The sequence below is a fragment of the Phacochoerus africanus genome, chromosome X (assembly GCF_016906955.1).
Source record: "Phacochoerus africanus isolate WHEZ1 chromosome X, ROS_Pafr_v1, whole genome shotgun sequence".
In the NCBI taxonomy this organism is placed as follows: Eukaryota; Metazoa; Chordata; class Mammalia; order Artiodactyla; family Suidae; genus Phacochoerus; species Phacochoerus africanus.
The window spans coordinates 63,415,857-63,560,035 of NC_062560.1; the positions used below are offsets into that span (position 1 = coordinate 63,415,857).

The following is a 144,179-nucleotide window of genomic DNA, read 5'->3' on the forward strand; positions in this document are numbered from 1 at the left end:
GCCATCTGTATGTCTTCTTTGGAAAATTGTCTGCTTAGATCTTCTGCCCAATTTTTGATGGGGATGTTTGCTTTTTTGGTATTGAGCTAAAAGTGGTATTTATATATTTTGAAGATTAATTAATCCCTTGTCAGTGGCTTCATTTGCAAATATTTTCTCCCATTCCATGGGTTGTCTTTTTGTTTTGTTTAGGGTTGTCTCTTAGGTGTAAAAGCTTTTAAGTTTAATTAGGTCCCTTTTGTTTATTTTTGTTTTTATTGTCATTATTCTAGGAGGTGGATCTGAGAAGATATTGCTGTGGTTTATGTCAGAAAATGTACAGCCTATGATTTCCTCTAAGAGTTTTATAGTATCTGGTCTTATATTTATGTCTTTAATACATTTTGAGTTTATTTTTGTGTAAGTTGTTAGAGAGTGTTCTAATTTTATTCTTTTACATGTAGCTGTCTGCTTTTCCCAGAACCACTTATTGGAGAGACTGTCTTTTCTACATTATATATTCTTGCTTCCTTTGTCATAGATTAGTTGACTGTAGGTATGCGGGTTTAATTCTGGGCTTTCTATCCTTTTCCATTGACCTATATTTCTGTATTTGTGCCAGTACAATCCTCCTTTGATGACTGTAGCTTTTTAATATAGTCTAAGGTTAGGGAACCTGATTCCTCCAGCTCCGTTTTTCTTTCTCAGGATTGCTTTGGCTATTCTGGGTCTTTTGTGCTTCCAAACTTTAAAATATTTTTCTAGTTCTGTAAAAAATGGCATTAGTAATTTGATAGGGATTGCATTGAATCTGTAGATTGACTTGGGTAGTATAGCCATTTTGACAATATTGATTCTTCCTTTTTTTTTTATTTTTTTTTTGTCTTTTTTTTTTTTTTTTTTTTTTTTTGCTATTTCTTAGGCTGCTCCCACGGCATATGGAGATTCCCAGGCTAGGGGTCGAATCGGAGCTGTAGCCTCCGGCCTGCACCAGAGCCACAGCAACTCGGGATCCAAGCCGAGTCTGCAACCTACACCACAGCTCACGGCAACACCGGATCCTTAACCCACTGAGCAAGGGCAGGGACCGAACCCGCAACCTCATGGTTCCTAGTCGGATTCGTTAACCACTGCGCCACGACAGGAACTCCTGATTCTTCCAATCCAAGAGCATAGTATGTCTTTCCATCTATTTGTGCCATCTTTGATTTCTTTCATCAGCGACTTATAGTTTTTAGAGTACAGATATTTTGTTTCTTTAGGTAGGTTTATTCCTAGGTATTGTATTCTTTTTGATGCAATGGTAAATAGGATTGTTTCCCTAGTTTCTCTTTCTGATCTTTCATTGTTAGTATATAGAAGTGCAATTGATTTCTGTTCATATCCTATGATTTTACAGGTTCATTGATGAGCTCTAACAGTTCTCTGGTAGTGATTTAGGATTTTCTAGGTATAGTATCATGTCATCTGCAGTGATAGTTTTACTTTTTCCTTTCCAATTTGGATTGCTTTTATTTCTTTTTCTTTTTCTTTTTTTTTTTTTTTTTTTTTTTTTTTTTTTTTTTTTTTTGCTTTTTAGGGCCGCTTCTGTGGCCTATGGAAGATCCTGGGTAGGGGTCAAATCAGAGCTACAGCTGCTGGCCTAAACCACAGCTACAGCAACTGAGGATCTGAGCCATGTCTGAAACCTATACCGCAGCTCACAACACTGCCAGATTGCTGACCTACTGAATAAGGCCAAGGATTGAACTCATATCTTCATGGATACTAGACAGATTCATTTCTGTGGCACCACAATAGGAACTCTGGATTCCTTTATTTTCTTTTTCTTCTCTGATTGCCATGGCTAGGATTTCCAAAACTATGTTGAATAGTAGTGGTGAGAGCAGACATCCTTGTCTTGTTCTTGATCTTAGCAGAAATTATTTCAGCTTTTCACCATTGAGAATGATGTTAGTTGTGGGTTAGTCATATATGGCCTTATTATGTTGAGGCAGTTTCCCTCTATGCCCACCTTCTGGAGGGTTTTTATCAGAAATGGGTGTTGGATTTTGTCAAAAGCTTTTTCTGCATCTATCAAGAGGATCATATGGTTTTTATTCTTCAGTCTGTTAATGTGGTGTATCACACTGATTGATTTGTGGATATTGAAAAATTCTTGCATCCCTGGGATAAATCCCACTTGATCATGGTGTACAATCCTTTTAATGGATTGTTTTATTTGGTTGGCTAATATTTTGTTGAGGATTTTTGCATCTATGTTCATCAGGGATATTAGCATGTAATTGTATTTTTTTGTGTGGTGTCTTTGTCTGGTTTTGGTATCAGGGTGATGGTGGCCTCATAGAATGAGTTTAGGAATGTTCTTTTCTCTGCAATTTTTTGGAATAGCTTCAGAAGGATAGGTGTTAATTCTTCTCTAAATTTCTGATAGAATTCACCTGTGAAGTCATCTAGTCCTGGACTTTTGTTTATTGTAAGTTCTTTATTCACAGTTTCAACTTCTATACTCATGATTGGTCCATTCACCTTTTCTACTTTGTCTTGGCTTAGTTTTGGAAGATTGTACTTTTCTAAGAATTTTTCCATTTCTTCTATGTTATCTGTTTTATTGGCATATACTTGTTTGTAGTAGTCTCTTATGATCCTTTGTACTTTGGATCTGTGATGTGCTTTGTAACTTCTCCTTTTTCATTTCTAACTTTATGTATGCATGCATGTATGTATGTATGTATGTATGTATTGTCTTTGACTTTTCTAGGGCTGCTCCCACAGCATATGGAGGTTCCCAGGCTAGGGGTCTAATTGGAGCCGTAGCCACCAGCCTACGCCAGAGCCACAGCAATGAAGGATCCAAGCCTTGTCTGCAACCTACACCACAGCTCACAGCAACGCCAGATCCTTAACCCACTGAGCAAGGCCAGGGATCAAACTCGCAACCTCATGGTTCTTAGTCAGATTTGTTAACCACTGAGCCACAAGATCTCCCATTTCTAACTTTATTGATTTGAGTCCTCTCTCTTTTTTTCTTGATGAATCTGGCTAAGGGTTTATCAATTGTGTTGATCTTTTCGAAAAACCAGCTTTTACTTTCATTCATCTTTTCTATGGTTTTCTTTGCTTCTATTTCATTTATTTCTGCTCTGATTTTATTATTTCTTTCCTTCTGTTAACTTTGGGTTTTGTCTGTTCTTTATCTAGTTGCTTTAAGTGTAAAGTTAGGTTGTTTGTTTGAGATTTTTCTTGTTTCCTGAGGTAGGCTTGTATTGCTATAAAATTCCCTATTAAAACTATTTTTGTTGCATCCCATAGGTTTTAGATTGTTGTGTCTTTGTTATCATTTGCTTCTAGGTATTTTTAATTTCCTCTTTGATTTCTTCAGTGACCCATCGGTCATATTGTGGGTCATATTGTGCTTTTGCAGTTTTTCTCTTGTTGTTGATTTCTACTCTTATAGCATTGTGTCGGAAAAGATGCTTGATAGGATTTCAATTTTATTAAACTTAGCCAAGGCTTGATTTGTGGCCCAGAATGCAATCTATCCTAGAGAATGTTCCATGTGCACTTGAGAAGAATATGTAATCTGCTTCTTTGGGATAGGATATTCTATAAATGTCAATGAAGTCTATCTGGTCTAATGCATCATTTAAGGCCTATGTTTCCTTATTGATTTTCTGTTTGGATGATCTGTCCATTGTTTTCAGTGGTGTTAAAGTCCCTCACTATTATTGTGTTATCATTGATTTCTCCACTTAAGGTTTTTAGCAGTCACCTTGTATATTGAGGTGATCCTACGTTAGGTGAATATATATATTTACAATCATTATATCTTCTTCTTGGATTGATCCTTTGATTATTATGTAATGACCTTTTCTGTATCTCATAATATTCTTCATTTTAAGGTGTATTTTGTCTGATATGAGTATTGCTACTCTTTTGATTTCCATTTACATGGAATATTTTCTTCTATCCTCCCTCACTTTCAATTTGTATGTGTCCCTAGAACTGAAGTAGGCCTCTTGAAGACAGCATATATATGGGTCTTATTTTTGTATTCATTCAAGCAGCCTGTGTCTTTTGGTTGGGGCATTTATTCCATTTACATTTAAGGTAATTATTTTATGTATGTTCTTATTGCCTTGTGATTAATTATTTTGGATTTTTTTTGTTGATCTTTTTTCTTCCCTTCTCTTATGGTTTGACGACTATCTTTAGTGTTGTGTTTGGATTGCTTTTTCTTATTTATGTGTGTATCTATTGTATATTTTTGGTTTGCAGTTAACATGAAGTTTTGATATAAGATTCTATATATATATATATGATTGTTCTGTTGTTCTCTTAATTGCAAATGCATCAAAAGTATCCTGCATTTGTACCTTCCTCTTCCCACAATTTCTGGTTTTGGTAGCATATTTGTGTGTGGATTTCCTACATTTACCTGTGAACCTTGTCATTTGTAATATTTTTGTTTCTAGTTGTGGTCTTTTCTTTTCCATCTAGAGATGTTCCCTTAGTATTTGATGTAAAGCTGGTTTGGTAGTGATGAATTTTCCTAGCTTTTGCTTGTCTGTAAAACTTTTGATTTTTCCTTCCAATCTGAATGAGAACCTTGCTGGGTAGAATAATCCTGGCTGGAGTTTTTTACTTTTCTCTTTATAATATCATGCCACTACCCTCTGGCTTGCAATTTCTGCTGAAAAATCTGCTGATGACCTTATTGGGGTTCCCTTGTATGTTATTTGTTTCTTTGTCCTAGCTGCTTTCAAGATTTTCTCTTCGTCTTTAATTTTGGTCAGTTTGATCAATATATGTCTTGGGGTTTTCCTCACTGGGTTTATTTTATTTTATTTTATTTTGTCTTTTTGCCTTTTCTAGGGCCACTCCTATAGCATAGGGAGGTTCCCAGGCTAGGGGTCTAATCAGAGCTATAGCCACCAGCCTATGCACAGCCACAGCAACACCAGATCTGAGCCACGTCTGTGACCTACACCACAGCTCACAGCAACACCAGATCCTTAACCCACTGAGCAAGGCCAGGGATCGAACCCTCAACCTCATGGTTCCTAGTCAGATTTGTTAACCACTGAGCCATGACAGGAACTCCTGGGTTTATTTTATATGGTACTCATTGTGCTTCCTGAATTTGAGTGAATGATTCCTGCTCCATGTTAGGGAAGTTTTCAGCTATTATCTCTTCAAATATTTTCTCTGGCCCTTTCTCTATCTCTTATCCTTCTGGCACCCCTTATAATATGGATGTTGGTGCATTTAACTGTGCCCCAGATTTCTCTTAGACTGTCTTCATTTCTTTTCAATCTTTTTTCTCTTTTTTGTTCTGCTTCAGTGATATCCACTAGTCTGTCTTCCACCTCACTTATTTTTTCTTCTGCCTCCTATATTCTGCTGTTGACTCCTTCTAGTGAATTTTTTATTTCAGTTATTGTATTTTGCATCTCTGCTAGCTTAATCCATAAATCTTCTATTTCTTTGCTCAATATTTCTTGTAATTTATCAATCTTTGCCTCCACTTTATTTCCAAGATCTTGAATCATCTTTACTATCATTAGTCTAAAGTCTTTTTCATGAGGTTGATAATCTCCAGCTAAAAACACTTAGCTGTCTTTCTGGGGCTTTTTCTTGTTCCCTTATCAGAATCATAATTCTCTGCCTTTTCATTTTGTATAGATTTTTAGCATGGTCTCACTTCTGCAGACAATAGGGTTGTAGCCTCTCTTGCTTCTGACGCCTGCCACACTTGTGGCTGAAAGTGGTATGGGGCTTTGCTGTAGGTTTCCTGATGAGAGGGACAGGTGCCTGCCCACTGATAGATGAAGCTGATTCTTGTCCCTCTGGTGGGTGTGGCTTTGTCTCTGGGTGTGATTAGAGGCAGCTGTGTGTCTGGGGTGGTCTTTAGGCAACCCCTTTGCTTATGGGTGGGGCCATGTTCCCACCTGGTTTTTTGTTTGGCCTGGGACATCTCAGCCCTGATGGGTAGGGCCATATTTTTCCAAAATAGCCACCTCTAGAGGAGTTCATGCTGATGATTATTCCTGAGACTTTTGTCTCTAATGCCCTTCAACCACAGTGAGCCACAGTCTCCCCCTGTTTTCCCAGGAGATCCTCCAAGAATCACAGGCAGGTCTGACCTAGATTCCTATGGAATCTCTGCTTTGTCCTGGGACCCAATGCACATAAAAGCCTATGTGTGTCTTTCAGGAGTGGGTCTCCATTTCCCCCAGTCCCATAGAGTTCCTGAACCCAAGTCCTGCTGGCCCCAAACACCAAATGCTCCAGGAGCTCCTCCTCCCAATAGCAGATCCCCAGGCATGGGAAATTGATGTGGGGCTCGGGACTCTCACTCCTGTGGGTGAACCTCTACAATATAGTTACTTTCCAGTCTGTGGGCCACCCACGTGGGGGGGGGTATGTGGTTGCTTATATTGCATAATCGCCCCTCCTACTGTCTTGACGTTGCTTCCTCTTTGTTCTTGGAGTAGGATTTCTTTTTTGATTGTTTCCAGTCTATTTTTTTGAAGTTTGTTCAGCAGTTGGTTTTAATTTTGCTTTCCTGAGAAAAGGTGAGCTCCAGTCCTTCTACTCCACCATCTTATTGGAAGTTTTTAAATCACAGTTTCAATTTCAGTACTTGTGATTTGTGTGTTCATATTTTCTATGTCTTCCCTCCTACACTGTTGGTGAGAATGTAGAATGGTAAAACCATTATGGAAAACAGTATAGAAGTTCCTCAAAAGAACTAAAAATAGAACTACCATATGATTCAGCAATCCCTGGGCATCTATCTGGAGAAAACCAGAATTTGAAAAGATACATGCACTCCAATGTTCATTACAGCATTATATACAATAGTCAAAATATGGAAGCAACCTAAATATCATCAATGAAGGAATGGGTAAAGATGTGGTTGATATATGCGACGGAATATTACTGAGCCATGAAAAGAATGAAATAATGCCCTTTTCAGCAATATGGATGGACTTAAAGATTATCATACTAAATGAAGTAAGCCACACAGAGCACAACAAACATCTTATGATATCAATTATGTGTGGAATCTAAAGAACTGATGCAAATGAAATTATATGCAGAACAGAAAGAGACTCACAGACTTTAAAAACAAACGTATGATTACCAAAGGGAAAAGAGTGGGGGGAGGATAAATTAGGATTTTGAGATTAACATATTCACACTACTATTATAAAATTGATAACCAAAATGGACTTAATACTATGTAGTACAGTTTACTATACTCAATATTTTGCAATAAACTGTAAGGAAAAAGAATCTGAAAAATAATCACTTTGCTGTACACCTGAAACTAACACAACAGTGTAAATCAAAACTATAATTCAATAAGAAAAACAAGAGTGGAATCATTATACCTTCAGCACTCTTCCTTGTCCTCAGTATTGCTTGGTGTATTCAGGGACTTTTGTTGTTCCATATAAATTTTAGGATTATTTTTTCCAGTTCTGTGAAAAATGTCCTGTGTATTTTGATAATGATTGCATTAAACATATAGGTTGCTTTGGGTAGTACAACCATTTTAACATACTAATTCTTCCATATAAGAGCATGAGAAATATTTCCATTTCTTTGAATCATCTTCAATTTTCTTTTGTTTTTTCTTTTTTTATTGTTATTTCCCCAACACAATTTTTTTTCTATTATACAGCATGGTGACCCAATTAAACATACATGTATACATTCTTTTTTCCCCCATTACCATGCTCCATCATAAGTAACTAGACATAGTTCTCAGTGCTATACAGCAGGATCTCATTACTAATGCATTCCAAAAGCAATAGTTTGCATTCATTAACTCCAAGCTCCCAATCCATCCCACTCCCCCCCCCCTCCCCCCAGGCAACTACAAGTCTACTCTGTAAGTCCATGATTTTCTTTTCTGTGAAAAGGTTCATTTGTGCTGTATATTAAATACCAGATATAAGTGATATCATATAGTATTTGTCTTTCTCTTTCTGACTTACTTCACTCAGGGTGAGAGTCTCTAGTTCCATCCATGTTGCTCCAAATGGCATTATTTTTTCTTTTTTATGGCTGAGTAGTATTCCATTGTGTATATATACCACCTCTTCCGAATCCAATCATCTGTTGATGGACATTTGGGTTGTTTCCATGTCTTGGCTATTGTGAATAGTGCTGCAATGAACATGTGGGTGCATGTGTCTTTTTTAAGGAAAGTTTTGTCTGGATATATGCCCAAGAGTGGGGTTGCTGGGTCATATGGAAGTTCTATGTATAGATTTCTAAGGTACCTCCATACTGTTCTCCACAGTGGTTATACCTCTTAAATTTTCTTTATCAATATTTTATATTTTTCAGCACATGGATCTTTTATCTCCCTGTTTATGTTTATTCCTGGGGGGTGGTTTCCTACACAATTTTAAGCAGGATTTTCTTTTAACTTTCTCTTTCTGATATTCCATTGCTAACATAAAGAAATGCAACAGATTTTTAATGTTAATCTTGTATCCTAATATTTTTCTTTTTCTTTCTTTTTTTTGTGTGGCGGGGGGGGGGGGGTGAGGAGAGCACACCTACACCATGTGGAAGTTCCCAGGCCAGGGATCAAAGCCGTGTAACAGCACTAACCCAAGCAACAGTAGTGACAACACCAGATCTTAGTTAAGCCATGAGAGAACACTTTCTTGATACCTTTCTGAATTAATTGATTAGCTTTAAGAATTTCACAGTGGAGATTTTGGGGTCTTTATATAATATACCATGTAATCTGCAAATAGTGACAGTTTTACCCCTTCTCTTCCAATTTGAATAGATTTGATTTCTTTTTCTTGATTGATAGGTGTGGCAAAGGCTTTCAAAACTATGTTGCATAAAGTGGTAAGAATGGATATCCTTGTCTTTTTCTTGAACTTTGTGAGAAAGCTTTCTGTTTTTCACCATTATGTTGGCTATGGATTTGAGGTAAATGGCCATTATTATATTGAGATATATTACCTCTATACCCAATTTGATGAGAGTTTTTAATCATGAATTTTCTTCAAATGCTTTTTCTACATCAATTGAGATGATCATGTGGTTTTTATCTTTTTTTGTTGCTGCTAATGTGGTATAAATATGACATTGATTTGCTTATGGTGAACCATCCTTGAGACACTGAAATGAATCCTACTTGATCATGTTGTATGATCCTTTTTATGTATTGTTGGATTTGGTTTGATAATCTTTTGTTGAGGATTTTTGAATCTACATTCATCTAAGATCCTGGCCTATAATTTTCTTTTTTCTATAGTGTCTTAGTCTGGTTTTGGTATCAAGGTGATGGTGGCTTCATAAAATAGCTTTATGAATGTTTTCTCCTCTTCAATCTTTTGGAATAATTTCAGAAGGATAAGTATATTCTGCTTTGTATATTTGTAGAACTTCCATGTACAGCCATTAGGTCCTGGACTTTCGTTTGTAGGAATTTTTTTTTAATTACAGATTCTTTTTCACTTTTGTTTTTTGCTTGTCTGAGTTCTTTATCTTTTGATTTTATTTTATTTTTAATTTTTTTAATTTTTTTTCCCACTGTACAGCATGGGGATCAAGTTATCCTTACATGTATACATTTTTTTCCCCACCCTTTGTTCTGTTGCACTATGAGTATCTAAACGTAGTTCTCAATGCTACTCAGCAGGATCTCCTTGTAAATCTACTCTAAGTTGTATCTGATAACCCCAAGCTCCTGATCCCTCTCACTCCCTCCCTCTCCCATCAGGCAGCCACAAGTCTCTTCTCCAAGTCCATGATTTTCTTTTCTGTGGAGATGTTCATTTGTACTGGATATTAGATTCCAGTTATAAGTGATATCATATGGTATTTGTCTTTGTCCTTCTGGCTCATTTCACTCAGGATGAGAGTCTCTAGTTCCATCCATGTTGCTGCAAATGGCATTATGTCATTCTCTTTTATGGCTGAGTAGTATTCCATTGTGTATATATACCACCTCTTCTGAATCCAATCATCTGTTGATGGACATTTGGGTTGTTTCCATGTCTTGGCTATTGTGAATAGTGCTGCAATGAACATGTGGGTGCATGTGTCTCTTTTAAGTAGAGTTTTGTCCGATAGACCCAAGAGTGGGATTGCGGGGTCATATGGAAGTTCTATGTATAGATTTCTAAGGTATCTCCAGACTGTTCTCCATAGTGGCTGTACCAGTTTACATTCCCACCAACAGTGCAACAGGGTTCCCTTTTCTCCACAGCCCCTCCAGCACTTGTTATTTGTGGACATATTAATGATGGCCATTCTAACTGGCGTGAGGTGGTATCTCATGGTAGTTTTGATTTGCATTTCTCTTATAATCAGCGATGTTGAGCATTTTTTCATGTGTTTGCTGGCCATCTGTATATCTTCCTTGGAGAACAGTCTGCTTAGGTCTTTTACCCATTTTTCCATTGGCTGATTGGCTTTTTTGCTGTTGGGTTGTATAAGTTGCTTATATATTCTAGAGATTAGGCCCTTGTCCATTGCATCATTTGAAACTATTTTCTGCCATTCTGTAAGTTGTCTTTTTGTTTTCTTTTCTTTTTCACTTTTAGTGACTGATCTTTTTGTTTCTTTCTGGCTCAGTTTTAACAGTCTGTATGTTTCTAGAAGCTTGTCTACTTCTTCTAGGTTGTCCAAATTGTTTGCATATAACTTTTCATATTATTCTCTTATAATTTGTTTGTACTTCTGCATATCAATTGTTATTTCTCCTCTTTCATTTCTTATTTTGTTTGTTTGGGTCCTCCCTTAGTTTTTCTTGGTGAGCTGGTCAACATTATCTTTTTAAAAAGCCAGCTCTTGGTTTTTATTTATCTTTTCTGTGTTTAAATCTCTATTTTCTTTATATCCTCTCTGAGTTTTAATTTTTATATATAATTAATATTTTTTTCATTCTAACTGGTTTAGAGTATTCTGTCAATTTTCTACCATACAGCATGGTGACCCAGTTACACATACATGTATAAATTCTTTTTTCTCACATTATCATGCTCCATCATAAGTGACCAGACATAGTTCCCAGTACTACACAGTCTGAGCTTTATTATTTCCTTCTTTCTGTTGATTTTAGGGTTTTTTTAATTATTTGTTTTCTAGTTCTTTTAGGTGGTTGGCCTTTGTCTTATATTAAATTTTGTTTGATATGAATAGCTACTCCTGTTTCCTTATCTCCATGTGTGTGAAATATCTTTTTCCATTCCCTCACTTTTGATCTGTGTATCTTTCGCCTTGACGTGAATCTCTTATAGGCATCATATGGCAGGTTCTTTTTTTTTTTTTTTTTTTTTTGCTATTTCTTGGGCCGCTCCCGAGGCATATGGAGGTTCCCAGGCTAGGGGTTGAATCGGAGCTGTAGCCACCGGCCTATGCCAGAGCCACAGCAACTCAGGATCCGAGCCGCGTCTGCAACCTACACCACAGCTCACGGCAACGCTGGATCGTTAACCCACTGAGCAAGGGCAGGGACCAAACCCGCAACCTCATGGTTCCTAGTCAGATTCGTTAACCACTGTGCCACGACGGGAACTCCAGGTTCTTATTTTTTAATGCCACTTTATATTTTTTTTGATTGGAGTGTTTAGTTTATTGACTTTTAAAGTAATTATTGATTTATTGCCATTTTAATTCTTTTTTCCAGTAGTTTTTGTAGTTCTTTATTCATTTCAACTTTGTTTTTCCTTTTATAATTTGATTATTTCTTTTGTAGCATACTTCAGTTTTTTGCTCTTTGGTTTTTGTGAATCTATTGTATAATTTTGATTTGTGGTTACATAGAGTTTAAGTATGTTGACCCATAAATATATCTACTTGCTTTAATAGTCATTTCAGTTCAAATACTTTATAAAATATCTGCATTTTTATACTCCCTTCACCTACATTTTGTGATTTTGATGTTCTACTTTACATTTTCCTGCTTATTCTTTCATTGTTCATTGTTGGTATAATCACTTTTACAAAAATTTTTTATTTTTTTTAATCTATATACTGGTTTATTTAAATGACCTTCAACATTTTTATATATTTGCCTTTCTTTTGTGATTTTCCCTTTCCTATAGATTCTTCTTTTCCATTTAGAGAAGACCTTTTGATATTTCTTTTAAGGTAGATTTAGCATTGTTGAGTTCTATCAGTCTTTGCTTGTCTGAGAAATTATTATCTCTCCTTTTATTCTAAATGATAATCTTGCTGGGTAGGGTATCCTAGGTTGTAGGTTTTTTCCTTTCTGGACTTCACACTCCCTGACCCTAAATGTTTTGTTCTTTTTTATGCTATTGTGAGTGGAATTGTTTTCTTAATTTCCTTTTCAGATTGTTCATTGTTAGGTTATAGAAACACAAGAAATTTTTTTTTAATTGTTATGGCTGCTCCCATAGCATATGGAAGTTGCTGGGTCAGGGACTGAATCTGAGCCACAGCTTCAAACTCTGCCACAGCTGAAACAATGCCAGATCCTTTAATCAACTGCAATGGGCCAACCTGAGTTGCTGAAGTCAGATTCTTAATCCACTGCACCATGGCAGGAACTCCTGAAATACAACCAATGTTTGTGGGTTGGTTTTGTATCTTGCAGCTTCAGCTGAATTTGTTAGTTCTGTGTGTATGACATTTAGTGTTTTCTGTATATAAGATAATGTTACTTATAAACAGAGATAATTTAACTTCTTTCCAATTAGATGCTTTCATTTCTTGTTCTTGCCTAATTGGTCTGACTAGAATTTAAATTATTATGTTGAATAGAGATGGCAAAAGTAGATGTAATCTTCCAATTGCTGATCTTAGAGAAGTTTTCAGTTGTTTGTTCATCATATAGTATATTAGCCGCAAGTTATACATAAATGACTTATTATGTTGTGTAAGTTTCCTTTAATTTCTGATTTGAGTGCTTTTGTCATGAAATGGAATTGAATTTTGTCTAAATGCCTTTTCTACAGCAATTGGATAGTTGTTTTCCCCTTTCATTGTTAATGTGGTGTATAATAGGGACATATTCTCATATGCTAAATAAAACATGCTTGCATTCCAGGAATTAATCACACTTGGTCATGGTATAAATCACGTTAATATACTGTGGAATTAAGTTTGCTGGTATTTTGTTGAGTATTTTTGTATTAATCTTTATAGGGAATATTGATCTGTAATTTTTTTACTTGGACTAGCATGGGCTCAGGGTAATTTTGGCCTCGTGGAATGAGTTAGGAAGTGTTCCTCCCATTTAGTTTTTCTGGAAGAGATCAAATAGTGTAATTCTTTTTGTTTGTTTGTTTTCTTTTTATGGCCACACCTGTGGCATATGGAAGTTCTCAGGCTAGGAGTCAAATCGGAACAGTAGGCCTGTGCCATAGCCACAGCAACACCAGATCTAAGCCAAATCTGCAGCCTATGCTGCAGCTTACATCAGTGCCAGATCCTTAACCCACTGAGCCAGGACAGGGATCAAACCTGCATCCTCACAAAGACATCAGGTCCTTAACCTGCTGAACCACAATAGAAACTCCCTAGTTGGTATAATTCTTTAAATATCTCCTTAAATGTTTCTTTAAATGTTTGGTAGAGTCCACCAGTGAAGCCATCTGATGCAGGGCTTTTTTCTTGGGAGGCTTTGGTTACTGATTTAATATCTTTATTAGTTATAGGTGTATTCAGATTTTCTATTTCTTTGTGATTCAGTATTGGTAGGTTATGTGTTTTTTAAAAATTGTCCATTTTACCTAAATTATTTGACTTGTTGGAGCACAATTGTTCATAGAATTCTTTTTTTTTCTTTTTAAAGCTGTACTTGCTGAATATGGAATTTCCCAGCCTAGGGGTTGAATAGGACCTGCAGCTGAGGCCTATACCACAGCAAAAGCAATGCCAGAACTGAACTGCATCTGCAACCTACACCACAGCTTGCAAAAACACCAAATCCTTAACTCATTGAGCTAGGGCAGGTATTGAACCTGCATCCTCATGGAGACTACATTGTGTTCTTAGCCCACTGAGCCACAGTGAGAACTCCCATAGTATTCTTTTACAATCCTTTTTGTTTCTGTAAAATCAGTAGAAATGCCCTCATTTCATTTTTCTCACTTTGTAGATATTCTCATCTAATTCACATATTGTTTTCCTAATTTCCTTCTGTTGTTTTGTCTATGAATTTCTTTAATTCTTTGGGTATGTTCAGGTATGTTCTTTTAAAGTTTTTGTCTAGGAAGTCTAATGCCTGTGTTTTGTCAGTGACAGTTTCTGCCATTTAAATTGTCTTGCCTTTCATGGACCATGTTTTTCTGTTTCTTTGTATACATTGTGAAAATTTGGTGGAAATTTGAGTATTAGAAAAAAATAGCCATGTGTTTCAGCCTTGCAGACTGCTCTGTGCCTCGGAAACCCTGCACTAATTAATGGCATGTGTTCTGAGCCCTGAGATCACCCTGAGCAGAAAGCTTGAAGTCTTAGGTCTTTTCTGAGTATGGATTTGCTCAAAAATGGGTTTTCCATTCCCCTCTACACATGGCTATCTTATTTTTTAAGTTTTATTGAAGTATAGTTGATTTACAATGTTGTGATAACTTCTGCTATACAACAAAGTGATTTGGTTATATCTATACACAAATCCATTCTTTTTCAGATTCTTTTCCCATATAGACTACCACAAAATATTGGGTAGAGTTCCCTGTGCTATACAGCAGGTCCCTGTTGGCCAGTCATTCCATATACCACAGTGAGCATATGCCAATCCCAAACCCCTAATCCTTCCCTCCCACCACCACTTGTCCCCTTGGATAAACAAATTTGTGGAGTTCCCATCATGGTGCAGCAGAAATGAATACAACTAGGAACCATGAGGTTGCAGGTTTGATCCCTGGCCTCACTCAGTGGGTTAAGGATCTGGCATTGTTGTGAGCTGTGGTGTAGGGTACAGATGTGGCTCAGATCTGGCATTGCAGTGGCTCCAGTGTAGGCTGGCAGCAACAGCTCCAATTAGACCCCTAGCCTGGGAACTTTCATATGCCACAGGTGTGGCCCTGAAAAGACAAAAGACAAAAAGAAATTAAAAATAAACATAAATTTGCTTTCAAAGTCTGTAAGTCTCTCTCTTGCAAATAAGTACATTTGTATCCTTTTTTTAGATTCCAAATATAGTTTATATTACATTATTTTTGTCTTTCTCTGTTGGGCGTACTTCACTTAGTATGATAATCTCTAGGTCCATCCGTGTTGCTACAAATGACATTATTTCATTCTTTTTATGGCTCAGTAACATTCCATTGTATATATGGACTGCATCTTATTTTTCCATTCCTCTGCTGATGGACATTTAGGTTGCTTCCATGTCTTGACTATTGCATATAATGTTTCAATGAACATTGGGGTGCATTTAAATTTTCAAATTCTGGTTTTCTCCAGATAGATGCCCAGGAAATGGGATTGCTGGATCATATGGTAGTTCCATTTTCAGTTTTTTGAGGGCAGTCCATACAATTTTCCATAATGGTTTTACCAATTAACATGCTCACAAAAAGTGTAGGATGGCTCCCCTTTCTCTGTAGACTCTCTGCCATTTATTGTTTATAGACATGTTGGTGATGGCCATTCTGACTGGTATCAGATGATACTTCACCATAGTTTTGATTTACATTTTTCTAATAATTAATGATGTTGAGCATCTTTTCATGTGTGACTTGGGGGGGGGGGCATCTGTCTATCTTTACAGAAATGTCTATTTAGGTCTTCAGCCCACTTTCTTATTGGATTGTTCATTTTTTGATACTGAGCTTCATGAGGTGTTTGCATATTTTGGAGATTAATCTCTTGTCTTCATTTGCAAATATTTTCTCCCATTTGATGTGTTGTCTTTACATATTGTTTATGGTTTCCTTTTATGGGCAAAAGCTTTTGTTTAATTAGGTCTCGTGTGTGTGTGTGTGTGTGTGTGTGTGTGTGTGTGTGTGTGTGTGTGTGTGTGTTTGTCTTTTAGGGCTACAGGTGTGGCATATGGAAGTTCCCAGGCAAGGGGTCAAATCGGAGCTGCAGCTGCTGACCTATGCCACAACCACAGCAATGCCAGATCTGAGCTGCATCTGCAAGCTACACCACAGTTCACAGTAATGCCAGATCCTTAACCCACTGAGTGAGGCTAGCGATCAAACCCACATCCTCATGAATACCAGGAAGGTCCATTACCACTGAGCCACAAGGGGAAGTTCTCCTTTGTTTACTTTTGTTTTTATTTTTATTACTCTAGGAGATGTATACAAAAAGAAATTGCTACAATTTATGTCAAAGAGTTTTCTGCCTATGTCTTCCTCTGGGAGTTTTATAGTATCCAGCCTTACACTTAGGTCTTTAATCCATTTGGGGCTTGGTTTGTGTATGGTGTTAGAGAGTGTTCTAATTTCTTTCCATTACATGTAGCTGTTCAGTTTTCTCAGTACCACATACTGAAGAGACTTTCTTTTCTCTATTGTATATTCTTGCCTCCTTTGTTATAGATTAGTTGACCATAGGTGCATGGGTTTATTTTGGGCTTTATATCCTATCCCATTAATCGGTATTCATAACACCTAAAGTTAGTTAGAAGGAAAATAATTATAAACATAAGAACAGAAATAAATGAAATAGAGATGAAGAAAACAATAGAAACGATCAATGAAACTAAAACCTGGTTCTTTGTGGGGTTCCCATTGTGGCTCAGTGGTAACAAACCTGACTAGTATCCATGAGGATGCAGGTTTGATCCCTGACCTCATTCAGTGGGTTAAGGATCTGGTGTTTCCATGAGCTGTGGTGTAGGTTGCAGATGTGTCTTAGATCCTGCATTGCTGTGGATGTGGTGTAGACCAGTAACTGCAGCTCCAATTCAACCTCTACCCTGAGAACCTCCATATGATGCAGGTGTGGCCCTGAAAAGCAAAACAAACAAACAAATATTTTAAATAAAATAAAACACGGTTCTTTGAAAAGATCAACAGGAGTTGGGATTAAGATGGTGGAATAGAAGGACTGGAGCTCAACTTCTCTCCTAAAAACAACAAAATTTACAACCAAATACTGAGCAATCTTCAACCAAATGGACTGGAAACTTTCAAAAAGATATCCTACTCCAGAAGACAAAGAGGAGGCCACATCAAGAGGTAGGAGGGGTGATTATGCAATATAAGCAACCCCATACCACTCAGGTGGGAAGCCCCACAGACTGGAAAGTAACCGTTTCACAGAGACTCACCTAAAGGAGTGAGAGTTCTGAGCCTCACATCAAACTCCCACGTGTGGGGATCTGGCACTGGGAGAAAGAGCCCCCAGAGCATCTGGCATTGAAGGCCAGTGGGGCTTGTGCACAGGAGCTCCACGGGACTGGGGGAAATGGAGACCCCATTCTTCAAAGGTGCACGCAGACTTTCACGTGCACTGGGCCCCAGGGCAAATCAGTCTCCATAGGAATCTAGGTCAAACCTGACTGCAGTTCTTGGAGGACCTCCTGCAAAACAGGGGGTGAATGTGGCTTGTTGAGGGGGAAGGACATTGGAAGCAAAGCTCTTGGGAATATTCATCAGCATGGTGGCCATTTTGGGAAAATCTGGCCCCACCTGTCAGTCAGCACTGAGAAGCCCCAGGCCAAACAGCAATCCAGGTGGGATCACAGCCCTGCCCATCAGTAAACAAGCTACCTAAAGACCCCCCAGGCACACCTCTAATCTCACCCAGAGACAAAGCCCCACCCACCAGAGGGATAGGAATCAGCTCCACCTACCAGTGGGCAGGCATCAGCCCCTCCCAGCAGGAAGCCTATAGCAAGCCCCCATACCAACTTCAGCCACAAGGGGGGCAGACACCAGGAGTAAGAGAGGCTACAACTCTATTACCTGTAAAAAGGTCACCACACCAAAAACCTATAAAAATGAAAAGACAGAGGACTATAACTCAGATGAGGGAGAAAGGAAAAACCCCAGAAAAACAGCTAAGTGATCAGGAGATTCTCAGCCTCCAGGAAAAAGACTTTAGACCGTTGGTGCTGAAGATGATTGGAAATAAACTGGAGGCAAAGATGGATAATTTACAGGAAACACTGAGCAAAGAGATACAAGATATAAAACTTAAACAAGAAGAGATGCAAAATACAATAACTGAAATGAAAAATTCATTAGAAGCAGCCAACAGCAGAATACAGGAGGCAGAAGAATGAATAAGCCAGGTGGAGGACAGATTAGTGGAAATTACGGATGTGGAATGGAAACGAGAAAAAAGATTGAAAACAAATGAAGAGAGTCTCAGAGAACTCTGGGACAACGTCAAATGCACCAACATCCGTATTATGGGGTGCCAGAAGGAGAAGAGAGAGAGAAGGGGACAGAAAAAAATACTCAAAGAGATAATAGCCGAAAACTTCTCTAACATGGGAAAGGAACCACTCACTCAAGTCCAGGAAGTGCAACGAGGACCATATAAAATAAACCCAAGGAGGAATACCCTAGACACATATTAGTCAAACTGACCAAAATTAAAGACAAAGTGTAAAGATCAACAAAATGATAAACCCTAGGCCAGATTCATCAAGAAAAAAAAGGGAGAGGGCTCAAATCATTAAAATTAGATATGAAGAGGAGTTCCCATCGTGGCACAGTGGTTAACGAATCTGACTAGGAACCGTGTGGTTGCGGGTTTGATCCCTGCCCTTGCTCAGTGGGTTAAAGATCCGGTGTTGCTGTGAGCTATGGTGTAGGTTTCAGACACGGCTTGGATCCTTCATTGCTGTGGCTCTGGCGTAGGCTAGTGGCTACAGCTCTGATTAGACCCCTAGCCTGGGAACTCCATATGCCACGAGAGTGGCCCAAGAAATGGCAAAAAGACAAAAAAAAATTAGATATGAAGAGAAAGATCAAGGGCAGAGGCATAAGACATGGTGCTCACCTTTTTCCACAAACACATCAGAAGAAACCATCTATATATAGAATGATTTGCACAGAACATATATGGGATGCTGGCAGAAGACTTTAATCCTCCAAAAAGAGCAAGAAGCCCTTCACATAATTGGGTAGAACAAAAGGAAAAAAGAGAGAGAGAAAAGGAATCAGGATGAAACTAGCACCCCTGCAAAGGAGCTGTTAAAGAGGAAATGAACCCACACCTTAGGAAGCCACCTAACTGTTGGGGAGATCAGCCAAGATGAAGGGACCTCTAAGATGTGGAGAAAAATACAACAGATGGACTGAGGAGGGCAAAGCAGAGTGAGAGCAACAATGACCACCTGCACCACCGCAGGGCTGGGGAGCCAAGTGACACAGCCGAGGGAACCCAGGAGGAGGTCTGAGACCACAGGAGAAACAAGGCACCATTGTTGGGGAGGGCAAGAGGAGGAGGGGTAGACCACCTTAGGAATATCTTTCCCTGTGCATTCATAGACTCAGAGGGCAGGGCACCTCTGGTGCAGGCTATGGGTAGAGAGGCACCACTTGCATGGGCTATGGGTGACAGGGTGCCTCTAGTATGGGCTATGGGTAGACAGGCACTTCTTGTGTGGGCTAAGGGCAGCAGAGGGCTAAGCATGATGTGGCACCTTCTGCAGGGTCTACAGGTGGTAGGGGCAAACCACAGCAGTCATCTCAGATTCTAGATTTGGGCATGGCCTGCCACCACTAGGCAGCAGGTGCCTGGGGCCATCTGTGATACCTGTTCACAGATGGCCCCAGGCACCTCAGATGTCAGCAAAGAAGAGAGAACTGCAACCAAGCACCATCCATTGTTGCTCTCACTCCCCTGGGAACACACCTGCCCTGCTGCTGCCACTGCCACACATTCCTGGCACCACCTACACCTGCCTTATCACTGTCACTTCCCAGGGCCCTGCAACTAGGAGCAGCCTGCACCACCTTCCCACCGGTTCTTGCCACTGTCAAGGGCCCAGCAAACAGGCACTGGCTACTAGCCCTGCCCATTGCCTCTATCTTCCTGGAAGCATACACAGCACCCTAAAAATAAAAAGTAAGCTCTTGCAAAATACCCAGGGCTGCTCACACATATAAATAGTACTCTAAGACTACAGTGGTTGTTTTTGCTAAACTCCCACAATAAGAAAAATACAAGCAAAATGAAGACGCTCAAGAGCCATTCCCAATTAAAAGAATTCACCTGGAGCATCAAACAATGAAACAGACCTCTGCAGTCTAACAGACACCAAGTTCCAAAAGAAGATAGTGAAGATTCTGAAGGAATTAAGAGCAGATATGAACACTAATGCAGATTACTTTAGAAAGGAACTAGAAAATATAAGGAAGAGCAAAGAAAAATTAGAAAATTCATTTGCAGAGTCACAAGCTGAGGTAAAAGCACTACAGAGAGGAATGAATAATGCAGTCACTCCCTCAGTGGGTTAAGGATATGGCATTGCCATGAGCTGTGGTATAGGTCGCAGACACGGCTCAGATCTGGTGTTGCTGTGGCTGTGGTGTAGGCCGGCAGTTATAGCTCCAATTCAACCCTAGCCTGGGAATTTAAATATGCCATGGGTGCAGCCCTAAAAGCCAAAAAAAATTAAAATTAAAAAATAATTAAATATTTCCATTTGCAGCAACATTGAGAAAGAGAATATACTTAGTGAAATAAATCAGACAGGGAAAGACAAATACTATATGATATCACTTATATGTGGAACCCAAAAAAATAGCACAAATGAATCTATATGCAAAAGAGAAACAGACTCACAGACATAGAAAACAAACTTATGGTTACCAAAGGGAAGAAGGATGGGGGAGGGACAAATTAGGAGTATAGGATTAAAAGAAACAAACTACTATACACAAAATATATAAGCAACATGGATTTACTGCATGCACATGGAATTATATTCAGTATCTTGCAATAACCTATAATGAAATATAATCATAAAACAATAACTAAATCACTATTCTGTACATCTGAAACCAACACAATATTGTAAATCAACTACACTACAATTTATAAATCAAGATAAGTAAGGCTGATAAGATAGAAAAATTTTAGACAATAATTTCACTACTTCAGCTAAATACCATTCAAATAACTTGTACCACCCACTTCCATGTCAGTAAAGACCAAGAGCCCAGACTTAAACCTTTTCAGGTTTGTAACAAGGTTTGGGGTGGGTAAAGGGAAGTTGTAGAAGAAGGCCAAGTAGAGAGCATAAACTTTTAAACCCTCAGTACTGTAATGAGTCACCATTTCCACATGGTGTCAGTGTAGACCACAAACAGGAGCCTGGATTGCTACTCCCACCTCTTAATAATGAAATACCCCTCGCTCTCCACCTAGGTGACAGCAGTAGATGCCTATGGAGAGATCAATGTTCAAATTTGCTAAGCACGAAATAGGCTTCTCCTGTCTTGTGATATGAGCAGAGGCCATGAGGGGAGACAAAAACTGCTACCTTCACAGCAAAGGAGGCATTAGTAGAAGCATAGTGGGGAATCAGAAACTCCATGTCCACCCAGAAATAATAAGCTCACCCCTCTCAGATTTAAATGGAGAATGATTGAGGAACTTGGACTTCTAATTCAACTTGGCAAAAATAAGGCTGCCTCTTCCAACCTGTAGAGCCAGCTAAAAGAGATTTGTGTAAGATTAATTTTTTTAGACAATATAGCTTTACTCCTACCCACATATTTCTGCTGTTATTGACAAAATACTGTATTTTTATATACTATCAATCCAATGTCCAATGATACAATTACATCCATATAATCATAAAAGAATAACTAAATCACTATTCTGTACATCTGAAACCAACACAATATTGTAAATCAACTACACTACAATTTATAAATCAAGATAAATCACTATATATCACTATATACAATTGCTTTTTCAGGCACCTTAAAGAAGAAATATGCATTTAAATTACTTTTATAATTATGCAATTACCTTTACCAGCAGGTTGTTTTTTCATGTGGATTCAAATTATTATCTGGAATCACTTTCTTTCACCCTGAAGAATTTTCTTTGGTATTTTTTATAAGGTGGATATGCTAGAAAATAATTCAGTCAGTTTTTAACATAGGAATGTTATTTTGCTTTCATTTTTGAAAGATATCTTCGCTGGATATATTGTATGATTTCAATTATACTACATGTCCAGAATGTGAAATTCTATAGAGATAGAAAATAGATTAGTGGTTGCTTAGTGCTAGGGAGTAGAACTAGAAGGCAAAAGATAAATGTCATGGGCTGTCTTTTGAAATGATAAAAATATTCTGAAGTTGATTGTGGTGATGTTTGCACAAATATGTAAATATACTAAAAGTTAACTGATCACTGTAAATTTTCAAATTGTATAGTATGTAAATTATACCTCAAAAATGTCTTTTTAAAATAAGCTCACATACATTCTACAAGATCTATATGTTTTTAATCCCCTCTCCCAAATTTTGCATTCTCAATGTTGTATTTTACACCTTCATGTCTATCCCTTAACTGTTTTTTGCAATTATAGTTGATTTTACAGTTTTTGCCTTTAAATCTTTGTGTTCATTTATTTAAGTGATTGATCCAAAGCCATTACTATATATTGTCTTTATTAGTGGTATTCTTCCATTCCTATACACTCCTTCTTGTTATAGCTTTTTCTTTTCAACTTAGCAAAGACCATTTAATACTTATCATAGGGTTAGTTTAGTACTGATGAACTCTTAGTTTTTGCTTGTCTGAGATTTTCATTTCATCTCTCCTTCAATCCTGACTGATAACAATGCTGGATAGAGTATCCTAGTTTGTAGGTTTTTTCCCTTTCAGTGCTTTAAATATATCATGGCACTCCCTTCTGACCTGCAGTTTCTGCAGAAAAATCAGCCAGTAGCCTTATGTAGCTTCCCTTGAATGTGATACTTTGTTTTCCTTTTGCTGACTTAAAATTCTATCTATTCCATCTTAAACCTTTGCCATTTTCTTTGTGATATATCTTGTGTGGGTCTATTTGGGTTCATCCCTCTGTGCTTCTTGTACTTAGAAATCTGTTTCCTTCTTCAGCTTTGGAATATTTTCAGCCATAATTTTGCAAAATATATTTTCTCCCCCTTTCTTTCTCCTGTCTCCTTCTGGGACCTCTATAATGTAAATGTTACTATGCTTGATATTTTCCCCAAATTCCTTAAACTATCCTAAGTTTAAGTTTTGTTTTTGCTCTCCCTGTTCTGATTGGGTGATTTCTATCATTCTACCTTCCAGATTACTTATGCATTCTTCTGTATCATTTAGACTGTCTGGTAATTCCTTCTAGTGTGTTTTTTCATTTCACTTATTTTATTTTTCAGCTCTGACTGGTTCTTTTTTATGTTTTCTAGTTCTTTGTTAAAATTCTCACTGTGTTCATCTATTCTTTGCCCAAGTTCAGTTAGCATTCTTATTACTAATGATATTATTATTCTTATATTTTGAAATCTTTAAAATGATATATTGTTAATTTTAAATTATTATTTTTCTGTGTCCCATTAGGATTTTTCAAGTTTTTTTCTTTTATTTTATTTGAAACAAATTCCTCTATCTTCTTATTTTGTTTAACTTTCTCTGTCTCTATTAAATTAGATGAAACATTTACCTGTCGTGGTCTTAAAGAGGTGTCCTTACATTAGTGTGTCCCTATGCAATCTGTGTGTGCCTAGTGGCTGTGCTGGTTGAGCTGGATCTAAAGTGACCACAGGTCACATTTTCTATCAGAGTGTGCTGGCAGCTACTGCCTTGGTAGGAGGTAAGGCTAGAGATGGAGCAACTAGAGCCAGATCCAGATATGGGCTGGGGTTATTCTTATGCTCAAAAGCCATTACCACCTTATCAAGGATGGGATCAGGGCCCAAAGAGTTGGAGAAGCCCAAGGTTTGGGTCCAAGCTGTTTCCACTCCTTCTAAGTGTGCACTCTTCCCCTAGCAATGACACCTCCATTCTAGTGGAGAGCAGCACCAGAGCAAGAAGTTCTGGACTAGGTGCCTGGTATGAACTGGGCTGGGATGGTCTCAGCATACCAGTCAGAGCTTCAGTCCATTCTCCAATTGCTGCTTCCACAAGCTCACCAGCAATGGCTAACCCTACCCCATTCAGAGGCAGGGCCAGGTCTGAGTGAGCTCTGCTTCCTCCAAGTGCATGCAGCTTTCCTAGCAATAGCACTTTAACTCCAGTGGGGAACAGTGCTAGAACAAGTGGAGCTGGAATAGGCACCTGGGACAGGCTGCCACACATACTAGGAAGATCCCAGCTGGCCTGTTAGAGCCCCAGGTTGTTCCCAGAGGTATGCTAGCAATGGCTACCCTTACCTGGTTCAGACGCAGTTCTGGGTCTAAGCTGGCTCCATTCCACCCATGTGTGCACTCTTCTCAGTGATGGCAGCCATTGCCCTAGTGGAGAGCTGCACTGGAGTAAGAAAGACTGGAGCAGGCACCAAGTTTGGGCTGGTGTGCATGCTGAGGTGGTTACAGTAGACCAGTCAGAGCCCCATGGATTCTTCAATCTGCTTCATCCACCTTGGTGTCAGGAATAACCAAATGTATGTGTGTGCACATGCTTTCTGCATGAAGTCTATTCCGTACAGCCCACCAGTAAGTCCCACTGGTTTTCAAGCCAGCTAAGAAAACTCATCTTTCTATTGTTGGACCCCAAATCTGGTTTGCCCAATATGTGGCTCAAACCACTCACTCTCCAGGGAGGATATCTGAGCCCATGATATCCCACTCCTCTTTTTTGTCCTCTGCTAGGGGCATGGGTCCTGACCTGATTGCTTCTCCTCCCTTCCTGTCCAACTCCATGTGGATCTTTCTTTACAGCCTTTGTTGTAGAAGGGCCTTTCTTCTACTCTCTAGTTTGTTTCCAGTGAGAGTCGCTCCACCTATAGATATAAATATAGATATAGTCATATATATTATTAAGTTATATATATAATTAATATGTATATATTAAGTTTTATTGATGTACAGTTGATTTACAATGTGGTAATATCTACTGTACAACAAATTAATTTAGTTATACATGTACACACATCCATTCTTCTCAGAATCTCTATTTTTGATGTGTTTTTGGAGGCGAGTGAGCTCAACATCCTCTTACTCCACCATCTTGACCTCCTCTCCTTTGAACTCATTTTATGAGGCAAGCATTACTTGATACCAAAGCAAGTAAAGGGAACTATAAGAAAAGAAAATTACAAGCCAATATACCTGAATGAATATAAATGCAATAACCCTTAAAAAATGATAGCAATTCAAGTTTATCAGCAACTTAAAAGGGTCATGCAACATGACCAACTGGGATTTATCCTTCAAGTACACAGGTGGTTCAATAACAGTATCAATAATTATGATACCATATTAACAATATGAAAATTTAAAAGATAATGATCTTCTTAATAGATGAAGAAAAAGCATTTTCTAAAAATTCAAAATACATTCATGATTTTTAAAAAAACTGTTAAACAAACTAGTTATAAAAGGAGTGAAGCTCAACACAAAAAGGCCATATATTAGAAACTCACAGCTAACATCATACTAAAAAAAGCTTTTCCTCTAAGATCAAGAACAAAATGAGAATGCCTGCTCCTGCTACTTCTATTCAATACAGTATTAGAAGTCCTACACAGAAATATTAGGCAGAGAAAACGTAAATCAGAGAGGAAGAAGTAAAATTTTCTTTAAGACTGGATAATCTTATATATAAAAAACCCTACCAACTCCATTAAAAAAAAGGTGTTAGAATGAATAAATGAATTCAGTAAAGTTGCAGAATACAAAAATCAATATACAAAAATTAGTTGTGTTTTTATACACTGGCAACAAACTATTTGAAAAAAATTGAGAAAGTAATCCCATTTACTATAGCTTCAGAAACAATGAAATACTTAGAAATAAATGTAACTATGGAGGTAAAAAACCTATGCTGAAACATATAAAACATTGATGAAAGAAATTAAAGATGACACAACTGAATGGAAATATATTTTGTGTTCATGAATTTGAAGAATTAATATTGTTAATATTGCCATAATACCCGAAAGGATATATGGATCCAATTCAATCACTATCAAAATCCCAATGACATTTTTCACAGAAATAAAAAAAAAATCCTAAAATTCACATGGGACAATAATAGAATCTTAAACAGTCAGAACAATCTTGAAAAAGAACAATGTTTCAGCCTTTATACTGCCTGATTTCAAAATATAATACAAAGCAATAGTAATCAAAACAGTATTGTATTGACATAAAACAGAGAACAAAGAAACAGGAAAGGGAGCACAGAAAATAAATCTATGCATTTACAGTCCATTGATCTTTGACAAAAGTGCCAAGAACACACAATGGAAACAGATTAACGGTACTTTGAAACTGGATTTACACATGGAAAAGGAAAAAATTAGATACCTTTTTCATACAAAAATCTACTCAAAGTGAATTAAGGATTTCCTTTTATTTTCCTTTCTTTTTCTTTTTCTTTTTTTTTTTTTCTTTTTTTGCTTTTTAGGGCCACACCTATGGCATATGGAGATTCCCAGGCCAGGGGTTGAATTGGAGCTGCAGCTGCCAGCCTACACCACAGCCACAGCAATGCCAGATCTGAGCCATGTCTGTGACATACAACACAGCTTATGGCAAAGCCGGATCCTTAACCAACTAAGCAAAGCCAGGGGTTAAACCTGCATCCTCATGGACACTAGTTGGATTTGTTTCCACTGTGCCACAATGGGAACTCCTGGATTAAAGATTTAAATGTAAGAGCCAACATTATAAAACTCCTACAAGATAACATAGGGGAAAAACTTGACTTTGGTCTGGGCAATGATTTGTTTTATTTGACCCTCATAAATGCAGGCAACAAAAGCGAAAATAGACAGGTAGGATTGCATCAAACTAAAATCCTCTGCACAGCTCTGGAAATAATCAACAGAGTCAAGAGACAACCTATAGAATGGAAGAAAATATTTCCCAACCATATATATTTTTTAGGGCCACACCTATGGCATATGGAGGTTCCCAGGCTATGGGTATAATCAGAGCTACAGCTGCCAGCCTACACCACAGCCACAGCCACATCAAGATGAGATCCAAGTCACATCTGTGACCTACACCACAGCTCATGGCAATGCCAGATCCTTAACACACTGAGCGAGGCCAGGGATCAAACCTGTGTCCTCATGGTTCCTAGTTGGATTTGTTTCCACTGTGCCACAATGGGAACTCCCCAAAACATATATTTGATATGGGGTTAACATCTAAAATGTATAAGGAATTCAATGCCATAGTAAGATAATAATAATAATAACCCAATTAGGAGTTCCCATCATGGTTCAGTGGTAATGAACCCAACCAGTATCCATGAGGATGTGAATTTGATCCTTGGCCCCACTCAGTGGGTTAAGGATCCGGCATTGCTCTGAGCTGTGGTGTAGGTCACAGGTGTGGCTTGGATCCCACATTGCTGTGGCTGTGGCTGTGGCATAGGCCAGCAGCTGCAGCTCTAATCTGACCCCTAGCCTGGGAACTTCCATATGCTGCAGGTGCAGCCCTAAAGAAAAAAAAAGCAAAATAAAAATAATAATAACCCAATTAAAAATATGCAAATAACCTGAATAGACATTTCTCAATTTTTTCCAATTTTCATCCAGTTATTAATGTCTGGTTTCATATCACTATGGTTGGAAAAGATACTTGATATGATTTCAACCTTCTTAAATGTGTTGGCTTGTTTTGAAGTCTAACATATGATCTACTGCCCAATGTTCTGTGTGCCTTTTAGAAAAATGTATATTATACTTATGTAGGGTAGAATGTTCTGACTAAGAAGCTCAGAGAATACCAAGCAGGACAAATGCCAAGCAAACAAACAAAAATATATCATAATAAAACTAGTGGAGACAAAGCAAGAGAAAATCTTAAAGGCAGCCAGACCAAACAAACAAACAAAAACAGAACAAAAAACATATTACCTACAGAACATGAAAATTACAGCAGAATTCTCATCAGAAAGCCTGCATGCAAGAAGAAAATGGAGTGACATATTTAAATTATTGAAAGAAATAAGCTGTCAATGTAGAACTCTATATAATAAAGTTAAAAAATCCTTTAAAAGTGAAAAGAAATAAGCTCTTTCCTGGACAAATAAAACCTGAGGAACTTTATTGCTAACAGACTTACTCTACAAAAATATTTTTTAAAAGTTCTTCAAACAGAAGGAATATAAGTCAAAGATTTCCATTTAAAAAGGTAGAAACAGGTGTTCCCATCATGGTGCAGCAGAAACTAATCCGACTAGGAACCATGAGGTTGTGGGTTCAATCCCTGGCCTTGTTCAGTGGGTTAAGGATCCGGCGTTGCCATGAGCTGTGGTGTAGGTTGCAGATGCAGCTCTGATCTGGCTTTGCTGTGGCTGTGGCGTAGGCTGGCAGCAACAGCTCCAATTTGACTCCCTAGCCTGGGAACCTCCATATGCCATAGGTGCGGCCCTATAAAGACAAAAGACAAAAAAATAAAAACAAAAAAAAAATTTAAAAAATAAAAACAAAAAAGTGGAAACATATGAAATAGAATAAATGAAGGTAAAATACTTTATTATTTTTAATTGTTCTATGTATAATTACATCACAAAAATATTAACAATGAATAGCTTATGTAAAGTAAAATGTATGACAACAGTGGTACTAGGGATAGGAAGAAGGAATTGGAAATATGTTCTTATAATGTCTTTATATTATACATGAAGCAATGTGATATTATTTGAAGGTGTACTTAGATTATTTTAAATGCATATTGTAAACCAAAGGTAGAATATTGAAACATTTTTACAGGGAGTTATAAATAATAAAGAAACAAAATGGAATAATAAAAATGCTCAATTAGAGAAAGCAGATAAAGAGAGAAAATGGATAAGAAATGCATTAAACAGGCTGTGACATCAGTATGAATAGCTAACTTTTGTCTCTCCCCTTCAATCTATAACCAGTAAAACATCCACAGCTCAACAAAGGTGCCTCTGCCCACACAACACAACAGGATGCCAAAAGAGTTCCACACATCTGTACATCTAAAGGTGGATAGACTAGAACACATAGAGGAGGCAGAAACAAAGGAACAGTAGAGGTGGTGCCTATGATCCTGACGCTTGGCCAAGGCAGTCCCAGAAAACCCCATAGAAGCAGGGGAGGTAGAGCATATGACTCTGCTCACAACCACACATAATGAGACAGCAGTGGCAGCAGGGTCTGCAACCCTGTCCCTCCAGGCATGGAGGTGCCCATCTCTGGCCCTCTTCTCCTCAGCCACAGTGGTGGCACCTGGGAAGCTAACAACACTCAATATGGTTAGAAGTACCTGTTACTCTGGCTGCCCCCACCATTTCCCTCCCCTGCAATGATAGAGCCTGTGACTAAGGAAATATTGAATGCAAGGGAATTGCCATCCCATGGCACAGGCAGTAAAACCAGAAGCAGCAAGGCACCAATAACCCACAAGGCACAAGTAGCAATAACAAAGGCAGCACATCTGACAGGGTAGAAAATGCCCAGTATTAAATATAATCAGAAGCAGCTCAGGTTAAGAGAAACCCAAAACTTATACTATATTACCACCTACTGGAAAATAAAAGGTCTCTAATTTCTAACCAAATGAATTATTAGAATCAAGTTTTTAAACTAACTAACTAAATAAAAACTTTACCTAAAGAAGAAAAGTATCTGATACTTCAAATGTGCAGGCTAAGGAATCAAGCACTATGAAGAACCACAGTAAGAGTGTATCACAAAAAGAAAGTGACAATTCTCTAGAAACAAAAGATAAATTATTATGTTGTTACCTAACTGAGAGAGAATTAAAAATAACTATGATGAAGAGACCTAACAAGATGCAAGAAAATTCAGAAAGGCAGTTCAATGATCTCAGGAAAAAATAATGAATAGAATGAATATCTTACCAAAGAGAATGAAATGCTAAAATAAAAACAAATAGATATTCTGGAGCTGAATAACTCAATAAATGAGGTGAAGAATGCATTATAAAGCAGTGGAAATAGAGAATGCCATAATGAAGAGAACAGCACTAGTGTGCTCAAAGGTCCAACTCTTGAAACAATAACAGAAGAGGAAAGAGAAGACCTTTTTTAAAAATGAGGAAGTTCTATGAGAACTACACTTTCAGGAAGGGTAACATTATGGAAATGGGTATGCCGGAATAAGAAGAGTGGGAAAAGGGAGCAGAGAGTTTATTTAAAGAAGTAATAGGAGTTCCCATTTGGCTCAGTGGTAATGAACCTGACTAGCAACCATGAGGATGCAGGTTCACTCCCTGGCCTCGCTCAGTGGGTTAAGGTTGTGGCGTTGCTGTGAGCTTGGTATAGGTTGCAGATGCAGCTCAGATCCTGCATTGCTGTGGCTGTGGCATAGGTCAGCAGCTGCAGCTCCAACTTGACACTAGCCTGGGTCCATTCACTGCAGGTGCAGCCCTAAAGAAAGCAAAAAAAAGAAAGAAGAAAGAAAAAATAGCTGAGAACTTACCAAGCCTAAGGAAAGAAATGAATACACAAGTCCAGGAAGCTAAGAATACATGTAATTGATTCAACACATACACTTTCCCCAAGACACATTGTATTAATACTGTCAAAATCAACAACAAAGAAAAAATTTTAAAAGCAGCCACAAGAAGTTCCTGTCATGGCACAGCGGAAACAAATCCGACTAGGAACCATGAGGTTGCAAGTTCAATCCCTGACCTCGCTCAGTGGGTTAAGGATCCGGCATTGCTGTGAGCTGTAGTGTAGGTCAAAGATGCAGCTCAGATCTGGCGTTGCTGTGGCTCTGGAGTAGGTCGGCAACTATAGCTCCAATTAGACCCCTAGCCTGGGAACCTCTATATGCCATGGGTGTGGCCCTAAAAAGGTAAAAGACAAAAAAATAAATAAATAAAAATAAATTTTAAAAAATAAAAGCAGCCATGAAGGAGTTCCCACTGTGGCTCAGTGGATTATGAACCTGATTAGTATCCATGAGGATATGGGTTTGATCCCTGGCCTCACTCAGTGGGTTAAGGATCTGGCAGAGCTGTGAGCTGTGGTGTAGGTTGGAGACGTAGTTCCCATGTTTCTGTGGCTGTGGTGTAGGCCAGTAGCTGCAGCTCCAATTCAAGCCTTAGCCTGGGAACTTCCACATGCCACAGGTGTGGCCCCCAGAAAATTTTGAAAATAAAATAAAAGCAGGCACGGAAAAAGGGGAAGTACATAGTGATCCAGTACTACCTCAAGAAATAAGAAAAATCTGTAAAAATAAACTAAATATACATTTAAAGTAACTAGAAAAAGAACAAGAAAAACCTAAAGTTAGTAAAAGAAAGGAAATTAGAAACATCAGACTTAAAATAAATGAACTAGAGACTAAAAAAATAGAGACGATCAATGAGACTAAGAGTTGGTTCTTTGAAAAGATTAATGAAACAGACAAACCTTTAGCCAAGCAAGAAAAAAAGAGGGAGAACAAATAAATAAAACCACAACTGAAAGAGGAGAAATTACAACTAACACCACAGAAAAATACAAAGAATCCTAAGAGAATTTTTTTTCTTTTCTTTTTTTCTACAGCCACGCCTGTGGCATAGGTGCTAGGCTAGGGGTTCCTGGGCTAGGGGTCGAATCATAGCTGCAGCTACAGCCTATACCACAGCCACAGCAATGAAGGATCGAAGCCACATCTACAACCTACACCACAGCTTGTGGTAACGCTGGATCATTAACCCACTGAATAAGGCCAGGGACCAAACCTGAAATTGTGCAGAGACTATGTTGGGTCCTTAACCCACTGAGGCACAATGAGAACTCCCTATAAGGAATATTATAAACAATTACATGCCACAAATTAGACAATCTAGAAGAAAGGGATAAAATACTAGAAACATGCAATCTTCTAAGAATGAACCATGAAAAAAATAGATAATCTGACAAGATTGATTACTGGTAACAAAACAGAATCAGTAATTTTTTTAAAACTGCCAAAAACAAGTGCCCAGGTCCCGATGGCTTCACAGGTGAATTCTATCAAACATTTAAAGAAGAGTCAACACTTGTCCTTCTCAAATTATTCCAAAAAACTGAAGAGGAAGGAAAGTTTACCAGCTCATTTTATGGGCTAGCATTATCCTGATAGCAAAACCAGACAAACACACACACACACACACACACACACACACACACACACACAATATTACAAGCTAATATCCCTGATGAGCATGGATGTAAAAATCCTCGATAAAATATTAGCAAACCAAATTCAATAATATATTAAAAGCATCTTACATCATTATCAAGTGTGATTTATCCCAGGGATGCAAGGATGGTTCAAAATCCATGAATTGATCAACATTATACACATTAACAACATGAAAAATGAAAATTATATGCTCATCTCATTAGGTACAAAAAAAGCATGACAAGAGTTCCCACTGTGGTGCAGTGGCTGAAGAATCAGACTACAGTGGCTGGGTTACTGTGGAGGTGTAGGTTTGATCCCTGGCCTGGTGCAGTGGGTTAAAGGATCCAGTATTGCTGCAGCTACAGCTGCAGCTTTAGCCTGGATTCAATCCGTGGCCTGGGAACTTTCATATAAAGAAACATTTGATAAAATTCAACAACCAATCATGACACAAACTCTCAGCAAAGTGGGTATAGAGGGAACGCATCTCAACAAAATAAAGGCCATTTATGACAAACCCAAAGTAAGATCATACCCAGTGGTGAAAAGCTGAAGGACTGCCCGCTCCATTCAGGAACAAGCCAAGAATGCCCACTCTCACCATTTCAATTTAACATAGTATTGTAAATGCAGGCCATAACAATCAGAAAAATAAAAAATAATAAAAGGGATCCAAATTGGAAGGGAAATGGTGAAACCGTCACTGGTTGCAGATGACATGATACTTTATATAGAGAACCCTAAAGTTTCCACCTAAAAACCAATAGAGCTGATAAATGAATTCACCAAAGTTGATGGATACAAGATTGATATACTGAAACCTGTTGTATTTCTATACACTAATAACAAAATATCAGAAAAGAAAGTAAAAACACATTTCCATTTGAATTTGCATCAAAATGAATAAAATTCCTAGGAATAAACCAAGGAGGTGAAAAATCTATACCCTGAAAACTATAAAACATTCATGAAGCTAAATTAAAGATGATACAAAAATTGAAAGATGTCCCATTTTTGTATTGAACTAATATTGCTAAAATGGTCATATTACCCAAATCTAACAGATTTAAAGTAATTCCTAAAATACCCATGGTATTTTTCAAAGAGCTAGAACAAATTAAATAAAATTCATATGGAACCACAGAAAGACCCCAAACTGTCAAAGCAATCTTGAAAAAAAAGAACAAAACTGGATGTAAAAGCCCCCCAGACTTTATACTACAAAACTACAGCAATAAAACAGCATAGTACTAGCACAAAAATAGCCACATAGCTCAATGAAACAGAATAGAGAGCCCAGAAATAAATGCATGTGCCTATGGTCAACTAATCTATGACAAAGGAGGTAAGAAAATACAATGCAGAGAAGACAGTCTTCAAAAACTAGAGCTTGAAAACTGGAGAGCCACATGTAAAACAATGAGATTAGAACATTCTCTCACACCATATAAAAAATAATAGTTTAAAGGCCTGAATATAAAAACAGAAACCATGAAACTCATAGAAAAGAACACAGGCAGAACACATGTTGACATATATCACATCAATATTCCTTTGAACCAGTTTCCTAAGGCAAAAGAAATTTTAAAAATAGAAAAATAAATGCTTGGGACCTAATAAACTTAAAAGCTTTTGCACAGCATAGAGAACCATCAATAAAACCAAAAGGAAACCTGTGGAATGGGATAAAATATTCGCAAATGATGTGACCAACAAAACATTAATATCCAAAATACACAAACAACTCAATATCAAAAAAAAACCAATCTAATCAAAAAATAGGCAGAAGACCTGAATAGACATATTTATAAATGACATATAGATGAATAACAGTTACCTGAAAATATGCTCAAAAACCACTAATCATTAGAGAAATGCAAATCAAAACCACAATGTGTTATGATAATCACACATTGATAATAGGCTATCAGAATGCCTATTATCAAAAAGTCTACAAATAACAAAAGTTGCAGAGGTTGTGGAGGAATGGGAACCACTATACACTATTGGTGGGAATGTAAACTTGTGTAGCTACTATGAAAAGCAGTATGGAGGATCCTTAAAAACTAAACATAGAACAGTTATATGACTCAGAAATTGCACTCCAGGGTATATATATGAGGAAAAAATGAAAGCATTAATTTGAAAGATACATGTACCCCAATGTTCATACCAGCACAATTTACAATATCCAAGACAAAGAAGCAACCCAAATGCCTATCAACAGATGATTCAAATAAGATATGGTATATATTAATGGACTATTACTCAGCCATAAAAATATTGAAATTCTATCATTTGTAGGAACATGAATGGACATAGAGTATTATTATGACTAATGAAACTAAGCCAAAAATGGAGTTCCCGTCGTGGCGCAGTGGTTAACGAATCCGACTAGGAACCATGAGGTTGCAGGTTCAGTCCCTGCCCTTGCTCAGTGGGTTATGGATCCGGCGTTGCCGTGAGCTGTGGTGTAGGTTGCAGACGTGGCTCGGATCCTGCATTGCTGTGGCTCTGGCGTAAGCCGGTGGCTACAGCTCCAATTCGACCCCTAGCCTGGGAACCTCCATATGCCACAGGAACGGCCCAAGAAATAGCAAAAAAAAAACAAAACAACAATAACAAAAAAAACAGAAGATATGAACAGCATTACAATGTAGATCTAACTGACATTTTTAGAACAATCCAACCAACAAGAGCAAAATATATATTATTCTCAAATGTACATGGAATCTTCTCAAAAATAAATGATAGAGTAGGCCATGAAACAAGTCTCAGTAATTTAAAAGTATTTGTATCACATAATTTGTGTTCTCAAACAACACTGGAATTAAATTAGAAATCAACAACAGAAGAAAATCTTGGAAATTCTCAAATATATGGAAATTAAACAACACACTTCATAATAACCAATGGGTCAAAGAAAAATCACCAGGGAAAGTCTAAAATATTTTGTGGCAGATGCAAACAAAAAACATAGGAAAATTTCTCAGATACAGCTAAAGCAGTCCCTAGAAGGAAATTTATAGGAGTAAATATTTATAATATACATGAAGGATTTCAAATCAACAATTTATGTTTCTGTCTTAATAAACTAGAAAAAAAGAGAAAATTAAATCCAAAGCAATCAGAAAGAAGGAAGTAATAAAAATTACTACACAAATCAATGGAATGGATAATAGAAAAAAAATAGTTTAAAATCAATGAAATCAATAGTTGGTTCTGTAAAAAGATAAAATTCAAAAACCTGTACCTAGACTGACCAAGAAAAATAAGAGAGGACATATAAATTACAAAAGTCATAATGAATGAGATATCAATACTAACCTTGTAAAAATTAAAAAGATTATGAGAGAATGCTACAGACAATTTTAAGCCAACAAATTAGACAACTTATACAAAATAGACAAATTCCTAGAAAGACAAAAAGTATTGAAGCTGACTTAAGCAGAAATAGAAATCTGAATAGATCTATTACAAAGAGATTGAATTAGTAATTAAAAACTACCCATTAAAAAGCCCAGGCCTGATGAATTCCTTGAAACATTTAAAGAAGAAAAATAACAATCCTCCACAAATTCTCCCAGAAAATAGTGGGAAAGGGAAAAATCCCCAACTTATTCTAAGAGGTAGCATTATCATAATACCAAAATCAGACCAATATCACAAGAAAAAAAAGAGACCAATATCCCTCATGAACATAGATGCAAAAACTTAAATATTAAGAAACTGAATCCACACACATATCAAAGTGATTACACACCAAGGGGAATTATCCCAGGAATGAAAAGTTTCGGAACTGAAAATCATATTATGTAATAAAACATATAAGAGAACAAAAACTCCATGATCATTTCAATTGACATGGAAAAGGTGTTTGACAAAACCTCAAGACTCATTCATGATTTTTAAAAAAAATGGACTATTTAGGAATAGAAGGAAACTTCTTCAACCTAATTAAAGACATTAATAAAAGAATAAAAGTAAACCTAACATCGTACTTAATGGTGAAAGATTGAAAACAAGTCAAGGAATTCTCCCAACCCTTCTGTTAAACAATGCACTGTAAATTCAAGGCTATATAATCTTGGAAAGGGAGATTATATACTGTAAATTCAAGGCTACATAATCTTGGAAAGGGCAGGAAAGGAATAGAGGGAGGGTGGAATGGAGAGAGGAGAGAGAGAAGGAAAAGGAGGAGGAGGAAGAGAAGGAGAAAGAGAAGAAACGGAGGGAAGGAGAAGATCCAGATTAGAAAGGAACAGGTAGAACTGCACTTATTTACTGATTTCATGAATTTATATGTAGAAAATCCTAAGGATTTCACGCACGCATTCACACACACACACGTCTATTAGAACTAGTGAATGTGTTCAGTTAAGGTCACAGATTACACATCAATACAAATACAATAAATTATATTCCCATAAATTAGCCATGCATGATCCAAAAATGAAATCAATTAAACAATTCCATTCGCAATAGTATCAAAAAGGAACAAAAACATTTTGTAATAAATTTAACAAAAGAATTATAAGTTTTATACACCAGAAACTACAAAACATGGAGTTCTCTTGTGGCACAGTGGGTTAAGGATCTGGCATTGTCACTGCAGCAGCTCTTGTCACTGCTATGGCACAAGTTCAATCCCTGGTCAAGGAACTTCCACATGCCCTGGGCATGGATATGTGTGTGTGTATACATATGTATATATACATATGTATACATATATATATATATATATGTTAAACATCTAAACAGATGAAGAGGTATCCCATGTGCATGGATCAGAAAAGATAACATTGTTAAGTTGGCAATATTCCCAAATTCATCTACAGATTCAATGTGATTCCTATCAAAATTCCAGTTGGCTTTTCTGGAAGAAATTGATGAGGTGATCCTAACATTTTCAAGGAAATGTGGGAGACTGAGGGGGTCCAGAATAGCATTTTTAAAAAAGCAAATTTGGTAAACTCACATGTTCCAATTTAAACACTTACATAAAGCTATATAATATTCAAGATGGTGTGATGCTGGTACGAAGATAGACATAGAGATCAACTGAATAGAATTGAGTCCAGAAATAAACCCATACATTCATGGTTAATTGATTTTCAACAAAGGTATTCAGGCAATTCAACAGTCTTCAGCAAATGGTGCTGGGACTATTCAATAGCCACATGTAAAAATATGAATTTAGACCTTTATTACATATTATGCACAAAAATTAACTCAAAATGGATCACAGACCTTAAAAAAACTTTTAGAACAAAGAGAAAAAAATTTGTGTTAGGCAAAAAATTTCTTAGATAAATGATAATAGAAAAATTGATGAACTGGATTTCATCAAAATTGAAAACTTTCTCAGTTCAAAAGATACCATTAACAACACAAAAAAACAAGTCACAGACTGGGAGAAAATATTTGTATACCACATATCTGATAAATAACTTCTATCTAAAAGATAGAAAGGGTACTTTATAACTCAATAATAAGTAAAAAGTAACCAAATTTTTAAAAGAGCAAAAAGCCATACACAAACGTTCATAGTAATTTTGCTCAAAACAGCCAAACTTTGGGGAAAAACTCCAATGTCTTTCAGGAAGTGAATAGCTAAGCAAACTGCAGTACATCTGTACTGTTGAATATTACACAGCAATAAAAAGGAATGAACCATTGATACACTCAATAACCTAGATGATTCTCAGAAGTATACTGAGTAAAAAAAGGCCGATCCCTGAAAGTTACACACTGTGTGATACAATTTACATAATATTCTCGAAATTACAACAATTATAGGTGGTAAATAGTTTAATGGTTATGAGGAAGGGGGTGGTGGTTATAAAAGGATAACAAGAGGGACCTTTGCGATGATGTAACTGTTCTGTATCTTGACTTATAGTGTTGGTCAGACAAAACTACACCTGTGATAAAACTGTATAGAACTAAATATAAACACACACAAATGAATGCATGTATGACTGGAAATCTAAGTAAGATGGGTGGACTGTATCAATGTCAGTTTCAGGTTGTGATAGTGTATTATAGTTATGGAAGATGTTACCACTCAGGGATACCGAGTAAAGGATTAAAGAGGACCTCTCTGTATTATTTTTTACAACTATATATGAATCTCCAATTATCTTAAAATAAGGCTTGACTTTTTAAAGTGGAGCAAAAGATTTGAATAGACATTTTATCAAAGAAGGCATACAAATGGACAACAAGCACATGAAAAGATGCTCAACATCATTAGTTATTAGGGAAATGCAAAGTAAAATTACAATGTAATAGCACTTAAACCCACAAGAATAGCTTAAATCAAAAAGATAGACAATAACAAATGTTGGAAAGGATGTGGAGAAAATGGAATCTTCATACATTGCTGGCAGGAATGTAAACTAATTGAGCAACTTTGGAAAACAATTTGGCAGATCTCCTAAATTCAACACAGTCTTACCATATGACCCAGCAATCCCACTCATAGCTATCTATCCTAGAGAAGTCAAAATATAGTTTGTTCACACAAGGACTTGTACGTAAATTTTCATAGCAGCATGTTCATCATATCCAAAAAGTGGAAGCAACCTAAATGTCATCAGTTAATGACTACATAAACAAAATGTGATACATCCTGACAATGGAATAATATTCATCGATGAAAAGGAATGAAGTATTCATACAAGACAACATGGTTGAACCTCGAGAACATTATGCTAATCAAAAGAAGCTAGACACAAGGAAGTACATATTGTATGATCCATTTATTTGAAATGTACAGAAAAGAAATTTATAGAGGCAGAAATTAGATTAATTACTGGCTGGGATAAAGAGTGGGAAATGACTGAAAATGGGACAGTAATTTCTTCTGAATGTCACAGAAATGTTCTAAAATTAGTTTGTGGTGATAGCTGCACAACTCTGTAAAATCACTAAAATCACTGAATCATATGCTTAAATAGATATCGAAAGAGTGAAAGAGAGAAAGAAAAAGGAAGGAAGGAAGGAGGGAGGGAAGCAGGAAGGAAGGAGTGAGGGAGGGAAGCAAGAAGGAAGGAGTGAGGGAGGGAAGCAAGAAGGAAGGAAACTGTCTTTTAAAAGTTGCAATTCTGGAGTTCCCGTCGTGGCGCAGTGGTTAACGAATTCGACTAGGAACCATGAGCTTGCGGGTTCGGTCCCTGCCCTTGCTCAGTGGGTTAACGATCCGGCGTTGCCGTGAGCTGTGGTGTAGGTTGCAGACACGGCTCGGATCCTGCGTTGCTGTGGCTCCGGCGTAGGCCAGTGGCCACAGCTCCGATTAGACCCCTAGCCTGGGAACCTCCATATGCCGCAGGAGCGGCCCAAGAAATAGCAACAACAACAAGACAAAAGACAAAATAAATAAATAAATAAATAAAAGTTGCAATTCTTTTCAGCTGTTTTAAGGCTAAAACCTCCTTAGATGGTTAAACCTGTGACCTCTTGCCTCAGGTCCCCACACAAATGGGAGAATTACCCCCATGACCTACTTAGTTCATCAGACAGAAACATGGACCACTTTCTTCTCCATCCACTCCTAGCTTTATTAACCTTGATGGTTGCTAAAGTATCATTTAAAAGTATTCTGTGGTAATCTATGTGGGAAAAGAATCTGAGAGAGAATGGATATGTGTATATGTATGACTGGGTCACTGTTGTACAGCAGTAATTATCACAGCCTTGTAAATTGACCATACTTCAACTTTGAAAAATTCATGTTTTTTCTTGCATTTGCTGACAAGATGTATTTTTCTCACCCTGACCAATTCCAAATTCTCCTGTAGTTCAGCAAAACAAATTAACTTCAGAATCATGTGTGCCTTTTCAGCCCACTGTACATGCAGGAAAACAGATGAGCAGATTTGACTATACCTGTGAATTTCTCCAATCATAACACTTCTCTCTTAACTGCTTTGTCCTTTTGACATCTGACTTAGTGTCAGGTGCCTTTTTCCATTTTGACTGTGGAATTTCACCCTCCCCTTCCTTCCCTCTCATCTCCCACAGCCGTAATTTCTTCACTTTTACCATAGTTTCAATACTTCAGTTGCACTTATCACAAATCCACCCCTTATACTCCTTCCCCTTCAAATATTCCTACCTAGTCTAATCCTGAGTGGTGAAAAAGAGACACTATCATCTGAACAGCAAAATGCTTCCTTCTAGAGATTGATTTAGTGGAACTTTATAGAAAATATATCTGGAAAAAGTTTTAGTATTGCCTATGGCTTTTTTGCTTTTTGAAAGAAGTGGTGCAGAATATTGATTGATCTTAAGTCTAAAGTATTTTGCTCTGATAAGTGACATATGACACATTATTAATTAATGCCCAAGAAAACAGATATACATACAGTCTTGCCAGAAGGCTATTATAAAATACCTTAAGGTTCCATCTTTAATTATAATTTCTGGCTAGTAAAGTTCCCTCTGCTATAAGAAACTAGTTTTTGTTGCTCACTGATAGTGTTGCAACTTATTTTATTTATTTATTTATTTTTGTCTTTTTTCTATTTCTTGGGCCGCTCCTGCGGCATATGGAGGTTCCCAGGCTAGGGGTCTAATCGGAGCTGTGGCCGCCAGCCTACGCCACAGCCACAGCAACGCAGGATCTGAACCGCGTCTGCAACCTACACCACAGCTCACGGCAACGCCGGATCGTTAACCCACTGAGCAAGAGCAGGGACCGAACCCGCAAGCTCATGGTTCCTAGTCGGATTCGTTAAGCACTGCGCCACGACGGGAACTCCGCAACTTATTTTTAAAGTTCCTAAATAATCAAGCTTTTGAGTACAATAACTTTTTTCCATTATTTTTATTACTTATTTTTATTTCTTATTAAAATATTTATAATTATCTTCCATTGTGTTATTAATAACACAAAATCCTTGATAATGATGATAGTTTGATCAGTGCCTCTCATAGAACTAATTTCTTCCTCCCTCACACATCCTAAATGCTTTGCTTTTACTGCTATACTGCTAACACAATGCTTACTCTAAATTAAAGTGTGGCAATATTTGTTTCCTAAGTCTCACCCACTAATTGGGATGCAGCTGTAGCATAGCGGAAAGAGCAGTCAGTTGATTTTAGAATACCTGGATTACAGTATTGGTTTTACTGCTTAGCAGTTGTGTGACTTTATTATCTTAATGACCCCTAAATTATGGCATGAATTTTTGTGCTGTTGCCAAGTATAAAATAGTATGAGACATCCGGAAACTCAAAAATATATGGTCTCTATAACATTTTAGCGGGAGTGGAGAAGACAGAATAGTTGAAATGGAAAATCCTGGACAAAAGGTCACCATGGACCTTAATAAATTCTTAAACTTCCTGAGACTGTTTTGCCATCTATAAAAGAGACAATGATGATGCTTACGTCATAGGATTAAGGGTTAACTGAGATATTGAATGTGAAAGAGTCTAGCCAGTATCTGGAAAATGGATGATGTTAATGAATGTTTCCTTAGATTGGAATGCTCTCCCCAACCCCTCCGTTCCCCTCATCACCCCCCCCCAAAAAAAACACTCCAAAATTCAAGTACCTTTCAATAAAAAGCCCAAAACGCACCACTGTACAAAGCCCTTTCAAACAACTTCAGGCAGTACAGCCCTTTGGTTAAGGAAATTGGGCTTCTGGAATCGGACGAGACACCCCCCCCCCCCGCAAGTTTAAAGCCAGGATTGCCATATAATAACTCCATGACTTCCGACAAGTTACTTATCCTCTCTGCATCTAGGTTTCCCATCTGTAAAATAAGATCATCGTGGTGCATATCTCATGGGGTCGTGAAGTATTAAATGAGATATGCTTAGCACAGCCCTTGACAGTTAAGTCCTCCATAAGTATTACATAAAAGCAGTAAATAGAAAGTTTCCTCTTCAGTAAAATGTTAATAAAAATGCCTCCCAGGGTGTAGCAAAATTCCGCTGCAAAAGTCTTTTAAAATTTAATGCTGAACAAACCTACAGCACTGGTATACACCTTGAGATACATGGGGCAAAGTTCTAACCTCACTTTTATAGAATATACTTTCCCTGCCCTGGAGGGAAGGGGGTCATAATTCCAACTATTAATTAATAGGAAATGAAACCACAAGATACGTCCCCGGATACAAGTAGCAGAAGCCCAAATAGCAGTATTAAGAACGGTAACCGCAGACCGGGCCTCGATAATTCCCTGGAGTTCACCTCTAACGCCCCCTTCCCCTGGAGCCGCGCAAGCGTACACCGATTTTGCTCCTTTCTCCTTCTTGCCCCCGCCTCCAACACCTCCCCCCACTCCATCTACCCCATCACGCAGGCGCAGCTCCTCAAATCCTGTCCCTACCCACCTCCTCTTTCTCCGCTTTTTGTTCCCCCTCCTCTTCCAGCACCTCCGCAGGTTCAGATTCTTCGTGAGGGTGGCGGCGATCAAGGGGTCACGTGATGAGCATCCTGCTGCCCAACATGGCGGAGTTCGACACCATCTCGGAACTGGAGGAGGAGGAGGAAGAAGAAGCGGCAACGTCGTCGTCGTCGCCGTCGTCGTCGTCCTCGGTTTCGGGGCCTGACGATGACGAGGAAGAAGAAGAGGAGGAAGAAGAAGAGGAGGAGGAGGAAGAAGAAGAGGAGGAGGTGGAGGAGACGCCGCCCCCGCCGCGGGTAGTGAGCGAGGAGCATCTGCGGAGATATGCCCCTGACCCTGTATTGGTGCGGGGCGCCGGCCACATCACTGTGTAAGCGAGAGGGGGCCATGGGTTTTGAAAAGGCTGAGATTTGGCGACAGAGAAGTAAGGTGATCTGGGGGCCTGTGGAGTGGGGGAGGGCTGCAGGCGCACTGTTAAGAAAGGACGCCTGGTCTAAATGGAGAAACCGAGGGAGATCCGTGTAAAGGAAGTGAGGAGAATGCAAATGTGATGCACCAACGCCAGGTAAAGAGTGACTATAGGATAGGGAAGTTAGGGGTTGCGAGCCAGAGAGATTGGAGTAGGGCTAAGTCTCATTGCTTCTGTGTATGCTGCCGATGAATAGTTTTTAAATTGCAAGATGTACCAGCGTATTCTTTGCTGCTAAGATTGGTGTCTAGGGGAATACGGTGACTGCTGTAACAAGTGAGGAGATCTAGGCTTGGACTCTTCAAAACAAACATGATACATATTGTGAATAACATTATAGGACATCAATCCACCCACCCACATATTCATCCATCCGTTCTTTCTATCTAATCCCTTATGTAAATAAATACAATAATCCTTTTCGTGTCTTGATCACTCCTCACTCTGACATTCCTTAAATATCACACAATTAGAGGTTCCGGTTGAGAGGCAGCTATGAAACGTAGAAAAAGCAATGGATTAAGAGTGAGTGCTCTTGGATGTTAGTCCCAGCTTTGCTTCTTACTGGTCCTGTGACCTTGGTCAGGTTACTTACCATTTCTGGGCCTTGATTTCTCCATCGATAAAATGAGGGGTTTGAGGTAGAATGTTTCTAAAGCATTTCGGCTCTGAAATAATTTGATACCTTCAGGAGATATTGCATACCCAAATATTAAATATGCAAACGTTAAATATGTATATGAAAATTAGTCCCCCAGGAGAATGATTTTTTGAAAACTTACGCAGAGTTTTTTAATTTGATATCTTGGATCAATATTTGAGAAAATAAAAGGGGGAAGGACCTCATAGGATAGTATTTTCAATGCAAAAGAAAAATTTAATGGTTCTCTGGGCTATGAAGAATGCTTTCTTGTTTTTATGTGCTTGGACTGTAAATACTTGGAAGTTTAGGTATCATGTCATGTTCATCCTCTTAATTATGCTATTATTTACTGCGTTTTCAAAATAAGACTGTTTTTTCCTATCAAGTCATACTGCCTCTAATTTTGAAAAATGGCTCACCTAGCCCCTCTGACTTTAAATCGAGTTCATATTACCTGAAATCATATATGATGCACCACCTCCCCCGTCATGTGAGCTTTTCATTTTAACATGTTGAGTATTTTGATTGTAATATATTTTTGTGATTTTTGCATGAATTGTATTAAGAAAGATTTTGAAATCATGGAAGAGTTTGGGGAGATTTTTAGACCTGCCTTTTGGTTAGGCAATTTTAACACAATTTTTCCTGGTCCAAGAATTTTGCAGATAGCTTACAGTGTTTAGATGCCAGCTTACTGCACTGTTTTCCTTCCATTCCTTTCATCACTAGGGAGACAACTTATTACCCAAATTAATTATGATTCTAGCACCAAAGGTGCAGATTACTATTTCATGCAGATTATTTCACATGACTGAACAGTAAGGGTTTTCCAGTCCATAATTTTTTTTTTTACTTTTTTTTTTTGGTCTTTTTGTCTTTTCTAGGGCCGCTCCTGTGGCATATGGAGGTTCCCAGGCTAGGGGTTTATCGGAGCTATAGCCGCCGGCCTATGCCAGAGCCACAGCAACGCAGGATCCGAGCCAAGTCTGCAACCTACACCACAGCTCATGGCAACGCCAGATCCTTAACCCACTGAGCAAGGCCAGGGGTCAAACTGGCCACCTCATGGTTCCTAGTCAGATTCGTTAACCACTGAGCCACGAAGGGAACTCCCTCCAGTCCATAATTTTATATTCCAACACTCCTCCCCCTCACTGTTTTCTAAATTGCAAGCAACAGAATGTAAGTTCCCTGAGACTTTTATTTGAGGTTCCAATCTGCTCCCCCAACCATGGTGAAGTACTTACCAACCTATTTTCAATTAAAAGCAAAGCACTGACACTTGCCATGCCCAGGCCTTTGTAATAGGTGTAATGTCCCTCCCAGCTTAAAAATTCTGGAATGAGGAGTGTGAAATAGTGGTGCTCATAGTAACTGTTGGTATTAATTGAAGCCAAAACATGAGAAGCGGCAAACCAGTACTTGAATTGCTAACCAGTCTATATAGCTTGGAAAATTATTTAGTTGTATTGTACACATTCTCTGACGTAGAAAGCACATTTGATGTTAAATGTCTGAGATTTGGGGGAAAAAAAAGATTAAATGTTTAGGAGAAAGTTTTACCGGGATCCAAGAAATTATTCTTTCTATGATAGTAATACCTTCCTTACAACAGGTAAAGTAAGATCCTTAGGACATAGTTAATCTAATTCTGAGACGTCTAAACTATCAGCCTCTATTTAATTTTTTTTGGCATAGCAGTGTTAATTGCCATATCTGAATGAAATATTTATTGTTCTTTCTCACCCTTTAGATATTTCATTCTCCGTGCAATCATCCCTTCTTTACAGGACATTGTTTCTTTTCAAAGTTTAAAATTGGAAATCTGTCACCTCTGATACTACTGCTCCAATTTTCCAGGGTAATATTTCAAATCCTTGAGTCATTTTAACTCTTCCTTCTTGAATTGTCCTATGCAATTGTCCCAGAATTATGTCATCATACCTTTCAAAAGGTCTATTAGATTATTCATTTTCTCTATTTCTATTGGCACCTCTCTAGTTTGGGTTGTCATCATCTTCTGCTTGAATTATGGCCACAGTCTGCCACCTCTCCCCACTCCAGTCCATCCTGCATGCTTGTGCCAAACTAATTTTCTTAAAACACAATTTAATCATGTCACTTTCCTGCTGAAAAACCTGCACTGGATCTTAATTAGGTTTGGATTCCTGTGCTCTCTTCCTTTACCCTCAGTGGTCAAGGAGTCCCTCCACTTGTTCAGAGCTCACCCATCCACTTATGCCTTCCAGACTCTTCTCTTCCAGCCTCCTCCCAGGCAGCCCCTATCTCTATAGTATTACCTCCCTTGGCCTTTCTACTGGCTCAGCCTATAAACACATTCAGAATCTCTCTGGTTCTTTAAAAACAAAATAAAAGCCTTTCTGGACCTAATTCCCAATTAGTCTAGTCTCTCTTCTCTTTCCAAATTTCTTAAGGGTAGCTTCATTCACCATATCTGTTTCCTGTTCACCTCTCTGTAATCTTGATTCTGCCACCACAACCACAGGCAAACTGGCCTCATTAAGCTCACCATGACCCCCTGCTGCTAAATTAGAGTGGGTATCTTCAATTCCCTATCTTCTGGTCCTCTTTGCTGCATATGAGACTTATAATGACTCCTTCTTTCCATTTTCTATGACCTGTCCTGTCTCTGAAGGCCTGTGTGTTTGTGACTCTGGAGTAGAAAGGTCATAGAAAGTGGTATGATAATGATAGGCCTCAGTTGAACAGGAAGTTACATGTTTTGCCTAAAGGTATTCAAATTCTGATTTAAAAATATATATATATTTTGCCAGCCAAACAAACCTTGACCACTTCACTCTCCCTCGTGCTTCTTGTACTTTTCTGGTTATTCCTTAACTGTCTCATTCATGGGTTTCTCTTCCTTTCTTACCCCTTGAAAACCAGTCATCTTCAGGGTTTTCTTCTCAGCCATTCTTCTCATTCTTTTCATTTCCTACTCTATCTAGATAGTCTCATCTTAGCTCTCATGGCTTCAATTACCTGATGTCTCCCGAATATATGTCTTTGTACCAAACTCTGCTCAGACTCTTATCTAGGCGTCCTCACCTGATGGCTCACTAACATCAGAAATTCAACATATTCAAAACAGAACTCATCCTCTCCACATCCCCTCACACCTCCATCCCAACCCCTCAAAAAAAATTCCTCCTATTTCTGAGTTTTCCATCTCAGCTACATGTACCTCCCTTTATTCTATTAGTCATCCTTGGTTCCTCTTTCTCACTCATACTTTCTCAATCATTCAGTTAAGCAATCAGCAAGTATTAACAATATATGACCTAAAAATTTCTTCTTTTCCTCCCTACCACTACTTTCCTGGTTCAGGCCCCTTTCACCACCTTACTGGTCATCTTGCCTTTATCCTTGACCCTTCCACATCCATCCCTCAACTGCTGTTAGGTGGAGACACCACTTTCCTGTTTAAGACTTCTGAGGTTTCCCCCACACCTATGGGATCAGGTCCAGCGTGGAATATAGAACCGGACCCTGCCTATCCATCAGCCTAATCTCCTGACATTCCCACTTATTGCTTGTATTTTTCTGTTCATTGCATGCTGTTTCTTTTTTTTTTTTTTTCTTTCTTGGGCCACGCCCACAGCATATGGAAGTTCCCAGATCCAAGCCATGTCTGTGACCTACACCACAACACATGGCCAGATCCTTAACCCACTGAACAAGTTCAGGGATCAAACCTGCATCCCCATGTAGGTCAGGTCCTTAACTCATGAACCACAATGGGAACTCCTGAATGCTGTTTTTTATCTCTTTGCCTCTGCTCAAGCTGGGGCCTCCATCTAGAATTCCAGTATCCACCACCTTCACCCCATATGTCACCACCTCCTGCAAGTCTTCTCTGTCCCCACTAAATTTTAAGCTGAAATGGGAGGAACAATCTCTGGTTCCCTCTGAATCCTCAGTGCCTAACACAGTGTCTACCCTGAAGTAGACAGTCAATAAAAGTGAGTTGAATGAACACTGGTTCACCTTAATAAAACTCAATATGCCTATCATAGCATATGCTGTATTATAGAGCTTCAATAAATATCAGGTAGTTGAATCATGCTCTGGAGAGTACTTGTGTTTCTGAGCAGAGATATGTATAGATAAATACAGTAATACCACCAGATGGGGGTATATGGTATGGCCTTATCTCTGAAAAGTTTGTTGAGCAAGTCCCTATGTGTCAGAATACCCCTGTCTACTTTTATCATCTTAACATATTGGCTTTCTAGTTACTTTAACAGGATACTAATCCTTTAATATTTTATCATTCAATTATAATTTTTGAGAAGTAGAATGACCTAACCACTATAATTATCATTCCAAACCTGAGATGATGGTGATCATAAATGGATATTTGGGGATCTTTTCTAAATTAAAACATATATATATATATATATATATATATATATATATATATAGCTAAATTAACTCCTACAGATTTGAGATTTTGGGAAACCAATAATGAAATGTCTCTCGGAAGTATTAAGTGTTTCTGAAATACTGTACATCTGAGGGATATAACTTAGTATCATTTTTCTTCTTGATATTTTTAGGATAAATATTTGGGTCCAGTGTATTGAAATACAAGAAAAGTTATATCTCATGAGATTTTTTTTCCTATTTATAGCTATTACCACACTATATTACTTAAAATATATAGACATTTATCCTTGACAGTTCAGTAGTAAAGAAGTCGGTAGAGAGGAGAAGTTACCAGGTCTCAGGGATATATAAAATTCTCATTAAAATTAATCTAAAAGAGTGAGTTCCCATTGTGGCTCCATGGGTAAAGAACCTGACTAGTATCCATGAGGACGCAAGTTCAATCCTTGGCCTCACTCAGTGGGTTAAGGATCCTGGGTTGCCACAAGCTGTGGCATAGGTCACAGATGCCGCTCAGATCTGTCATTGCTGTGGCTGTCGTGTAGGCCAGCAGTTGCAGCTCTGATTTGACCCCTAGCCTGGGAACTTCAGTATGCCACAGGTGCTACCCTAAAAAGAAAAAAAAAAATCTAAAAGAGCTGAAGTTATTACACATACAATTGAAAAAGATGGCCAAATTTGCCAAACAGTGCATTTCTGCAAAAACAGAGCAATACAAATATTGATGTTTCTCAAATCAGTGAATGGAATGCCTTTTCTGTAAACAGCTGTCTTTGAGAAATTACAGTGAAGCATTGTTAATCTGTGTTTGTATAAGGTAAATATTTTATAAGATTGTAAGCTTGGAGAATACTGAAGCTATGGTAACTTCTCATTTTACAGAGTGGCAAGACATCCATATGGAAGATTAAAGAAATTATATATGTGTGTGTGTGTGTGTGTGTGTGTGTGTGTGTATATATATATATATATATATATATGTATCTTTTTTTTGCTTTTTGGGGCCACAGCTGCAGCATATGGAAGTTCCCAGGCTAAGGGTTGAATCGGAGCTACAGCTGCCGGCCTACGCCACAGCCCACGCAGGAATCCAAGCCGCATCTGTGGCCTACACCACAGCTCATAGCAACGCCGCCAGATCCTTAACCCACTGAATGAAGCCAGGGCTTGAATCCACATCCTCATGGATATTAGTCGGGCTCATTACCTCTGAGCCCAAATGGGAACTTCCTTAACTATAATTTTTAAAAATCTCTAATTGTATGGCATAGGCTTTCCTTTTCCTTGGTATAGTAAACAGAATTCACATGCTTCAGAATCAGTGTTACTGTAAGTGCATAGTTTTCTAGTGAAATCGTGTTTCTTGTTGGCAGAATTTTGCTATACTTTGACCTATTAAAAAAGCTGAACACATGAATTTTAATTTGTGCAAGATTTTTAAAGGCTGATGGATAGCCATTTTCAAAACAATTAAAAATAGTGAGGGATGTAGGGAGGGGAGAGAAGAGGAAAGAGTAAGAGGACTCATCCTTCTTTGCCTCAGTTTCCTTTACTCCAAAAAATTGTCTAAGAAATTAAATTTTGAAATATTGGAGACATTTGACGGATAAAATACAATTGTTAAGAACTACCCACTGGGAGTTTCTGTCATGGCTCAGTGGTTAACGAATCTGACTAGCATCCATGAGGCTGTAGGTTCAATCCCTGGCCTCGCTCAGTGGGTTAAGGATACGGCATTGCCATGAGCTGTGGTGTAGGTCACAGACGAGGCTCCAATCCTGCCTCCAGAACTTGACCCCTAGCCTGGACACCTCCATATGCTGCGGGTTCGGCCCTAAAAAGCAAAAAAAAAAAATTAAAAAATAAAACCACCCACTGAGTCAGCTTCAAATATGTAATAGACTCTATACTTAAAGAAGTTGATAAAATGACAGTGTGAGTAGTTCTCAGGTACCTTTGTCTAATGCTGAAGAACCCCACATCTTGACTCATGTCTATCACTGATCACTAGTGAGTAGATGAGTTTGTCTAATCTCTGTAGACTCTCAGTTCTTGACTTAATGGTTTGCTTATGAAACAGCTGAGGTGTTTATTTAGCAGTGGCCATTTCGACATTTTCCTGGTAGCTACTAAGTAAAATGTTGTGCCTAAGGTTATTTGAGTTAAGTATTCTTTTTAAGTGCTGAGTATCTAATGGAGAAGTTAAGAAATCATTGGTAGGCAAGAACAGAATTGCCTTTTAGCCAAAATTGTGAGAATACATTGGGCCTTGTTTGCCTATCTATACCTTTAAAAGTAGATAAATGGGGGCCATAGTGGAGTATTTTAAGAAGTAAAATGACACTTTCCTTACCATTTCTAATATGCTTTTTGTATTTTAGAGAAGATGATCCCTTTTATTAGAGAAAAAAATTTGTAATGGGAACTTTAGCAAGCATTTCTTGAGAACTTGAGCACCAGGCTAGGCACTGTGAAGAATACAGAAAAGAAAAAGAAAAAAGTACTGGCCTTGTTTTACAAACCTAACAGGAAAATCACCTTTAAGAAATTGGGAGTGGGGAGTTCCCGTTGTGGCTCAGTGGAAACAAATCTGACTAGCATCCATGAGGTTGCAGGTTCGATCCCTGGCCTTGCCCAGTGGGTTAAGGATCCGGCGTTGCCATGAGCTGTGGTGTAAGTCACAGACACGGCTCGGATCCTGCGTTACCCTGGCTGTGGCATAGGCTGGCAGCTGCAGCTCCGATTCCACCCCTAGCCTGGACACTTACGTATGCCTCAGGCATGGCCCTGGAAAGAAAAAGGGTTTTTTAAAAAAATAATAATAAAAAAAAGAAATTGGTATGGATCAGCAAAGAATAAAAGAAAATAGTTTATTAACTTTTGAATTGTAGAGTACAGATTAAAATTTGCTGTTAGGGTTCAGAGAAAGGGAAATCCATGAAGACTTGCAGTGGGGGTTGGAACCTGACCTGGGCCTCGAGGGCTGCATTGGATTTAAACTAGGGAGAGGAAGCAAGAGGCACCACATGAGCAAAGACAAGAGCAGTGGCATGACAAGACATGGCAATGACAATAGAAAAGAAAGAAACGTTATGAGAATGATTTCAGAGGAACAAATAACAGGACTTGGAACTACCTGGATATAAGCAAAGTATGAAAAATAGGAGAGGGAAGGTGCAGAAATGATACCAGGGTCTAGGTTAAAGAGAGTCAGTGTGCCATTGACAGAGATGAGGAATTTGAAAGGGGGAAGCCGGTTTCCAATAAAGGGTATCATTTAAATTTAGATGTGTTTCACTTGAGGTGTATTATTATTTTTATTTTTTTGGCCATGACTACAACATGCAGAAGTTCCCAGGTCAGGGGTCCAACACACACCATAACAGTGACCCTAACCACAGCAGTGACAACACCAGATCCTTAACTCTTAGGCCACCAGGTAATTCCCAGATGTATTATTTTGTAGCAAGATATCCAAATGGGAATGCAATTAGATATGAGGGACTAGAGCATGTTGGAAAATACAGAACTAGAGATATAAATTTGATGGTCATCAGCATTGAAGTGATTCTCAAAGCTATTAAAAATATATGAACCGTTATAATTCCTTTAGAAAGAGAAGTGGATGACTAAAAACTAAATTTTGGGAAAAGGTAGAGGTGTTAGCAAAGAGTAAAAGATGAGAGAGTGTTAGGAAGGGAGTGGTCAGCAGCATCACAGGCTGCAAAGTCAGGGAAAGTTGTGAGAAGAGGGCATTGAATTTGGCAATAAATAAAATGAACTTGTTTCTGAATCAATAAACTGAATAAGTGATTATTTTCAGTAAAGTAACAACATCAAATGACAAATTTCAAAATTTAAGAAAGGAAAGGATATTAAGGAGATGGAAGCACTGGCAAAGAAAGTTCATTTGTCTGCTGATAAATGCAAGAAGAAAATAAAAAGCTAAAAATTGTTTAAATAATGGAAATATTCCATATGTTTTGAGGAATACATCTGTTTCCTCTATGTATTTGATATGTAATAAAAGAATGTTAACTGGGAAAAGCTATAATGGCAGCAGTCTCTAATGGATGTAGAAACATATTAATTAACATTTTTGCATCTAAAAGGATATGGAAATCGAGATCTACTTTCAAATGTACCATGTCTACTTTCTAAAAATGAAAGCTGTATCCGTTTCTTTGTTATGCAATAAGCATTAACTCTGTGGAGTAATGAATTCAATTACATTGTTTTGACTAGTGATAGAGTCACTATTTAGATAAATATGATTTAAATGAAATATATTTTTGCTTTATTAAATATTTGTCATGTTATTACAAATATATATATATTTAATACTAGAGCATCAATTTCTCTAACAGTACATGAAAGTTTACATAAAAATTCATGTATAAGACTACCATCTTATTTTTACATTTGGCTATACTCCTCTAAGTATAGACTTAAAAGGAATGTTATTATGAGAATATTGTCATTACATGTTATACTGACACCTGGAGAAGTAATGAACTTAAGCTCTTTTTATAATTGCTACTTTTCTCAATTATTTTAAATCTAGAATTTGTTTTAAAATACATTTTAACATGGAGTTCCCATTGGGGCTCAGTGGGTTAAGAACCCAACAGTGTCCATGAGGATGTGAATTTGATCCCTGGCCTCCCTCAGTGGGTTAAGGATCCGATGTTGCCCCAAGCTATGGCATAGGTCGCAGATGTGGCTCAGATCCAGTGTTGCCATGGCGGCTGTGACATAGGACAGCAGCTGCAGCTCTGATTCGACCCCTAGCCCGGGAACTTCCATATGCCGCAGGTGTGGCCCTGAAAAAAACAAAAGAAAAACAAAAAATTTAACAAGATAAAATATATTTTTGCACAGATATGTACCTTGCTGATAACTGCTAAGTATGGAGTATGTTTAAGGCTGGCTTGTGTCCTCAAAAAGGAGCCATCAGCACAAATTATACAAGAATATGATATTCTCACAGAATAAGATATTAGATTCTTAACGTCTTTAAAGTGACCCTAAGACCCAAGTGCCATTATCAGTAATCACAAACAGTACATACAGTACCTTATTATTCAACCAACTTTTATTAAGCACCTACTAGATTCCATTATATTACTAAGCATAGTAGAAAATAGCAAAGTAAATAACCCATAGTTTCTGTTCTCAAGGAGCTTAATATAGGACAGAAAGAATTTAGGGATTAGCATTTGAATTTCAGTTCCCCCCTCACTAGATTTTGGGCAAGTCAATTAATTACTTTTAAAAAAAAAAAAATCTGAGTATCAGCTTCCTTCTCTGTAAAACAGGGGTAACAGTACCTCTCTTGTAGGATTGTAAACTTTAAAGGTAATATATTTACCTAGCATAGTGTCTAAACCATGGTAAGCAGATAGTTACTGGTAACTGTTAATATTATTGCCAACCTCACAAGGAGTTCTTATCAATGTTAGAGTTTTTTCCTTTTTGCTTACACTGACATAAAATTGTAATCACTCTGATATATCATCTTAACATGCAAGAAGTAACCTTTGTTATCTACATGTAAGTGAAGAAAGCCTTATAAAAAATTATTTTGACTTAGTACAAATTTCAAGGAGCATACTTGGAGAGAATCAGAGCTCTTGAGGCTAGGATCTGTTTTCTCAAAATTAGTTGAGGATTATACATAAAAGCCATTCATAAGGATCAACCTTTGAGTATCTAAATAGTAACTAATCATAAGTTGTCAAGCTCTATAGTTCCAAAGATTGTATTAGTATTTATTTGGAAAATGTTCATATATCTACTGAAGTAGAAAGTATAATCCATTCCCACACACAACTCATCAGCCAGTTCCAATAGTTACCAATTAAAGTTTTAAAAGAAACATTTCAGTCAAAAGTTGTGTTATTTCCAGCTCTATATCATTGTTTATCTAATCCGTTATTTTTTAATCTCATATCATGGATCTGGTTAGACTCCTACTTTAACACTGGCCCCTTAAGTTTCTTTTACTATTAACTTGGACTAACAGTCAAAGATTTATTTTCTATAAATATCAAATTATTTTTAGGACACTTTTTAGTCACAACATCAAAAAAATGCATGGCTTTGTACCTTTTTTTTTTTAAGGAAAAGTTAAATATGCTGGGTAGAATATATTTTGTTCTGTCTTTGTTTTTAAGGTTTGGCTTGAGCAACAAGTTTGATACTGAATTTCCCTCAGTTCTAACAGGGAAGGTAAGTGACAGTTTGCATTGAAATCTTCAATTCTAAAAGCATTGTTTTATGCCTTAGTGTTATGACAAATGCTTTGACTCACTGTAATGAAGTCTAACAATAAGAGGGCAGGGTAATTGGAGGCTGTGTCATTAGTGACTGAAAGCTGTCTCCATGACTGCTAGACTATGACCAGTTATTTTGTTCATTGTCCGTTATTTACTTATCTGTTCAGTTTTTCTAGTTTTGCCTTTTTTTTCTCAGCACTGGTAGCTATAATTGTTTTGATTTAGGCCAGTAATTTCCAATATTTTAGAGTTAACATTAACAAAATTATCATTGTTCAACTTTTTAACACTATGAACTTTAAAGTGTCCTGGGATATGATTTGTTACATGTCAAAAGAATCAAATTTTTTGGAGTTCCCTATCGTGGCTCAGTGGTTAATAAATCCGACTAGGAACCACGAGGATGTGGGTTCCATCCCTGGCCTTGCTCAATGGGTTAAGGATCCAGCGTTGCCGTGACCTGTGGTGTAGGTTGCAAATGCGGCTGGAATCTGGCGTTGCTGGGCTCTGGCATAGGCCAGCAGCTACAGCCCTGATTGGACCCCTAGCTTGGGAACCTCCATGTGCCGTGGGTGCGGCCCTAGAAAAGATAAAAAGACAAAAAAAAAAGATTCAAATTTTTGGTTGGACATTTTTCTACCTTTTAGACAGTTTGAGTTTTGAAAATTGAACTCACTGCTATACATTATTACCTTTTTTGTTCCCTGGTTCCTCTACAGTCAGTATTATCTTCTAGCATTGATGCTCAGTATTCAAAGACATCTAGGATTCGAAACCAGAAAATCCAACAGTAAAGCTAACTTCTAAGCCCAAAGGGAAAAGCTTCGACTAAGGCAAAAAGAATTTGTAAAACTCCTAGTATATTGTCAGGTACTTACTAGCTTCTCAATGTAAGTTTGTGGTTGCTATTGACAAGTCTTCATCAGTATATCGCAGTTTCACCCTGGTTTTTCTCATTTACTCACCAGCTTTCAATTTTTATTTATTTATTTATTTATTTTGTCTTTTTGCCTTTTCTTGGGCCACTCCTGTGGCATATGGAGGTTCCCAGGCTAGGGGTCGAATCGGAGCTGTAGCCACCGGCCTATGCCAGAGCCACAGCAACACGGGATCCGAGCTGCGTCTGCAACCTACACCACAGCTCACGGCAACGCCGGATCATTAACCCACTGAGCAAGGGCAGGGACCGAACCCGCAACCTCATGGTTCCTAGTCGGATTCGTTAACCACTGCGCCATGACGGGAACTCCAGCTTTCAATTTTTAATTGCTTTTGCTACTTTTTCCTTGTTTATCTGAGTAATAGTTTATTCCTGGTCCCACCAATAATTTATTCTCTTGACTGTTGACCTTTTCTATCTCTCCTGGTGTATAATGTCAAATCATTCCATATAGTAATAAGCAAATAGAGATAGTCCCTGACTAAGTGAACATTAGAAAATATGTGGCCATTTATCTTTTTAGGATACCAAGAGCCCTTTCGTTTGAGATTTTAACCTCACTCTCTAGTATGTTCTACTTCCCTATCTTGATCATTTAGAATAATTCACCAATTGAAGTAGCAATTCAGATTTAGATTTGTTTTATATGAATTAATCAGAAATGTTTTCTCTAAGGGGAAAAAGTAGCTATGGAAAAATCTCTTGAATAATAATTTGTTTGTGGAAAGATGGCTAATTCAATATTAAAATTAAAGAGAATGTGAATTTGGAGTTCCCGTCATGGCTCAGTGGTTAATGAACCCTACAAAGATCCGTGAGGACATGGGTTTGATCCCTGGCCTTGCTTAGTGGGTTAAGGATCCAGCATTGCCATGAGCTGTGGTGTAAGTCACAGACGTGGCTTGAATCTGGCATTGCTGTGTGCTGTGGCATAGGCTGGCAGCCGTAGCTCCAATTTGACCCCTAGCCCTGGGAACCTCCAGGGCTCTGGTTTAAAAATCTGTACTATCTTTCATGCTGGTGGATTTCTAGTTTTAGAAGGCTTGGAAAGAAATGAAGAGGTGTAAAGAAATATTCTGAAGATTCCTCGAGCACATAAAACTGGCCAATTTCAAAAATGGGAATATTAAGCTGCCTTTGGTATGCATTCACACAGCCTAAGTGATCTGGATATGAACTGTTCTTAAAGACATCCTTTTTTTTCAGGTGATTGTTTTTGTAGCATATATCATAATGATTGGATATTTATTCTGGTGTACATTATTTAAATGTAAAAAATTTCTAATATATTGAATGAGGCAAAAATGATATAGTGATGTTTTTCCGAGTTTGGGTTTGGTGATTTATTTTAAAAACCCTAAATGGAATTCTCAAAGTCTGACCTTTTTTTTTTTGGCTGCACATGTGGGATGTGAAAGTTCTGGGCCAGGGATCAAACCCTCACCACAGCTTTGGCAGTGCCAGATCCTTAACCCCACTGTGCTGCAGGAGAATTCCTAAAAGTCTTGATTTTTTTTTTTTTGTCTTTTTGCCTTCTCTAGGGCCGCTCCTTTGGCATATGGAGGTTCCCAGGCTAGGGGTCTAATCAGAGCCATAGCCACCAGCCTATACCAGAGCCACAGCAACACGGGATCCAAGCTACGTCTGCAACCTACACCACAGCTCACGGCAACGCCAGATCCTTAACCCACTGAGCAAGGCCAGGGATCAAACCCACAACCTCATGGTTCCTAATCGGATTCGTTAACCACTGCGCCACAATGGGAACTCCCTAAAAGTCTGATTTTTAAAAGTCACCTGATGACTTTATTTTCTCTTTAATGAGATAATTTTTCTCCAATAGGCACTATTTCATTTGTGTAGGTTATTTTGGATTATCAAAATGCTTCTCTGATAACTGGGGAAGAGACAAAAAGAATTTATGTGTTACAGAAAAAAAAAAAAGAAAAGGGCTTAAATTCCAAATTTAGCAGCAGTGTAAAAATATTTTTAAGTGAACAAATCCAGTAGCTAAAATAAAAAAATAAATCTGCACTTTATGAAATCAGTCTTCCAGCATGAATGGAACTCTAAATAGCTTTTATACCTAAACTAAGCAAAATTGCATAGTGAATTCTGAAAACCTAAAAAGCCATTTTGATAAGTTCTGTGGCTCAGTATTTGTGCTTCTTATGTGTTAATGCTTTTAATATAAATAAAAAGATAATTTATATTAGGTGCAGGAAAGATTGTTTCCCCATTTCACTAAAGATAAGTATCCTGTCATTATAGGACATATCTGACAGGGGTATACAGATTCTGGTGACCAGAAAATGAAAGAACTTGACAGAACTTTAGAAAAGAAAGAAAAGCTTCCAGCCTTCAGCTTGACGGAATTAAATGGTGTTACAAGGAGATTATTGTGCAGTGTTGGGAACCATAAAATCCACCTTTACTATTGTGATGCAGTATGACAAGTGATTGATTGGGTTGTGTTCCCCATGATTGAAAGAGGCAAATCACTCCTGCTGGGTTTTGCTTAAATTTTTTTCTGTTTGCAGAATCTCTTGCATCCTGTTATAAAATATTATGACCCTTTCCCCCACCTTTATGATGTGGCTTTCTTTTTTCTTTCCAAGAAAGTCAAAAGGAATTAAATGTTTCTTTACAACCTGCTGTTCAGCTACAAAGTAAAGGGCTTCCATCTAACTAACCTTCATTACTAGAGATACTCAAGTATATGGAAGTAAATGAGTAAAAAGTTAGTAACTCTGATTCCACACAACTAAACATTTATTTCACATTGTTTAAAATTGGGAGTTAACCATTTGTTATTTCCTGTGCCTCTGTCTCTGTTTTATGACTTTTACTGTCATTCAAAATACAGATTTTTTTTTTCAAAGGCAATTCTGGCTTCCTTTTAAAGTCAAAATGCAGATTTTAGTTTATGTTTGAAATTCTAGTAAAAGTTTTCCTTTCACTGTTTCTGTTATGACTTCAAAAAATTTGAATTTTCATTTTCAGTAACTTGAATGTTTTAGTTTTAAATTTGTCCATGGTAAGAAAGTACAAATTGGGAATATTATGTATTAAAAGTGGAACGTGAAACCGAGCATGGCACTGTGGGGCTCCTGGGCGCAAAAGCCTTTCTGTGTTCCCCATTTCTTGTTCTTAGGAAATGGGCCTCTTTCAGCCACCATGACCTTCCCTGAGTTCCTAGGGACAGGTTCAGACAGTTGCTGATCAGGGAAGGAAGTATATGCGAAGACAAGAGAAGACTCAAGAAGCAATAGTACAGCCTTGGGGCAGGATCCTGGTGCCCTCTCAAGGAAGACACATAATATATTATATAGGCATCTTATATACCTAAGAGAAAAGTTATATTCCTTATGCTTCTTTTAGAAATGAATACTTTAAAACTGAATAGCTTAGAGTCCTTCCTTGTCCTTCCTGGCTTAATTGCACCCTAAACACAAACACCTGTAAGCTAAAGATTAGGAACCCTGAGCACAGTTGCCTGTGGGTTAAAGATTATTAGCACATGGTGTTTTTCAGGAATTTTCCTAGTTTGTTCTAATCTCTGATCAATGTACCCTTTTTCCAAGTACTGTGATTCTAGGCAATAACCCAGAAGACCACCATCATGATCATACCGAGATCTCATGACTCCAGCTTTGATGACTAAGATTCCCCCAAAGAAAGAAGAATGCATGTTTGCCCCAATCCTGATTCCTATCTGAAAACCTGTTTTTCTCCTTTTCACTATAAAACTCCTCAAAATTTTTTCTAATGAGGGGCACAGTCTTTAGGGCATTTGTATGCTGCGACCCTCCTTTGCCTGACAAAGCAATAAAGCTATTTTCTTCTCCTTTACCCAAAACTATGTCTCTGCATTTCAATTTGGCGCCACCAGACAGAAATCAAATTCCAGCAACAAAAGTACTGGTGGGGAAGAAGGAAAATTGCCACATTTTAGAAATGTTTTTGTTAATTCATTTCCAGAAGCTTGTAATAAAAGACAAATCTTAAAACAAATTTTGTATACTTTGGGGCTCCCGCTGTGGCATAAGGAGATCAGCAGCATCTTGGGAGCACTGAGTTTCTTGTTCTTGGGTTCAATCCCCCACCTGGCACAGTGGGTTAAGGATCTGGTGTTGCCACAGCCTCAGCTTGGTCAGCTTGATCCCTAGCCCGGGAGCTCCATATGCCGCAGGGCGGCCTAAAAAAGAAAAAGAAGAAAAAAAAATTTTATTCCTTGTCATATAATTTATTTCATTCACAGTGTTTTAAACAAAAATCAAGTTTAACTTTTTGTATTATTCATTTTTGGCTTTAGCCTCACTCTTTTTTTTTTCATCTCTGCTTACATACTTTTAAATAAAAGTTCTAAATAAAAATCTTATTTTTCAAATACAAATTTTAATTCTAATTATAAAACTTAAATTTAAAAATGGAGAGATTTAATAATTTTATGAGTTTATATCAAAATTTGCCATATTTTTAAAATGTGTTATTGTTTCTGGATACACAATTTAAAGAAAATTGATAATGTTATGTTACAGATTAGAGCTAAATATACAAATATATGTTCCTTATTTTAACTTCCATTTGGTTGCTTGGTGGTTCACTAGGAAGAAAAAGTTGAACATCACTGTTAGGTGAATTTTAAGATAGTAAAAATTGGTACCAAAAATTGACTTGGTACCTTGTTTTTATTTTATTTTTATTATGATTATCATTATTATTATTATTATTATTTGCTTTTTAGGGCCACGCCCACGGCATATGCAAATTCCCAGGCTAGGGGTCAAATTGGAGCTACAGCTGCCGGCCTGTACCACAGCCGCAGCAACTTGGGATTCGAGCCACATCTGCAAACCTACACCACGACAATTCCCCCTGCCCACTGAGGGAGGCCAGCATCCTCAGGAATACTAGTCTGATTCGTTTCCACTATGCCACAACAGGAACTCCCTTGGTACCTTGATTTTAAAAAGAACAACTTTTCTTTAAAAAACTGAAAAGCATTAAATTTGCATTCAAAATGTGGCTGATTATCCTTTTTGTTTATAATAGAATGTGTAGCAAAGCTGTGGAGTACCTGATCCAAACCTTTTGCATTCAGGTGAAACTCTATCCTAAAGAGCTTTGCTTTTCTTTCTCCAAATCTAGTCGGAGATGTGATTCACTGAGTTCCTTTCTCAAAGCAGTCTAGTCTGAGGGTTCTTTCTAAGATATAATTTCCATTCCCTGTGAGGTATGTAATAGAAAATTTATTTTTCTCATTTTACAGATTGGGAACTAAAACCCACAAAAGTTAAATGAATATACCTAAGATTTTTTTATAACTAATAAGAAACTAGAATCTAGATCTTGATTTATTGTCCTAATGTGCTTAGCCTGTTGGTGTGTTCAACTTTCAGTTATAAGGCATGGTTCTCTGACTTTATTTTCATATATACTCTAGAAATTTAGTCATTTAATTGGAATACTTTTTACTCAGTGAGTGTCGGTAGGTCAGATTGGAGAATGAAATTACTTTCCTCCTGTAAATAGAATTTTGAGCCTTGCAATTTCACAACTTGTTAATGTATTAGGAAGAAAATCAAATTTATAGATTGAGCAATTAACATTATTGGGTGGCATGAACAATCCTAATAAAGCTAATATAATTACTTAATGTTTTAATCATGATGATATGAATTCTGTGGTCATGTATCTTTCTAACGTCTAATAGTTAGTATGTGTTGTGATATTGATCCTGAGATGTCTATTAAAAGACAAAAATGTAATATATTCTTCTAGTAGTTTTTTTTTTAAAGTTATAAAGTTCTGTACTTTTGACTCCAAACATGCTAATGGAGTTTTTATTTTATGGCAGCTTATTTTTCCTAACAATTTCATAATTTTTTCTTGCACAAGCCAGATGGTGAAATTTTTTTACATATATTTTACAGTATTACATCTTTCTAAATGAATGAAAGAGAATCATTTCTGTGATGCAGAAATGTGATTTTACTGAAAGCAAACTATTTTTAGTATACCTTTGAATTATATAACCTTCAAGCAGAATTTTTGGTATAAATCTAATTATGTCTGTCATGCTCTTGTCTTTGAACCGACTCTGTCATTGTTTACTGAGAGACATAAGCCGCCACTTCCAGGAGTGGAGGTAGTCATTAAAAATATTTAATTTGTATATATAAGTATCTCTTCAACTTCCAAAATTTACTAGTCAGGAGTCCATTTTATGCTAAATATTAAGACCGTTTTTTAAAATGTAATCACTCCTCTGTCTTTTGTAGCCTAACTTTTCCCTAGAAACAATGGCAAGTGTTAAAATTGTTATGTTGCAAATTTGCCAAGGAGAAAAGGTTTGAGAGTTGCCATTTTAAAGTAATCCTGCCATTTTAAAAGTAATCTGGGAGTATTGCCAAACCCTAATTTTAATTCTGTTTTCTCCAGTGGGATTTAGGGGTTTTATTGTTATATTATGCTTCTAGTCTTAATCTTTATTCAGAGTGAGTGGAAACTATAATGTTGCCTTAATGAGGAGAATATTTGATAAGAAAACTGCTTGACAGTTATCCTTTACCACTGATTTTATTGTTGCCATTGTACTGTTGGTAATTTCAGAAGATTGTTTTCTAACATCAGTATAAATTCTGTAAACATGAAATTATATCGTTTTGCTTTCTAATGGCATCTGAGAAGGAGTATGTAATACATATTTATAGGGGAAGATAAGGAGGAAATATATTTAGAAATGTGTAAGTCCTTAAAGTATTTGTAATAAGACAAACATTATCTTTAGGTTAGAGATAGATAGTAGAAAGCTGCCCCCACAAACTGTTAAAGATTGCACCCTCGTTGTAGGTGGCCCCGGAAGAATTTAAGACCAGCATTGGCCGCGTGAATGCATGTTTGAAAAAGGCTCTCCCAGTCAATGTGAAATGGCTGCTGTGTGGTTGTCTCTGCTGCTGTTGCACACTGGGTTGCAGCCTGTGGCCTGTTATTTGTCTCAACAAAAGAGTGAGTAACTATTTTATTGTGTAATAATAATGAGTTAAACATTTATTGAGCACTTGCTGTGTGCCAAGTGCTTTACATGGTTTATTTAATTCTCATAACAATACTGTCCTCATTCTACAGAGAAAGGAACTCAGGGCCAGGAAGGTGAAGTCCTTTGTCCAACCTTTATCAACACTTTATCACTTAATATAGGTTCCCATCATTATTTCAAATAAGTGCAAAGTAAGTGGAGTACTTATGCAAATATAAATGTAACTGGGCTACTTAATTCTTTTCACAAAACCTGAAGCTATGATTTAAAGTTTTTCCAAACCACAGGTATATGGGAGAGCTTCTTCTGACCTGAAGATAGAAGTAAGAGTAACCTGCAAAGTTGGTGGGGGAAATCCTGTTTGGTTTTCCACATGTTAAAAGTTTCTGACGTGACATTACTGGTTATGTCATAGATTTGAGACTACACTCTTAATCTCATCTTCTTTAAAATTTTATTTTGATCTTTAGAATGTTTTTCCCCCCATGGGAATATACCTTTAAACTTTTAAATTGAAGCCAATGAGGAAATTAATTCATTTTACCTATAGTTCTTTCCCTGTACTACATTGATGATTTCATTTACACTTCTAAATAATAAGTAGCCTACTGAACTGTATTCAAAAATCACAGTACGGAGTTCCCGTCATGGCGCGGTGGTTAACGAATCCGACTAGGAACCATGAGGTTGTGGGTTCGGTCCCTGCCCTTGCTCAGTGGGTTAACGATCCGGTGTTGCCGTGAGCTGTGGTGTAGGTTGCAGACACGGCTCGGATCCCGTGTTGCTATGGCTGTGGTGTAGGCCGGTGGCTACAGCTCCGATTCGACCCCTAGCCTGGGAACCTCCATATGCCGTGAGAGCGGCCCAAGAAATAGCAAAAAGACAAAAAAAAAATTAAAAAAAAAATCACAGTACCTTGTAGGAGTATAATTAGAAGGGTAGTTGTCTCTTATAAACCAAAAAATATTCCCAAGTACTCATTATATTTTCTCCATCTTTCTCCTGCCCTCCTTTAAAAAGCAGTTAATCCACTTCAAAAAATAATTTAAAAAATGCTTCCACCCCTCTGACTTTTTGCTTTTTAGGGCCACATCTGCAGCATATGCAAGTTTCCAGTCTAGGGGTCTAATTAGAGCTACAGTTGCTGGCCTACACCACAACCACAGCAATGCAGGATCCGAGCCACATCTGCAACGTACACCACAGCTCACAGCAATGCTGGATCCTTAACCCACTAAGCAGGGGCCGGGGATCCAACTTGCATCCTCATGAATATTAGTTGGGTTCGTTTCCACTGAGCCACAACGGGAACTCCCCCATGACTTTTTGAATGGGAAAATTAGATATTTTATTAATTCCCTTGGTCACTACCAGTAGGTCAAAGATTTATTTTAAATAGAGCTTAGTTTATTGTTTGGCAAAGCGTATACAGTATTCTGAGATGGTTTTCTATAGGATAAATACATTGGCAGTGTCCTATCTTGCTTTGAAAAGCTACGAATCAATAATTCCTACCTATTTCCATTATTTTTAAAACCTCAATGTGAATTAACTATGGGAGTTTTCATCAGATATAGCCAATTTCAATTACTTAAGAACAGACATTTTGGTTTTAATGTTATCCTAGATCTTTTTTTCTGATGACCTGTTTACATCTTTCATATTTATTAATTTATTACCTTTGCCACAGGGCCTGAAATAGAAGCAGTTTTTTCAACCAAGTGATTTTGCCATGAAATTAATACTAATGCTGTGGTTTCTCCCTATCCTCCATTACTTTGCTTAATTAAGAATTCATTTTGAATTGATGTATCAGTGCATTCTTAGCTCACTGATCTGTCAATTTTTAAAAGTTTATTTAGGAGTTCCCGTCGTGGCTCAGTGGTTAACGAATCCAACTAGGAACCATGAGGTTGCGGGTTCGATCCATGGCCTTGCTCAGTGGGTTAAAGATCCAGCATTGCTGTGAGCTGTGGTGTAGGTTGCAGACGTGGCTCGGATCCCCGCGTTGCTGTGGCTGTGGCGTAGGCCGGTGGCTACAGCTCCGATTGGACCTCTAGCCTGGGAACCTCCATATGCTGCGGGAGTGGCCCAAGAAATGGCAAAAAAAAATAAAATAAAATAAAATAAAAGTTTATTTAGTACAGATTCACGAACTATTGTCCTATGGGCTAAATCTAGCCCACTCTGTTTTTTAAACATTTAAATCAGTTGCCAGCATTGAAAAATTAGAATAGTTAAGATTTGAACTAACCAGTGTCTCTTGTAAAAATCTAAAGATCTGGCAATATTAGCCTGTATTTCAGCAATTGGCCCTCGCTGAGTGGTAGCTGCTTCCTTTAAAATAGAACACATAGTCTCTGGTTCCCCGTAGAACTACCCAGCATTTACAATTACCTGCCTTATACTTTGTAATGTTTATAGTCATGGCCCTTGATTTTTGTACATACTAGGTTGTTGACACACTAGACAATGAAACACTAAGCACATGCTGGTTTCCTCTCCTTTCTGGAGCTTCAATTTCATCACCTATAAAATCTAGATAATGTTACTTTTAAGGTGGCTGTGATGATGAAGAGATTTAAAGTGTTGTACTGCCTTTTTTTTTTGGGTCCACATGGAGAAATAAAAAATAAAATACCACCGTATTTTTATGTCTTCACTACTGCTTTGTAATCTGTAAACTAAGCTGTATAGATTACAATAGTTTAATTGGAAATGTAGTTAGCTTCCATATCACCCAAATTCCTTATTTTACAGGTAAAAAACATTTTCAGAGAGGTGAATTTTTGCCAGTGTCACAAAATAAATGGCACAACCAAAAAGATAATTTTTGTTTTGTTTTGTTTTTGTCTTTTGTAACACTGTATTGTCTTGACTACATCATGTTTCTTAGGTCAGATTTCCTATTCCTGAGACAAGAAACATGAAAATAAATAGTATGAAGACATCCTACCAAGTTATAATTTTCTAGCAGGGGTTGGTGAACTTTTTCTTAAAGGGCCAAATCGTAAATATTTTAGACTTTGTGGGCCAAAGGTCTCTGTTCCATCTACTCAACTCTGCTGTTTTACTGTAAAAGCAGCAAGAAATAATATGTGAGGTATTCCCTTGTAGCATAGTGGGTTAAGTATCTGACATTGTCTCTGCAGTGGCTTGGGTTGCTGCTGTGGTGCGGGTTCAATCCTTGGCCTTCCACATGTCATGAGTGTAGCCCCCCAAAATAATAATAATATGTAAATGAATGAGCGTTGCTATGTTCCAATAAAACTTTACTTAGAGGAGTTCCCGTCGTGGCGCAGTGGTTAACGAATCCGACTAGGAACCATGAGGTTGCGGGTTCGGTCCCTGCCCTTGCTCAGTGGGTTAACGATCCTGCGTTGCCGTGAGCTGTGGTGTAGGTTGCAGACGCGGCTCAGATCCCAAGTTGCTGTGGCTCTGGCGTGGGCCGGTGGCTACAGCTCCGATTCGACCCCTAGCCTGGGAACCTCCATATGCCACGGGAGCGGCCCAAGAAATAGCAACAACAACAATAACAACAACAACAACAACAAAAAAAGACAAAAAAAAAACTTTATTTAGAAAAATAGCAGGCTAGATTTGGCCTATAGTTTGCCATCCTCCTCTAGGCATTTCTAATGGTGTATCTGGCTTCATGGAAGTCATATCTGTGTTTATCCACAAAATAAAATGCAAATAATATTTACTCTGCCCTGTGTCACAAGTTTAATATATAAATGAATGATTATAAAATATTTCCAAGAACTTCTATATAAACAGTCTGCCTTGTGAACTGTTTTTTTGTTTTGTTTTGTTTTGTTTGCCAGTACTCTTCATGGACATTTTTTCTAGCAAATTAGTTGAAAGAAAAAAAATACAGACCAGAATGCCCTGAGCTGCTCCTAGTCTCTCTTGACTATGGCGGGATTCTGTGGCTGCATGATATATGAAATGAAGGTTTTCATTTACCCATTCTTATATTTACCACTGAAACAACTGTGATATTACAATTTTCAAGCCTAGTCATGCCACCATCCTTGAATTTGAAATTGCTTTTAACCTTTACCTTTTTTTATTATAATATTTGTTAAATTGAGAGGTGTGTTCCAAGAGAAGGGACTATTATCTCAGTCTTGCAACACAAACATAATGTTTTCCTTAGGACTTCTGGTTTCTTTTTGTTGTTATTAGAAAAGATACTTTGTATGGCTTTAATCTTTGTAAATTTATTGAGGCTTGTTTGGTGGCATAACATATGGCCTATCCTGGAGAATACTCCATGTACATTTGAGAAGAAATTTGTGTTATATTATTGTGGAATGGAGGGTTCTGTGTATGTCTGTTAATTTAATTGGTTGACAGTGTTGTTTAAGTCCTACATTTCTTTATTGATCTGCATAGTTCTCTCCATTATTGCAAGTGTGACAGTAAAATCTCTATTATTGTGGAACTGTTTCTCCCCTTTACTTTTGTCAATTTTTACTTCACATACTTTGCAGGTCGGTTGTTAGTGATGTGTATGTTTATAATTGTTATTTCTTCTAGAGAGATTTATGTTTTTATAAAGATATATTTCATGGAATTAATGTTTGTGTTCCCTCAAAAGCCCTCCCCCCAATCTGATAGTATTTTGGCCTTTGGGAAATAACTAGATTTAGATGAAGTCATGAGGGTAGAGTCCCCATGGTGGAATTGTGCCCTTATAAGAAAAGGCCAGAGAGTTTGCTCTCTATCTCTCTACCATGTGAAGATACGGCAAGCTGTCTATAAGCCAAGAAGAGGGCTCCCACCAGAATCAAATCAACCATGCTGACACTTTAATCTAAGGCTTTCTATACTACAGAACTATTGTTTAAGCCACCTAGAATATGGTCTTTTGTCATAGTAGTCAGAGATTATTAAGATGTATACTGTCCGTCATTTTCTCTTGTAACTTTTTTTTACTTAAAATCTATTTTTTAAAAAAATCTATTTTATCTGTTATTATATCTACCATAGCTCTTTTACTTCCCCAGCTCTTTTTTTGTTGTTGTTACTATTTACCTGGAAAATCTTTTTTTAGCCTCTCTCTTTCAACCTATTTGTGTCTTTGAATCTAAACTGAGTCTCGGTTAGACTCCTGGATCATATTTGCAAATCCATTCTGCATATCTCTTCCTATTGAGGGTTTAATCTGCTTGTATATAAAGTGATTATTACTAATAATGTATTAGCTTTCCAGGGCTGCCTTAACAAAGTACCACAGACTTGGTAGTTTAGACAGCAGAAAGGTATTTTCTCACAGTTCTGGAAGCTATTAGTCTGAGGTCAAGGTATTGAGAGAGATGATTTTTTTTTCTGAGGCTTCTCTCCTTGGCTTGTAGTTGGCCGTTTTCTCCCTGGTTTGTCACCTGGCCTTCAATGTTTGTGTCCTAATCTCTTCCTATAAGGACACCAGTCATATTGGATTAGCTTATTACCACTGTAAAAACCATCCAAATATAATCACATTCTCAGGTGCTAGTGGTTGTGACACTTGAATATATAAATTTAGGGGGAACATAATTCAGTCAATAGCAGATAAGGAAGGATTTCTGCCATTTTGTCTTTTGTTTTCCATATATTATACCTTTTTTACTGCATTACTTCATTATTCTATATTTAATTCATTTTCGTAGTGTACCACATGCCTTTTCATTTCCTTTTTTAATATATTTTTAATTATTTTCTTAGGTGTTAACCTGGGGAATTATAATTAATATCTTAAACTTGTAACACACTAGTTTGAAATTAATACCAATTTAATTTAGTATATAAATTCTGCTTGTGTTTATCTACATACCTCCCCATATTATAATCACAAATTACGTCTTATGTATTATGTGTCCATTAACGTAGATTTATACTTAACATTTTATACATTTGTCTTTTAAATTATATAGAAAGAAAATAGAAGTTCCAAGACAAAAACACAGCAATATTGGCTTTTATATTTAGTTATGCAGTTACTTTTATTAATGTTCTTTATTTCATCATATAGCTTGAGTTACTGTCCAGTGTTCTTTCATTTCAGCTTGAAGGACTCCTTAGCATTTCTTACAGGCAATTCTAATAGCAGTGAACTCTGTAAGTGCTTATCTGGTAATGTCTTAATTTCTCCTTTTTTAAAAAAGATAGTTTTACCAAGGATAGAATTCTTGGATGATAAGTTTTTTCTTTCAGCACTTTGAATATGTCATCCCGCTGCTTCTGGTCCTCATGATTTCTGATGTAAAATTGGCTGTTAATCTTATTGAGGATCTCAGTACATAATGAGTTGCTTCTCTATTGCTACTTTCAAGATTTTTCTTTTTGTTTTTGACTTCCAAAGTATGGGTTTCTTTGAATTTAGCCTATGTAGAATTCATTGAGGTTCTTAGAGTTTTCCTTTTTCCATGTATGGACTCAAATTAATATCTGTGTCTTGGTTTCAGCCTGAAGAACTTCCATAGTATATCTTATATGGTAGGTCTGTAGGCAGTGGATTCTCTCAGTTTTTATCTAAGAATATCTTCATTTCATCTTTACCTTTTCTATGTAAGGTTTTAATTAATAAGCTATATTTGAACAATTTTAGGTTTACAGAAAAAACTGAGAAAAAATCAGGAGTTCCTATATACCTTCTCACTCAACTCCCAATTTTCCCTATTATTAATGTCTTGCTCTATTGAAGTACAGTTGTTAAAATAGATAAACCAGAGTTCCCATCGTGGCTCAGCAGTAATGAATGGACTAGGATCCATGAGGATGTGGGTTTTGATCCCTGACCTCACTCACTGGGTTGAGGATCTGGGATTGCCATGAACTGTGGTGTAGGTTGCAGACATGGCTCAGATACCATGTTGCTGTGGCTGTGGTATAGACTAGCAGCTACAGCTCCAATTCACCCCCTAGCCTGGGGGTTTCAATATGCCACAGGTGTGACCCTAAAAAGCCAAAAAAAAAAAGATGAGCCAGTATTGACACATTATTAACTGAAGTCCATAGTTTATATTAGTTCACTCTTCTTGTACATTCTTTGAGTTTTGACAAGTGTATGATGACATGTATCCATCATATTACCAATATACTTTGTTATATTAACCTTATGTTGTATCCTGCAATCTTTCTATAATCGACTTTTTTTTTTTTTTTTTTTTGCTTTTTAGGGCCGCACCTGCAGCATATGGAAGTTCCTAGCCTAGTGGTCAAATCGGAGCTACAGCTGCCACTCTATGCCACAGCCCAGCAACACAGTATCTGGGCCATGTCTGCAAACTATACCATGGCTCGTGGCAATGCCAGATCCTTAACGCACTGAGCGAGGCCAGGGATCAAATCAGTATCCTCATGATCCTAGTTGAGTTTGTTAACCACTGAGCCATGAAGGGAACTCCCTGTAATTGCTTATTGATTCAGGAGTTTTATTGATTTTTCCATCTATTTGTGTCATCTTTGATTTCTTTCATCAGTGTCTTAGAGTTTTTTTAATTGATTTTTCCATCTATTTGTGTCATCTTTGATTTCTTTCATCAGTGTCTTAGAGTTTTCAGAGTACAGGTCTTTTGTCTCTCTAGGTAGGTTTACTCCTAGGTATTTTATTCTTTTGGATGTGATGGTAAACGGGATTGCTTCCCTAATTTCTCTTTCTGATCTTTCATTGTTAGTATATAGAAATGCCATTGATTTCTGTGTATTAATTTTGTATCCTGCAACTTCGCCAATTTCTTGGATGAGCTCTAACAGTTTTCTGGCAGTCTTTAGGATTCTCTAGGTATATTATCATGTCATCTGCAAATAGTGATAGTTTTACTTCTTCCTTTCCAATTTGGATTCCTTTTATTTGCTTTACTTCTCTGATTGCCATGGCTAGGACTTCCAAAACTATGTTGAATAGTAGTGGTGAGAGCAGACATCCTTGTCTTCTTCCTGATCTCAGTGGGAATTCTTTCAGCTTTTCACCATTGAGAATGTCGTTAGCTGTGGGCTTGTCATACATATATGGCCTTTATAATGTTGAGGTAGGTTCCCTCTATGCCCACTTTCTGAAGGGTTTTGATCAGCAATGGGTGTTGGATTTTGTCAAAGGCTTTTTCTGCATCTATTGAGAGGATTATATGCTTTTTATTCTTCAGCTTGTTAATGTGGTGTATAACACTGATGGATTTGCAGATATCGAAGAACCCTTGCATCCCTGGGATAAATCCCACTTGATCATGATGTACAGTCCTTTTTTTGTATTGTTGGATGCGGTTTGCTAATATTTTGTTGAGGATTTTTGCATCTATGTTCATCAGTGAAATTGGCCTGTAGTTTTCTTTTTCTGTAGTATCTTTGTCTGGTTTTGGTATCAGGGTGATGGTGGCTTCGTAGAATGAATGAGTTTGGGAGTATCCCTTCCTCTTCAATTTTTTGAAATAGTTTCAGAAGGATAGGTGTTAGGTCTCCTCTAAATGTTTGACAGAATTCGCCTGTGAAGCCATCTGGTCCTGGACTTTTGTTTGTTGGAAGTTTTTAAATCACAGTTTCAATTTTAGTACTGTGATTGGCCCATTCATCTTTTCTATTTCATCTTGGTTTAGTCTTGGAAGATTGTACTTTTCTAAGAATTTGTCCATTTCTTCTAGGTTTTCCGTTTTATTGGCAGATAGTTGCATATAGTAGTCTCTTAGGATCCTTTGTATTGCTGTGATGTCTGTTGTTACTTCTCCTTTTTCATTTCTAATTTTATTGATTTGAGTCCTTTCTCTTTTTCTTGATAAGTCTGGCTAAGAGTTTATCAATTTTGTTGATCTTTTCAAGGAACCAGCTTTTTGTTTCATTGAACTTTTCTATGGTTTTCCTCATTTCTATTTCATTGATTTCTGCTCTGATCTTTATGATTTCTTTCCTTCTACTAACTTTAGGTCTTGTCTGTTCTCTCTCGACCTGCTTTAGATGTAAAGTTAGCTTGTTTATTTGAGCTTTTTCTTGTTTCCTGAGGTGGGCTTGTATCGCTATAAACTTTCCTCTTAGAATGGCTTTTGCTGCATCCCATAGGTTTTGGAGCGTCGTATCTTTGTTGTCATTTGCTTCTAGGTATTTTTTAATTTCCTCTGATTTATTCAGTGATCCATTGGTTGTTTAGTAGTGTGGTGTTTTGTCTCCACGTGTTTGTGTTTTTTGCAGTTTTTTTGTTGTTGTTGATTTCCAGTCGTATAGTGTTGTGGTCAGAAAAGATGCTTGATATGATTTCAATTTTCTTAAAGTTACTGAGGTTGGATTTGTAGCCCAGGATGTGATCAATCTTAGAGAATGTTCCATGTGCACTTGAGAAGAATGTGTATTCTGTTGCTTCTGGATGGAACGTATGATAAATATCTATTAAGTCCATTTGGTCTAATGCTTCATTCAGGGCCTGTGTTTCCTTATTGATTTTCTGTCTGGATGATCTGTCTGTTGCTGTACGTGGGGTGTTTGGGTCCCCCACTAATATTGTGTTATTGTCAATTTGTCTTTTTCAGGTTGTTAGCAGTTGCCTTATATATTGTGGTGAACCTATGTTGGGTGCACATATATTTAAACTTGTTATATCTTCTTCTTGGATTGATCCTTTGATCATTATGTAGTGTCCTTCTTTGTCCCTTAAAATCATCTTCATTTTAAAGTCTATTTTGTCTGATATGAGTATTGCTACTCCAGCTTTCTTTTGGTCCCCGTTTGCATGGAATATTTTCTTCCAACTTCTCATTTTCAATTTGTTTGTGTCCCTAGAAGTGAAGTGGGTCTCATGAAGACAGTGTATATATGAGTCTTGTTTTTGTAACCATTCAGTCAGTCTATATCTTTTGGTTGGGGCATTTAGTCCATTGACATTTAAGGTAATTATTGATATGTATGTTCTTATTGCCATTTTATTAATTGCTTTGAATTTGTTTTTCTTGCTCTTTTTTCTTCCCTTCTCTTGTTCTCTCCTCTTGTGGTTTGATGACTATCTTTAGTGTTGTATTTGAGTTGACTTTTCTTATTTGTTTGTGTATCAGTTGTAGATTTTTGGTTGGCAATTATTCTGAAGTTTTAATATAAGAATATGTATGTGTGTGTGTATATATATATACACACACAAGATTGTTTTAAGTTGTTAGTCTCTTAATTGAAAGTGCATCTGCAGTGTCCTGCATCTGTACCCTACTCATCTCACAATTTCTGATTTTGGTGGCATAACTGTGCATTGTTAATTTCATATCTTTACTGTACATATACCTTTACTGGTGACCCTTGTCTTTTGTGGTTTTTTGTTTCTGGTTGCGGCTTTTTCTTTTCTGTCTAGAAAAATTCCTTAAGTATTTGTTGTAAAGGTGTTTTAGTGTAGTGAATTCTCATACTTTTGCTTCTCTGTGAAGCTTTTGATTTCTCCTTCAAATCTGAATGAGAGCCTTGCTGGGTAGAGTAATCTTGGTTGGAGGTTTTTTCCTTTCATCACACTAAGTATATCATGCCACTCCTTTCTGGACTGCAGAGTTTCTGCTGAAAAATCTGCCAATAACCTCATTGGGGTTCCCTTGTATGTTATTTGTTTCTTTTCCCTAGCTGCTTTCAATATTATCTCCTTGTCTTTAATTTTGGTCAGTTTGACTAATATGTGTCTAGGGTATTCCTCCTTGGGTTTATTTTATATGGTCCTCGTTGCACTTCCTGGACTTGAGTGAGTGGTTCCTTTCCCATGTTAGAGAAGTTTTCGGCTATTATCTCTTTGAGTATTTTTTTCTGTCCCCTTCTCTCTCTCTTCTCCTTCTGGCACCCCATAATACGGATGTTGGTGCATTTGACGTTGTCCCAGAGTTCTCTGAGACTCTCTTCATTTGTTTTCAATCTTTTTTCTCGTTTCCATTCCACATCCGTAATTTCCACTAATCTGTCCTCCACCTGGCTTATTCATTCTTCTGCCTCCTGTATTCTGCTGTTGGCTGCTTCTAATGAATTTTTCATTTCAGTTATTGTATTTTGCATCTCTTCTTGTTTAAGTTTTATATCTTGTATCTCTTTGCTCAGTGTTTCCTGTAAATTATCCATCTTTGCCTCCAGTTTATTTCCAATCATCTTCAGCACCAACGGTCTAAAGTCTTTTTCCTGGAGGCTGAGAATCTCCTGATCACTTAGCTGTTTTTCTGGGGTTTTTCCTTTCTCCCTCATCTGAGTTATAGTCCTCTGTCTTTTCATTTTTATAGGTTTTTGGTGTGGTGACCTTTTTACAGGTAATAGAGTTGTAGCCTCTCTTACTCCTGGTGTCTGCCCCCCTTGTGGCTGAAGTTGGTATGGGGGCTTGCTATAGGCTTCCTGCTGGGAGGGGCTGATGCCTGCCCACTGGTAGGTGGAGCTGATTCCTATCCCTCTGGTGGGTGGGGCTTTGTCTCTGGGTGAGATTAGAGGTGTGCCTGGGGGGTCTTTAGGTAGCTTGTTTACTGATGGGCAGGGCTGTGATCCCACCTGGATTGCTGTTTGGCCTGGGGCTTCTCAGTGCTGACTGACAGGTGGGGCCAGATTTTCCCAAAATGGCCACCATGCTGATGAATATTCCCAAGAGCTTTGCTTCCAATGTCCTTCCCCCACAACAAGCCACATTCACCCCCTGTTTTGCAGGAGGTCCTCCAAGAACTGCAGTCAGGTTTGACCCAGATTCCTATGGAGACTGATTTGCCCTGGGGCCCAGTGCACGTGAAAGTCTGCGTGCACCTTTGAAGAATGGGGTCTCCATTTCCCCCAGTCCCGTGGAGCTCCTGTGCACAAGCCCCACTGGCCTTCAATGCCAGATGCTCTGGGGGCTCTTTCTCCCAGTGCCAGATCCCCACACGTGGGAGTTTGATGTGAGGCTCAGAACTCTCACTCCTTTAGGTGAGTCTCTGTGAAACGGTTACTTTCCAGTCTGTGGGGCTTCCCACCTGAGTGGTATGGGGTTGCTTATATTGCATAATCACCCCTCCTACCTCTTGATGTGGCCTCCTCTTTGTCTTCTGGAGTAGGATATCTTTTTGAAAGTTTCCAGTCCATTTGGTTGAAGATTGCTCAGTATTTGGTTGTAAATTTTGTTGTTTTTAGGAGAGAAGTTGAGCTCCAGTCCTTCTATTCCACCATCTTAATCCCATCTCCTAATTTTTATTCTTTTTTTTCTTACTTTAGATTTAATTTGTTCTTTTTGCCCCTAAGGTGCAAGCACGTATGATTGACTTAAGGTATTTCTTCTTTTCTACTCCATACATTCAGTGTTACTGCTTTTTTTTAATTGTTATTTCTCCAATGCAATTTTTTTTCTACTGTACATCATGGTGACCCAATTAAACATACATGTGTACATTCTTTTTTCTCCCATTATCATGCTCTATCATAGGTGACTAGACATAGTTCTCAATGCTACACAGCAGGAGCTCATGACTAATCCATTCCAAAAGCAATAGTTTACATCCATTAACCCCAAGCTCCCAATTCATCCAACTCCCTCCCCTTCCCCTAGGCAACCACAAGTCTATTCTCCAAGTCCATAATTTTCTTTTCTGTGGAAAGGTTTGTTTGTGCCATGTATTAGATTCTAGATATGTGATATCATATGGTATTTGTCTTTCTCTTTCTGACTTACTTCACTCAGTATGAGAGTCTCTAGTTCCATCCATGTCACTGCAAATGGTATTATGTCGTTCTTTTTTATGGCCAAGTAGTATTCTATCGTGTATATATATACACCACATCTTCCTAATCCAATCATCTGTCGATAGATATTTGGGTTGTTTCCATGTCTTGGCTGTTGTGAATAGAGCTGTGATGAACATGCAGGTGCATGTTTACTGCATCCCACAAATCTTGATGTTTTGTTTTTCATTTATATGTAGTTCAAAATATTTATAAATTTCTCTTGAGATTTCTTCTTGATCTCTGTGTTTAGAAGCATGCTGCTTAATCTCCAAGTGTTTTGGGATTTTTCCACCTGTCTTTCTGTTGTTGATTTCTTGTGTAATTCCGTTATGTTCTGAGAACATACATTGTATGATTTCTGTTCTTTGAAATTAGTTAAGATGCGTTTTATGACCCAGAATGTAGTCTGTCTTGGTGTATGTTCCATATCAGCTTGAAAATAATCTGTCACTGGCTGTTGTTAGATGAAGTAGTCTATAGAGGTCAGTTATATCCAGTAGATCAGTGGTGCTGTTAAGTTCAGCTATGTCCTTACCTACCTTCTGCCTGCTTGGTCTGTCCATTTCTGATAAACACTTGTTGAAGTCTTCAACTATAAATAATTGACTCCTCTATTTTCCCTTACAGCTCTGTCAGTTTTGCCCCACATAGTTTGATGCTCTTTTGTTAGGCATATACATGTTAAGAATTATGTCTTGGAAAAATGACCCTTTGTCTTTATGTCTGATAATTTTCCTTATTCTGACATTTGCTTTGTCTAGAATTACTAAAGTAACTCCAGCTCTCTTTGATTAATGTTACTATGGTATATCTTTCTCCATCCTTTTACTTTTAATCTCTATATGTCTATATTTAAAGTGGGTTTCTTGTAGACACAGTACATAGTTGAGTATTATTTTTTGATCCACTGTGACAATCTCTGCCTTTTAATTGATGTATTTAAACTTTTGATATTTAAAGTGGTTATTGACATAATTGGATTAATATTTACCATGTTTGTTTCTGTTTTCTATTCATTACTCTTGTTCTTTTTTTTTTTTTTTTTGTCTTTTAGGGCCCCACCCACAGCATATGGAGGTTCCCAGGCTAGGGGTGAATCAGAGCTAGAGCCGCTAGCCTGCACCACAACCACAGCACTGCAGGATCTGAGCCAAATCTGCGACCTACACCACAGCTCATAGCAATGCTAGATCGTTAACCCACTGAATGAACCAGGGATTGAACCTCCATCCTCATGAATGCTAGTCAGATGGGTTTCCATTGAGCCATGACAGGAATTCCCGTTACTCTTGTTCTTTGTTCCTATTTTTGTCTTTTAGTCTTTTTCTGCCTTCTCTGATTGTAATTATTTTTGTATGATGCCATTTTTTATCCTCCCTCTGTATATCAATAATCCTACTTTTTAGTCTTTTTTTAGTGGTTTCCCACTAAAATGAGTTTGCAATATATATACATATTCAACCAATCCAGGTCCACTTTCATATAACACAATACCACTTCCCAGATGAAACAATTATCTTATTCCCAATTCTTCCCTCCCATCTCTTATAACACTACAGCCATTCATTTTACTTATCCATAAGCTATAATCATTGAAAACATTATTAACAAACTGTTACCTGTTAGATCAATTAAGAATAGAAGAAATAAAAGATTTTATTTTACCTTCATTTATTCCTTCTCTAACACTATTCTTTATGTAGATCCAAATTTCTTTTTTTTTTTTGTCTTGTTGTTGTTGTTTGTTGTTGTTGCTATTTCTTGGGCCGCTCCCGCGGCATATGGAGGTTCCCAGGCTAGGGGTCCAATCGGAGCTGTAGCCACCAGCCTACGCCAGAGCCACAGCAACGTGGGATCCGAGCCGTGTCTGCAACCTACACCACAGCTCACGGCAACGCCGGATCGTTAACCCACTGAGCAAGGGCAGGGACCGAACCCGCAACCCCATGGTTCCTAGTCGGATTCTTTAACCACTGCGCCACGACGGGAACTCCCCAAATTTCTTAACTGTAGCATTTTCCTTATCTCTAAAGAACTTATTTTAACATTTCTTGCAAGGCAGATGTACAGTGACAATTCCCTCAATTTTTTTTTCTGAGGAAGTCTTTTTCTTTGACGGACAGTTTTTCTGAATAGAGACAGTATTCCAGGTTGGTAGTACTTTTCCTTTAAGACTTTAAATATTTCATTCCACTCTTTTCTTGGGTTTTATAGTTTCTAAAATGATATCTGATGTAATTCTTATGCTTGCTGCTTAATATGTAAGGTATTGTTCCCCTCTGGCTTCTTTAAAGGTTTTTACTTGATTTTCTGCAGTTTGAATATGAAATTACTAGGTATAGCTTTGGGTGTATTTAGGCAGCATTGCATTCTCTGAGCTTTTTCAACATATGAGTTTGATGACTTTCATTAATTTGGGGAAATTTTATTGTCATTATTGCTTTAAGTATTTTCTCTGCTCCTTTCTGTCTTAACCATCTGATATTTCTATTATGGGTTTATTGCCCTTTTTGTAATTGTTCCATAGTTCTTGGATATTCTTTTTTTTTTTTCTTTTAGTTTTGGAAGTTTCTACTGATATATCTTCAGTCTTCATTGATGCTTTCCTCAGCCATGTCCAGTTGTCAATGAGCCCATCAAAGGCATTCTTCATTTCTACTATGATATTTTGGCTTTCTACCATTTCCTTTTGATTTTTTTTCCTTACAGCTTCCGTTTCTCTGCTAACGTTATTCATCTGTTCTTTCGTATTATATACTTTTTTTTTATTAGAGCATGTAGTATATTTATCTTAGTTGATTTATATTCCCAGTCTGATCATTTCAGCATCTCTGCCATTTCTGAGTCTGGTTCTGATGCTTGCTCTGTATTTTCAAACTATTTTGTCTTTTAGTATGACTTCTAATTTTTGTTTGAAAACTACACATAATGTACTAAGTGAAATAAATAGGCCTTTAAAGTGAGGTTTTATTTTTGTTTGGTTGTATTTACTATTTGCTATAGCAGTTGGAAGTTGAAGGCTAAACATTCCATGGTGTCCTTTTTTTTTTTGTCTGGCCTATTTTCTTTGGATTTCCCTAAGACTTCTTAGATATCATCTGAGATGCACAGTTCTTTCAGTTGTATTCCTTGTATTATAATATAGAAGCCTTATTGATGTAGTGGTAAGGTGTCGAGGGACTGGAAGCCTTCTATATTATGATTAGGCTTAAATTTTTTAGTAAGTCTGTGCTCCTGGGCTCCCTACACAAGTGCTTCTCAACTTCGTTTTGTCTTCTTTCCCCTTTAGGTAGGAGAGGAAAGCTAGAGGGTGCTAGAGTTGGATATTTCCCGAAGATTGGTTAGGTTCTGTTAATGTCCCAGTAGGTTAAGGCTCTTGAGAGCAGTCTTTGTTAAGAAGAACAGAATATTTTGAGCATATTTAAAAGTGGCTGTTCTTCCTTTCTCCTGCTGAAAGGATAAGGGGATTTTTCTGCAGTCACTTTGAGAACTCAATAGGGCTCCTGGTAACAAAAGTCATAAAAGCATAGGAGTCTCTGCCAAGACTGGGCCCCTTTGGAATTTTGAACTTGTCCCCACTGAGCTTCCAACAATTTATCAATTAAAGTTCAGGTACTGCTCTCCTAGTACTGGTTCCCAGAGAGTTTTTCTCTCCTGCATTTCTGATCTGGTAAATTATGCACAAGGTTTCCAATTTTTCCAGATCCTCGGCAACACTCATTATTCTCCATTTCATTAGCCACCCTAATGAGTATAAAGTGGTATCTCATTGTGGTTTTGATTTGTATTTCGCTAATGACTAGTGATGTTGAGCATTTTTACATTTGCTTATTGGCCATCTGTATATTATATATTTTGCTCATTTTGCAACTAGGTTGTTTATTTGTTGTTGAATTGGCATTTTAAAATATCCTGGTTATTAATTCCTTATCAGATGGGTGATTTGCAAATATGTTCTCCCATCCTATAGACTGTCTTCTTCTCACTCTCTTGACAGTGTCATTTGATGCATAAAAGTTGTTCATTTTGATGAAGTTCAATTAAACTCTTTCCCCTTTTTGCCTGTTTTTTTCAGTGTCCTAAGAAATAATTGCAAAATCCAGTGTTATGAAGGTTGTCTCCTATGTTTTCTTCTAAGACTTTTATAGTTGTTGTTCCCTATATTTAGTTCTTTGATCCATTTTGAGTTAATTTTTTGCCTATGGTGTAAATTTAGGATCCAACTTAATTCTTTTGCACATGGATGTCCAGTTTTCCTTGAAGCATTTATTGAAAAGTCCTTTTCCCCCGTTGATTGGTTGGCACTCTTGTCAAAAATCTAGGAGTTCCCGTCGTGGCGCAGTGGTTAACGAATCCGACTAGGAACCATGAGGTTGCGGGTTCGGTCCCTGCCCTTGCTCAGTGGGTTAACGATCCGGCGTTGCCGTGAGCTGTGGTGTAGGTTGCAGACGCGGCTCGGATCCCACGTTGCTGTGGCTCTGATGTAGGCCCGTGGCTACAGCTCCGATTGGACCCCTAGCCTGGGAACCTCCATATGCCGCAGGAGCGGCCCAAGAAATAGTTAAAAAAAAATCTATTGACTGTATATTTGAGGGTTTATTTCTGCACTCTATTCTGTTCCATTGGTCTATATGACTTTATTTATGCCAGTACCATATTCTTTTTTGGTTACTGTTGCTTTGTAGTAAGTTTTGAAATCAGGAGGTGTGAGTTCTCCATATTTCTTTCTCATTTTCAAGATTTTTTTCAATAATAGGGGTCTCTTGGGATTCCATATGAATTTTAAGATGGATTTTTCTATTTGTATAGAAAAAAAATCACTGGGATTCTAATAAAGATTGCATTGACTCTTCAGATCATTTTGGATAGTAGTGTCATCTTAGCAATATTAAATCTTCTATTTATGCACACAGGATTCTTTGCATTTATTTAGGTCTTTAATTTCTTTTAGTGACATTTTGTAGTTTTATGTGTATAAGTCTTTTGTTCCCCTGCTTAAATTTATTAAGTATTTTATTGTTTTTGATACCATTGTAAATATAATTGTTTTCTTTTTTTTGGATTGTTTACTATTATTATATAGAAATGCAACTGAATTTTTGCATGTTGATTTCATATTCTGAAATGTTCTTGAATTTGTTAGCTCTAACAGATTTTTTGTTGATTCTTTAAAGTTTTCTACACATAAGATAATGTCATCTGCAAAGAGAGATAATATAGCTTCTTCCTTTTTGATTGGGATGCCTTTTATTTCTTTTCTTGCTTAATCGCTCTGTCTAGAATTTCCAACAATATGTTGAATAGAAGTGGCAAGCATGGGGATCATTGTCCTTTTTCTGTCTTAAAGGAAAAGCTTTCAATCTTTCACATTTAGTATGATGTTAGTTGTGGATTTTTTTTAAACTAAAGGCAGAGAGGGTGGGGTCTGCTAACTTTCCCCATCTGTTGAATCTACCCAGAATTTGTCTGCCCTAGGAAGCTGGGAAGATGGAAACTGCCACTCAATTGTCAAACCATCTATAACAGCCCTCCCACAACACAGAAGTGTGCCAGAAAGGGGGACTACCTATTTTGCAGAAGTCATAGGTAGGGAAATGGGTGCTGCTCTGCTACCACCATCCACTTGATATAGGCTTCTGCAACAGAGAGCTGTGCAAATAGGATCTGCCTATTTTCACCATCTGCCAAAACTACCCAGAATAGCTGTTCCCATACAGGTATCTAGGAGATATGGGAACTACTCAGCTCCCAAGTTTGCTAAACAGTTCTTCCATAAGGCAGAGCTATGGATATAGGTGTAGTATCTAGCTCCAATACCAAGTTTATATCCATAGACTTTATTGAGTAAATGTTTCTCAATCTGCTGTAGACTCTTTGATCAATCACTGGAACATTTGAATGATTATACTTGCTAATACTGATCAGCACAATAGTTATCTCTCCAGGGAAGAGATTTTTCTAAGGTCCTCTTATGCCCATTCTGGGTGGGCTGTTACTACCTTGATGGTATCTTTGACACACAAAAACTTTTAATTTGATTAAGTCAAATTCATCACTTAGAATTTTCTTGCTTGTATCTTTTGCATCATGTTTAAGAGGTCTTTGCCTAACTCAAGATCACAAAGATGTACTCCTATATTCCTTTGTGTTCTTCTAGTTGTTTTAAACTTTTACGTGGAATTCCCTGGTGGCCTACTGGCTAAGGATCCAGCATTGTCACTGATGTGACTTGGGTTCAATATCTGGCCCAGGAACTTCTGAATGCCACAGGCACAGCCAAAAAATTATTAAAGTTTCACTTATGATTAGGTCTTTGATCCATTTTGAGTTAATTTTTTATGCATTATGTGATATACAGGTCCAAATTTACCATTTTCCTTTTGGATATCCAATTTTCCTAGCTCCATATATTGTAAATGCTATTACATGAGTCTTCTAATTCATGAATATGGGATATTTTCCATTTATTTACCTCTTGTTTAATTTATTTTAGCAGGTTTTTTTAGTTTTCAGTTTACACTTCTTATATACTTCTTTTTTAAATTAATGCTAATATTTTACTCTTAAATCTTTTGTGAATGGAATTGATCTTTTACTTTCCTTTCAGACCATTCATTACTAGTAAATAAAATTGATTTTTATATGTTGAACTTTTTTTTTTTTTGTCTTTTGTCCTTTTAGGGCCGCACTCGCGGCATATGGAGGTTCCCAGGCTAAGGGTCGAATCAGAGCTGCAAGCTGCCAGCCTACACCAGAGCCACAGCAACTCCAGATCCTTAACCCACTGAGCAAGACCAGGGATCAAACCTGAAACCTCATGGTTCCTAGTTGGATTTGTTTCTGCTGCGTCACGATGGGAACTCCCTTATATGTTGAACTTTGAATTACTTTTCTGTCTAGTGTAAAAAATTTCCACAAACTTAATGCCTTAAAACAACATTTTTTTTTTTATTATTTCACATTCAGAAGTCTAGGCACAGTGCGGCTCAGTTGGGTTCTTTTATTAGGATCTCTTAAGGCCAAAATCAAGGTGCCAGCAGGGCCGCCTCCCTTTCTGGAGATTCTGGGCCAGAATTTGCTCCGAAGTTCATTTTCCCAAGCTCAAGTTTCAGCAGCAATCATTTCCTCCTTATACTTTCTATGTGATCTTTCCATCTTAAAGCCATCAGTGATGGTTCGAGTCCTTCTTTTGTTTCAAACCCCCCAACTATTCTTCCATCAGCCAGGAAAAAATTCTGTTTCAAAGGCTTATTGGATTTCAGTGGGTGTGCCAAAATAATTTAGAATAATCTCACTATTTCTATTTTATATTTATTTATTTATTTATTTGTCTTTTTGCCTTTTCTAGGGCCGCTCCTGCAGCATGTGGAGGTTCCCAGGCTAGGGGTCTAATAGGAGCTATAGCTGTCGGCCTACGCCAGAGCCACAGCAATGCGGGATCCAAGCTGCATCTGCAACCTACACCACAGCTCATGGCTTAACCCACTGAGCAAGGCCAGGGATCGAACCCGCAACCTCATGGTTCCTAGTCGGATTTGTTAACCACTGAGCCACAACAGGAACTCCATAATCTATTTTAAAGCCAGATGATTAGTAACTTTAATTATATCTGCAGTGTCCCTTTTCCAACATAATGTAACATATTCATAGCTGTAACTCCAGGAGTTGAAAATCATGGGGGCTAGAATTCTACCTATCACAATCTTGTTTCCTGCAAATTTGCTGAACTGATTTATTATTTCTAGCAGTCTTTTAGTGGATTCCTTAGGGTTTTATCCATATAGGAGATTTGCAGGGTTGTGTGCAAATGAAGATGGTTTTACTCTTCCTCTTCCAATCTAGTTGCCTTTTATTTATTATTTTTGTCTAATTTCCCTGGCTGTAACATATAGTACAGTGGTAAATAAAAGTAGTAAGAGGAGACATCCTTATCTTGTTCCTAATCTTAGGAGGAAGGCATTATATGTCTCTCTATTTATTGTGATGTTAGCTGTTGGTTTTTCAAGGTGCTCTTTATTAGGTTGAAGAAGTTCCCTTTTATTCCTAGGTATTTGTTTTGTTTTGTTTTGTTTTGTTTGAATTTTCATCATGAATGAGAATTGTATTTTATCCAGTGCTTAATCTAGATCTATGAAGATAATCACATGGTTTTTGTCCTTTATTCTATTAATTTTATGTATTACATCATTTTGTATTCCTGGGATAAATTCCACTTGATCATGATCTAATCATTTTTATGAGTTGCTAGACTCAGGTTGCTAGTATTTTGAGGATAGTTTTGTGTTTATATTTATATTTCTTCTTTAACTGTTTGGTAGAATTCATCATTGAAGCAATCTGGGCCTGGGGTTTTCTTTGTGGAATTACTAATTCAATTTCTTCATTTGTTACCCATCTGATTTTGTTTAGAGAGATTCTATCAAGTACAGCAGCCCAACAGTATATTCTAGCTGGCATTGTTGCTGATCTGGCTCACTGTAGATGAACTGAACACAGTTGTCATTGATTTTTAACTTAAGTGGTTGAACAGGTAGAATAGTTTCTTATGTTGGTACTTTTGGAGATCATTTCAGATATAGCCTGGTTTTAAATCACTTAATTTTAATGAGTAGTTTTAAAATTTAATAACACACAATAGTCTTTTTATCAGAAACTTTGCAAAACTGTTCCATTAAGAATCAAAAATGCAAGGAGAGGAGACAAGATGGTGGAGTAGAAGCACTTGACACTCACCCCCTCTCAGAAAAACACCAAAGTCACACCTAGCTACTGAACAACCATCGACAAAAAAGACTGAAACCTACAAAAAAAAATATTCTACATCCAAAGACAAAGAAGCTACAATGAGATAGGAAAAGGGTGCTTTTATGATATAATCAAATCCCTTACCTGCCAGATGGGTGACCTACAAACAGGAAAATAATTATATCACAGAAGTTCTCTCACAGGAGTGAGAGTTATGAGCCCCATGTAAGGTTCCCCGGTCTGGGGGTCTGGCATCAGGAGGAGGAGCCCCCAGAGCATTTGGCTTTGAAAGCCAGCAGAGCTCCAGTACAGGAGCACCACAGAACTGGGGAAAACAGAGATTCCACTCTTGGAGAGCACACATAAGATTTCACATGCACTGGGACCCAGGACAAAGCAGTGACTCCATAGGATCCTGGACCAGAACTACCTGTGAGTCTTGGAGGGCCCCCTGGGAAGGTGGGGGTTGGTTATGGCTCACTCTGGGGCAAGGACACTGCCATTTTAGCACCAAGATCTGGCTTCACTCATCAGCAGAAAGGCTTCCTAAAATCTCCCTAAACCCACAGCCACCTTTAAACACACCCCTTGGCATGGTCCTGCCTCTCAAAGGGACAAGATCCAGCACTCTTCACCAGTGGGCAGATAGCAGTCCCTCCCACCAGGAAGCCTGGACCAACCTCAACCACCAGGGGGTAGACATAAGAAGCAAGAAGAACTGTGATCCTGCAGTCTATGGAACAGAGACCATAAACACAAAAAGTTAGACAAAATGAGATGGCAAAGAAATATGTTTCAGATGAAGGAACAAGATAAAACCCCAGAAGAGCAACTAAGTGAAGTGGAAATAGTCTACCTGAAAAAGAATTCAGAGTAATGATAGTAAAGGTGATCCAAGATCTCAGAAAAAGAATGGAGGCATAGACCAAGAAGATACAAGAACTGTTTAACAAAGAGCTAGAAGATTTGAAGAACAGAGATGAACAATTCAGTAAAATTGTCACTGTTTCCAGATGACATTATACTACACATAAAAAATCCTAAAGATGCTACTAGAAAACTACTGGACCTTATCAATGACTTTGGTAAAGTTATAGGATACAAAATTAATACACAGAAGTCTCTTGAATTTCTACTTTTTTCTAAAAATTTTATGGCCACACCGAGGTCAGGGATCGAACCCACATCTCCACAGCACCCTGAGCAGCTGCAGTCAGATTCTCAACCCACTGTACCATGGCAGGAACTCCATGGAGGTTGCATTTCTATATACCAACAATGAAAGATCAGAAATAGAAATTAAGAAAACAATTCCATTTACTGTTGCATCAAAAAGAATGAAATCCAGAGTTCCTGCTGTGGCACAATGGGTTCAGCAGCATCTATGCAGTGCCAGAATGCATGTTTGATCCCCAGCCCAGCACAGTAGATTAAAGGATCCAGCATAGCTGCAGCTTCAGTGTAGGTTGCAACTGTGGCTCAGATCTGATCCCTGGCCTGGGAGTTCCATATGCCCAGGGCAACCAAAAAAGAAAAAAAGAAAAAAGAAAGAATAAAATACCTAGGAATAAACATACCTAAGGAGGCAAAAGAACTATACTCTGAAAACAGTAAGACACTGTTGAAAGAAACTGAAGATGAAAAAACAGATGGAAAGATACACGTGTTCTTGGATTGGAAGAATCAATATTGTCAAAATAACCATACTACTCAAGGCAATCTACAGATTCAATACAACCCCTATCAAATTACCAATAGCATTCTTCATAGAACTAGAACAAAAAATTTTTTTAATTTGTATGGAAACACAAAAGACCACAAATAGTCAAAGTAATCCTGAGAAAGAAAAACAGAGCTAGAGGAATCAGGTTCCATGACTTCAGACTATACTACAAAGCTACAGCCATCAAAACAGTATGATACACAAAAACAGAACCATAGATCAATGGAACAGGATAGAAAGCCCAGAAATTAACCCATGCAACTATGGTCAATTAATCTATGACCAAGGAGGCAAGAATATACAATAGAGAAAAGACAGTCTCTTCAATAAGTAGTTCTGGGAAAACTGAATAGTTGCATATAAAAGAATGACATTAGAATATTCTGTAGCACCATACACAAAAATAAACTCAACATGGATTAAAGACCTAAATATAAGACCAGATACTATAAAACTCTTAGAGGAAAATAGGCAGAACACTTTTTGGCATAAATCGCAGCAATATCTCTTTGGATCTACCTCCTAGGGTTATGAAAATAAAATAAAAAGTACAGGGCACCTAATTATAATTAGAAGCTTTTGCACAGCAAAGGAAACCATAAACTGAATGAGAAGACAACCCATAAGATGGGAGAAAATATTTGCAACTGAAGCAACCAACAAGGGATTAATCTCCAAAATATAAAAGAAGCTCACAGCTCAATATTCAAAAAACAAACAACATAAGGAAAAAATGGGCAGAAAATCTAAATAGACATTTCTCCAAAGAAGACATACAGATGACCAAAAACTTAGGAAAAGATGCTCAACATTGCTAATTATTAGAGAAATGCAAATCAAAACTATAGTAAGGTATCAGCTCACACAAGTTTACAAACAATAAATGCTGGAGAGGTGTGGAGAAAAGGGAACACTCCTACACTGTTATGTGTCACTGAATAACTGTTGATGGGAATGTAAATTGGTGCACCTACTATGGAGAACAGTATGAAAGTTCCTCAAGAAACTAAAAACAGAACTACCATATGATCCAGCAACCCCATTTCTGGGCTTCTATCCAGAGAAAGCCATAATTTTGAAAAGATACATGCATCCCAATGTTCATTCCATAGCCAAGGCATAGAAGCAACCCTGATGTCCATTGACAAGAGCAGATAAAGAAGAAATGGTACATATATACAGTGGAATATTACAGAGCCATAAAAAGGAATAAAATAATGCTATTTGCAGCAACACGGATGGAGCTGGATATTATCATCCTAACTGAAGTAAATCAGACAAAGACAGATATCATATGATATCACTTATATGTAAAATCTTAAAAAATGATACAAATGAACTTAAAAAACAGAAACAGACTTATAGCCTTCGAAATCAAATGTATTTTTACCAACAGAGAAAAAAATGATACAAATGAACTTAAAAAACAGAAACAGACTTATAGCCTTCGAAATCAAATGTATTTTTACCAACAGAGAAAGGTGGGCAGGGGCATTTAGCATCAACATATATAAAGTAGATAGCCAACAAGGGCCTACTGTATAGTACAGGGAACTCTATTCAATATCCTATAATAAGCTATGTGAGAAAGGAATCTGAAAAAGAATTTATATATATATATATATATATATATATATATATATATATATATAACTGAATCACTTTGCTGTACACCTGAAAGTAACATGACATTGGAAATCAACTATATTCCAATATAAAATAAAAATTACATTAAAAAATCAAAAATGCCTAACAATCTTTAATTTCAATGTTTTCAAAGAATTTGCAAACTTTTCTTCCTGGCAAAATATATGCACTCCAAATGGAGAAACTCACTTCTCCCCCTGATTACTGCAGGGCTGCTTCTCTAATTTTATTTTTTTTTCTAAATACAAATTTTCCAACTGGCTGTTTTTAACATGTTCTTTTTAGTGGAAGTTCTAGTATATGTTGGCTTGCTTTATTCAACCTGTAGACTTTGACTGACTGCTGTTTGCTAGGTGTTGTGTAAGAACTATGATAGGAAAATTTTCAATGAGTAATCAGATTAGTTTGGCATATTACATGTATATTTAAAAAGTAACCCTGTGAAAAGATATATGAAAATCTAGAATTAGGTTCATAAATGAACTACTATCAGTACTGGTAATGTTTTTATAATTTGACCCAGTGAATGGACTTACAACACAGAGTAATTTGTACATATTTCATTTTGAAAAGAAAAACATGAGAAGAAAATAATGGTAACATACAAGTAAGCAGAAGAATATAGATATACATAGGTTACAAAGCTCTTCAATTCATCTTGTAACAAAGTCTTGGTTCTTTCTCTTAGACCAGAAGATCAATTCAGAAGCTGTTAGAATGGGAAAATAATAGATTATATCACAAGGTAAGAAAGTTTAAGCAAATAAGTGTCCCATCCATATATTTGCATTATTGAATTGAGAAAATGGGAATTTTTCAGGCCACAAAGAATGAATTAAAGAACTAATACTCAACTTTTAATATATACTCTACAAAATATTTTTAAATGCTATGTTTTGTATCTTATTTCCTGGATTGTTGTTCAATGATTTATTAAAATATGTACGTAATAATTAGTATTAGTAGTAATTGATATCAAAATTCTTAACAAACTTTATTTTCTTAGCTTGCTTTGCACTGGAAGTTGACTAAAAGGAAATGTGAAACTAGCAATATGATGGAGTATGTAAGTATGCAGTTCCTAATTCCTTTTTTGGGTGGGGATTCCATCCTAAATGTTACATTTTCCTATATTTACTGTTAGCTCTTTTTTCTACCTTTTTTCTCATCATCTTGAACTTTTGTCATTTGGAACATAGATCCACCGAGAAGCCAATATAAAATATCTTAAAAGCTAACAATTGTTTAGAACTTAGAAAAATCTTAACTAGCATGATAAGATGAAGACATTGCATAACCTTAATCTTCTTCTTACCATTCCATATGGTGATGGGCAACAGCTACTGCTGAACAAAATATATCTAAATGTAATCTTGTCAAAATTTGCATAAACTAGGAATTGGCTTCTGCATTCTGGATTCATATTCTTGGCTTTTTCTTAGCTAATATTTAACTTTCAGTAAAGAAACTATAGATTCTAATTTTTTTTACTGAAAGCTATGTAGTCTTAATCATAAAGTATAAATTAACATAGAGCCAATGTGACAAATTCAATATCATTAACATTTAAAAGGTTTGTTTTTTTTTTTGTCTTTTTGCCTTTTCTAGGGCCGCTCCCATGGCATATGGAGGTTCCTAAGCTAGGGGTGTAATAGCTGTAGTTGCCAGCCTACGCCAGAGTCACAGCAATGCAGGATCCAAGCCATGTCTGCGACCTACACCACAGCTCATGGCAACGCTGGATCTTTAACCCACTGAGTGAGGCCAGGGATTGAACTCGCAACCTCATGGTTCCTAGTCGGATTCGTTAACCACTGAGCCATGATGGGAACTCCAACATTTAAAAGAATTTGAAATTTATCCAGGCTTAAAGATGCTGACATGTAGTATATATTTAATAATAAACATTCCATTTTCATTTTATAAATAAGAATTATTATGTATCTTTCTCCACTTTGAATAGTTTGGGGGGGAAATGTACAAATGACCACAAATCTAAAATTACCTATAGATAAAACCTTATATAAACTATTATAAATTTATAAATATCTTCAGTTTTTATTATTATATTTCTAAACCTTCTTTAAATGAAAATGCTTTAATCAATCTATTTGGACACTAGTATTTTTTACTAAAAACTTCTAAAAAATAGTAACACTCAACCGATATCATCTCTCCTTCAATTGAAAAATATATGAATGTAATATATATAAAGGTATTTTTTCTAATCTGTATAACACAATTTTAATCCCTTCCACTGCTAAAAAAAGGGGGAGAGTGGAGGGAAGGTGGGAAAGGACATTAAAATGTAATAGGGTTTGCTTTTCTGCACCTACACAAATAGTTATTATAAATCAAGTGATAAAAACTGTTAGCTATGATAAGTAATTATGTTTTCCAGTTTAATTTCCAATCTAATGATAACTTGTAAATTCTTTTTATAACTTTTACGTATTTCAGTTGCTTTATAGTACAAGGCCAAAATATAGCCCTATGAAAAATGATTATAGACTGTGGGTTATATATAACTTAAGTGAAAATTATTTTGTCAGTATATTCTTGTTTTTATTTTACAGGTGATACTAATAGAATTCTTACCAAAATATCCCATATTCCGACCTGACTGAGGAATTTTATTCAGTCACTTCTGTATTCTGTCATTTCCTACCCTTAGTGCCTTGTAGATGATTTTGGAATGAAGATGGTCTCCTTTGCTGTGTTAAATTTATTCTTTATAATGGTAGAATATTCTCCTCACATTTTCATTTGTGTTGTTTTAATAAGAAATCTTGCACATCTTTTTGTTGTTGTTAAATGAGGCTTGTGTTTTGCACTGTCGATTTTTAAATAAATACACACACATACATATATGTGTATATATATATAGTTGCCACTAAAAATAAAACATCAGTGCTGGTGTTTAAAAAACAAAAACATGTTCTGAGCATGCTGCCTTATAATTTTCATACTCACTGTTTCTAAATATGCATCATTTTTCTAAGCTACTTAATGCTCTATAATCTCTTACTGGACATACGTAAATAAGCTTTTGGTAGCTTTTAGAAATGGTTTTACTCTTACCTGCTTTTAAAGGACATGTAATTAATAGCACTGGTTTTGTCCTGCACTTTGCTAAATTATCACTTATGTTAGTGGATAAAATATTTAGACTCCTAAAGACTTGTAAATATTGTCTCTGCATAATGTAAAATGTGATATGCCATGGTTTACAGAATGTAATGTTACTCAATGTATTGCCAACAATTTTGCATAGATTTTAATATGAATGAAGTTTGCAAGCGTCTGTTTGAATGTATAGACTATTAACATGCTATTTTATGGCAAAGCCATAACAAGTATGTTAAAAATTTCAGGTGTGGGCAGGGTTGCCCTTTGTAATAAGTGGATCAAAATGAAATCATTGTCTGAGATTATAGTCTACATTGCACCTGAAACCAAGAACCTTATTTTTTCTCCATTTAATTCAATAAATCCCATTTTTCCTCCCTTCTCATGCCCCAAAGAATTCATTTGATATCTGACACATTTCACAGCTTCACTCTCCTCATTTATTTCCTTTTATGTATCCTTTCCCTCATTTGCAAATACACAGAATTATGACCTTTAAGGAGTTTTTCAAGATTTCAGATGTCTCAGGATGTGTCTAGACCCCCTTGAAAGCCACTGCTAACTCCTTTCTGGAGTTATGATAATCTTCTTTGAGAAAGAGTGCTAATTGAAAAGCTGTACCTAAAGAATATATAGTGGCTGATTCATAATTGATAAAATACTCCTAATCCTCTTTTTGAGGATCTTTTGTAAACGTGGATATTATTAGTGAGGAAAGAGAAGTATTTAGACAAAAGTATTTTAGTTTATAAATTAGCTTCACAAGTAGTTTTTGTTGTTATGTGAATATTTCTCTACTTCTCTTAACATTATGTGTGGCAGCACCACACTCTAATTCTTCTAGAATTTGAATTTTTAACATAATGAAAAGCTTTACATTGTGTCAATTCAGCTGCAAATTTATGCCTGTATATAGGCATTATTTTGTAATTCCTAGTGCTAAAAATAAAAGTATCTGGGACTGTATAGTATTTTATTTATCATCCTACTCATTGTTTTTAAACTTACAATGAAGAGAACAATCATTTCTTCATACAAGGTCAAGCCTTTTAAAACCACTTTTAAAATTTATGCCTAATTTGAAACCCACAGTCCTGGACCAGTAAAAGAAGAGGGAAAAATAGAGACACTGTCTGACATGTGACTATAATTGTTTGTGCAAATACTTTTCCATCTCCCTCTGTAGAATCCCACTAGCCCCATGCCACTCAGAATCTCTAACTTTTAGTATGTTGTGTGTGCCTGCAAATAGCATTTGTCTCTTGCCATCAAAATTGAAGGTGTATTTTTATAGACAAAGTGGAAACCTCTGAAAATGCATACCAAATGTCTTGTTTTATAGCTAAGGTCAGGGAAAAAGTGTATCTGTGGTTTATGTTCCAGCTAGTATCTTCAGGTCTATACTTAAAACTGTGACAGTTTAATACCAAAATTGATTTCCAGCATAATACAAAATTTCTAATTATCACCATTAAAGTGTCAACTCTTAAAATCTTTTTTTTTTTTTGAAAACAGAATTTGGCCATATGATAGTCATAGTAACTTTTTTTTTTTTGCCATGTATAAATCACATTTGTTTGGCTCAAAGAACAGGAAGTGGTGAATTGTTTCCTTAAAACAGATATTGAGACAGGAATTGAGTGCATCTGGAGGTGATGGAGCATATGACTCAAGTTACAGTAGTATTTATCATAAAAATCACTTACCAGCCTGTGTAAATTAATTTAAAACCCACTCTAATAGCTCTTAAAGTTATTATTTTATTGTTCATTATGCTGATTGGCTTATCTTATTTTCTTGAACTACTCAGAAAATACCCAGTTTTCTTTTTTTCTTTATGATTGCATTTTCAAGCTCTTTTTCCTTTGGAGAGGGCTGATTAGCAGTTTGGTATTTTGGAGTGCTTTAGGGGGGTTTCTTTTCAATGGTATTGGCAGCAGTGAATGCTGAAATGACAGAGTACACTGTGGACATTAACTCCTCCCTTATTGACCTTTTTTTCTCACATCCTCAGGATAGAACAAACTTGGACATTTCTGTCAAGTTAATAAATTATTTTTGTGATAGTTGTTTTTAGATTGAAGAAACTAATTTTGAATTTATTTGTTACATAATACTCCTTTATGAAACCTGCTGTGGACATTTCCAGAGAAAAATAACATTTCTGCCAAAGTATATAAATTTTACAAAGCTTTGAGGTTACAAGTTAAAACCATTCCTTCTCTGACTTTCCTTTATGCATCTCCACCCTCATAAATTGTCTATAAAATGAAATAAGCTCTAATCTTTTTCAGCTATTCTTTGTTCTCTTCTACCCCCTATGTTAATTTAGGAAAGAGACCATTGTAGTCCAATGTTAGAAGTAGATGAAGTGCCTTGTCTTCTTTAAATAAAAATAACATTTTATGTTGAAGGAAGCAGAACAAATGAATTGGTAAATCATTACATTTTAAACCATCGTCTTCAGCTAAGTATGAGAATATCTCACTAGTGTACTATATTTCTTCTATTTATTATTTAGAGTCTGTTTCTTTGGTTTCCCTCAATCATGAGATATAGTAGTGACAAAGTATTACAGAACTGGACTATCAGTTCCTTATAAAACTAGTATAATTCTAATGCTAGCAAATATGTAATTTAACATGGTTCTGGAAGAACAATGCTCTTTGATTGAAGCTCTACTAAAACCTACTCAAGTATTTAATGCACATATTCATATTATTATGACCTATAAACACTAATGTTTGATCAGTGCATTAAACTATGTTAATATTTAGCATGCTACCATTTTTTAATGAACTTTATTCTTATTTTTTCATAATTTGAGCGAAGTTCCATAACATTTGTAAGGCTTCAAACAAATAGGATTTTTTTCAGGTGTATGAGAGCTTTAAAAATTCATTAGCATTTTAATTTTGTTTACAAAGAAATTTCCACTTAAAAAAAATCAAACTTCACTACTTGAACATAAAGTCTCCTAACAATATTTCATTAGAATTGACTGTATTGACCTGAGAGGATATAGAAATTATAAATGCCCATTTAATTTGAGCAGTTTCACATAGTGCAAATACTTTTTGCTAATTCGATAACAAGATGCTCAAAGTTTAGTCCTCCTATAACTATAAAATTCTGCTTTAAAAAATCCATTTTGCAACAGTTGTCAAATTGTTTCAGTTTCTTTAAAGGGTGAACTATTGGGCAATTTTCCACAGAAAATGAATAGATTTTAATAATACTTGATATAATATGTGGACTAAATATAAATATATGTGTATATATATTGCCCCCAGTTTTTCTTTCCTGATTCTGAGCCAACCTTTTCATTTCTATGATGGCAACCTGAGACTATGTTCCATTTTCTAATGAGGAAATGATATAATGTGCTCCAGGCAAGTCACTTACATTACATGCCATTCTCTTCATCTGTAAAATCACTGGGTTGAAACTAGAGCTGGACAGAAAATTAGAGGTCACCTGATATTCTGTGATTCTAGGAATCCTTAGGAAATTTTTACAGATGGTCAGAGTTGATTTTTCTCAAATCTACTACCCTTGGTGGAAACTCTCACAGTGCCTTGCACACAGTAGATGTTTGGTTTGCCAACTGGCTTTTAGCCCATGTGTGTTGGTATCACACAGACTCAAAGAATCTGATGCCTACTTGACCTCAGCCCCTCCGTGGTGTTAACAATGATTGTAGTTTCCCCTAGGAACTGAGGACTGAGTAAGGTCTGTGTGCTTCACCTGTGTGGAATCTGACTATATGCAATTGGTACCTGGGCAAGAATTATAGGTGTGACAACAATGGAGATATATTAGGACTCACTTTGACATTGATGTGAAAAAGTTTCATTTCCTATCCAGAATCTGCTTCAATGTCTTATTTGGTTCCATATCCTCAAAAAGATCTGTTGGAACAAATTGATTGATACTATATGGAAAAGAAAGTGTTAATAGAATTCAAACCCAAGTCGCTTCTGGTTTAATTCTTAGCTCTGCTGCTTAATTCCTCTGTACCTCATGTCCTCATTGTGGAAGTGGGGACAATAATATGGACCTACCTCACAGGGGAATTGAGGATTTTTTTTTTCGTATATTAATGTGCTTTTGAAGATATATACACTGAAGGATATATTGTATATCATAATTTCATAATTTTAAATAGAGTCCTTTAGATCTATGTTATTATGTTTTCTTAGTCAAACCCTACAGAATGAGTATTGCAGTTAATCTGTTTTTTGCTAGTAATTTTTGTTATTGATCCCCTATGTGTTAACATGAGTAACTGTGTTATGTTAATACTTGATTTAGAGAGGAAAAGCAGGTGGATATAAACCAATGGTTCTCAACTTGGGGCAGATGAAAATAGCAGTAGGGTCATCCTTGAACCTTTTTCAGCATTTTAAAAAGTATACTAGAAATTATACATTTACCCATAATATTCCTACTTCACAAGCCAACTTAAGACATTGAATTTTCACATTATGCTTATATTTCTTCAATTCTAACACTGGTTATCGCACAGTAATCAGAAACTGTGAATGGCAGTAATGCTTTTGATTAATTTTTTTAATAAAGCCTATTGTTACATGCAATTTAATAAATACTTGAAAATATAGGGAAAGAATGGTAAAGGAATCCTTATGATAAAAATGTTGGGAGCCACTTTTACAAAGGAACTAAGATTATTTGACTTCCATGGGTTGCTTACACTAGTCCCTAAATAATAAAATGCTAGATTATGTGTATGTATTTTGGCTAGATTGGGCTATATAACTTCAGGTTACAATTTGTTTTTATTCTCTTTCAGGATGATATAACTGAGCTAATTTATCTGGGTGTGTGTGTGTGTGTAAATCATACATACACACAAACACAGGACTGTAAATATGGAAAGTGTTATAATGTCATGTTGTAGGATTGGAGTAAATATCAATGTCTGAGTCTCAAAGTAGTTCTGTGTATAAAGTCAAAATGATAAGGCAATAATTTCTCAAATATTCCTTTTACTCCTTGTTTTGTTTGCTTCTCTTTGCTTAATTTTTAAAATTTTTCATTTTTATAGTAAGCAAAAAGTATAAAATTCTTTTAATGCTTGGACTTTTAAGCAAGTTACCAAATGTTTGAAATTATATAATCTACAAGTTAGTTTGCCATCCTTGGACTAACCACATACAAATATATGAGTCTCAGCTGCAAAAATAGAAAATCCTGCTAGTGAGAAGGTGAGCATTGATCAAAACAGTTATTTGAAAAGCCTAGGATCTCTGCCCTTTTTGACAGAGGATTCCTGCTGGGACACTTTTACCAGAAGGATAAAAGTGAATATGTCCATTTAAGCCAAGAACTTTCATGCATCTTGTATTGTATAGCCTGTGGAATGAATTCATTTTTCTCCCTTGATTTTGGGAGCGACTCCCTGGAAGAACTCAACCTATATACAGCTGTGCCAAAATGAAGGATACCTGCCTCTCTGAAACTTTCACTGCTGCTTCTGTCGTTGTTCACTTGTCAGATATTAAATTTTATTATCTCAGGATGCAAAATTACAATAAAGTGCAAATCTGTGTTAATGAATTGTGTGTTCTTTGGTGGATCTTCCTTTCTTCCCTTCCCTGCTTTCGTAATTATAAAGGATTCCTATTAAAATTTTTATTTTGCTTATTGTCCTTTCCCATATTTGCTAGTGTTACATCCAACCCTATAAGTAATTCATGCTATATGTTGGAGTTGGTGGCCTTTGTTGTGCTCTGTTTGGCATTTGGCTAGGTAGGAATTTGATTCTAAACAGCTCTGCAGTCACCCTGAATGCCTACTTGTGAACTATAAAAATTAAAGTGCAAGTGGAGTTCCAGCTTACTAAGCATGATGTTTTAGTGCAAGAAATGTTAAGATCACTGAGAACTATGTCTAGATACTCATGTTGCAATAGAACAAAGGGTGGGGGAAAAAATGTAATGTATACATGTAAGGATAACTTGACCCCCTTGCTGTACAGTGGGAAAATAAAATAAAATAAAAAAGAAATGTTAAGATACTTGGCAAAAGTTTTGACTTTTATTAGCAGATTATATAAGACACTCAAGTGTGTTAACATTTTACTTGTGTTATTACTCAAGGGAATTAACATGCAATATTATTAGATTTTTTTAATTTTAAAAAATTTTTTTTTGCTTTTTAGGGCCACACCCACAGCATATGGAGGTTCCCAGCCTAGGGGTCTAATTGGAGCTGTTGCTGCCGACCTACACCATAGCTCATGGCAACACCGGATCCTTAACTCACTGAGCGAGGCCAGGGATTGAACCTGAAACCTCATGGTTCCTAGTCAGATTTGTTTCCGCTGTGCCCTGAGGGGAACTCCAGTACTAGATTTTTTTTTTTTTTTAATTATCTCAAACTTCTGCAAATTTAGCAACAAAACAAGAAAAGCTGCTTAATGTTTCCCAGTACCTTTGGTAATTGTACTGAATATTTCAAAAAGACCAGATTTCAAAATGTTAAAGCAGAGATGACACTTAAACCTACAGAGATGTTTAATGTTTTGTTTTTAAAATTCTTTTTTGAAACTTTACTATGCATGAATAAAAGTCTATACTTCTCATTGATGACTTCTTGGATGTGGAGTAGGATGTGCTATATAGGGAATATTTTACACTGCATTTTATATTATTGAGGGCAGAAGCCACATGCCTTTAAATCTGCCATTAAATAATATTTAACACTCTATGGGATGCTTTGCTTATCTGAATGTAGGAATTCTCTGCGGGACCAAGAATTCTCCAGTTTTAATTACCATACATCTAATCCCTGTTCATTCACCTGAGTGACTTCTAGCAAAAATCAGGACACCCTAAGGCTGGTTTCATCCATCATCCCCAAAGTAGGAGGTTGGGTTAGATCAAGGTTACAAACTCAGCTATAAGCAGTCCTCAAGCACACATGTCTTTTTGATCTGCAGAATTTTTTTTCAGACATTTTGAATTAGTTGCCAGCACTTAAGAGATTTCACATAGAAATCCAGATTTCTAGCTTCTCATGAGAAATTCCACATATGAACAATCAGCAAGAGCTGAGTAGCAATCTGTTCCTTTCTGACAGAGTTTTTTTTTTGGGGGGGGGATGAGTGATAAACTTGACCACATTAAGTTGAAGCAAAATAGATATTTACACATACCTCAAGCCAAGACAAATGACAACAAATGTGTGTGAGGAACATTTGTGCAAATGTGTAATAAGAATGCCGACATCAGCATTACTCATTATAATAACAGAAAATGGAAAATATTGCCATTAAGAGGAACCAGATAACTAAATTTCAGTACATTCACACAATGCAATACTAACAATCTTGGTTTTGTTTTTATTTATTTATTTTTTGGCTTTTTTTTTTTTTTTTGGCTTTTCAGTGCCATACCTGTGGCATATGAAAGTTCCCAGGCTAGGGGTCTACGTCACAGCCACAGCCATAGTAACAGCAACTCGGGATCCGAGCCATGTCTGCAACCTACACTACAGCTCACCACAATGATACTTAACCCACTGAGTGAGGCCAGGATTCAAACTTCCATCCTCATAGTTGCTAGTTGGGTTCATTACCACTGAGCCACAATGGCAACTCCCATTTTTCTTTTTTTTTTATTGAAGTATAGTTGATTCACCATGCTGTGTTTCTATTGTACAGCAAGGTGATTCAGTTATTTATTATTTTTCAGATTATTTCTCATTATAGGTTATTACAAGATATGGAATATAGTTTCCTGTGCTATACTGTAGGACCTTGTTGTTTATTTTATATATAATAGTATATATCTGTTAATCTCAAATTCCCAATTTATATTTCCCTCCCCCTTTCCGCTCTGGTAACCATAAGTTTGTTTTCTATGTCTATGAGTCTGTGTTTTGTAAATAAGATCATTTATATAAGTTTTTAAGATTCCACAAATGAGTGATATAATGATATCTGTTTTTCTCTGACTTCACTTAGTGTGATTATCCCTAGGTCCATCCATGTTTCTGCAACATGGTATTATTTCATTATTTTTTATGTTAATATTCTGTTGTACATATGTGCCACATCTTCTTTATCCATTCCTCTGTGCATGAACACATAGGTTGCTTACAAGTCTTGACTATTGTAAATAGTGCTACTATGAACATGGGGGTGCATGTATCTTTTCAAATTATGTTTTTTTCTGGATAGATGCCCAGGAGTGGGATTGCTGAATCATATGGTAGTTCTATATTTAGTTTTTTAAGGAAACTCCATACTCTTCATAGTAGCTGTACCAATTTACATTCCCACCAATAGTGTAGGAGGGTTTACTTTTCTCCACACCCTCTCCAGCATTTATTATTTGTAGGCCTTTTGATGATGGCCATTCTGACTGGTGTGATATTGGAGCATTTATTTTCTGTTTTCTCCATGGTCATTACTATTCCCTCTTGTCTACCTGAAACTCGGGTTTTTTTGTCATGATACAGTTTAAAAGAAAGCAAAATATTTCTTCAAGCCATATCTCTTTCAAAATTGAGGGAAAAATACAGATCGTGATAGCTACATGTATTTTTTTTTAGATTTGGTCAGGTGAGAGAATGGAGAAAGTGCCTTTTTTTGTGGATGGAGGTGTTCTTACAAATGACCTGTGTGAATGAAAAATGTTGCCTGTCATATCAGTAAACAAAAGATGTTGTAGCCATTAAGCCAGCAGACACCCCCAACTGTGCACCCTGAGGGGATTCAGGATGAAGAAAAGCTAGATAGTTGCTGCAGATAGTTAAGATGCATATCAAAGGAGTAATTTCAATGAGCCTTGACTGTTGCATCTACCCATACATAAAGTGCTAAATTCATTAACTTGAATTGTCTGGTTTTCTTTAACTATAATCCTTTGGTGTTCCAACTACCTGGTTTTTGTTACAAAACTCAGGTATATCCTTGCTCTCCCCTTACCTCTTCAGAGCAGCACCTCAGATCTATCTGGGAGGCTGTCTTCCAGGCTTAAGTCTTTGGTTTTGTCCACCAAATAAAATATAATTACTCAACTTTTAGGTTGTGCATTTTTTCAGCCTGTTGCCGAAACTCAGCCTCTGTCCATCAATGCTGAATAGAAACACGGAGACAGAGTTTTGGGTGAAGGAGAAAAAAATAGCTTGTATTGCTTTGCCAGGCAAAGGAGGCCACAGCAGGCTAATGCCTTTTAAAGACTGTGCCCTCCTCTGAGGAAGAATTCCAGGGAGTTTATCACCTAAAAGGAGAAAAACAGGGATTCAGATAAGAATCACGATTGGGGCAAACATGCATTCTTCTTTCTTTGGGGGAATCTTAGTCATTGAAGCTGATGTCAGGAGATCTCAGAGTGATCCTGGCGGTGGTCTCCTGGGTTATTGTCTAGAATAACAGTACTTGGGAAAAGGGCATATTGATCAGAGATTAGAACAAACTAGGAAAGTTCCTGAAAAACATCATGTGCAAATGATATTTAACCCACAGGCAATTGTGCTCGGGATGACTAATCTTTAGCTTACAATTGACTGTGTTTAGGGTGCAATCAAACAAGGGAGAAGCACAAGAAAGAACTGTTCAATTTTAAGGTATTTGTTTCTAAAAGAAGCATAAGGGATATAACTTTTCTCTTAGGTGTATAAGATACGCACATCATTATGTGTATCCCTTGAGGGGGAACCAGGATACTGCCCCCAAGGCCATGCTACTGGTTTTTTTGTGTGTGTTTTGTTTTGTTTTTTTGTTTGTTTGTTTTTTTGTCTTTTTGCCATTTCTTGGGCCGCTCTCATGGCATATGGAGGTTCCCAGGCTAGGGGTTGAATCGGAGCTGTAGCCTCCAGCCTACGCCAGAGCCACAGCAACACAGGATCCGAGCCGCCTCTGCGACCTACACCACAGCTCACAGCAACGCCGGATCCTTAACCCACTGAGCAATGCCAGGGATCGAACCCACAACCTTATGGTTCCTAGTCGGACTCGTTAACCACTACGCCACAACGGGAACTCCTGTGCTGTTGTTTATTGACTGTTCCTCCCTGGTCTCTGCATCCCCTCCCTTCCCTGATCAGCAACTGTCTGACCTGCCCCTTATAACTCAAGGAAGTCCATGGAGTCCATTTCCTAAAATCAAGAAATTGGACACAGAAAGGCTTTTGTGCCCAGGAGCCCCGCAGGGCCCTACTCAATTACAAGTTGACATATACTTCATTCATTGATGTTATCTGGTGATAATGGGCACAAGATTTAAAGATTCTCTGAACTAGAGGATCTCTAAAGCCTCATTTAATTCTGACGTTTGAGTGTCCATGAGATGATTTTACAACATAAGTATATTTCAAATTATTTTGCCTTTGAAGTTCTGTGTATGATAATGAATTGATGGTGTTAATAAAACTGGTCAGGCTTCCAAAAAGAATAATGGCATCAAAGACCCCATCTAGGAGTCCCATCGTGGTGCAGCGGAAATGAATCCGACTAGGAACCATGAGGTTGCGGGTTCAATTTCAATCCCTGGCCTTGCTCAGTGGGCTAAGGATCTGACGCTGCCATGAGCTCTGGTGTAGGTCACAGACACAGCTCAGATCCCACCTTGCTGTGGCTGTGGCATAGGCCTGTGGCTACAGCTCCAAATAGACCCCTAACCTGGGAACCTCCATATGCTCAGGTGCGGCCCTAAAAAGCAAAAAAAAAAAAAAGACCCCATCTAGTGAAGCACAGCCACAAGCAGGGAGGATCAACCTTACAACTGATCTTTACTTAACTTTCAACAAAGATTTGGTCATCCACCCAAAGCAGTACCTGCCCTGTTATCTCTCAAGAGTAAAATTGCCCAAGGTGACACCACCATGATAAGAACTCTAGGTAGGAATCTATAAAATCTGTCCTATGTTTTGTTATTTAGATAGGACTACAGATTGTTTTTTCTCACACTATGTTGAACCAAAATGACATTAATTTTAAAAGAAAATTTAGAAAGACATTTCAAAAATGGTTTAAATTCAGAATGTTTAGATAATGCAACCAGAACTAAGTCAAAAATTGGAAGGATCAAGCTGGTGTCCCCAGCAGCTACGAATAGAACAGAGGATCCTTGATCCTCCAATTGAGGGTATGTGGAACACCATCCTCAGCCTTGCAGACCTGTCCCTAAAAGTCAGTGGCCTGAGCCCTTGAAGGAAGCCACAAGCCCTCAAATTCTATGATTTTCAGAGCTCTGATAGCTCAATTTGTGTCAGTCTGGAATTACCCCGCTCCCTTTTTTCAGGAGTCAGATGGGAAAGCAAGATACCTAATTCCCTCTCAAACATCAACCACACAATTCAGTGGCCATGTTTGCCTATTGCTTCCCTTGTTAGCTTTTTAAATTTGGCTTTTTGAAAGACACCCTTCCTCATATTATTTGCCATATTCTGTGTTCCTATAGGGTTCTCATTCCCCTAAAATGGCTGCCTCTTACATCTTTGCCAATTATAGGAAGGCAGCTATGAGCCAGAGAAAGAAAAGCATTGGATTTACATTATATTTATTGTAGACCTTTCATCATACTCCCTGCCTGCCATTGTATCTAGATAGTCTTTAGAAAGTAGTTTAACTCTTGGTGTAACAGGAATAATTACACCTAATAGCATTGTTAGGATTATGTGAAGTAACGTGAAAGGACTGAGAAGATACCAAGTCACAATATTTCTGTTTCTAGTGAAGAGTAACTTCATAGTCTATGCCTTCTGATACATAAGTTAATCCAATTCTTTCATCAGGATTGTCTATACTGCTTATATTAAGCATGTTGACAATTCAGTACTGGGTCTTTGCTCTTTATACTTAGGAGCATTCCTCAGGTTCTTTTGGCATTCCTTGTACACCTGTTGTGGTCATGGCCTATGCCATGTCTACACCAGTATGTGATCTCTACATTCTGGGAGCTACATTCAAAGGTTCATTAATTCATTCTTTCACTTATTCAATCAGTATGTAGTAAGCACTTACTATGTGCTAAGTACAGCATTAAACATTATTACATTATTCCTACACTGTTTTGCTTCTCCAAAGCCTATGTTCTTAACCACTGTGTTATTCTGACACCATACACTGCTTATGAGTATACACACTCCTACATTTTATTTATACACACAATACAGTAGATTAGAGGAAACAGCAAACGTATTATTCCTGAGATCAACTTTGCATTCTACTTTTGGTGTATGATTTTAATATTTTAAGCAGTTTGGACTGGAAATGAATTATTTGGTGGGAAGTAGAGGGCAATAGTGAAGCCAATCAACAAGCAGAACTCTGAGATAGCTGGGAATCCGGCTTTTATTTCTCTTGTCTGAGAAAGCATCTTGAAATACTGTTTGACAAGGGGTTTCGCAAATGAAAAGTGGGCAGCAATACAGATGTTCAGAGTAGCACATATGATGATCAGAATGATAGGCAGAGGTAAATCAAAGGAAACCTCCAAATGCTTTTGAAAAAGAAATCTCTCAGTGTTAGTGAATTTTCGGTGAACTAAGACAGGATGTACACAGTAGGGGCCAAATAGAAAGAGTGGTGAATTACAAACAAGGGCTTGGTACTTTTGGGTATTGTAGAAATTTTCAGGGGCGCTTTTTCCTCCAGCTGGAGGGGAAAATTAAAATAAATGAATCTTTCAACTGGATGCTCTTAACATCCATATTTGAAGGGAAACCCACCTATACTCTGAGCCCCATTTTCCATGATATTTTTAATATCACTATGATAATCTACAAGAGCTTAGTGAGTAATAAATTGTAACATTGTTTTATAAAAATCTTTAATTTTATTTGGTTTTGTGCTTTGCTTTTATTTCTGTCTAAACTTTAGCTTTTTTTTTTTCTGGCCATGCCTGCAGCATGCAGAAGTTCCTGGGCCAGGGATCTAACCCATGCCACAGCTGTGACCCAAGCCTCTGCAGTGACAACACTGGATCCTTAACCCCGTGTGCCACAAGAGAATTCCAGCTTTGGCTTTTATTCATCTCAGTCTCAACTTTTTGTTTTGCTCAAAATGATGAAAACAGTCGACAAATAAATCTCTGCTGGTAAAGGAGAATGGGAATTCTACTGGCCACCCCACTGAGTTCATCAGAATCAAGTTAGTATTGCCTTGGCCTCTAAGACTAATGAGTGCTGACATATTCCAGGCACCAAGGCAGAATTAAGTCTCAATTGGGAGGAATGGTTAAAAGATACCAGAATGCCATAGCAAAGATTAAGGAAAATAGTTTGATCACTCAAAACAGGACCACGCTGGCTTTAGAAGTCATAATAAAGAGAGAAATGGGTGTCTAGTCTTACCATAAAGAATAGAGCAACTAGAAGGATGTGTGCTGATGGGTCTGAATAAATCAGTGACATTGTCACCCAAAGACTATCCTCCATTTCCTCCTCAGATAAGTAATCACTAACAGAGACTATTTATGTTCATATTGTCTAATTGTTTAATAGAAAAGATTAGCAATGAGACATGGCTTATAAAGAGGTTTCATGACTTGGGCAATGTTCTCTCTTGGAGAAATGATTTATAATTTGTGAAAATGAATAATTCCTCCAGAAATGCCAGCAATTAAGCCTAAAACACACACACAATCTACTTTAAAAATTTGTTTTGTAGTTATGCAATGGATCTTTTCCACTTGTTAGTCTGTTGAGTTACAACAGAACAGAAAGCAGTCCTAAATATAAGGATTAAAGGAGATCATGAACCAGTGAGTAGAAAAAGAGAAAGAAATAATAGGTGGCCCTTGAGATTGCTGTGACATTTTGTACTTGAGATAGAGTAAAAGTGGTATTGTGGAAAGAGCCCTAAATTTGGGACCAGATTATTTGGATTCAAATTACAGCTCTACATTTTACTAGCTTTGAGAGCAGTCGAAGTCATTGATGTGCTTATGAAATGGGGAAAATGTAATAATTCTTGCCTCACAGGACTATTGTGAGGATCAAATGAGATCATGGATGTGGAAGAACTTTCAAAACTGTAGGTAAAGGAGAGTATTAATGTTGTCCAGGACATATCCACACATGCTGGCTACCAAGGCACAGCTAAAAAAGAAAGGATCCTCCCCCCTTAGGATAGCTGCAACCAGTGAAGCCTGAAGGTATCAGCCTCTTGCTTCTCCCCTTGGGATGTTTAAAATTTGCATGACACCTTAATGGCCCATTGTATTAAAAATTACTAATTAATTTATCTTTCCATTTGCTTTCCCTCCAAACAAAAGCTCTCAAAGGGGCCCTGCTTCCTTTCTTCCTTTTAAATCCTTTCAACTGAGTTTCAACAAACTGACATACTAGCTTTAAGTAGATCAATCATTGTTTTCCCCATATTCGGGTAGCATTACCTTGGTATTTTTTTATACTAGTTGAGAACATAGACTAAACACTCTTTTGTTCAGGCCTCCTTGTGACTAGCAACACATATTTGTGGGACTGCTGGCCAGGGTTTAGGGGGTAGTATGTGATAAAAGAACGAGGGGGTGTGTAGGATCTAAATGTAATTGGTTTGCCCTCATGACACCATGTTCTAAACAACACAGATTTACATTAAAATATTAAGCGTCTGGGAAACATATTATAGAATGACAAAGTTTTAGATGTGGGGAAAGATTTTGAGGACATGTACTCTGCCTGGGACCCATGGCAGAGTCCCAGGGTGGGGGCAGAGACTTGCTTTTAATGGCAGAGTCAGAACTGAAACTAAGATTACCCGACTCCCACTGCATTGTTACTTATTCTATTTTCTTTGGATTATTTTTACATTATCAAGAACAAGACCACCTCCTTTCTCTCCCTCCATCTCTAGATAAAGATCTCTGAATCAGGCAGCATGGTGCAAACTTCAATAATTTAGTGTTATCAGATAGCTGTCAAGGAGTGGGCCTAAAAATTTAGCTTTGTCTTACCCTTTTCATTACATTCTCATAGGCAGCTATGAGTACAATGTTTTTTTTCTGTACCTTTTCCTATATTTCATGGTCTTTATCTTGTTTGATGCCTGCAGAATACTCATTCCAGTTGATATCAGAATTTCAGTTCAGTTGCTTCATCCGAAAATTAAGATTGGGGGAGTTCCCGTCATGGCTCAGTGGTTAACAAACCCAACTAGTATCCATGAGGATGCGGGTTTGACCCCTGGCCTTGCTCAGTGGGTTAAGGATCTGGCTGCCATGAGCTATGGTGTAGGTCGAAGGCGCATCTTGGATCCTGAGTTGCTATGGCTGTGGTGTAAGCTGGCAGCTGTAGCTACAATTCAACCCCTAGCCTGGGAACCTCCATATGCCGCGGGTGTGGCCCTAAAAAGAAAAGAAAAAAGTAAGATTGAATAGCAAAGAAATGGTGTTTGAATAAAATGACCTCAAAGCTTCTAGTATCAGAATTCTATGATTGTAGGATTTAAATATTTCCCTATTGGGGGTTTTGGGCAATTCCCAGTTTTCCACTAATAGAAATATCAATGGTATTGTTCAAATATCTTTAAACTTATTCTTAAGTATTTCCTTGAGATATGTCCCAGAAGTGGGATTGCTAGGTTAAAGGGCAGGTTGACATTTGTATAACTCTTGATGCATAATGCCAAATTGCTCTCTATAAAGATGTACACTGACAAATTAATTATATAACTATCAGTAATGCATAAATATTCCTGATTCTTAGCAGTCTATCCAGCATTGAGCTGCTTTATTATTATTTCAAATTTAAGAGAAGTGAAATTTATCTAATAATTGATTTAGCTTGCATTTATTTCTAGTGATGCCGAATATTCTTCTAAGTATGGTTTGCTACTTGTAGACAGTGTAGCTTAATTATGAAGATAATGGTTTTCAGTGCTAGATAGACCTGAATTAAAAGCCTCAGTTTCCTTATTAATATCACTATATTAATAGTACCAGATTCTTAGTGTTTATGTGAGGATTTAGTAAGACAATACATATAAAATACTTAACCCAGAGTCTGACATAAAGCAAAAACTCAATAAATGTTAATTCTTACGTGATTTTGGGGTAACAGCACAGTATGATGGAGGGAATATTGGACAAGCTTGGGGGTTTTTTGTTAGTTTTTGTTTTGTTTTTGTGGCCATGCCCACAGCCTGTGGAAGTTCCTGGGCCAGGGATTGAATCTGCACCACAGCAGTGACCCAAGCCTCTGCAGTAACAATGCCAGGTCTTTTTGCCTTTTCTTGGGCCACTCCCGTGGCACAGGGGTCGAATCGGAGCTGTAGCCGCCGGCCTAAGCCAGAACCACAGCAACACGGGATCCGAGCCACGTCTTCGACCTATACCACAGCTCCTGGCAACCCACTGAGCAAGGCCAAGGATCGAACCTGCAACCTCATGGTTCCTAATCGGATTCACTAACCACTGAGCCACGATGGGAACTCCCAACAATGCAAGATTCTTAACCCACTGCACCACAAGGGAACTCCTGGACAAGGTATATTTTTTAAGGCCAGGATTCTAGTCCTGCCTTTTCCATTTACTAACTGTGAGATTTTAGGCAATCTGGATTTCAGTTTTTCTGCTGTCAAATAAGAGGTTCAAGGTTCTGTAATGGTTTTTGGAGTTCTAAAATTTATCCCAATATTATTTTATCATGTATACATTGTAAGACCACCCTATATATCTTTATGAGTTCTTTATATGAAAACTGTTTGTTATTTATCATGAATAAATTCACTATTGTATGAAGTGGAAAAATATCCTGGCTCTCTCCTCATTGAACCTGGCATCTTAAGCCACCCCCTGAGCAGATGTCAATTCCTTAGAAGAAAACACATCTCTGTGAACACAGAGATAACTCCTTGAAGACTCAGCCAGAAACCAAATTGAATGATGAACCTTACCTGACCTTAGCAGACTACAGTCTGATACTATAGAATCTAGTATTTGGATACATCTATATATGGTGTCAATATCTGTAATTTGATATATTTCTGGCATTTCCATATCTTCTTCATTATCTGGGGGTTTGTTTTCATTCCATCTAATAGCCACAACTGATGTATTCATCCTAAGGTGGGTAAAAAGGCCCAAAGAAAGTTAATTTGCTGCTTAGGGTAACAGGAGTCAGATTAGAACTTTGAGCTACGTAGACTTGGGTTCATTACTTAGGCTACACAAGAAACCTTTTAAGTTGTGACATTAACAGCTACTCAATTGTGGATTCCCTCCAATATGGAACAATTTGCAATTCTGACAATCACTGTATTCATATTTAGAATGCAATCTTTACACAAATTTATACATCTTGCCTCTTCTATGAACATTTTCTTGACCACCCATATCAAAGAAATCTTCCCTGCAGCACTCTGTCTTACTCCTTTGACACTTAATTAGCAATTGTGTATAATATATGCTGTTTTTGCATGTGTCTGTATTCCCTATTATAACCAAACCAAACATCTTTTTTCTGTATTTTTTATAGAATATAGATAACATTTTAACCAATAGTACATGAGAAAGACATAATAAGGATAATGAGAAAATTAAACATTTGGGGGAAATTATATATGATTCCTATATGTCTTCTATCACAGAGAAAAATTCAGGTAAATTAAAAAGTAAAATGAAAAAAGAAGTAAGTATTGGTAAATGTATATCCGATAATGGTACACAGATTTTTTTATTGAAGCAGAGTTGATTTACACTATTATATTCATTTCAGTTATAAAACATAGTGATTAAATATTATATTACATTTGTAGTTATTAAAAAATAATGGCTATATTTTCCTGTGCTGTACAATATATCCTTGTCACTTATTTATTTTATACATAGTTATTTGTCTCTTAATCCCCATCCCTATCTCACTTCTCCCCCAAGTATCTTGATTTTTTAATTACGCCACAGATTTTAAATGTTGTTCAGATGTCTCCATAGATACATGTGTACTTGTCAGACCACAAATCCCAATTTTTGATATGGAAAATAGAAATATTGTAGTCTTGCTCCCACAGTTTCAACATGATGTCATCGAGAGGGAAAAAAAGTTTTAGATTCTTCTATCTCCCTGAAGGGTTCCCTAGTACAGGACTGGGAATATTAACTAAGCATTAAGGCCGGTTTATAAGCAATTGAGTCAGCATGGACCAATCAAAACATACATATTTCCTGGAAATGAGAAGGACTCCCAGATATGGAGTGTGTTAGTCCATGAAGGCAACTCTATAAATTATTTATATAATTTATAAATAATGGATACATAATGCACTTCGAAAATGTTTTGTAATCCCATTTATTGTCACTCCTTTCCTGTTATGAAACTGGTTTAACCAAGATTTTACATATCTAAACACTCCTTTACATATCTAAAGGGCTTTTTAACACTTTCACAGCTTTTCTTCTTTTTTCTCTCTCTCTCCTTCTCTGTTTCTTTCTCTCTGTCTTGTGTGCCACACAGGCACACTCTCTGTCTTGTGTGCCACACAGGCACACAAAATTGTTAGATAAATCATGCACTCCACTTTAAAAATAAGGAAATCAGTCCTGGAAGGGAAAGTGGTTTACCCAAGATTACACACCAGAACTATAATCTTCCTACTAATGTTGATGTCACTTTGGTGCACCTGTTCTGAATTGTCCATCCTTGTCATCTTTCCTATTCCAAACTTCTGGCTTTTACAAGGCACAAATATCCTGGTTTCTCTTTACAATAGAATAGTTGAACTAGAAGGGACCTTAGAGATCCTCTAGTCCCTCTCTCCTATTCTATAAATAGGGAAACTGAAGCTTAGAGTCATAAAGCAACTTTTCCAGGGTCAAAAAGTTAGGCAACTCCTAATCTTCAAACAGGCTTTGAACTGGCCTGTCAGCTGCTTTGCTCTACCTTACCTATCTCTACTTACCTAACATCATTGCAAGCAAATATCAGACTTGTTTCAGTCTCTTAAGGCTCTAATACTGACGCAACAGAAATTCAGATCAGATAGGCTCATGTCAGTGTTGATTTACCATTTTTTCCAGCCTGGGCTAATACATAGTAGAAACAAGGAACACTTAAGGGAAAACAAGGAGACTGGGGAGTTCCCTTCGTGGCTCAGCAGTTAACAAACCCAACTAGCGTTCCTATGACTGTGGTGTAGGCCAGCAGCTGTAGCTATGATTCGACCCCTAGCCTGGGAACTTCCATATGCCACAGGAGCAGCCATAAAAAGCAACAACAACACAAAAAATAATAATTAATTAAAAATTTAAAAAAGGATACTGGGAAATTTCTGTGCATTTTCACAGGTGTACATGTTCATAAAATGATTCGCCAATTAGTCCTATTACTTTATATTATACAAAGATTTTTGGATCTTTTTCACAGTGTGTGGTATAGAATCTGGAACCCGAGAGAAATTGTAATGGATTTCCAAAAAAGATGACTGAGACTAGAAATACTGAGCCATAAGTAGCAGTATTCTGTAGGCTATTAAGAGGTGAACTGACTGTCCTCCCTTTATCTGTAGAGTCTGCTCTGCTCATTGCTTTCAAGTTTTGGAGATCTACCATTATATAAAATATAGAAAACACAACTACAGACTTTAGAAAATGGAGTGTTACATAAAATGTGAATTGAAGATTTAAATGGAGGTGAAAAAAGTTGTGAGACACATGGAAGACAACAAGAAGAAACAATGGAGAACCACTAAAATAACACGCACACCATTTTCATTCTATCCTTTGCCCTACAACCTGTCCTTAGTGTTTCTCCCAGAAATCCTTTTGAAAAAAAATAGATTTATTGCTTTGCCAGGCAAAGGAGGTCACAGCAGGCTAATGCCCTAAAGAGTGTATCCTCTCTTGTTTATCTTTAAAACTGCTTTTTTGGAGAAGATCAACTCATAGAATCACATATAGCACAGTGGTTCTCAGCCCCAGATTTTTAGACTTGTTTGGGAAATGTAATAAATATCAATGCGAAGTTCCCATCGTGGCTCAGTGGTTAACAAATCCAACTGGGAACCATAAGGTTGCAGGTTCAATCCCTGGCCTCGCTCAGTGGGTTAAGGATCTGGCGTTGCTGTGAGCTGTGGTGTAGGTCTCAGACGCGGCTTGGATCCCTCGTTGCTGTGGCTCTGGCGTAGGCCGGCAGCAACAGCTCTGATTAGACCCCTAGCCTGGGAACTTCCATGTGCCGTGGAAGTGGCCCTAGAAAAAGCAAAAAGAGAAAAAATATGTATACATATCAATGCTTGAAGCCTACCCCCCAAACAATCAGACTCTCTTGGAGGTAGTAATCAAGCTATGTTTTCTTCACATATATTCTAGAATCAGGTGATCCTGATGCACAGAAGTTTGAGAATCATGATGTTGTCCAATCTCATTTTGTAGTTAAAAACCTGAGGCCCAGAGAGGGAGAGAGTTCAAGCTCAGGGCAATGGAATCAGTTAGTGAATGCAGTTAATAACAGAGTTCAGGTTTCCTGACCTCTAGTCTAGTGCCCTTTCCATTAGACTTTGGCAAAGAAAGCCAAGTATGTGAGATCAAGTGACTTAGCTATAAGTCTGTGAGGTGTTCCAAAATATGCTAAATAGTTCATATCATTTTTTCATTCTTCATATCTCTCCAGGCATAAAGAGAAAGACTGATAAGGTTGGGGAATTATGTCTTTATCATCTGCAAAGATCCTTTTTTTTTTTACCTCTAATATCATAAGTTCTGACTCTGAATGTAAAAAAGCCTTTAAAAAGACTATACATAGTATAATTTGAGAACCATTACAGGGTGGCATCATCCCTAAACATCTTCTTGACCTGCCACAGTACCCTAGATTAGGGCACTATTTCCAGAAGGCCAATTGTATATTGAGGAATAGAATAGGTGGCTACTAACACACCTGCTGGCACCTTGGAAAGCAGCAGAAAACACTCTGAACAACTGAGCTCAGAGTATAGACATATTAACAAATGATGGAAGCAGGGGAAAGCCCACAATATAGGGTAAGCTCCCAGTGAGACCCCCCACCGGGTATAACAGTAACAAAGACTATGTTTTCCTTTTTCAAAATGTCAGTCAGATGCTTGCCATGTGTATATTTGATAAATATAAGCAATATAATTAAAAGTGCACTGGGTTGGTAAACAGAAGATCTGAATCCTATTAGTCCAGGCAGAGTGGTCAGAGGGAGAACACTTTCCCTTCTATTTCCCAAAGTCAAATGTGAAAATTAAATGAGATAGTATCAAAGATCCTAAGTGGTGCTAAATCTTTGATTCTCATAGTGGATCAGTTCAATTGATTTGATGTCTAGTGCAGATATGGCATAAACTAATGCTTTCATTCCTCCCCCTCACCATTGTGGATGGTAACATTAAAACATCTAATAACTCCTTGGCCTGTAAGAACCCAAACAGTTGGAACTGTCATATTTGAAGAGGGACACAAAGAAAAAACCTAGGGTCAGAGAAAGTCCATCGAAGTAATTTATTTATTTATTTTTTAAATATTTATTTATTATTCATCCATTCATTTTTTTTGTCTTTTGTCTTTTTTGTTGTTGTTGTTGTTGTTGTTGCTATTTCTTGGGCCACTCCCACAGCATATGGAGGTTCCCAGGCTAGGGGTTGAATCGGAGCTGTAGCCACCGGCCTACGCCAGAGCCACAGCAACTCGGGATCCGAGCCGCGTCTGCAACCTACACCACAGCTCACGGCAACGCCGGATTGTTAACCCACTGAGCAAGGGCAGGGACCGAACCCGCAACCTCATGGTTCCTAGTCGGATTCGTTAACCACTGCGCCACGATGGGAACTCCCATCGAAGTAATTTAAAAGGAAGGAAGTATGAGTGACACAGTGAGATGGCTGAATAAGATGTAGTGTAGGAGTTCCCTTTGTGGTTCAGCAGAAAAGAACCTGACTAGTATCCAGTGAGGATGTGGATTAGATCCCTAGCCTCAGTAGGTTAAGGATCTGGTATTGCCACAAGCTGTGGTGTAGGTTGCAGACATGGCTCAGATCTGGCATTGCTGTGGCTGTGGCATAGGCCAGCAGCTGTAGCTTCAATTTGACCCCTAGCCTGGGAACTTCCATATGCCACACATGTAACCTTAACAACAACAACAAAAAAAAGATGTAGTGTATATCTATCTACACAATGGAATATTATTCATCATAAAAAAACATTATATATGAATACATATATATGCCACTTTGTTGTACTCCAGAAACTAACACACATTGAAAGCAAACTATACTTCAATAAAAATATATAAAGGGCATCTAGGAAAATCCTAGCACTAAAATCATATTTAATGGTGAAAGACTGAATTCTTTACTCCTAAAATCAAGAGCAAGTAAATAATTTCTGCTCTTTTCACTTCTATGCAACATTGTACAACTCGTCAGTGCAACCAAGATAGAAAAAGAAAATAAGGCATCCACTGACAGAGGAATGGATAAAGAAGATGTTTTATATATATATAATGGAATATTACCCAGTTGTAAAAAAAAAATGGAATCTTGCTTTGCAACAATATGGATGGACCTAGGGGGTATTATGCTAGGTGAAATAAGTCAGACAGAGGAAGACGAATACTGTACAATTTCACTTACTTGTGGAATCTATAAACAAAACAAATGAACAAACATAATAAAACAGAAGCAGAGCCAGATAGAGAGAATGAACAGGTAGTTGCCAGAGGGAGGGGAGTAGGGTGGGAGAAGAAATAGGTGAGGGAGATTAAGAAGTACAACATTCCAGTTGCAAAATAAATGAGTCAGAGCTATGAGATGTACAATGTGGGGAATATAGTCAATAACTATGTGTGTGTGTGGTGGCATATCATAACTAGAATTTGTGTGGTGAACATATCATAACTAGAATTCTCATGGTGATCATTTTAAATGTATAGAAATATTGTATCACTACATTGTGTAACAGGAACTAGCATAGTGTGTAGTTCAATTATACCTCAAAAACCAAATCATAGAAGAAGAGATCAGATTTGCGGGCTACTAAAAGTGAGGGGGTGGAGGGAGGGGGAATTGGATGAAGGTAGTCAAAAGGTAAAAACTTCTGGTTATAAGGTAAATAAGTACTAGGGATGTAGTATACAACATGATGAATATAATTAATACTGCTCTGTGTTATACATGGAAGTTTCTAAGAGAGTAAGTCCTAAGAGTTCTCATCATGAGGAAAAATAGTTTTTTTTCTATTTCTTTAACTTTGCATCTATATCAGATGATGACTATTTATTAAACTTATTGTGACAAATCATTTCATAATGTATATGTCAAATCATTATACTATACACCTTAAACTTATACAGTGCTGTATTGTCAATTATATTTAAATAAAACTGAAAGAAAAAAGAAGTCCTCCACTTGTATACTTCCTTCAATAACAGCAATTTGGCATCCATCTATAGACAAAACCACCTTTGTAGGAGCTGTGGTATCCAGCACCAGGTGCCAAGGGGGCTGGGAAGAGTACTGCCTACCCAGCTATCAGATAATAGCTATTCAGTCCTTGGCCCCAGCTGTGGACCCTGAAATGCACCATGAACCAAATCCAGCCCTTCTAGGCCATAGTCTTGGAGCACCTGGAGAATAAACAGACTTAGATAATCACTCACAGATGGGAGAGACTTTGTGAAAGTCTAGGAGTACAGTGGAGAAGTCCCAGCACATTGTTGGAGAAAAAATTTAGAGATTATATGCACTGGAGAGGATGAGTAACATTTTGACTTTACCAATGTTCAATGCCAAGAGATTCCTTGACCCATAATTTCTCCCACAGGGAAAAGTGAGAGAGTATGAATGAGTGCTGACTTCTCCAGTTGTGCAGGACACTGCCAAAAAGGCCCATTTCTCTTTCAATCCATCTAGAGTCCTAAGTTGTGAGATGGAAAACTAGGGGGCAGTGAGTAGCTAGGAGAATAGCAGCCAGGGCTAGGAAATTATCAAAGGAACAAAATCCTAATAATAACATCATGGACTCCATTGGGAGGCCTACCAATGAACCCCCGAGACTTCTCGTGTACAGACCTCCATATGGCTCATGGGCATCCCATTGCTTTATGTGTTTCACCCACATAACCCTCTACCTCATGGCTAGCCCTCTGTGGGTGATTCCACTGGCAGTAAGACTGAGTTTTAGCAGATAGCTAGTGAGCACATGCAGAAAGTTGGCCCAAATCTTCAGACCAGGAAGAGATCACAATCTGGACATTCAGTACCATCCTTGGGAAAGCAAAAAGGATCCTGCCAGAATTTGGACTGGTGCATTGTAGGATTGAGAGAAGGCCTACAAGTTTAAGAATTCTGCCACAAGAGGGAGCAAGAAGCACAGAACAGCTATATTCATAGAAGGTCTGAGAAAGCCTTAGAATCTCTAGCAAGACTGATTAAAGGTATTTCTCTCCTAAATTCAGTAAAGACTATAGGAGGTGATTGCTGCTTTAAATGCAAAAAGATAGCAAAGCAGTATTTCAAGAAACACATACAATCAAGGAAATATGACACCATTAGAAGATCACAATATTTTTCTAGTAATCAACCCCAAAGACAGATAATTCAATTTATCTCATAAAGAATTCAAATTACTGTTTAAAGGAAATTCAATGAACCATAAGAAAACACAGAAAGACAACTCAACAAAATCAGGAAAACAACACACAAGCAAAATAAGATTAACAAAGATAGAAATCATGAAAAAGGAAAGAATCAAATAGAAAGTCTGGAGCTGACGAATGTGGCGAATGAAATAAAAAATGCAATAGAGGGAATCAAGATCAGAATGAATGAAAAAGAAAAAATATGTGAAGTTAGAAGACGGATTCTTCAAATAATACATCCAGAGAGAAAAAAAGAAAAGAAAATCTATGTAAACTATGCACTATAATCAGAAGAAGCAATGAGCAAATTATTGGAGTCCCAGAAGAAAAGGAAAAGGCAACAAAATTTATTTAAGGAAATAATGGCTGAGAATATTCCAAATCTGGGGAGAGATTTGAATACCCATGTTCATGAAGCTTATAGGTCCCCAAATAAATAAAACTCAAGATCTTCTCCAAGACACAGCATAACAAAACTGTCAAAAATCACAGCCACACCCATCAACACACAGGCTACCTAAAAACTGCCACCAAGCACAAAGCTGCTTCTAATCACCCCCAGAGATGAAGCCCCACCCACCAGAGGGACAAGAATCAGACCAGTGGGGAGGCACCAGTCCCTCCCAGCAGGAAGTCTGCAGCAAACCCTCATACTGCCACAGGTGGGGCAGGCATCAGAAGCAAGAGAGACTACAACCCTATTGCAGGCAAAAAGGTGACTACACTAAAAATCTACACAAAAGGAAAAGGCAGAGAATTATGATTCTGATAAGAGAACAAGAAAAAAAAAACAGAAAAACAGCTAAGTGATCTGGAGATTAAAAACCTCCATGAAAATGACTTTAGACTAATGAAAGTAAAGATGATTCAAGATCTTGGAAATAAAGTGGAGGCAAAGATGGATAAATTACAAGAAATACTGAGCAAAGAAATAGAAGATTTAAGGATTAAGCTAGCAGAGATGCAAAATACAATAACTGAAATAAAAAATTCACTAGAAGGAGATACCAACTTCAGCCACAAGGGGGGCAGACACCAGAAGTAAGAGAGGCTACAGCTCTATTATCTATAAAAAGGTCACCACACCAAAAACCTATAAAAATGAAAAGACAGAGAACTATAACTCAGATGAGGGAGAAAGGAAAAACCCCAGAAAAACAGCTAAGTGATCAGGAGATTCTCAGCCTCCAGGAAAAAGACAGTAGAATCATAACTTACAGGAAACACTGACCAAAGAGATACAAGATCTAAAACTTACACAAGAAGAGATGCAAAATACAATAACTGAAATAAAAAAATCACTAGAAGCAGCTAACAGCAGAATACAGGAGGCAGAAGAACGAATAAGCCAGGTGGAGGACAGATTAGAAGAAATTATGGATGTAGAACAGAAAAGAGAAAAAAGACTGAAAAAAAATGAAGAGAGTCTCAGGGAACCCTGGGACAATGTTAAACGCACCAACATCCGTATTATAGGGGTGCCAGAAGGAGAAGAGAGAGAGAAGGGGAAAGAAAAAATATTCCAAGAGATAATAGCTGAAAATTTCCCTCACATGGGAAAGGAACCACTCACTCAAATCCAGGAAGTGCAACAAGGACCATATAAAATAAACCCAAGGAGGAACACCCCAAGACACACATTAATCCAACTGACCAAAATTAAAGACAAAGAGAAAATCTTGAAATCAGCTAGGGAAAAGAAACAAGTAACATACAAGGGAATCCCAATAAGGTTATGGGCATATTTTTCAGCAGAAACTCTGCAGGCCAGAAGGGAGTGGCATGATATACTTAACGTGATGAAAGGAAAAAACCTCCAACCAAGAATACTCTACCCAGCAAGGCTTTCATTCAGATTTGAAGGAGAAATCAAAACCTTCACAGATAAGCAAAAGCTGAGAGAATTCAGCAACACTAAACCAGCCTTACAACAAATACTAAAGAAACTTCTCTAGGCAGGAAAGAAAAGATCAGCAACAGGAAACAAAAATGCCACAAATGACAAGGCTCACCAGTAAAGGTATATATACAGTAGATACGAAATCATCCATGCACAATTATACCATCAAAATCAGAAATCATGAGAAGAGGAGGGTACAAATGAAGGACACCAGAGATGAACTTGCAATTAAGAGAACAACAACTTAAAACAATCTCATATACATATAGACTCTTACATCAAAACTTCAGAAGAACTGCAAACCAAAAATCTACAATTGATACACAAACAAGCACTCTCTGGAGAAGAAATATATCTCATGGTAAATAAGTGCATAATCCACCATGAGGGGGGTCATTTGACATCATTCTTGGAATGCTGAAGTCTTCTTACATCTGATTCTGATTTCCTCTCCATCAAAGAACTTATGATAATTACAATTAAATAATGTCACTGTACAATTAAATAATACAGTTCTACAATTGTATTATTAATAACCATTTCTCTCCATGGTACAATGTAAAGTCTATAATGTCTTGTTTATCACATCACCTAGAATGGTGTAATGCCTTTATTGAAGAATCAATGAGATGTAACAAATTGTGAGGACATATTTATATACTTACACTGTTTTTTAACCAATTTATGTATTTTATATTTTACTTATTTTCAGAGGGTGTATTATTTTTGTTATGCTTACCAGTTAAGTTATTCTTTTTACTGTGCTATATAAAATATTTAATGGTATATAAGGCTTTCTTCTTTATAAAGTTTATTTGCATAATATAACAACTTAATAATGCTAATTTTTAAAGAAAAATTGAAATGTAATAGATAAAACTAAGTAGTAATGATGAAAGCCATAAAATTGGGATAAAGTATAGAATAAATTTCCTATTTGTCTCAGCATATTTTCCTTTCCACTTCTCCAGTGGGAGTCACTTAATCTGTTTCTTAAGATCCATGTTATAATAATCTGTGTGAATGTAATTGTCTGTAAATGTATGTATTTTATTCTGTAAAAAAGTAAAAAAAAATTCACTAGAAGGAATCAACAGCAGAATACAGGAGGCAGAAGAAAAAATAAGTGAGGTGGAAGACAGACTAGTGGATATCACTGAAGCAGAACAAAAAAGAGAAAAAAGATTGAAAAGAAATAAAGACAGTCTAAGAGAAATCTGGGACACAATTAAATGCACCAACACCCAAATGCGCAAATTCTCCTAACATAGGGAAGGAATCACTCACTCCTGGGAAGCACAATGAGTGCCATATAAAACATATCTAAGATATTAATCAAACTGACCAAAATTAAAGATAAAAAGAAGATCTTGAAAGCAGCTATGGAAAAGAAACAAATAACATACAAGGGAACCCTGAGAATGTTATAGGCTTCTTTTTCAGCAGAAACTCTGCAGGCCAGAGGGTAGTGGCATGATATATTTAAAGTGATGAAAGTAAAAAACTCCAGTCAGAATTACTCTACTCAGCAAGGTTCTCATTCAGGTTAGAAGGAAAAATCAAAAGCTTTACAGACAAGCAAAAGCTAGGAGAATTCAGCATCACTAAACCTGATTTACAACAAATACTAAGGGAACTAGGTGGAAAAGACCACAACTAGAAACAAAAATATTACATGGCTCACTAGTAAAGGCATACATATAGTAAAGGTAGGAAAACGTCCACACACAAATATACTACCAAAACCAGAAATTGTGAGAAGAAAAGGGTACAAATGCAGGGATACTGGAGATACACTTGCAATTAAGAGACCAACAACTTAAAACAATCTTGTGTATATATATAGACTCCTATATCAAAACTTAATGGTAACTGCAAACCAAAAATCTACAATAGATACACACACAAATAAGAAAAAGCAATCCAAACACAACACTAAAGGTTGTCATTAAAACATGAGAAAAGAATAAGAGAAAGAGGGAAGAAAAAAAACCCAACAAAAACAAATCCAAAACAGTTAATAAAATGTCAATGAGAACATATATATCAACAATTACCTTAAATGTAAATGGACTAAATGCCCCAACCAAAAGACATAGACTAGATGAATGGATACAAAAACAAGACCCATATATATGCTGCCTTCAAGAGACCCACTTCACTTCTAATGGGACACATACAAATTGAATGTGAGAGGATGGAAGAAAATATTCTATGCCAATGGTAATCGAAAGAAAGCTGGAGTAGCAATACTCATATCAGACAAAATAGACCTTAAAATAAAGAATATTATAAGAAAAAAAAGGGCATTACATAATGATCAAAAGGACCAATCCAAGAAGAAGACATAACAATTGTAAACATATATGCACCCAACATAGGATCACCTCATTATATAGGGCAACTGCTAACAACATAAAAAGGAGAAATTGACAATAACACAGTAAAAGCACAGGACTTTAAACCCCACTTACAGCAATGGACAGATCATCTGAACAGAAAATCAACAAGGAAACACAGGCCTTAAATGATGCATTAGACAAGATGGACTTAATTGATATAGAATATACATTCTTCTCAAGTGCACATGGAACATTTTTTAGGATGGATCACATTCTTGAAATCATATCAAGCATCTTTTCCGAACACAATGCTATATGACTAGAAATCAACAGTAAGAAGAAAATTGCAAAAATCACAAATACATGGAGACTGAACAAAATAATACTAAACAACCAATGGATGACTGAAGAAATCAAAGAAGAAATTAAAATACCTAGAAACCAGTTATAACAAAGACACAACAATCCAAAACCTACAAGATGCAGCAAGCAGTTCTAAGAGAGAAGTTTATATCAATACAAGCCTACCTCAGGAAACAAGAAAAATCTCAAATAAACAATCTAACTTTACACCTAAAGCAACTAGAGAAAGAAGAACAGACATAACCCAAAGTTAGCAAAAAGAAAGAAATCATAAAGATCAGAGCAGAAATAAATGATATAGAAATGAAGAAAACCATAGAAAAAAGCAATGAAACTAAAATCTGGTTCTTTTTTTTTCTTTTTGTTTATTTTTTATTTTATGATTTTTATTTTTTCCATTATAGTTGATTTACAGTGTTCTGTCAATTTCTACTGTACAGCAAAGTGACTCCATCATATATATATATGTGTATATATACATACATATATATATATATATATATATATACTTTTTCTCACATTATCCTCCATAATGCTCCACCAAAAACTCTTTCTTTGAAAAGATCAACACAATTGATAAAACCTTAGCCAGACTCATCAAGAAAAAAAGAGAGAGGACTTAAATAAAATTAGAAACAAAAAAGGAGAAGTTGCAACAGACATCACAGAAATACAAAGGATCATAAGAGACTACTACAAGCAACTATATGCTAATAAAGCAGACAACCTAGAAGAAATGGAAGAATTCTTAGAAAAGTACAATCTTCCAAGACTAAACCAAGATGAAATAGGAAAGATGAACAGATGATCACAAGTGCTGAAATTGAAACTGTGATTTAAAAACTTCCAACAAACAAAAATCTAGGACCAGATTCCTTCACAGGTGAATTCTCTCAAACATTCAGAGGGGAGTTAACACCTAAGATAATTCACTGTCTTTTTAAATTTCATTTTGAAGACTTTATTTTTTAGAGCATTGTTATGTTCAAAGCAAAATTAAGAGGAAAGAATAGAGATTTCCCATCTACACTCTACTCCAACACATGCATAGCCTCCTTTATTGTCATCACCCACAAAATGGTACTTGTGTTATAATTGATGAACCTATACTGACATATCATAAACATCCAAAGTCCAGACTTTACTTTAGGATTTACTGTTGGTATACATTCTGTGGAGTTATACAAATTTATAACGATCCATGTATCAATTATTATAGTATAATGCAGAGTATTTTCACTGCCCTAAAAAACCTATGTTCTCATCCTATTAATCCCTCCCTCTCCCAACTTCAACAACCATCAATCTTTCTACTGTCTCCATAGTTTTGCCTTTTCCAAAATATCATATAATTAGAATCATACAGTATGTAGGCCTTTTCAGATTGATTTCTTTTATTTAGTAACGTACATTTAAGTTTTTTCTATGTCATTTCCTGGCTTGATAGCTCAATTATTTTTAGCATTGGATAAATATTCCATTGGATGTACCATGGTTTATTTATCCATTCAACTTCTGAAAGACGTTTTGGTTGTTTCCAAGTTTTGGCTATTATGAGTAAAGCAGGTGTGAACATCCATGTGCAGAGTTTTCAGTGGACATTAGTTTTCAGCTTGCTTGAGTAAACACCAAAGTGTTCAGTGGCTAAATGGCATTGGCAAGACTCGGTTTCGTTTTGTAAGAAATTGCCAAACTGTCATCCAAATGGCTGTATGATTTTGCATTCCCACCAGCAATGAATGAGTGAGAGTTACTTTTGTTCCTTATGCCTGCTAGCATTTTGTGTTGTCAGCATTCCAGATTTTGGCCTTTCTAATAAGTGTATGGTGGTATCTCATTGCTTAACTTGCATTTCTCTGATGACATACCACATGGGGCATCTTTTCATAGACCTCTTTGCCATCTGTATATATCTTTGGTGAGCTGTTTGTTCATGTCTTTTGCCAGTTTTTCACTAAGGGCTATTTTTTTTTTCTTGAGTTTTAAGGGTTCTTTACATATTTTGAATAATATTCCTTATCAGATATTTCTTTTATAAACGTTTTCTCTAAGTCTCTGGCTTGTCTTCTCATTCTCTGGACATTGTCTTCCTCAGAGCAGAGTTTTAAATTTGATATTATTGATAAAATTAATGCACAATATTACATTAGGTTCACATGTGCAATATAATCATTCAATTTTTTTTTGTCTTTTTGCTATTTTGTTGGGCCGCTTCTGCCGCATATGAAGGTTCCCAGGCTAGGGGTTGAATCGGAGCTGTAGCCACCGGCCTACGCCAGAGCCACAGCAACGCGGGATCCGAGCCGCGTCTGCAACCTACACCACAGCTCACGGCAACGCCGGATTGTTAACCCACTGAGCAAGGGCAGGGACCGAACCCGCAACCTCATGGTTCCTAGTCGGATTCGTTAACCACTGTGCCACGACGGGAACTCCCATTCAATATTTTATACACTGTGAAATGATCAAAATAAGACCAGTTACAATCCATCACAATGCAAAATTGTTACAATATTATTGATGGCATTTGCTATGCTATACATTACACCCCCATTATTTATTTATTTTACAGCTGGAAGTTTGTACCTCTTAATATCCCTCACTTATTTCACCTGCCCCCCTCTTCTCCACTGGTCTCTGTAACTAAGTCTGTTTCTGTTTTGTTTTGTTTGTTTTGTTTAGCAGATTCCACAAAAAGTGAAATACTATGGTATTTGTCTTATTTATTTCACTTAACATAATGTCTTCAAAGTCTATTCATGTTTTCAGAAAAATTAGATTTCCTCTATTTTTAAGGCTGAAAAATATTTCATTATATATATAATGATATATAAAATGATATATGAAATATATATATATCTCCCAACTTCTGTATCCATTCATCCATTGATTCATGTTGTTACCAATAACAAGACTTTATTCTTGGAGTTCCCTTGTGGCACTGCATTTTAAGGATCCAGTGTTTCTGCAATGGCCAGGTTCACTACTGTGGCAAGGCCACAAAAAAAGAAGACTTCATTCCTTTTTATGGCTGAGTAATATGCCATATGTATATCAGATCTTTTATATGGCTATTGTAAATAATAGTGCAATGAAAATGGAGGTACCTATATTTTTTAAAATTCATTTTCTTTGGATAAAAATCCAGAAGTAGAATTGGTGGATCATACAGTAGTTCTATTCTCAATTTTTTGAGGAATCTCCATCCTGTTTCCCATAGGGGCTTCACCAACTTACATTCCCAATAACAGTGCATGAAGTTTCCCTTTTCACCACATACTTGCCAACACTTTTTCTTTCTTGTCTTTGATAACATCCCATCTCACAAGTGTGAGGTGGTGTCTCACTGTGGTTTTGATTTGCATTATCCTGATGATAAGTGATATTGAGCACCTTCATGCGGGCCATCTGTATATCTTCTTTGGGAAAACGTCTGTTCAGGTCCTCTGCCCGTTTTTTAATCATGTTTTTTGTTTCTCTTATATTGAGTTGTATGATTCATTATATTTTTTGGATATCAACCCCTTATCAGACACATTGTTAGCAAATATTTTTACCAGTTCAGTAGGTTGTCTTTTAATTTTATTTTTCTTCACTGTGCCAAAGCTTTTTAGTTTGATGTAGTCCCACTAGTTTATTTTTGCTTTTGTTGCCCTTGCCTGGGGAGAGATATTCAAAAAAATATTGCTAAGACCAATGTCAGAAAGTTTACTGCCTATGTTTTCTTCTAGGAGTTATATGATTTCAGGTCTTACATTTAAGTTTTAATTCATTTCCAGTTTATGTTTTTACATAGTGTAAGAATGTGGTCAAGTTTCATTATTTTGCATGTAATTGTCCAGTTTTTCCAACACCATATATGGAGGGGACTGTCTTTTCCCACATTGCATATTCTTGCCTCCATTGTTGTAGATTAATTGACCAAAGGAATGTGGCTTTATTTCTGAACTCTCTATTCTGTTCCATTGGTCTCTGTGTCTGTACTTTTATGCCAGTACCATGTTGTTTTGATTACTATGGCATGGTAGTATAATTACAAATCTGAGAGCATGATATCTCCAGCTTTGTTCTTCTTTCTCAAGACTGCTTTGACTCTTCAGGGTCTTTTGTGGTTCCATACAAATACTGGGAATATTTATTCTAATTTTGTGAAAATGCCATTGACATTTTGATAGGGATTGCATTAGATATATAGGTTGCTTTGAGTAGTACAGACATTTTAATGATATTGACTCTTCCAAATCATGATCACAGTATATCTTTCCATTTAGTTGTGATTTCTTCCATTTCTTTCTTCAATTTCTTATAGTTTATAGAGGGCAATTCTTTCCTCTCTTGGTTAAATTTATTCCTCATTATTGTATTCTTTTGATGCAATTGCAAATAGGATTGTTTTCTTTCTTTTTCTTTCTGATAATTTATTATTAGTGTGGTTACCAAAGGGGACAAGTAGGGGGTGGAGAGGGATGGACTTGGGGTTTGAGATTGGCATATGCACACTGAGGTATATGGAATAGTTGGCCAATAGGAACCTGGTCTATAGCACAGAGAACTCTACCCAATATTCTGTGATAATCTATGTGGGAAAAGGATCTAAAAGAGAATGGATGTATGCATATGCATAATAAATCACTTCGTTGTACAGCAGAAACTATCACAGCATTGTAAATCAACTATACTTCAATAAAACTTTAAAAAATGAGAAGAGACAAATGTAGAACTCAATAGTAAAAAAAATGCAAAAGATTTCTGTTATTAATTTTGTATCCTACAACTTTATTGAATTCACTTACAGGTTCTAATAGTTTTTTGGACTTTAGGATTTTCAGTGCATGGTTTCATGACGTCTGCAAATACTGATGGTTTTATTTCTTCCTTTCCAATTTGGATTACCTTTCTTCTTTTTCTTATCTTATTGCTATGGCTAGGACTTCCAAAACTATGTTGAATAAAAGTGATGAGAGTTGGTATCCTTGTCTTTTTCTTGACCTTAGAGGAAAAGCTTTCAGCTTTTCATCATTGAATATGGTGTTAGCTGTGGGTTTGTTGTATTCAGCCTTTATTATTTTGAGTTATGTCTCTGCTGTACCACTTTCATGAGAGTTTTTATCCTAAATGGATGCTCAATTTTGTCAAAAGCTTTTCTGCATGTAGTGAGATGAGCATATGGTTTTTATTTTTTGTTTTGTTCATGTGGTATATCATGTTAATTGATTCGTGGATTTTGAACCATCCTTACATCCCTAGGATAAATGGCAGTCGATCATGGTGTATGATGCTTTTAATGTATTATTGAATTTGGTTTGCTAATATTTTGAGGATTTTTGCATTCATGTTCATCAAAGATAATACCCTGTAATATTGCTTGTGTGTGTGTGTAGGCTAATGCTAGCTCATACAATGAGTTTGGAAATTTGCCTCCACTTCAACTTTTTGGAATAATTTGAGAAGGACAAGTGTTGACTCTTCTTTAAATGTTTGATAGAATTCACCTGTGAAGCCATCTGGACCTGGAATTTTTAAATTTTATTTGTTTTGTTTTGTTTTTTGTCTTTTTAGGGCCATGCCCATGGTATATGGAGGTTCCCAGGCTAGGGGTCAAATCAGAGCTGTAGCTGTTAGCCTACACCATAGCCACAGCAATGTGGAATCCAAGCTGAATCCATGACCTTCACCTCAGATCTCAGCAACACCAGATCCTTAACCCATTGTATGAGGCCAGGGATTGAACCTGCATCCTCATGGATGCTAGTCAGATTCGTTTCCACTGAGCCATGACGGGAACTACTGGACTTTTGTTTTTTGGCAGGTTTTTTTTTTTTTAATTACTGGTTCTGTTTCATTACAAGTAATCAGTCTCTTCAGATTATTTATTTCTTCATTATTCATTTTTGGAAGATTGCATGTTTCTAGGAATTTATCCGTTTCTTCTAGATTGTTTAATTTGTGGCTTATAATTGTTTATAATATTGTTTATGGTTCTTTATATTTCTGGGGTGTTTGTTGTAATTTCTTTTCTTTCAGTTGTTATTGTATTGATTTGTTCTCTCTTTTTTCCTTGTCTGGCTAAAGGTTTGTCAATTTTGTTAATATTTTCAAAGAACCAACTCTTAGTTTCATTGATATTTTATATTTTTCAGTCTCTAGTTCATTAATTTTAAATCAGATGTTTATGATTTTTCTTCTACTAACTTTGGGTTTTGCTTGTTCTTCTTCTGGTTCCTTTAAATGTATATTTAGATTGTTTATTTTTCTTGTTTCTTGAGTTATATCTGTATCACTATGAACTTCCCTTTTAGAATTTCTTTTCCTACATCCCCTAGATTTGGACACTTATGTCTCCATTTTCACTTTTCTAAAGGTTTTTTTCCTCTTTGATTTCTTCATTGACCTATTGACTGTTCATCTATTCTTTTAGTGTTATGTTTTTTTGTTTGTTTGTTTTGTTTTTGTTTTTTTTTAGTGTTATGTTTATATTCACTTTTCCTTATTTTTGGTGTATCCATTATAGGTTTTTGGTTTGTAGTTACCATGAGGTTCATATATATCATCCTGTAGATATAGCCTCTATTTTAAGCTGATAGCCACTTAAGTTTGAAAACATTCTAAAATCACTACATTTTTATTTCCCAACCCACGTTTGATGTTTTCAATGGCATATTTTATATCTTTTGATTTTGCATCTCCCTTAAATGCTTGTTTTAGTTATAGTTGATTGTACTACTTTTGTCTTTTAACCTTTATTCTAGATTTTAAGTGGCCAATCCATGACCTTTCCTATATATTTGCTTTCATCAGTGAGATATTTTCTTTCATATATTTTATTTCTAGTAGTGGCCTTTTCTTTTATACTTAAAGATGTCTCTTTAACTTTTCTTGTAAGGCTGGTTTAATGGTGATGAACTCTTGTTTTTTATTTGCCTGGGAAACTATCTATTCTTCAATTTTGAAAGATAACCTTGCTGAATAGACTAATCTAGGTTTTAAGCTTTTTCATTTCAGCACTTTAAATGTATCCTGTCACCCTCTTATGGTCTGTAAAATTTCCACTGAAAATTCAGCTAATGGTCTTATTGGGTTTCCCTTGTATGTGATTAATTGTTTTTCTTTTGCTTCCTTTAAGACTCTCTCTTTATTTTTAACTTGTGCTGTTTAATTGTTATATTACATGGTATGCATCTCTTTGGGTTAATCATGTTTGGGACACTCTGTGCTTCCTGTACCTGGATGTCTGTTTCCTTCCTCAGGTTAGGGAAGTTTTCAGCCATGATTTCTTCAAATAAGTCTTCTGTCCCTTTCTCCCTCCCTCCCCCCCCTTCTGGAACCCCTATAATGTGAAATGTGAATGTTAGTAAGCTTGATGTTGTCCCAGAGGTCTCTTTAACTGTCCTCATTTTTAAAAATTCTTTTTTCTTTTTTTTCTGTTCTGATTGGATGATTCCCACTATTCTATCTTCTTGATTGCTTATCCATTCTTCTGTGTCAACTAATCTGCTATCAATTGCCTCTACAGTATTTTTTATTTCAGTTATTTTATGCTTCAGTTTTGATCGGTTCTTCCTTATATTTTTGTAAGTCTTTGTTGAAGTTCTCACTGAGTTCCTCCATTCTTCTGAGTTCAATGAGTATCTTTTTTAAAAAATATGTTGTTAAAATATGGTTTATTTACAATGTTCTGTCAATTTCTGCTGCTTAGCAAAGTGACCCAGTTATACATAAATACATATACATTCTTTTTCTCATATTATCTTCTATCATGTTCAATGAGTATCTTTATAATCATTTCTTTGAACACTTTATCAGGAAAATAACTTATCTGCATTTCATTAGGGTTTTTTCCTGAGCTTTTATTTTGTTCCTCCATTTGGACTCCACATTTTGTTTGACTTTTGGTTTTTGCTTCCATGAATTAGGTGAAACACCTACCTCTCATGATCTTAAAGGTGTGGCATTATGTAAGAATATCCTCTGTGTAGACTGCTTGCACCTGGAAACTTTGGCAATCTGGTAGAACTGGAGTGGCATGAGCCAGAAGAAGTCCCTAGGGAGTGCTGTGCTGAGGCAGCCTTGGCATGATGGCTTGAGTTTCAGTGGGCCCGGGTTGGTCATGGCCCCCAGAGATGTGCTATACCTGAGGACACCTGGGCAGAAAGGCTGAAGCTGGAATGGGCCTGGGCTGGGGGAAGTCTCAGGAATATTTGCACCAAGGCTTCGATGGCAGAGATGCTGAAACTGAATCAGGCATGGGTCTGGGAATGTCTGGGGGTATACTTCACCTGAGGCTGCCTTGGTGAAATGGCTAGGACTGGAATGGGCATAGGCCCAGTGTAGTGCCTTGGAAACAAAAAATGGCATTCACTAATATCTCCAACCCTGGAGATGACTCCAGCAAATACTCTGCCCATTTGGCAGAAGCTCTATTGTTAGTAAGTAGAATTCCTTTCCTTTTAGTCTAGGTGCCCTTTAAATTACTGCCTTTTCACCCTGACCCAGTGTAGGTAAGTCTGCGCTTAGACCCCTCATCAATATCCCTCCCAACTACAGGTCTCATCATCAAGGGTAGGTCCATGCAAATACCATGCCTCCATTTCTCTAACTCATTTCTATGTGATCCTTTTCTGGGCAGCTCCCAGTACTTATTCAGGAGAAACTTATCTATATGTAGGTGTATCTTCGGTGTGTCCATGCAAAGAGGTGAGCTTAGGGTCTTCCTATGCTGTCATCTTGGACCCCTCTTTGCAGAAATTTTGCATTTGTTTTGTTAGATTGATTCCTAACCATTTTATACTTTTTCATGTCATTGTAAATAGAATTTTATCTTGGCCTTTATTGCTACTGCATAGAAATACAATTGATTTCTGTATGTTGATTTTTTCATCTTGTAACTTTGCTTTAATTGTTTATTACTTCTAAAAGGTTTTTATTGGATTCCTTACAATATTCTAAATATGATTGTCATCTGTAAATACAGTTTTACTCCTTTTCCAATCTTGATACTTTTAAATTCTTTTTCTTGCCTAACTGCCTTGTCAAAAACTACAGTAAAATGTTAAATAAAAGTAGCAAGGTCTGGAGTTTCCTGATGGCTCATCATATTAAGGATTCAGCATTGTCACTATTGTGGCTCTGGTTACTGCTGTGGCTCAGGTTTGATCCCTGGCCTGGAGACTTCCACATGCTGCAAACACAAACCAAAAAATAGTGTAGCAAGGGCACATAACTTTGTTCCTAGTTTTGGATAGAACATATTCAGTCTTTCAGCATTGAATATGATATAAGCTGTGGATTTTTCATAGACACCATTTGTCAGGTGGAGGAAGCTCCCCTATTGTTAGTTTGTCAAGTGTGGGTTTCTTTTTTAAAAAACCATCAAAGAATGTTTGATTTTATCAAATGCTTTTTATCCATCAATTGAGATAATCATGTAGTTTTTTCTCTTCATTCAATTAGTATAATGTATTACATTGATTCATTTTTCATACAATAAACCAACATTGCATTCCTGGAATAAATCTCCATTGGTCAGAGTTTATTATCTTTTTTAAATTGTTTGATTCAGTTTGCTACTTTTATGTCAAAAATGTTTACCCCTATATTCATATAAGAATATTGGCTCTCAAAACTGAATCAAGTAGAAACAGACCAACTGAACAGACCAGTCACTAGAAATGAAATTGAAGAGGTCATAAAATCACTCCCGACAAATAAAAGTCCAGGACCAGATGGCTTCACAGGTGAATTTTATCAAACATATAAAGAGGAATTGGTGCCCATCCTCCTGAAACTCTTTCAAAAGGTTGAAGAAGAAGGAATACTCCCAAAGACATTCTATGATGCCACCATCACCCTCATTCCAAAACCAGACAGAGATACCACCAAAAAAGAAAACTATCGCCCAATATCATTGATGAATATAGATGCAAAAATTCTCAACAAAATCTTAGCCAACCGAATCCAACAACATACCAAAAAAATTATACACCATGACCAGGTTGGGTTCATCCCAGGTTCACAAGGATGGTTCAACATACGCAAATCAATCAGCATCATACACCACATTACCAAAAAAAAAAAGTCAAAAATCATATGATCATCTCAATAGACGCAGAAAAAGCATTTGACAAAGTCCAACATCCATTCATGATCAAGACCCTCGCCAAAGTGGGTATAGAGGGAACATTCCTGAATATAATCAAAGCCATTTATGATAAACCCACAGCAAATATAATCCTCAATGGGGAAAAACTGAAAGCCTTCTCACTCCAATCTGGAACAAGACAGGGATGCCCACTCTCACCACTGCTCTTCAACATAGTTTTGGAAGTCCTAGCCACAGCAATTAGACAAACAAAAGAAATAAAAGGCATCCATATAGGAAGAGAAGAGACACAACTGTCACTGTATGCAGATGACATGATACTATACATAGAAAACCCGAAGGACTCAACCCAAAAACTACTTGAACTGAACAATAAATTCAGCAAAGTAGCAGGATATAAGATTAACATTCAGAAGTCAGTTGCATTTCTGTATACCAGCAATGAAATATTAGAAAAGGAATACAAAAATACAATACCTTTTAAAATTGCACCTCACAAAATCAAATACCTCGGAATACACCTGACCAAGGAGGTAAAGGACCTAAATGCCGAGAACTATAAAACTTTCATCAAAGAAATCAAAGAAGATGTAAAGAAATGGAAAGATATTCCATGTTCCTGGATTGGGAAAATCAATATTGTAAAAATGGCCATACTACCCAAAGCAATCTACAGATTCAATGCAATCCCTATCCAATGACCCAGGACATTTTTCACAGAACTAGAACAAACAATCCAAACATTTAGATGGAACCACAAAAGACCCAGAATCACCAAAGCAATCCTGAGAAACAAAAACCAAGCAGGAGGCATCACTCTCCCAGACTTCCAGAAATACTACAAAGCCACAGTCATCAAAACAGTGTGGTACTGGTATCAAAACAGACAGACAGACCAATGGAACAGAATAGAGAATCCAGAAATAAACCCTGACACCTATGGTCCATTAATCTTTGACAAGGGAGGCAAGAACATAAAATGGGAAAAAGAAAGTCTATTCAGCAAGCATTGCTGGGAAACCTGGACAGCTGCATGCAAAGCAATGAAACTAGAACACACCCTCACACCATGCATTTTGTGTCAAAAATGTTTACCCCTATATTCATATAAGAATATTGGCTCTCAAAACTGAATCAAGTAGAAACAGACCAACTGAACAGACCAATCACTAGAAATGAAATTGAAGAGGTCATAAAATCACTCCCGACAAATAAAAGTCCAAATGGCTGAAAGACTTAATAAACTCCAAATGGCTGAAAGACTTAAATATATGATAGGACACCATCAAACTCCTAGAAGAAAACATAGGCAAAACACTCTCTGACATCAACATCATGAATATTTTCTCAGGTCAGTCTCCCAAAGCAATAGAAATTAGAGCAAAAATACACCCATGGGACCTCATCAAACTGAAAAGTTTTTGCACAGCAAAGGAAACCCAGAAGAAAACAAAAAGACAACTTACAGAATGGGAGAAAACAGTTTCAAATGATGCAACCGACAAGGGCTTAATCTCTAGAATATATAAACAACTTATACAACCCAGCAGCAAAAAAGCCAATCAATCAATGGAAAAATGGGCAAAAGACCTGAATAGACTGTTCTCCAAAGAAGATATACAGATGGCCAACAAACATGAAAAAATGCTCAACATCGCTGGTTATAAGAGAAATGCAAATCAAAACTACCATGAGATATCACCTCACACCAGTCAGAATGGCCATCACTAATAAATCCACAAATAACAAGTGCTGGAGGGGCTGTGGAGAAAAGGGAACCCTCCTGCACTGTTGGTGGGAATGTAAACTGGTACAGCCACTATGGAGAACAGTTTGGAGATACCTTAGAAATCTATCCATAGAACTTCCATATGACCCCGCAATCCCACTCTTGGGCGTCTATCCGGACAAAACTCTCCTTAAAAGAGACACGTGCACCCGCATGTTCATTGCAGCACTATTCACAATAGCCAGGACATGGAAACAACCCAAATGTCCATCGACAGATGATTGGATTCGGAAGAGGTGGTATATATACACAATGGAATACTACTCAGCCATAAAAGAGAATGACATAATGCCATTTGCAGCAACATGGATGGAACTAGAGACTCTCATACTGAGTGAAATGAGCCAGAAAGACAAAGACAAATACCATATGATATCACTCATAACTGGAATCTAATATCCAGCACAAATGAACATCTCCTCAGAAAAGAAAATCATGGACTTGGAGAAGAGACTTGTGGCTGCCTGATGGGAGGGGGAGGGGGAGGGAGTGGGAGGGATCGGGAGCTTGGGCTTATCAGACACAACTTAGAATAGATTTACAAGGAGATCCTGCTGAATAGCATTGAGAACTTTGTCTAGATAACTCATGTTGCAACAGAGGAAAGGCTGGGGGAAAAATGTAATTGTAATGTATACATGTAAGGATAACCTGACCCCCTTGCTGTACAGTGGGAAAATAAAAAAAAAAGAATATTGGCCCTGCAGTTTTTCTTTGCTGGAGATCCCTTTGTCTGGTTTTGGTATCAGGGTAATAATGGCCTCATAGAATGAGTTTAGAAGTGTTAACTCTTTTATATCTTGGAACTGTTTGTAAAGATTGATATTAGTTCCACTTTAAAGGTTTGGTGGAATTCAGCAGGGAAGCAATATGGGCATGGGATTTTCTCTGCAGATTATTTTGTAATTACTAGTATAATTAATTATACTGCACTCTTTTTAATAATATGAATGTGAATTGTGTCTTAGTTTACTTGTTGTAGTAGTTTCCTATTGTTGCTGAACAAATTACCACAAATTTAGCAACTCAGAACAATACAAATTTATTCTCTTACATTTCTGGAGGTCAGAATTCTAAAATCAAGGTTTCAGCACAGCTCTGCTCCTTTTGGAATTTAGGAAAGAACCCTTCATTTCATTTTCTAAAGGCTACTTGTATCCTTGATTCGTGGCTCCTTCCTCATATTACTGCAGCTTCTTGCTTCCATTGTCACATCTCTTATTACCTTCTGTTGTTGTTGTTCTTCTTCTTCTTGTTCTTCCTCCTCCTCCCCCTCCTCTTCTTCCCTGTCCTCCTCCTGCTCCTCTTCCTCTTCTTCTTCTTCTGTTTTATTAGGGTCACACCTGTGGCATATGGAAGTTCCCCAACTAGAGGTCAAACTGAAGCTACAGCTGCCAGCCTATGCCACAGCCACAGCAACACCAGATCTGAACCACATCTGCGAACTACACCACAGCTCATGGCAATGCTGGATCCTTAACCCATTGAGTGTGTCAGGGAGCAAACCCACATCCTCACAGATACTAGTCAGGTTCATTACCACTGAGACACAATGGGAACTTTTCATATTACCTTTGAATTTCTTGACTTTCTCTTATGAGGACTCTTATGATTATACTTAGCTTACCTGTATATTCCTAAAAACACCCCATCTCAAGATCATTAACAAAGTATATTTTACCCTGTAAGATAACATATTAACAGCTTCTAGGAATTAGAACATAGATATATTCAGCCTATCATACTTGCTCTCAGAGCAATAATTGTATGACTATTTATTATAAAGAGGATCTGCTGTCAGTGAATTCTTTGTTTTCTAAGATTGTCTTTATTTAATTTTAAAAAGATAATTTTGAGATATATAAGATTATTGTTTGATGTTTTTTCTCTTTCAGCACTTTTTTTTAATATTTTTTTTGTCTTTTGTCTTTTGTTGTTGTTGTTGTTGCTATTTCTTGGGCCGCTCCCGCGGCATATGGAGGTTCCCAGGCTAGGGGTTGAATCGCAGCTGTAGCCACCGGCCTACGCCAGAGCCACAGCAATGCGGGATCCGAGCTGCGTCTGCAACCTACACCACAGCTCACGGCAACGCCGGATTGTTAACCCACTGAGCAAGGGCAGGGACCGAACCGCAACCTCATGGTTCCTAGTCGGATTCGTTAACCACTGCGCCACGATGGGAACTCCTGTTTCAGCACTTTGAATATGTCATCCCACTGCCTCCTGGCCTCCATTGTTTCTGATTACTAGATAGCTCTTAATGTTATTGTGATTATATGTTGTACATACATGACAAGCTGTTTTTCTCTTGCTCCTTTCAACATGTTCTCTTTGTTTCAGGCTTTCAATATTTTTGTGGATTTATATAACTTCATGTTTATCCTACTTAAAGTGATGAATACTGAGTGTTCTATATTTAAATTTTGATTTATCAGCTAAACAAAATTAAACGACTTTTCTATTAATTGCAGGAATACTCAGTGCATTTGTTTTATTCAGGTAAACTTTACATAAGATAAAATTTACCATTTTTCACCATTTTAAAGTCAACAAATTAGTGGGTTTTAGAACACTTACATTGTTGTAGAATTATCACCACAGTCAACTTTCAGAACATTTTTATCACTGCCTCCCCAAAATACACCTCATTCTTATTAAGCAACCACTACCTATTTCTCCTTTCTCTCAGTCTCTGACAACAATTAATCTAGTTTGTCTTTATTAATTTGACCTGTTCTGAACATTCCATAAATATATGAAATAATATATGGACTTTTGTGTCTGGCTTATTTCACTCAGCATAAAGTATTTTAAGTTATTTCTCCGTCTTTTTTTTTTTTTTTTTGCCTTTTTAGGGCCACACCCAGCATATGGAAGTTCCCAGGCTAGGGGTCGAATCAGAGTTGTAACTGCCAGCCTACACCACAGCCACAGCAACACCAGATCTGAGCCATGTCTGTGACTTACACCACAACTCATGGCAATGCTGGATCCTTAACCCATTGAGCGATGCCAGGGATTGAACCCACATCCTCATAGATACTAGTTAGATTCTTAACCTGCTGAGCCACAACAGGATCTCCCTGAACACCACTTTTCAATTCGGGGTGCATATGTAGGAGTGGAATTGCTAAGTCATATGATCATGCTATGTTTATTTTAGGAACAGCCAAAAGTTTTTTCACAACAGCTACAACATTTAACATACCTACTAGCAATGTACAACATTATCAGTTCCTCTATATCCTTGTCAACACTTGTTTTCTTCTGTTTTTTTATTATAGCCATCCCAGTGTGTGTGAAATTGCATCTCATTGGGGGTTTAATTTTTTTTAATGTATTTATTTTTATGGCCTCACCTCCCATATATGGAAGTTCCCAGGCTAGGGGTTAAATCAGAGCTGCAGCTGCAGGCCTATGCCACAGCCACGGCAAATCTGGATCTGAGCTGCATCCATGACCTACACCACAGCTTGCAGCAATGCCAAATCCTTAACCCATTGAGCAAGGCCAGGGTTCAAACCTGCCCCCTCAGAGATACTGTGTAGGGTTCTTAACCTGGTGAGCCACAACAGAAATTCCCCGAGGTTTTGATTTGTATTTTCCTAGTGACTAATGATATTGAGCATGTTTTCATGTGCTTACTGGTCATTTATATATAGTCTTTAGAGATATGTTTATTCAATTCTCTTTGCTAACCTTTTTTTTAAGGGCCACACCTGCAGCATATGGAGGTTCTCAGGCTAGGGGTTGAATTGGAGCTGCAGCAGCTGGCTTACACTACAGCCACAGCAATGCCAGATCCAAGCCACATCCACAACCTACACCACAGCTAATGGCAATGCTGGATCCTTAACCCACTGAGTGAGGCCAAGGATCAAACCTGCGTCCTCATGGATGCTAGTCAGGTTCACTAACTGCTGAGCCATGACAGGAACTCCTCCTTTGTTAATTTTTTTTTTTTGTCTTTTTGCCCTTTCTAGGGCTGCTCCTGCAAGCATATGGAGGTTCCCAGGTTAGGGGTCTAATCGGAGCTGTAGCCACCAGCCTACACCACAGCCACAGCAACAGGGGATCCGAGCCGAGTCTGCAACCTACACCATAGCTCACAGCAATGCTGGATCCTTAACCCACTGAGCAAGGCCAGGGATTGAACCCGCAACCTCACGGTTCCCAGTCATATTCATTAACCACTGAGCCACAGCGGGAACTCTGCTAATTTTTTAATTGTATTGTTTGTCTTTTATTTTTTGAGTTGTAAGTGTTTATTACATATACCAGATACTAAACACTTGTCAAATGCAAACTTTACAAATATTTCCACCCCTCTGAGGTTTTATTTTTTTGTTGACAGCATCCCTTATATACTGTTTATTTTTTATACAATTTTTAAAGACTACAGTCCATTTACATTTATTGCAAAATATCATCTATATTCCTCATGTTGTAAAATACATTACTGTAGCCTATTTTACACCCAATAGTTTGTATTTCTCATACTCCCACACCTATGTGCCCCTGCCTGCCTCCCCACTGGTAACCACTGTTTTTTTCTCTATATCTGTGAGTCTACTTCTTTTTTGTTATACTCACTAGTTTGTTGTATTTTTTTGGATTCCTCATGTTAGTGATATCATACAGTATTTGTCTTTTACTTATTTCACTCAGCTTATTGTCCTCCAAGTCCATTGGTGTTACTGCAAATGGCAAAGTTCTGTTCTTTTTTTATGGCTGAGGTGTATTCCATTGCATATATATACCACATCTTCTTTTTCCATTCATTATTGATGGACACTGAGGTTGCATTTAAAATCTTGGTAACTGTAAATAATGTGGTTATGAATATTGAGGTGCGTGTGTCTTTTCAAATTATCGAGGGTGTTGAATATATATCCAGGAGTAGAAATTCTGGGTCATATTGTAGTTCTATTTTCAGTTTTTTGCAAACCTCCATAATGTTATCCATAGTGGCTGCATCAATTTACATTCCCATCAAGAGTGTACGAGGGCTTCCTTTTCTCCACATCCTCTTCAACATTTGCTATTTGCATCTTTTTGATGATAGGCATTCAGACAGGTATGAGGTGATATCTCATTGTGGTTTGGATTTGTATTTCCCTGATGATTAGTGAATGTTGAGCATCTTTCCATGTGCTTGTGGGCCATCTCCATTTCCTCTTCAGAAAAATGTCTTTGGCTCTTCTGCCCATTTTTTAATCAGGTTGGTTTTTTTATGTTGTGTTATATGAACCATTTAATTTATTTTATTTTTCATTATAGTTGATTTACAATGTTCTTTCAATTTCTACTCTACAACAAAGTGACCCAGTTATAAATATATTTTACTCACATTATCTTCCATCATGTTCCATAACAAGTGATTATATATAGTCCCCTGTGCTATACAGCAGGATTTCTTTGCTTCTCCACTGCAAATGCAATAGTTTGCAACTATTAACCCCCAATTCCCAGTCCATCCCGCTCCCTCCCCATCCCCCTTGGAAAACTCAAGTCTGCTCCCCATGTCCATGAGTTTGTTTCTGTTCTGTTTATAGGTTCATTTATGCTGTATATTAGATTCCAGATATAAGTGATATGTCATTTGACTTTCTCTTTCTTACTTCACTTAGTGTGAGAGTCTCTAGTTCCATCCATGTTGTTACAAATAGCATTATTTTGTCCTTTTTTATGGCTGAGTAGTATTCCATTGTATGTAAGTACTACATCTACTTAATCTATTCATCTGTCAATGGACATTTAGGTTGTTTCCATGTCTCGGATATTGTGAATAGTACTAATGAACATATGGATTCATGTATATTTTTAAATTAATTCTTTGTCTTAATACATGCCCAGGAGTGGGAATGCTGGGCCATATGATAGTTCTATATTTAGTTTTCTGAGGAACATCCATACTCTTTTCCATAGTGGTTGTACCAATTTACATTCCCACCAACAGTGTAGGAAGGTACCCTTTTCTCCACACCCTCTCTAGCATTTGTTATTTATACACTTACTAAGGATGGCCATTCTGACTAATGTGAGGAGTTACCTCATAGTAGTTCTGATTTGCATTTCTCTAATAATTAGTGATGCTGAGCAATTTTTCTTGTGCCAGTTAGCCATTCATATGTCTATTCAGGTCTTCTGCCCATTTTTCAATTGGGTTGCTGCGTTGTTTTTTTTTTGTTTGTTTGTTTGCTTTTGTTTTTGTTTTTTGTGTCTTTTTGCGATTTCTTGAGCTGCTCCCGCAGCATATGGAGGTTCCCGGGCTAGGGGTTGAATCAGAGCTGTAGCCACTGGCCTACGCCAGAGCCACAGCAATGTGGGATCCGAACTGTGTCTGCAAACTACACCACAGCTCACGGCAATGCCAGATCCTTAACCCACTGAGCAAGGCCAGGGATTTAACCTACAACCTCATGGTTTCTAGTCGGGTTCATTAACCACTGAGCCACGATGGGAACTCCCTGGGTTGCTGTGTTTTATTTGTTTGTTTGCTTTGTTTTTGTTTTTTTGCTGTTGAGTTATATAAATTGATTTATATTTTGGAGATTAGATCCTTGTCAGTTGCATCACTTGAAACAATTTTCTCCCATTCAGTAGGTTGTCTTTTTTTTATGATTTTCTTTGCTGTGCACAACTTGTTAAGTTGATTAGGTCCCATTGGTTTATTTTTGTTTTTATTTCTATTGTTTTTGCAGACCCACCTAAGAAAATATTTGTAGGGTTGATGTCAGAGAATTTTTTGCCTGTGTTCTCTTCTAGGAGTTTGATGGGGTCTTGTTTTACGTTTAAGTTGTGAAGCCATTTTGCATTTATTTTTTTGCAAGGTGTGAGGGTGTGTCCCAGTTTCATTGATTTACAGGCAGCAGTCCAGTTATCCCAGCACAACCTACTGAAAAGACTGTCTTTTTCCCATTTTATATTCCTCCCTCCTTTTTCTAAGATTAATTGACCATAGGTGACTGGGTTTATTTCTGGGTTGTCTATTTTGTTCCATTGATCTGTATGTCTGTTTTGGTACTAGTACCACACTGTCTTGATTACTATAGCTTTATAATATTGTCTGAAGTCTGGGAGAGTTATGCCTCCTGCTTAGTTTTTTTACCCCTCAGGATTGCTTTGGCAATTTTTAGTTCTCAGCATCTAAGTCTTTCCCCTCCTGAGTCATGTTCATTCCTAGATATTAAAATTTTTGGGGTGCAATTTTAAAAATTATTGTATTTTATATTCCTTTTCTAATATTTCCTTGTTAGCATAGAGAAATGCAACTGATTTGTGAATGTAAATATTGTATGCTGGTACTTTGCCAAATTCATTTATCAGTTAAAGTAGTTTTTTTTGTGGAGTCCTTAGGGATTTCTCTATATAGTGTCATGTCATCTGTACACAGTGACAATTTTACTGCTTCTCTTCCAATTTGGATACATTTTATTTCTTTTGTTTGTCTGATTGCTATGACTAGGACTTACAATATTACGTTGAATAAAGGTGGTGAGAGTGGGCATCCTTGTCTTGTTCCAGATTTTAGTAGGAATGCTTTCAGCTTTTCTCCATTGAGTATTATATTGGCTGTGGATCTGTCACAAATGGCTTTTATTATGTTAAAGTATATTCCTTCTATACCCAATTTGGTAAGTTTTTATCATGAATGGATGTTGGATTTTGTCAAATGCTTTTCTGCATCTATTGAGATGATCATGTCGTTTTTTTACTTTTCTTTTGCTAATGTAGTATGTGATGTTGATTGATTTGCACATGAAGAACCATCCTTTGTGAATGTGGGATAAATCCCAATTAGTCTTGGTGTATGATCTTTTGTATATGTTGTTGGATTTGGTTGACTAAAATTTTGTTAAGAATTTTTGTGTCTATATTCTTCAAAGACATTGATCTATAATTTTATTTTTTTGGTAGTATATATTTGTCTGGTTTTGATATTAGGGTGATGGTGGCTTCATAGAATGTCTTGGAGTGTTCCTTCTTCAATATTTTGGAAAATTTTAAGAAGAATGGGTGGAGTTCCCGTCACGGCACAGTAGAAACAAATCCGACTAGGAACCATGAGGTTGTGGGTTCAATCCCTGGCCTCGTTCAGTGGGTTAAGGATCTGGCATTTCTGTGAGCTGAAGTGTAGGTCACAGACGTGGCTCAAATCTGGCATTGCTGTGGCTGTGGCATAAGCCGGCAGCTGTAGCTCCAATAAGACCCTGGGAACATTCATATGCCGAGGGTGTGGCCCTGAAAAGACGAAAGACACAAAAAAGGGAAAAAAGAAGGATGGGTATAATTTCTTTGTATGTTTAGTAGAATTTGCCTTTGAAGCCATTCAGTACAGGACTTTTGATTATAGGGAAAGTTTTTATTACATATTCAATTTCATTTCTAGTGATCAGTCTGTTCAATTGATCTATTTCTTCTTGATTCTGTTTTGGCAGGCTGTAAATCTCTAGAAATATGTTCATTTCTTCCAGATTGTCAAATTTGTTGGCATACAGTTGCTCATACTATTCTCATGTTTTTTTGTATTTCTGCAGTGCCGAGATTTCTTTTTTTTTTTAATATTTTTTTTTATTTTCCCACTGTACAGCAAGGGGGTCAGGTTATCCTTACATGTATACATTACAATTACATTTTTTCCCCCAGCCTTTCTTCTGTTGCAACATGAGTATCTAGACAAAGTTCTCAATGCTATTCAGCAGGATCTCCTTGTAAATCTATTCTAAGTTGTGTCTGATAAGCCCAAGCTCCCGATCCCTCCCACTCCCTCCCCCTCCCCCTCCCATCAGGCAGCCACAAGTCTCTTCTCCAAGTCCATGATTTTCTTTTCTGAGGAGATGTTCATTTGTGCTGGATATTAGATTCCAGTTATGAGTGATATCATATGGTATTTGTCTTTGTCTTTCTGGCTCATTTCACTCAGTATGAGAGTCTCTAGTTCCATCCATGTTGCTGCAAATGGCATTATGTCATTCTCTTTTATGGCTGAGTAGTATTCCATTGTGTATATATACCACCTCTTCCGAATCCAATCATCTGTCGATGGACATTTGGGTTGTTTCCATGTCCTGGCTATTGTGAATAGTGCTGCAATGAACATGCGGGTGCACGTGTCTCTTTTAAGGAGAGTTTTGTCCGGATAGACGCCCAAGAGTGGGATTGCGGGGTCATATGGAAGTTCTATGGATAGATTTCTAAGGTATCTCCAAACTGTTCTCCATAGTGGCTGTACCAGTTTACATTCCCACCAACAGTGCAGGAGGGTTCCCTTTTCTCCACAGCCCCTCCAGCACTTGTTATTTGTGGATTTATTAGTGATGGCCATTCTGACTGGTGTGAGGTGATATCTCATGGTAGTTTTGATTTGCATTTCTCTTATAACCAGCGATGTTGAGCATTTTTTCATGTTTGTTGGCCATCTGTATATCTTCTTTGGAGAACAGTCTATTCAGGTCTTTTGCCCATTTTTCCATTGATTGATTGGCTTTTTTGCTGCTGGGTTGTATAAGTTGTTTATATATTCTAGAGATTAAGCCCTTGTCGGTTGCATCATTTGAAACTGTTTTCTCCCATTCTGTAAGTTGTCTTTTTGTTTTCTTTTGGGTTTCCTTTTCAGTTTGATGAGGTCCCATGGGTGTATTTTTGCTCTGATTTCTATTGCTTTGGGAGACTGACCTGAGAAAATATTCATGATGTTGATGTCAGAGAGTGTTTTGCCTATGTTTTCTTCTAGGAGTTTGATGGTGTCCTGTCGTATATTTAAGCCTTTCAGCCATTTGGAGTTTATTTTTGTGCATGGTGTGAGGGTGTGTTCTAGTTTCATTGCTTTGCATGCAGCTGTCCAGGTTTCCCAGCAATGCTTGCTGAATAGACTTTCTTTTTCCCATTTTATGTTCTTGCCTCCCTTGTCAAAGATTAATGGACCATAGGTGTCAGGGTTTATTTCTGGATTCTCTATTCTGTTCCATTGGTCTGTCTGTCTGTTTTGATACCAGTACCACACTGTTTTGATGACTGTGGCTTTGTAGTATTTCTGGAAGTCTGGGAGAGTGATGCCTCCTGCTTGGTTTTTGTTTCTCAGGATTGCTTTGGTGATTCTGGGTCTTTTGTGGTTCCATCTAAATGTTTGGATTGTTTGTTCTAGTTCTGTGAAAAATGTCCTGGGTCATTGGATAGGGATTGCATTGAATCTGTAGATTGCTTTGGGTAGTATGGCCATTTTTACAATATTGATTTTCCCAATCCAGGAACATGGAATATCTTTCCATTTCTTTACATCTTCTTTGATTTCTTTGATGAAAGTTTTATAGTTCTCGGCATTTAGGTCCTTTACCTCCTTGGTCAGGTGTATTCCGAGGTATTTGATTTTGTGAGGTGCAATTTTAAAAGGTATTGTATTTTTGTATTCCTTTTCTAATATTTCATTGCTGGTATACAGAAATGCAACTGACTTCTGAATGTTAATCTTATATCCTGCTACTTTGCTGAATTTATTGTTCAGTTCAAGTAGTTTTTTGGGTTGAGTCCTTCGGGTTTTCTATGTATAGTATCATGTCATCTGCATACAGTGACAGTTGTGTCTCTTCTCTTCCTATATGGATGCCTTTTATTTCTTTTGTTTGTCTAATTGCTGTGGCTAGGACTTCCAAAACTATGTTGAAGAGCAGTGGTGAGAGTGGGCATCCCTGTCTTGTTCCAGATTGGAGTGAGAAGGCTTTCAGTTTTTCCCCATTGAGGATTATATTTGCTGTGGGTTTATCATAAATGGCTTTGATTATATTCAGGAATGTTCCCTCTATACCCACTTTGGCGAGGGTCTTGATCATGAATGGATGTTGGACTTTGTCAAATGCTTTTTCTGCGTCTATTGAGATGATCATATGATTTTTGACTTTTTTTTTTTGGTAATGTGGTGTATGATGCTGATTGATTTGCGTATGTTGAACCATCCTTGTGAACCTGGGATGAACCCAACCTGGTCATGGTGTATAATTTTTTTGGTATGTTGTTGGATTCGGTTGGCTAAGATTTTGTTGAGAATTTTTGCATCTATATTCATCAATGATATTGGGCGATAGTTTTCTTTTTTGGTGGTATCTCTGTCTGGTTTTGGAATGAGGGTGATGGTGGCATCATAGAATGTCTTTGGGAGTATTCCTTCTTCTTCAACCTTTTGAAAGAGTTTCAGGAGGATGGGCACCAATTCCTCTTTATATGTTTGATAAAATTCACCTGTGAAGCCATCTGGTCCTGGACTTTTATTTGTCGGGAGTGATTTTATGACCTCTTCAATTTCATTTCTAGTGACTGGTCTGTTCAGTTGGTCTGTTTCTACTTGATTCAGTTTTGGCAGGCCTTAAGATTCTAGAAAATTGTCCATTTCTTCCAGATTGTCAAACTTGTTGCCATATAGTTGTTCATAGTATTCTCTTACGGTTTTTTGTATTTCTGCTGTATCCGTTGTGATTTCTACTTTTTCATTTATAATTTTGGTTATTTGGGTTCTTTCTCTCCTCTTTTTAGTGAGTCTGGCCAGGGGGTTGTCAATTTTGTTCACCTTCTCAAAGAACCAGCTCTTGGTTTTATTAATTTTCTCTATTGTTTTTTGAGTCTCTACTTTATTGATTTCTTCTTTGATCTTTATCATTTCCTTCCTTCTGCTGACTTTAGGCCTTTTTTGTTCTTCTTTTTCTAATTCATTTAGGTGGAGGGTTAAGTTGTCAATTTGGGATCTTTCTTCTTTTTTGAGCAAGGCCTGTATTGCTATACATTTCCCTCTGAGCACTGCTTTCGCAGCATCCCATAGATTTTGAGAGGTTGTGTCTTCATTATCATTTGTTTCAAGGTAGTTTTTAATTTCCTTCTTGATTTCCTCATTGACCCATTGGTTTTTGAGTAGCATGTTGTTTAGTCTCCATGCAGTAGGTTTTTTCTCTTTCCTTTTCCCATGGTTGATTTCTAATTTCATGGCATTGTGGTCAGAGAAGATACTTGAGATAATTTCTATGCTCCTAAATTTATTGAGATTAGCTTTGTGTCCCAATATGTGGTCGATTCTTGAGAATGTTCCATGAGCATTTGAGAAGAATGTGTATTCTACTTTTTTTGGATGTAGGGTCCTGAAGATATCAATGAAGTCTAACTTTTCTATTGTTTCCTTTAGAATCTCTGTTGCTTTATTGGTGTTCTGTCTAGAGGATCTGTCCATTGATGTGAGGGGGGTATTATGGTCTCCTACTATGATTGTATTCTCATCAATATCTCCCTTTATGTCTGTTAATATTTGTTGTATGTATCTGGGTGCTCCTGTATTTGGGGCATATATGTTGACGATAGTAACATCCTCTCCTTGGATGGATCCCTTAATCATTAAGTAGTGTCCTTCTTTGTCTTTCTTTATGTCTTTTGTTTTAAAGTCTATTTTGTCTGATATGAGCGTTGTGACTCCTGCTTTTCTGTCATGTCTATTGGCGTGAAATATTTTTTCCCACCCTTTCACTTTCAATCTATATGTATCCTTTGTCCTAAGGTGAGTTTCCTGTAGGCAGCATATTGAAGGTTTTTGCCTTTTTATCCACTCAGCCACTCTGTGTCTTTTGATTGGGGCATTCAGTCCATTGACAATTAAGGTGATAATTGATAGATGATTATTTATTGCCATTTGAACCTCGTGTTCCAGTTGATTCTATGGTTCTCCATTCTTCCTTTCCTTTTTTTTTTTTTTTTTGGTTGGATGGTCTCCTGTTATTATCTGCTTGAGTGTATTTTTTTTTTCATTTTTTGCAAATGCAATATTTGCTTTTGGCTTGTGGTTGCCCTGTTTTTTAAGTGTGCTAACCTCTTCCCATAATTGTGTGTTTTAGCCTGATGGTCCTGTAAGTTCAAACACTTCAT

The 144,179-nt window shown here is 37.1% G+C and overlaps 1 protein-coding gene and 1 long non-coding RNA gene across 3 annotated transcripts; one reads left to right on the plus strand and one right to left on the minus strand.

Annotated features, from left to right (window-relative positions):
- Nucleotides 1–20,837: 20,837 nt before the first annotated feature.
- On the minus strand, nucleotides 20,838–42,616 carry LOC125118480 (uncharacterized). 2 transcript variants are annotated; one of them, XR_007132832.1, is made up of 5 exons: nucleotides 42,520–42,612; nucleotides 24,721–24,835; nucleotides 24,267–24,473; nucleotides 21,889–21,992; nucleotides 20,839–21,567 (listed from the first exon to the last, which is right to left on the minus strand). It is a non-coding gene; the product is annotated as an uncharacterized LOC125118480 (long non-coding RNA). The 2 variants fall into 2 exon arrangements; XR_007132831.1 differs by having other exon boundaries at nucleotides 20,838–21,567; nucleotides 24,267–24,835; nucleotides 42,520–42,616.
- CHIC1 (cysteine rich hydrophobic domain 1) lies at nucleotides 42,614–90,597 on the plus strand. Its single transcript, XM_047765019.1, has 6 exons — nucleotides 42,614–42,903; nucleotides 54,232–54,286; nucleotides 62,129–62,284; nucleotides 87,779–87,835; nucleotides 88,097–88,156; nucleotides 89,667–90,597. Exons 1-6 carry the CDS (start codon nucleotides 42,614–42,616, stop codon nucleotides 89,715–89,717), a joined length of 669 nt encoding a protein of 222 aa, XP_047620975.1. The 3' UTR covers nucleotides 89,718–90,597.
- The last annotated feature ends 53,582 nt before the right edge of the window (nucleotides 90,598–144,179 follow it).

What these genes read in the sequence shown, in the direction of transcription:
- CHIC1 (XM_047765019.1), top strand. Translation starts at nt 42,614, where the DNA reads ATGAGCATCCTGCTGCCCAACATGGCGGAGTTCGACACCATCTCGGAA. An exon ending in GGCGCCGGCCACATCACTGT is followed by an intron (nt 42,904 to 54,231) that starts GTAAGCGAGAGG and finishes TTTGTTTTTAAG; the next exon opens with GTTTGGCTTGAGCAACAAGT. An exon ending in ATAATAGATTATATCACAAG is followed by an intron (nt 87,836 to 88,096) that starts GTAAGAAAGTTT and finishes TTATTTTCTTAG; the next exon opens with CTTGCTTTGCACTGGAAGTT.